The following is a 144,179-nucleotide window of genomic DNA, read 5'->3' on the forward strand; positions in this document are numbered from 1 at the left end:
AACTATAGATATACATTATTTCATTTTATCCTCTCAATCATTTGAAGCAATTGCTATAGGTCATTAAGTTTCTATTTTATAGATGAAATACCAAAGCTCAGAGAGGTGAAGGGACTTGCTCATGATTACATAACTAATAATTTCAGTGACAGAATTTTGAGGAATTTGAAATAAATGTATTCGCAAATCATTTCCAGCCAGGGGTGTGCTATAAATGTTTAATTACTGGCTCTCTGGTCAGGGGTGGGAGGTGGGGGGGGGAATGCCATACTTTCAAATGTAATCTTCATATGTGAAAATTTTATTTGAGTTTAGACAATCAACAATATAAAAAACATGCCCTGTTTTGTTTTATAGAGTTGGCCAGTTTACAGGGTATAAATGTTTGTAAAGAAAATTTTACAATCAGCTCTTTCAGGTGCCAATTCTAACTACCTTCAGCATGCTCCTGCTTCCAGCTTTAGATCTATGGATCCATGATCCTCTGTTTTGAATTTAGGTATCTTCTGACTCTAATCAGGGCCAGTGCTCTTTCCAGTATTCAGAATGATATGATGAGAATTCACAAAAAGTATGTATATAGAGTTTTTCCTTCTACTACATTCACTGAGAGATCTTTGGCTAAGGGCTATACCAATTTGTACATCATTTTTGGAAACTTCAAAATGGATAAGCCTAAGGACAATAGTCATTAATTAGGCTAATAATTATTAGCCATATAAGGCTACTGATTGCAACAGATACCAAGAGTTGCAGTGAAGGTCAATAGACTGATGGTATCTACTAACGCATAAAGAAAGGGTACTACCACCCTCTCCCCTTCCATGGGATAGATATCATTAGCACTTCTCTCACATAGCTCAGGCAGGAAGGCTGGTTAGTAGAAAGAGTTCTAGATTATGAGTCAGAGAACTTGGGTTGTTCAAATCTTGGCTCTGCCATTTATATATGTTGGTGATCTTGGGAACTTTACTTAACCTACCTGGGCCTCAGTTTCCTTATATGCAAAATCAAGAGTTTATTCTAGAGGGTCTCTGAGATATCTTCAAGCTCAAGCTCGTTGATCTCATGGTGTCGAAGTTCTCTTCAAACTGATGATCCTTTTTTCTTATGATTGACTTCTGACTAAGACATAGAAGGCTTAAAGGGTGACCCATCTCAAGTAGCCTTAAAGTTCTACCAGGTGAATATCTGAGCTTTACCAGCTAATCATTGGCATAAGTTAAAAGCTGATTTAACGTGAGCAACATTTGTTTCTTCCTTTTGGATGAATAATCATGATCATTATTATTGTCTTACATTTACAGAGAAGACTGGCAGGAGGGAAGATGGAAGGAAACAGTCCAAAATGTCATTCCTCTGAAGGCTTAACACTGGTGGCATGAGAGGGTCCTTGGAGAACTTTTCACCCCACTGTTTTGAATAGCCACAGAAAACTTGCTCAGGGGAAAGGAAGACTCCATGCCATTCTCATCCTTCACAGTCTCTAAGCAACCCAAGCTTGGCAGAGGCCTGTGGCTGTGTGGGAGGGTGAATGAGACTTCTTCAATAGCTGCCAGGTATCCTACATGCTCTGTGTGCTTATGTTATTTACTGTTTTCTCTTCTCAGTTTCTTCCTTCCTTCCTTCCTTCCTTCCTTCCTTCCTTCCTTCCTTCCTTCCTTCCTTCCTTCCTTCCTTCCTTCCTTCCTTCCTTCCTCTTTATTTTTCTTTTTTTCTTTCTCTTTTTTTTCTACATACCTCAAAACAAACTGGAATAATGTGCTGAAACAGCACAGGTTATAAATGAGAACCCAAATGACTTAATAAGAAATTGTGTGCGCCAATCAAACCCAGTCCCTTTTTGGAGAAGGTAAATAAAATTACCAATGAGAACAATTTATATTATCTTTCTAGACATTCATAAACCTTCTTTAAAAAAAGATCCACACAGCCACCTTTGCCTTCTTATTCTGTATTCCTGTGTCCACTGGTGTTCTTCTTCTAAACCCAACAGCACAGTCGAGTGCAGTGACAACAGGAGTTCAGATTAGCAAAAACAAGTGGGAGGAACAGAAAGAAAAGATCTTTCCTATACTCCTCTGCATAGCATTAGGGCCTCAGCATCAGCAATGTGTGATGTATAAACCATGAGAATTGGGCCCTGAGCGGCTAGGGGGAGCCAGCACACAGCTTAATGTCTTCTGATTAGCCAAGGCAATTTAAATTCTAGGTAGCTAGTCTCTGCCTGGGTATTGTAGGTTAGAAATCCTCCCTTCTCATCAGCCCTTAGGGAGAGGTGGGATATCTTTTATTGGAGGACACAGGAGGAAGCAGTTTCTTCCTGAAACACTCCAGAAGGTATAAGACAGTTGGAGAAAGGAACCCTAGCTTACTGAAGAGGGCCCTAGCAAGTAGCAGAAAGGGATGGATGCTTCATGGGCAGAAGAAAATGCAAGATGCAGTGATTATTGTGTTTTCTTTATCTAACCACTTGGTCTATTGTTTACTTGATGAATTCTGTGTTATCATTTTGTTGTTGTGGGCATTTTACTAAAAGTTCCTTTTGATTTTCAGCTATTGTTTAGGCACTTGTTTCCTCTGTTATAAACATATATGTATATATACACACACACACACATACATACACATACACACATATACATATATACACACACATACATATATACATATATACATATACATACATATTATACATACATACATACACATATATACACACACATATACATAACATACATATATACATATATATATATATATATATATATACACACACACACACACACACACACACACACACACAGGTAGCTAGATAACAGTGAGCAAACTCTCCTCAAGTCTTAACTCTGGGAGGAGACAGACTAAACCTTTGTGTCATCTGCCCAGAAGTAGAGACCTATAAATGGGTTAAGTTGAGGAACACACAGATGCACCTTCCATATTTCCTAATGTATTCTTTCCTGGGAAACTCATCTTGTATTTAATTTTTTATTAAAGCCATAGGGCAAATTTATAGCAACCTCCATCAAAGATGGAGTACAGGCAATTCCTAATTGACAACCTTGTACTCCAAATGGACATTGGTTAGGTTTCCAAGACAGTCTGTAAAAGTCTGTTTAACCCACAATGCAGCTGAAACTAACCATGATGTATAGTGCTATTTCTATAGGAAAATGCACTCAAGAGTTTCAGCTTATGTTGCTAAGAATACATCCTGTAGGCTTGGGAGGGGAGACTGAACCAGAACTCTCTGGTCACTTGAAGGGCTAGGAAGAGATCTTCAAGTAACTCTTGGTAGATCTATGTCAACAGGTAGGATTTGGGGGATAAGGCTGCAGGCAGGTGAAAGATTGAGGGAAGGGTCTTGGTGACAGAAAGCTCTAGTTTGGGGATGAATGATAGGATGTATCCTGGTCAACAGGAGATTGAAGTCATATAATTGGATAGGGTTTCTTCTATTCTCATCATTTTCTTTTCCCCTTGGGGAACTCATCCTGCTACTGCAGACCAACTACGCTGTAAACTCTTCCTCCCTACTGACCCTCACTAGAGAAATGAAAAAGAACCAGGGGAGAAAAACGGAACTTAGGATCCCCCTCCCAAGTTTCCAGTCTGTCCAATGATGAGATAAGAATTCATTTATTCAAAAATGTGAATTTCTTGCTGTGTTCAAATGAGGTACAAAGTTGGGAGGATAAATACGGACAAATCTCTCTGATATATAGAATGTAATCCCCTTGAGGGCAGGAACTATTTCTTTTTCGATTTTATATCCTCAGATCCTAGCACAATACTTGACTCTTAATAAACGTTTGTTGAACCAGGCCTTGGAGCCATACCTTTCATGCCTGATACTGGGGAGGGTTAAGACTGGTTGAAAGCCTGAGTTCTGGAGTTCTAAGCTTCAAAATGGCTAAAAACATTCAGGTGTTTACAGTAAATTTAATACAGTATGGTGAGCCTTCAGGAGCCTAAGGAGAAGCAAATTGACTCTGGTAGCAAATGGAGTAGGCCAAAACTTTCATGCTAATCAGTATTAGGATCATACACATGAGCAGCTACTTAACTTCTAGCCTAGGTGAAATAGAAGACGTGTTTTCAAGTGAATAAAATAAACTAAAAAATAAATCCTTGTTGGCTGATTCAATGCTTGCCTGCTCAACACAGTTATCTACAATTTTATAATATAGTTTGGCAGGAAAGACATTATATTTGGATATATATGTATATACGTACATACATACATACATATATATATGTACACACACATACATACTTACACTTATACATAATGGTGTCTTTTATAAATTCCATTTATAAATTAATCATATTATAATTTGTGTCATATGTGAGAGTGTATATGTACATATCACATACAAATATGTTGGATTACATTGGGAATTGACTTGTGATATCATTGCTGTAGATTGCTCCTGATGAGAACTTTCTCTATCAAGGCAAACTGGTGCCTTCCCTCTACTTAGAAACTGAGAGAGTTACCTAGACCAATGAGAAGTGACTGTGTATGTATGTGACACATACGCAACACAAATTACAATATGACAAATATATAAGTGGAGTTTAAAATACTATGTAATGTAATGAATGAAAGAAAAGTCACTCACTAGTAGTGGATCAAGAAAGCTTCAGGAAAGTGATGGTGTTTGAGCTAGCAAACACCTAATATTCAGAAATGAGGAAGAAGGATTGGAGTGGAGAATTCCAGTTGTAGAAAATTTTATGAGCAAAGACAAGAGATAAGGGAAAAGTATAGGATATATTTGGGGGACAGCTACTTCTACTGATCCAGAGTGTTTTGAGTCAAGGTTAGAAAAGCATTTTAGAAACAAACTGCAATAGCTCTGAAGGTCAAATTTAAAGGCTTTGACCTTTATTTAACAGTTTCCATGAGCCATCAGTTATTTTTCAGCATTTAACTGGCATATCTGCTTATTAAACAACAAACAAACAAACAAACAAACAAAAACTCCAAGAAACAAAAACAAAAAACCTAGTAGTAGTGTGTAGGAAGGATTGGAGAAGGACAAGGATGGAGTCAGGGAGATCTCTTAGGAAGTTAATGGAATAGTCCAGGCAAGAAGTAATGAGGTCCTGAATGGGGATGGTGGCCAGTGGGGACAAAAGGAGCCAATGGAGAAAATAGAGATTGAAGAGATACAATTCACCAGACATTCCAAACTAATTAAATACAGAAACATAGAGAATAGCCCTGTCTCTGACACATACTGGCTGTGTGTGACTCTATTCAAGTCACTGAGTTGCCCTAGGCAACTTTCTAATACTATAAGTTGCAGACCATTTCCTCACTCAGATTTTCCTTATATTAATGAATAGGGTCTCTAACCCTATCCTACTATACCATACTGCATCTTGCAAACAGCTGAGATTATATGTGTGTGTGTGTATATGTAAATGGGTATTAGGAAGTCAGATATTACCCATAACTTTGAGCATTTTACACAAAATTTCACACCTGCAAATTTAGTGGAAACTTTAGGAAAGTGTTATGAACATTAAACAACAACTTATTTATTCTATGTAACCAAATTTTGCTTCATAATCCAAAGTTTGTGTTTTATTCAATTGTTTTTTAAGTGTTTCTGAAAGTTGTGTTTCATGCTGTTTTAAGGCAAATTATGTGTGTTTTTAAAAATTACCCAAGTACTGTCAGTGACTTTTCAGGAACTGATCAAGTTGCCTTCTGTGACATGAATAGATTCTCAATAAGCACATCTATAATACAAAGTAAAACTATGCTTTTATTGTGAAATTCTCATAGATGGAAAATTCAATTGTATATTTATTCTGTTTATTCATTTTACAAAAACCTTACCCACTTATTTTGTACCATGTATTATGGTTGTCCTTTTAGTGAAAATAAAATAAAAAATATTAATTAAAAAAAAGAATATGAAAGAGGAAGTTATCTGATCATTGAGCAATTATTTCATGAAAGTAAATAAGCATTTATTAAGTGCCTACTGTGGATCAGACACTGTGCTAGGCACTTTACAAATATTATTTCATCATCACAGCAACCCTATTATGTGGATGCTCTTATGATCTCCATTTTATACTTGAGGAAGCAGAGTCAGAAAGGAATTAAGTAACTTGCCCAAGGTCACATAGTTAATAAATACCTCAGGCTGGATTTGAACTCAGGGCTTCATGACTCCAGGCCCAGCACTTGATCCACTGCATCACCTATCTGTTTCTGGATGATTTTGCTTTATCCCCAAAAATAACTTGAAAATTATTTTAAAGAAAGTAAACACTCAGATCTAGTGTGTATTTTTGACTAAGCAAATTGATGTGTATCTCTGTTTCAACCTGACCTCTTGGCATTTTATTTTTGTCGCCATCCTATCTCTTTAAAGAGTTGACTTGATTTCAACAGAGCTTGGTATTTCCCATAGCGCATCAAGATATGTGTTAGAGTTAATTTGACATTCAAGTCAATGGCTTTAAAAAAACTGAGACAATAAAAGTTCTGAAATACACACCCCTTTTGTAATTTTAACTGATTTCCATAAAATTTGGTACATAAGAGATAGTAGTGAAGCAGGGTATGGATTTTGGCAAAGAAGGGTCTAAGTTCATATGATAGGTAGATTAATAGTATCATATTACTAGGAGGGAGCCAAGAGGTCATCAGTTCTGACCTGAAGCAAAAATTCTCTTTCCAAAATCTCAACAAGTAGTTGTAAAAACAGCAAGATTAGTGTTGTATAGAAATGTAAATTATTATTTGGATAAAGTATAAATGGATACAGAAGCATGAACACACACAGCTGAAAGAAATGAAGGCCACAAGGGAATCTTTTTTGTAGTACACAAATGCCTAAGCCTAGATGAAGAAGACTAAAGAACAATATTCACAATAAACAACATAGGGTCGTGTAGAGCCAACAAGAAAAAAATCTATGTTAAGCAAATGAGAAAGGGATTTTTCCCCTCCCTCACAGAGGCCAAACTATGACCCACATGAAGTGTTTTTAAATAAGGAATAAAGATTTTTAAATAAAGAATAAAGATTTTAAAGACAGATTGTGGGATAGGAAAAATGGATGGTGATAATACAAGTTAAAAATTATGTTTATTATGGTAATATAACATTTATTGAGATTTTTCAGACCATATTAACCTGAATGATGTAATACCTACAAATACTATTTCTTTTACATCATATGTGTAAGTCTGGTTACTCTATTCATCTTCATCTGCTTCTATCTGTATAACTCTGGGTTCTCTTTCCTCCTCTCTTTGTTCTTCCTTCCCATTTCCCTTTCCTTTCCCCTCTCCTATCCCCTGTGCAAATGCTAAGTATGCTATTGATCTATGTATAGTCTGTGTTCTCTCTCTACCTCTCTCTGTTCTTCCTTTCCCTTTCCATTTCTCTTACCTCTCCCCTCCTCACCTTTTTAAGAATTCAACCAGGAACTAAGCAGGTTTGGTCATCTCAGCATCATATAACAGAGACTTTTGAAAAAAAGGTCAAGGGACCAGTAGTTTGGAGTCAGAAAGGAGCAAGGACTATGGCTAAGCATTTGGGCATTACATTTGTTTTGCAAAAATTTTATTTAAAAAAAGTCACAAAATTAGATCTGCCATGTTCTGATAGATATACCACTGCTGATTGGGATTGGCTAAGAGGCCACCCTTAAAACCTGAACATGAAAAGAACTTTAGTTGTATACATCTTGAAGAATCATATAATTGGAAAAGAAATGAAACATGATGGCCATTGAATCTAGCCTCCTTATTTTATAGATGAGGCACCTCAGCCTGACAGAGGTTATTCTGTGACTTATTCTCATACAGGTAATAAGTGTCAAAAGTAGTATTTGACCGTGGGGCTTTCTTATTCTGAGCCCAGCACACAATCTATACAATATACTGTTTCTAGACATGATAGCAGTAGCAACTAGGTAACAGAGTGGATAGAGTACTGAACTAGGAGTTAGGAAGACCTGAGTTCAAATCTTGCCTCAGATTATACTAACTGGTTGTATAACTTAATCTGGATAAGTGGCTTACACTATCTCAGGCTCAGTTTCCTCATCTGTCCAATGGAGATAATAGCACCAACTTCCCGGGGTTATTGTAAGGATCAAATGAGATAAAATTTGCAAATCTTAAAAGATAACATAAATTATCATCACCATCATTATTATTTTTACTCAACAAAACCGTTTATGAGAATTTTAGAAGAATAGGGTCCATTATTCATAGTAGTAGTAGATTTTGAATAGAGGCACAAGTGAAGTACCATAGACCATCAGGACTGCTTAATATCAGATGCCAGTATATTGTTATTTTATTTTAGTATTTATAGAGATTGAGTCTATAATCATAAGGCCCACTAAAATGTCTCTCCCCTTCCCCTCCACCCCCTGCCAAGATTACTCCTCTATTCTAGTTCAAACTGTTGATAAAGGAGAACCAGATACTTTTCTTTATTCTCTTCAAATTCACTCATTATGGGTCCATGGTATAAGTATTCTCTCTTTTACCCAACCAATATTCCCACCCTTTTCATCATGTTGAATCATTTTCATAGACATTTCTTACTTTAAAGCTAGGCTTTGTTTTTTTTTTTTTAAAGAAAATTCCCCCTTGAAAATTTTACAAATAAAATTTAAGTATACAAATTCCCGGACAAATTAAATTTGTCATAATTCATTCATAGATCCATTTATTCAATGACATAAAATAATAATAATTATTAATAATAGTGTAGATGGCATTATACTATATATAGATTTAATAATGTGAGCACATATATAAATGTATAGTATATCTATACATTTATATAAGATGCAACATATGTACACATGTGCTTGGAATTATAGCAGATAATTATTTGATAAATGACTTTTGGCATTTATGAATATGGAAGTAGAACACTTATGGATGGTATTGGGGTCAAAGGTGTAACCATCTCTTTATATAGGTGAAGTGGAGTGCAGAAGGAGGCCATGGGCCTTGAGTATATTGAGGACCTGGGAAGTCAGGGTATTAGAGGGAATAGCAATATTTATGTTGAAGGCTCCTAGTATGACAGCAGGAGATGGAGAGAAAAAAAGAAAGAGTAAGAAACAAGAAAGGAGAAAGATCTGAGGGGTAGGGAGAGGATCTATCAAGAACAGCCAAACGGGATAAGAATTGATTAATAAATATGGATAGCTTGATCCTCAAAGGAGGAAGCTGGTGCAAGGAACATCTAGAATTTGTAAATTGGACCCAAGAGTAGTCCAAAACCCTGCCACAGTCAGTGAGTGGGGAGTATGAAAGAAAGGGTAGCTAATATTTGAAAAATGTCAAAGGGTGCACTGTTGTGGGGAGGGAGACATCACAGTGATGGCTATGTTTTTAATAGATGAAATTTTGCCTGGTCATTCTGCCCCCCTACCTTATGCGTATTAAGTTCATGATTTTATTCTTGGCATTTATGTCCTTAGGACATAGCATTGTACTTGATACACAGTTGGTACTTAATAAATGCTTGTTGAATGATTAATTGAGTGATGAAAAAAATCAAGTCTGTGTCTTTACATTCAATTCTGCTAAATGCAATGTTATTTGATCCAGAGGTCTAGTCTGTTGTCAAGATCTAGTTGAATACTGATTCTGTCATCTATTGTTACTAGATGAGACATCTACATGTAGTGTTGCTACGGAGACATTTGTCTCTGTAGCTTTTCATCATCTCAGTTTTGGCATACATTCCAACCATTCCTTTATTGAAATCATTTATACAAATGTTTGAAAATGCAAGAATGAGGATATATTCTTGGGGTACTCCATTAGAGATTTCCTACCCAAATCAATGAATAAAATCTCTAATATGGGTTGAGCCATTAAATTAAATCTAAATCCAATTAACTGTATACTATATTTTCACCCACATGTCTCCATCCTGTTCACAAGAATTGAATGAAAGATTCCCCTGTGCAATAAACTTCGTTGGTTCCTTTTCACTTTTATAATCAAATATAAAACTCCTCTGCTTTGAATTCAAAGCTTTTCACTATGTGGCCCAAACTTACCTGTCTAGGCTTATTCTGGCTTGATAATTCATCATTCTAGTCAAGTTGAATTTCACATTGCTCCATATACACAACACTCCATCTGCTATCTGGATCCATTTGTGTTTGGACTGTCCCTGGTGCATGGAATGCACTCTCCTTAACCTTTACCTCTTAAAATTCTTAGTTTCTATAAGGACAGTTTAAATGTCACAATCCCCTCCTCCCACCAACTCCACCTTCTCAACATTATTTTATGTCTCTTTTGCATAAATATGTATGGTTTTCTCTCTGAAAGAATCTAAGTAGCTCTTTGAAAGGAGTAGTTTTGCCTTTGTTTTTGTATTCCCAGCTCTTAGTATAGCACCTAGAAATGTTAAGTGCTTAGTAAATGCTTGTTGGCTAGCTGATTCATTTCTGTAGGTGTCTTACCTTCTTTCTTTGACTAGTGGATGGAGTCATATTGGACAAATCCCTTGTCCTCCCTGTACCCCAGCTACCTATTTACAAAATCAAGGAGGTAGAATGGATGGCCTCTGAGGTCTCTTACTGCTCCAAATTCATAATGCTATGATCCTGCCATATAGATTTTTGCCTTTAGTAAGGCTTTGTAAAGTGGCTATTGAATTGAATTCGAGGTCTCCATTGTAACACTGTACTAGACTGGATTCTCTAAAAAAATCTCTCCCATTAAGAGCCAAATCATTTTTCCAGGGATGCAAATCATAATTATCTAAGTGTTTGGCCCAGTAGCCTTCAACGTATTGCATTGCATAGGAGGTGTGTACCTGCATCGCTCATTCTTGTACCTATATTTGTGTTTTAGATAAGAATCTAGTTCCTAAGATGTAAGTTTTACTTAAAACAACTCACTCCAAGAGTAGAAAAGGAAGGTTTACGTATAACATGATTCTTTGCTTCAAGGATGTCTGGGTATCATCAAGAGAACCCAGCTTTTAGGGACAAAGAAGTAAAGATGTTTCCCCATTTTTGATGGACACACCAAGTTGATAACTTAAAAAATAACTAAGCTGTCCACCTTCCCCCTTCATTTTCTCTCCTCCCTTGGGAACCAGCAGTGAAGCTCCCTCCCTTCCTTATGTCACTGACTACAGTAATGAGTTCCAGAGGGACCTCTGCTCCTTCCTTTGAAGTAACTAATTTCTCTGAATACACTTTGAAATTCCTTTCTTATATTGTTTGTTTCTTGTTTGCTCTGACTGTCTTCTTGTACAGGGGTCTGACAGCTGTTGGGAGGGGAAGCCCAACATGACACTTCTGGAATGTGTAAATTGAACCAAAAAAAAAAAAAGGAAAGAGAAAAATCCCTCCCATCCCACAGTCCCTGCAGGAATGTAAACTCCTGGGCTGGAATTACTGAAGCATCCTCAAGGCAGCAGGCAAAGGAAGACAGCCAGGGATTGCAAAGGGCAGACATAGCTGGAAGGGCTGAGAGCTGTCACAAAAGAGAGAATCTGATGGAGGCAGAATATCATCCAAGACAGGTTGCTGTGAGGAAGTCAAGTGAAGGAAAGAGGCCTGACAGGCCAATGGGAAGAGAGAAAAAAGGCAAGGAGACAGTTTAATATTCATTCCTTAGGATTTTAAAGTAGCAAAACAAAGATCCTCTATCAAAAACATATTACAAAAGAACAAGAGCCATTTCCCAATAGAGAAATGGTCAAAGGATGTGAAGACAGTATTCAAAGGAAGAAATCCAAGTTATCAACAATCACATGGGGGAAAATGCTCTAAATAATTAAAAATTAGAGAAATGCAAAATAAAGCAACTCTGAGGATTTACCCAATCACTGGACTGGCAAAGATTAAACCAAAGAAAGAAAAAGAACAATTGTTGGAGGGGCTGGGGGAAAACAGGCTTTTTTGATAAAGTTATGAATTGTCCCAGTCATTCTGGAAAGTTATTTGGAAATATATCAACACAAAGACACTACGGCACTTGACCTAGCAATACCACTACCAGGCTTATATACCAAAAAGATCAAAGAAAGAAGAAATGGGCTCACAGCTACAAACATATTTATTTCAGCTCTTTTTGTACAGCAAATAAATGGAAACCAATGGTTTCAACATCCATTGGGAAATGGTTGAACAAAATACAGTATATAAATATGATGGAATATTATTGTGTTGTAAGAAATGGTGAAAAGGACCATTTCAAAGAACAGAGGGAATGCCTGTGTGGACTGATGCAGATCAAAGTGAGCAGAACAAAGAGAATAATTTATACAATTTCAATAATATTATAAGGGGAAAAAAACTTTGAAAGACTTAAGAACTCTGATCAATGCAATGACCAACTCTAGTTCCCAAAGTTCTGTGAAGCATGCTACCCATTTCCTGACAGATAATTGATGGGCTCAAGATGTAGAGGCATGAATTTTTGGACATGCTAGTGTAAGAACTTTTTTTTTTACTTGACTACACATATATTACAAGGTTTTTCTTTTGTTTTTCAGTGGGGAGGTGGAGTGGGATGGAGAGGAGAATAGGAATGAGATATATAAAAAGAAAAGAAAGAAAGAAATTCATTGAACCAATTTTGTTAATGCAAAGAAAAGAACAGAAGAAAGGCTGGAAGGCATCATAGACTAGCAGGGCAGCTTTGAAAGTTATACACTCAATTTATCATGTATTTTAAAAGCAAGCTGTATATAATATACATTTACTGTTTCATGTATAATACCTTTTAAATTTTCTACTATGTATATGGAAATATCCATTTTATTTGTCATTTGTTGAGTTCATAATTGCTTAAAAATCCAAAAGAAATTTCTGATTATCAAGGATTATGTGTGTGTGTGCATAGATAGACAGGGAGATAGATTAATAGATAGATAGATCTATGAGGAACTATAAAACATAATGAAAGATAATATTCAAGTTTAATTTTACACACCCATATTATAAGAATCAAAAATAAAATTATTAATTTTAAAGAGAGGGTAGAGGGATAAGGATAAGTATACACAGTAGTTATAGATTAGAAAAAGATATCATAAACATGATGGGGAAAATAACTGTCCCTGACCTCCAATCTGGAATGAATTTAAAGGCAACTGTATCAAAAATCAGGAGACTTTTATTCTAGTTCTTATTCTCTACCGTTTAATTCTTGAGAACAGAAATGAACTTAGATGAATTGAATTGCATTGAATTGAACTAAATGGAATTTGCCTTTTCAGACTTCTCTCTAACACACCTTCTATTCTAATCAGCATTGTCTATTCATCCCTTCATATAGCTTTTGCATCCTCACCACTAGCATGCCTTTATTCATGTTGCTCCTCTCACCTGGGATATTTCCCTCTGCTTCCTCTCTAACAAAATCCTACCCATCCTTCAAGAGTCAACTAATGTTTCACCTCCTATGTGAAGTCTTGCCTGACTAACTCTGGTCCTTGAGAACTCTCCATTGAATTCTTATAGTACTTTTGGTGTATGAATGATATATACACAACTCACTTGTACTGTTCATTAACATTTAAATGTCACTGTTTATTTCCCACAACTAAACGATCAGTTTCTGTGGAGTAAGAGTGCAATGAAAATAAAATGAGATAGACTGAGAGTGTGTGTGTAAAATAATCTGCATATAGGGGAGTTATTTCTTCCCTTCTTTCAACTTGTGGGTGGAGAGGGGTAAGTCAACACTATGTGGCCAGTCTGATGATGAACATCTCCCAACTTAGCTAGGCTGTTCTTTGGCTGACAGACACACAATAATGTTCATTACTACTCCAGTACTGGAGAGCAGAACTTTTTGGGGAAAGTAATATTAATCATTCCTGGGATAACCATCAAAATGACTTCCTTTAGTTGATAGGAGAGAAAATAGAGACCTGAAAGAATGAGAGACTATTGGAGATAGATCTTTGTTCTCATGAGGTAAAGGAAGAGAAGGATAGAGAATGAACAGCACCCATTCTATACTGTTATTTTTAGGTTCTTATTTCCACTAATAATTTTTCCTAAATAATGAGCTCTGTTATTTTTATTCTTCTGGAGCACCTCAAGTCCTGCCCCCATGCTCTAGACTCAGAGGTCCGAGAAAGTGGTAACCAGAGCATGGTCTACAGAGAAACCTTGATTTCTACATAATATTTGTAATCACAATGATAGCAAAATCATCTAGGAAGCCCTCTTCAAATGTCACTAGTGAGAGTTTGTCTCAAATGGATCAATGACATGTGATCCATGAATGTGTTAGTTTCCTATATGACCTGGAGTTATAAGGTTGATGAAGTGATGAAGGACTAAGGAACTGTAGCTGAAATGAACCACAGAATCATTCATGATATGATTAAGGAAATTCAGTAAAGACAGAGATTGGAGGTTTCGGGAGGAAGTTACAGTTACCTCTTCTACATCACAGGAGTTAGGGGTGCTTTGCCCCCGCAATCTGGAAAATTCAATTAAATTTTTTGACCCTCCCTTCATACCAGAGAAGAAGTCTGCATTTTTTTTTCTTTTTCTCTTATGCAATATTTACAGTATCTTATTGTAAAATTTGGGTTGATATTATAGAATATTCTACATATATTTTATGCATTTCTGAGTTTCTAAACTTTTTCTACATTGTCTGCTTGTACTTGCCTTGGTGTGTCATCTGCAGCTTCTGCAAAACTCCCCACAAAATTCCCATTTAATTTCTCATGCTGACCCATGGTGTATCAAAATTGTGATGGGGAAAGCTGTAATGTGGAAGGGCTAACCACACTTTAGAAAAATAGTTTGTTGGCCTTCTCAGTACCTATGTATTTTTTTTTTTTTACTTTGTGAACAGAAAAGGAGAGAGTCAGAGTGACCTACAGCTCTATGTAGGATGCTGACACAATGGATATTGGCTCATTCTACTTTGTGGAAGTCATCCAATTAAGGCAAGGACAAATGTAGGTAGGACTCTTGGTAAGGAAAAACAAACCACATATATAATAAGGGAATGAACTACCTATATGCATATAGAGTGAAGGATATTCAAGGGGTGAACAGCAGATAAGAAAATACCTCATCATTTCCCCCAAAAAGGGTGACACTAGAATCCATAAATCTAAGTAAAGTACATATGAGCCTTACTGATAGGTTCAGAGAAATAATTTGTGTTTATGGGTGCCAAGCAAATACAATACACTCATAATCATCTAATTAAATAATATCCAATTAAAGACTAGTATCTCTTTACGCTCATAACAGAGACTTTTGTTGGACACATGATAAACATATATTATATAAAAATTGCTTGCTAGGCATGATTTATTTCAAAGGAGAAACAGTTAACTAGTGAACTTCAGCTTGTGTATTGAATTGATAAGGTAAAAATGTGATTCTCTGTCCTTTATATATGACCAAGAAGTTACTAACACACTCTTGATAGAACATCAATTTTGAGGTTTGTGGGGTTTTTTTCCTGGTGAAGTGGTGCTGGGTTTTGAGCAGTCCATAGAATTTACTGGTCTCCCTTACCTCAATTTGAGGGGAGATCTCTAGTACAATGCCAACGGTGTCTCTGCTTTATTTACTCTTTGGGTCCCATCTTGGATGAACACATAAGTGTGCTTATCACATTTTTGGATGATATGAGTCTGAAAGACAGAGCTAATAGATTGGATGATGGAAAGATAATTCAAAAACATCTCAGAAGGCTAAGATGATGGGCTGGAACTCACAAGATTCAATTCAGTGAATATTTCTTAAGTTCCTAATATGTTCTGGGTATTGTATTAGTTGACAGAGATATCAAGACAAAACCAAAACAGTTCCTGCTCTTGCGAAGCTTCTTCTAGTGGTATGAAGAGGTATTAGATCAGATACTAATAAATATAATCCTCCATTTAGGCTTGAAGAATTAATTCACTACTTTAGAATGGTGGTTCATATATTTAACACTGGCTGGATTTTGTTGCCTAGAAGCTTCCTTTATCAACAGTGTGACATCAACTACAAAGACTAATCGTAAATATACAATATATTTGTATAAGAATGGTGTTTACATCAAGATTTCTTGAACTATTTTGCATGACTTGGACCTCCATTGGCATTCTAGTGGAGTCTGTGGACTTTTTCAGAATAACATATTTAAAGTCATAAAAAGAAATACACAAAATTACAGAGGAAATGAATATTGAAATACAGTTATCCAAGTATTAAGAGCATCCAGGCAGTGCAGTGGATAGAGTGCCAGACCTGAAATCAGGAAGACATTTTCCTGACTCAAACCTAGCCTCAGATATTTACTAACTATGTGACCCTGGGCAAGCCACTTAACCCTATTTGCCTCAGTTCCTCATCTGTGAAATGAGCTGGAGAAGGAAATGGCAAACCATTCCAGTATCTTTGCCAAGAAAACCAAATGGGTTCATGAAGAGCCAGACATGACTGAAATGACTGGATAACAACAAAATCCAAGAATTAAAAAATAAAAACTTTTAAAAAGTGCAAGGAACCCAATTGAAGAATACCTGGTCTAAGAAGAATGATTTATACAATAAAAGCAATACTGCAAAGAGAAACAATTTTGAAACACTTAGGTACTGTGATCAATACAATAGAACTAACCATTATTCCAGAGAATTCATAGTAAAACATGCTACCAAACTTCAGATAAGGAGGTGATGAACTCAAAGTGCAAATTAAGGCATATGTATATACATACACACGCATATTTGTATATACATGTATACACATATATGCAATATACATATATACACACAAATGTGTATGGATAGTCAAGTAAAATTATTCATGTTAAATAAATAATATATAATGATATGATATAATTAATATAATATATATAATATAATATAATATAATATAATATAATATAATATAATATAATATAATATAATATATATAATATATATAATATAATATAATATAATATAATATAATATAATATAATATAATATAATATAATATTGTAATGGGTTTTGATTTTCCTGCTTTCTCAATGTTTTGGCGCAAGGAAGGTAGGAAAGGAGAATTTGGAAATTACAGTATGAATGAATTTTTTAGAAAGTCCTGGTCTAGATCAAATAACAGTATAGTTCCACTGTACCTTATATTGGTGAGATTACATCCAGAATATTGAATTCAATTCTAGATAAAACATTTTAAGAAATCCATTGACAAACTGGAGTGTATACAGAAAAGAGCAGTCAGACTAGCAAATGCCTTGGGAACTATGCCCAATAAGGAATAATGAGAGGAACAGAGGATATTTAACTCCTGGATACAGTTTGGTTCAAGAGAAGGAATCAAAGCTGTATGAAAAGAAAATGGATGGTTTTCCAAAGCAGTGAGCTCCTCAACACTGGAATGCTTCAGTAAGAAGATTCTGGATAATGAACTAATAGGGATGCTGTAAGAGACGTTCCCAGACTGTGTAGAAAGTTGACCAAGATAATTTCTAAGATTCCTCCCAGCTCAGATTCCATAATTTCATGATGCATTAGCATGATACGAATCTCCCAATGATGTCTGGTTAAAGTACATAGAACAGTCTGTCACTATGTGTAGTGCCACAGCCTTCCCTTACTAGAGGAGGAAATGGCATATTAGTATCTATCTATCTATCTATCTATCTATCTATCTATCTATCTATCTATCTATCTATCTATCTATCTATCTATCTATTTATTATCTATCTATCTATCTATCTATCTATCTATCTATCTATCTATCTATCTATATCTATGTAAGGTGTTTTTTGTTTTATTGCAACTGAAGCCCCTGGGAAGGTCTAACGGCATTTGAAGATGAATCAGAATTCTGTACACAAGAAGGTGGGTGGATCAAGCAGCTGGTTTGGGAAAAGGCATCCATTGTTTATTGATTCCAGGGTGTCTGATATCTTAACTCTATAAGCTAAGAGACAGGGAGGAATCTGATAGTCAAGACTTAAGAACAGTATATACAGGTTTGAACTAGAATTCAGTTAAGAGATACCAGGGAATAAAGAAAGAAGAGGTCTTAGATCATAAAGAAATAGATGTTTGTGGTATAGAACATATGGTGCCAGGCCAGATGGACCCTGGGAAAAAAAGGATTCTGATGTTACTACTGAGAGAGCATGAGTCATTGCATATAACTAACTAGTTTGCTTCAACAAAACAATGACAAATGAGAAAAGAAGTCAAAGCATTCATGTGCTTTTAATCTCGTATAGACACCAGCAAATCAGGAAATGATTCTTGGAAGAGGGCAGGCCAGGAATTACATGAGATAGATCTTGTTAGGAAAATGAACTAATCTTGGCATATATTCCACATGGGTGGCTTTAGAGCGATAGATGAATGATTTCACATCTATGAATCTCAATTTTCTCATCTGTAAAATGAAGGGATTAGACCAGATAGTCTCTAAAGTTCCTTCCAGCCATAATATTACATAACTTCCTAATGGTCAGAATTACTGAAATCACCAGATAATCTAGGGTAAGGAAGGATACTGAAAGTTACCAGGAGAAATAATCAGCATGACAAGAGGAATACTGTACTGGTGGATTTGCACATAGAATCTTGGTAGGAAATTGAACTTTGATGTTTTTTAATTTTATTTTGCTAAGCTGAAAACACATTAGGTATGCAGCTATGATTTTGACCTATAATCTAGGCTAGATTGAGCTAACCACAACGGAAAAAAAAATCAAGAAGATTGGGGGTTTGGAGAAAATTAGTTAGAAAGGAATTAAGGAGAAACTAAGGAGGAAGAGTTAGGTGGTGCAATGGGTAGAGTGTTAGGCTTGGATTCAGAAAGACTCATCTTCCTGAGTTCAAATGCGGCAAGTCATCTAACCCTGTTTGCCTCATTTCTTCATCTGTAAATTGAGCTAGAGAAAGGAAATGACAAACCACTCCAGTATCTTTGCCAAGAAAACCCCAAATGGGGTCATGAAGAGTCAGACACAACAACAATATGAAGAAACAACCAATTAGGGGAGAACAAAGAACAAGCTTAGTCCATGTAAGTCTCCTAATATGGACTATAATGGATTGATCAGATCTCTATAAATGCTATAACTTCTCCTTGTGTTTGTTTGTACCCATATTTTTCCCTTGTAGTTTTTTAAAGTAATTACTCCACCATACCTCCTCACCCCATGGGAGATTTTTTACTGCAGTGGAAAGAGTCCTCCTTCTCAAATCAAAGGCTATGGGTTCAAATCATAGCTCTGTCACCTGTGCACCATGGGCAAATCACTTTACATCTTGCTTTCCTCCAGCTCAGAATATGTGATACGATTACTCTTGAACTTCTTAACAGAAAAGTTGTATGTGTTATTTCCAGAAACTAAATAAGGAAGCAAGAAAAGATTTTCTTCTACTCTACAGAGTGTCAGGTGGAAAGGAATTCAAGATCATAGACCAAAGATGAGTGCCACATGAAATCCATAAAGGATGCCGGCATCCAAGTCCTGGGGCTGGATGCTGAATAAAACACTGGGATCATAGGGTACAAATGTCCAATGACATTCCACTTGGGAACTGAATTTTCCATGTAAAAGACATTGGCAAATCCAGGGATGAAATCTATGAGTAAGGCTTTGGTACCAACCTAGTTAAATGGCCTATAAGATTGCAAGTGGTATAAATAAAAGGAAGCTTCATTTTTAACATTAATTTAGACAGGTTAACAAGTAGAGATAAGGAACTTTAAACTGTATGGGTTAAGGCTAAATATATACACATATACCCACATACACAAACTACACATAGCAGCAAAGAATCAGAGGCAATTTCATGAATTAGAGTTTCTGTTTGTGGTTTGGTTGTAAAGGATAACATAGACCTACTGTTTGCTAGCATAAAGTCAGAGCCTGTATTTTGAACAAAAAATGTCAGAAAAAGAAAATGCTCCTTTGTAATGGAAGGCTAAATGATTTATAAAATTTAAGTATAAATAGGTTCCTCATTCAAAACTTGCTAAGTAATTTTACATTTTCCTTACATTGTAAATGACATTATAAATGAGGACCTCCTTGCAGAAATTCACCCATGAGGATGTAGGCATTCCTATCTATAAACATCCAGAGAGACCACTATGATGGTATAGAAACCAGTTAAAACCAAGAGTTGCCTTTTTAAGTCATGAAAACCGAGTCACCCAAGGCTGCATGTCTCACAAGTCTCTCCTAATTGGCTCAATGCTTTGCTTGCCCTACTTTGAGGAGTAGAGAACTTGTTTGCAGCACTCCCAGCTCTTTTGGAAAAGGTGTTGACACTCTTGCTTTTTTTTTTTGATATGCCCTATATGAGTGTCTCCTACTTAAGCTGGCTTCCCTCATCTAGGCATAGCATGTACATGCATATATTCAAATGAAAGTGTTCATTTTGTTCTACGATATAATGCATCTTCATGAGAATTTGATGTCACAGGAGCAAGAGCATTTAAGCTCATGGTTTTAAATGATAAGCTTTAGGAACTGTCATGCTAAAATGATCACTAACATTTCAGCAGAAGAGTTTCCTACTTCTGAAAGGGGCATGGAATATTTTATGACTTTATATAGACAAAAGCTGCATATGCTGATTTGTGTGGGGAAAAAAAGGCATATGACTAGAAACTTTGCATAATAACAATGCTTTGCATTTGTGCAGTGCTAATCCAGGAAGAAACTCAAATCCTTTATAAAATAGGAAGTTCCATTAAAAAAAGTTCAATTATGAAATTCCAGCAATACAGCCTATCAAATGCAGTCAACAAGTATTTTTAAAGCACCAGCTATGTGACAAGATTCTGTGCTAAAAACTGAGGAAACAGACAGAATCAAACAGTCCTTGGCCTCAAAGAGATTATATTTTATGAAGGGACAAATATGTATATATATAAATATGTCCAAAAGAAATTCAAAGTAATTTGAAGATGGGGGTGGATGGGGCAACATCAGCAGATGAGGGGATCAGAAAAGGGTTCATGTAGAAAGGGGGGCATTTGAGTTGAGTGGCTAAGGAAATAAGATTGTTAGAGGCCATTAGGCTGGACTTGGAGTTGGTAAGAGACTTGATTTAAATCCTGCCCCAGACATTTGCTAGATGTAAGACCCTTAGCAAGTCAATTCTCCTTTCTGACTCAGAATACAAAATTGTAGTGCCTCCCTTATGGGTTGTCATGGGGATCAATTAGATGATAGATATGTTATAAAGCACTTACAAACTGTAATGTGCTGTATAAATGCTGCCTACTATTGTAAGAAGTGGAGAAGAGGAGGAATTGTGTGCATTCTAGGCATGGGGTTGGGCTATACATATACAGAACTTAATCTAATTTGACTGATTAGTCTGAATGATTTCAGTCTACCTTTTCCATTCTCCAATGAAGTGAGAAGAACCTTGATAATTCCTATGAGACAAGAGGAAGCCCACTAATGAGGTAGCTAGAGCATTAGAATTGCAATTAGAACAACCTGAATTTGAATCCCACCTCAGGCAAGTTATATGACCCTGGGCAAGGCATCTAGCCTCTGTCTATCTCAATTTCCTCATCTGTAAAATAAGGACATAATAATAGCACTTTCACCATGTGGCTGTCGTGACAATCAAATGAAAAAAACGGGTAATATTTTTTTTGCAAACTTTACAATCCTTTATAAATGCTAGTCAACATAAGTTTTATAAAACCTAAAGCATTATATATTGTTATTAGCAAAGAGGAAGAAGATTTGCCTTATCCAACCCTATCTAGACTGTTGGGTTAGGCCTTGCTTAACTCTTGAATCTACAATAAAATCTACAGATGCAGAATCTATAGCTTTTAAGCAACATTCTTTAAATCAAAGAATTTCATAGTTAGAAGAGGCCTCAGAACTTGTACAAAATAATGTGTAAGTATGAAGGAATTTCTATTATAGCATCTCCAATAAATGATCATCCGACTTCTGCTTGGAAACTTCCAGTGCTAAGAATCTACTGCTTCCTTAAATGGTCTATCCCGCTTTATTAGAAATGGCTTTTTTTTTCTATGTAAATCTGAAATCTATCTCATTGAACCTTAAATAGCTTTCTCCCAGTCTTCTTATTTCTTTCCTCTATGACCTAGCAGAATAAGTCTAATCTCTCCATCATGGGATAACCTTTAAATACTTAGGATCATAGATCATAGATGTAGAGTTGGAGGACACTTCATCTGGTAACCTTCTAATTTGGCAGATGAGGAAATTGAGTCCTAGAGAGGAAAAAGTGGCTTTTTCAAGGTCACAAAATATCTGACAAAACTGAAACTTATATTCAGATCATTTACCTTCAAGTCCCACTCTCTTATGCTGCTTCAACATAACTAGCATGTCCCACACAATCTTCATGCTAAATATCCCTAGTGTTTTATGAATCAATTTCCCATGCAGCTAATATTAAAATTCTACTTACTGATTTATAGAGTAACTAAATTTATTCTAATTATAGTCCATCATTTCAAATATTTTATAAGTTGCACATCTTCCTAGTGAATTTATGTGAATATATACATAACATTATTGCTATACAATAATGTCATAAATGTTTTAAGAAGAATGATAATATTTAAGCAGCCAACTGGATTTTGTTCATCAGGGTTTTCATGATGAGAAGCCAAACAGTTATTACAATAAAGTTATCAATGCTTAAAACAGTATTCCTCTCTTGTAACTGCCTTCAGTATCTATTCACCATCTCACAAGACATTTAATCTGATTGTTATAGAGTCATATGTTCTTTTTCCCAGTTGGAAGATCATTTCCATCTGATTCAATAGACTTGGCTTGTGGGTTACTTTTTTTTTTTTGCTTATGTGAGTCAAATCCACCCTCAAAGTACAAAGCTTTGCCATCATTGAGGATGTTCTTAAGAATGTGCCAACAGCTATCAAGGCAAATTCAAAAGTATTTCTAGGAATGTTTTGAGTCATGACAGAATCACCAAAATAAATATATAGTAACAGTCTACTTTGAAGGGGACATTAATTTTGTTGCAAAAGTTCTCATATGTTTGTTTAGAATAAAACACATTGCTTTTAAAAATTTCCCACAGATATAATATACACAAGTGCACATGCTTGCATTTCTGGGCTTGTTTTGTAATCATACTCTTTAGTTCACAGTCATCCCAAAGAACAACTTGCTCAAACAACCAGAAATTGTCTGTTATGAGTAATAAAACACACCATAAAATAATACAACAATTCATGGTCCAAATTTGAGCAGGAATGGTAGTACTTACAAATACAACTAAGGAAGGCATATTTTAAATACATCAAAATTTTCTGTATTTCATTCTATAGAGGGTGAGATCACAAAGATAAACATTTATATTCAAATGAGAAGGCACCATGTGATAAGGAGAAACTCCCATGTTATGATTACTAGTCAGTTCTAAAGCCTGCCCCAAAACATTTAGGGCTAACCCAATCTTCCTAGTCCCACAACCATGCTTTGTACCCACAAATATGGAGGAATCAATTTGTCTGTGATTCACTTTAGATATGTGTCTCATCCTTCAACAACCCCTACACCATCTCTGTATGCCAATGATTACAGAGAAAATTCTGATGCAGCCCATGCCTATGGTCCATAGTGTATTGAATCCTTACTGTATTTGCAGGTTTTATAAAGTATTACTTTCACAGTAATTCTGTCAATTAGGTACTATATATATCATTATTTTTATTTTACAAATGAGGAAACTAACTTATAGGGAAGTTAAATGACTTCCTCAAGATTACATAGTTAAACTAGTAAGGAATTTCAACTCAGGTCTTCTTTCTCTAAGACCAATATCCCCTCTACCACACCATGCTGCTTTTGTGACTATAAGAATTGAGAAAGTAGTAGTACAGACCAGATAAACAAGATGCAGAAATAATACAATGCAATATTTCAATGTTTAATAAAACCAAGAACATAAAGTCTTTGGGAGTTGGGGACTGGAGAGAAAAAATCTATTCAACAAAAATCTCCTGGGAAAGCCATGAAGAGTTTGTTAGAAATTAAGTTCACAACATATATGATAAAAAAAAGTTACATCATTAAACAGAAAGAAAGAAAATGTCAAGAGGTACCTTCTGCAGTAATAATTAGGAGAGAAATTCTTAACCAAAAAAGGGACAATGAGGATGATAAAAGATAAATTAGGCAATTTTGAAAACATAAATTTAAAAAGCTTTCCTCATAAACAAATCCATGCAGTTTAAAAAAAGAGGGGACCCCTTAAATTGGGGGTGGATCTTTGCATTAAATTTTGCTTGTTTTTGTCTAGACTTGCAGTTTCACTTGTATAGTAATTTCTTGGAGAGTAAACTTTCTGTCAATGCAGATGAGTACCCGTTCTGCAATCTGTGATTGCTACCTCCTCAAACCCCATTCTTCTAACCTGACTTGCATTCTTTCTTAAGGATACCACTGATCTCCCATTTATTGAAGCACAAAATCTCCATCATCTTTGACTCCTTTTTCTTTATCCTGCTCTCATATCTAATTGGTAATAAAATTAATCATAGATCTTGAAGGTCACCTAGTCCAATCCCCTCATTTTATAAATAAAGACTCCAGGGCTCAGAGAAATTGAGAAAGGATTCAGGTCACCTACGGAGTAAGCATCAGAGGTTGGAACCCAAGCCCTCTGAATCCAGAGTCATGATGCTTTCCCATGTACCTTGTTGCCCCTTAAAATAGTTCAGTAATACAGATAATTTTCCCTCTAAAGTTCCCTAACTTCCAAAATTCTGTTTGGCCCTATATGCTTTAGTTTCTCTACCTCTTTTTTCTTTTCCTATCATAGAAGTTACAGCTAAACTTGTTCCAAGATGATTTCTTCCTGTTGGTATCTAATGTAACTGATGATGACTTGGAATCTTTCACTGAAAAGAATTGTCATCCAAAGGGAAAGGCTTCTTGTCTTGGTATATTGAATATGTTTCTAATTAAGACCCTTCTGATTAAAAAAAGTGCAAAGTTTCTTCAGAGCCAAGATGAACTAGGCGTGTGAGGGGAAGTAGAGAAATGACAGGTGCTGTTATAATTAGGGGTCCACATGTTAGTCTCTGTGTACTATTATCTAATTCCTCTAATGGACTCTCCAAAAGATTCAGATGAGCACTCTTGTACAAGGAAATAAATCCACATGTCTTCACACCCTTATTCTTAAACAACGGCAAGCAGCCCATAAGGTTGTCTGTTCATTTGCTTGTGTTTGTTGAACTTTTAAAATGCTTATGGCACATCCTTGTCAATAAAAAGGGAGAGGGGGGTGTCTTTAGCCACTCTATAGTGGCTGAGGATAGAAAAAAAAGAAGACATATCCAAGTCTTCCATTTGTCCTCTGCAGTTCAAAAGTCCATCATACAGCTAGGGTGTGAACTGACTGGTGGCCTAGGTAACCATAAGAAAAGTTAAGAAAAGAAGGACAAAGAAACCGAAGTCAGCCCTTTAAGATGGAAGGTCGGCATGGAGTAATGGATGTAAAAGGTGAAATTCTCCAAAGAGTATCTCACTGTTTGTTCTTTCCACCTTGGCCTCGAAAATTAAATATAGCCTGACTCTACCTGTGGCATCTGAAAATGAAATTGGTTTCTTCCTCCTGCTTTGTGTATCTTCAACAGCTGATGGTTTGGCTGATGATGAATGAGGTTAAAGAAATTACAGCCAGCATTTTTTTTCTGTGAGGTATGCTTTGCAGGCAGTGCTTTTTAGTCAGTATTTAGGCCAGAGAAGTCACAAAGAGGTAATCTGCAGGGTAGAAACACATTATCTTTGTGACTCCTGGAGGTCATTGCCAAGGCAGAGAGTTACATCAACTGAAATGGACTTGAAAGTTGAACTACTAGCTCTCAAAACACGTTAAAATTGGGTTTTACCCAATGATCTTTGTTCAAGAACCTTTTTTGGGGAGAATTTGGTGTGTGTTAATTTTAAACACTGAGAACATTAAAAAAAATCACAGAAGCACAGAATCACAAATTATAGATCACTGGATCAGAGATTTTGCTGAAAGGAACCTTTGACTTCATCTAGTCTAAACCCATCATTTTACAGATGATGACAATGGGGTCCACTAGGAGTGAATGATTTACCCAAAGTCAGTGAGATAATAAGTGGCAGAGCCAGGACTCAAACACAGCCCCTCTCCCTCTATTACAATTGTAAGAGCTACGTGATGTTTTACTAAGATTTTGTTAGCCCTTCAGCATAACTGAAACTTCAAGTTATTAAGAAGAGGAGATGACTACAGGTATGGTGACTGTACATGGAAGATTTTCCAACATGGTCTGATTTTTCAGTGTTGTGTTTCCATTTCCCCTACAAACAATCAAAGTTCTCACAATATTTCAAAGTTGGTCAAAGAGTCATTTAACAAATCAAGTAGAATAAGAAATCATAAGATTTAGACCAACACAAAGAATGGAGAATCACAGACTTTAGCCTAAAAGGGACTATATAAAAGAGTTATGAAAATGATCTTGGACCAGTTTAAATTATGTTCATCCATTGTGATGAATGTAGCACATGTGCATATGGGGTATGTGACCCAGTGTAGAGACATTTTTACATATAAAGTCCTTTCACAGTCCTCTTGACTCACCCCAGACTACTTAACAGTCCTTTCACTGTCTCACTTGGGTCACTCCAGGCTATTTACCACTCCTTAATGCCATCAAGATCTTCTCACTGTCTTTTCTAGTATATAAGTATCAATCTCACCCCTATCAAGGTACAGATTTACTCTAGCCTACTCTGTTGGAATTACAATAAACCTCACTGCTTTGACTAAACTAAGGCTTGAGTGGTTGAATACTTTCCAGACAGACTCACCCTGGATTCTCACATTTCAGGCTTCCTAGAAACCCCAAACTATATCATTGGGGTTCCTATCACCCCAAACCACATTAAAAGTGACTTGTTTCCTCATCTGTAAAATAAGAGTTAATTTCTAGAGCCTCTTCCAGATCTAAACATCATAATCTTTATGACATGCTTTTCAACTTGAAGAATAAAAAATGGTTATTTCTGAACAGTTTTTGCTTAAGAGTTAGAACTCTCAGAGAAGGAAGGTTGTGCAGGGGAAATAAAGTATAAATATGAAGAAAGAGGTACTACATGAATCTATAAGTAAAATTTTCCATATAGCAGGAGAACAACCAGGGCATAAAGAAATGTTTCATTACATAAGTTTGCCAAAATATTTGTGTTTTGTTTCTTTTCTTTCTTTTTTCTTTTTCTTTAAATCATACACTTAGGTCAAGGGAAAAAAATTTGCTTGGTCTGCAAAATTTTCCGTTATGTGTCATTCACATTTGCTGATACTATTCTCTCTTTCTTCTACTGATAATTGAATGTTCCTTCTAGAATTCTATATCATTTACTGAGGAACATCTTCTTGATTAAACTCACCCTGGGGAGGAGAATCTACAGCCTCGAGGCCACATGTGGCCCTCTAGCTCTCAAGTGCAACCCTTTGACTGAATCCAAACTGAATCCAAAAAAAATCCAGGATTTGTTCTGTGAAGTTTGGAGTCGATCAAAGGGCCTCACTTGAGGACCTAGAGGGCCACATGTGGCCTCAAGGTGCAGATTCCCTACCCCTGGGCTAACCCAATCCTCTGGAAGCCTACAAATGGACCTTAGCATGGCAGGATTGGTTGCTATCATTCACTGTTAGATAACTGAACAACAGAGCTGTATAATCACAGTAGCTGAGCTACAGCCAGACTGTAAGAGCTTTCAGGGGCTATTTCCCATTCTGCAAATCTTTTCCCTACTCATCTCTGCTTCCTGTTTTCCCTAACTTTTTTCAATTCCCAGCTAAAATCCCACCTTCTGCAATAAGCCTTTTCCTGGTCTACCTTAATCTTAATGCCTCCCCTTTAAGATTATCTCCAACTTATCTTGTATATATTTTTTATATAATGTGTCTTTTTGACTGTAAGCTCCTTGATATCAGAGACTGTGTTTTTGCTTTTGTGTGTGTGTGTCTCCAGAACTTAGCACAGGGTCTGTCACATAATAGACCTTAATAAATGCTAGTTGACTGAGTGGATGCTGGATCAAATAATTGTAGAATTTTTTTTTCTCTGTGTGTGTGTGTGTGTGTGTGTGTGTGTGTGCATATGAGTGTATGTGTACATGTTTTGACAAAAGCCAAAGAATTAACCTCATATAGATTCTTATGAAAATAGAACCAACAAAGACAATGTATTAATTTTTTTAGTGCCCAAACTGGTTTCTTATTCATTCTTCAGGTATATAAGCCAGCATTTACCCCCCATCATTATGTTAGAGCTTTATGATCTTAGAAAAATATGAATAGTGTTGCACAAAATGATGAAGAGTGAAATGAGGAGAACCAAGAGAACATTGTGTATATTAACAGCAATATTATTTTAAAAGCAACTTTGAGTGAATAAGTCATTTTGACAATTACAAATACCCAAATTAACTAAAAAGGACCTAAGAAGGAAGATGTTATCTCATCCAGAGAAAGAATTGATAAACAGAAGTGTGTATAGAATGGTTTTACAAATATATATATATACACATACATACATACTTGTGTCGAACAGTAAGCATCTCTAAGGTGTGGGGAGGGGAAAAAAGAAATTTACACGATAACTTTATTGTATATTTAAAAGGAATAGCAAGTTGTATATAACAGATCTGTAGTTTCATGTGTAATCATCTTTTTTGTGTGTTATACTATGTTATGGAAATGCTTATTTTCTTCCATAAATTTAAAATTTAATAAATAAAAATTAAAAAAAAGAATTCTTATATTTATTGAATCCAATAAGAACTGGGATATTTTAGTCATCTAAAAAAGAGGAATCAGAAAATGGTATAATCAGTAAAGATTAATGATCACATATATGAAAGGCATTAAGGCAATATGAAAGAAATATGTGGTACTTCATATTAAAGAGAAAGTACTGTGTAGTAAAAAAAAAATCTAATTTAGGAGTCCAAAGACCAGGATTCTACTTCTACTATTAGATTATATGTGTGTATTTATTTCTAACTATATATATTTCTAATTATATATATGTAGACACATATTCATACATATGTACACATATACATATATATATATATATATATATATATTTATATACACACACACATTTCTAATAATATATATGATTCCCTCAAGAACTTTGGGCCACAGTTTCCTCATGTAGAAAATGAAGTGGTTGGCATAGATTCACTTCAATTTAACAAGTGTTTATTAAGTGCCTATCTTTAGGTATTAGGATACAAAGACAAAAACAAGAAGTCATATGATGATAGGATGAAATAACGTTAGGTAGGAAAGACCCATAGAAGTCATAGAAATTAACTCACAGTGAATGATACTAAGCAGTTCTGCCATGCTGAAGTCCACCTGTAGGGCTCCAGAGAGATTGGGTTAGTTTTGTTTGCTGTAAACAACCAGATGTTCCTCATAGTAAATGATATAGAATTATAGAGGAAACATTCAATAGTCAGTAGAGGAAAGGGATAGATATACTGGCAAATGTGTATGGCACCTACGGACAGTTTTCAGAATGTAAAAAAAAATGGAAAATTTTCCATTTTTTTTCTCCTAGACCTAAGTGCGTGATTAAAACAAAACAAAACAAAAAACATTGTTTTACATATTATGAAATGGATGACAAGTGATTTACCAAAGGTCATAGCATCTGAAAGGGACAGAGGTAATTTGTGCCTCCATCAAAAATAGATGCAATGAGAGCAAAAATAGCTTAATTTTTTTGTATCCCCAGCACCTAGCACATAGTCAATCCTTGTTAATTGATTGAGGTGGTACTCAAACTCAAGTCTTTCTTACTCTGTCGTAAAGGGGATTACATCCTACTAAGATCATCTCCAACCCTGTCATTTTATGGAGAAGGAAACTAAGTTTTCTGGCAGTTTTCTTATCTGGTATTGTATGGGTTGGAACCAACTGTATTCTTTGGGAATATCACCTCATCTCTGTTCCTAAATCTGTTAAAAGAAGGGGTCAAACTAGCTAATCTCAAAGTCCCCTATCTGCTCTAAATTTATGATCGTGCAAACTCTTTCCCAATTAAGACTGTGTGCTCCTATGTTTTGCCTTGCTTTGAGTCCTCAGCATTTAACTCAGTGCCTGGCACATAGTAGGTCCTTAATAGACATTTATTGCCTGACCAAATTTCATTTCAAATAACACTAGAAAATGTCCCCTTGCTTACCTCCTTAGAGGAATGTTTTTATCCCCAGGACCCATCTTCAGCTCCCATTCATTTTTAAACTTGCAATATAAGAGTTCACTGTGGAAAGTTCCATTAACATGCAAATGTAACGAGAATTTGTTCAGATGAGAGGGGAGGGCATCTTTCCTGTTCTGTCTAGGATGCTGCAGATCACCACCCCAGAACCAACTCTGAGTTGCTGTTGTTTTTTTCCCCAGTAGGCACTGAGACATTTGTGCTCTGTTGGCACACCCAGAGCCCATGTGCAGGTTAGGGGTGAACAAAATGACTGTAGACCGTAGTTTTGTTCTTCCTACTGAAGCTAACTGGCACAGTCTGGGATGAGACTTGTAATTTTGGCCTCATTAGTACCAACAGAGTTAAACAGCCCACAAGCAAACTCAATAGAGCCATAAGCACCACCTCCAAGGTGTCAAAAGCAACACAAAAGGAACAAATTAAAGTTTGCTGAATGTGAAAAGCCCCAACTGTTAGTGACAGAATTGCATTTTTAAATTTGTGGTGAGGGATGCAGAATGGAGGGGAAAATCTATTAAGAAATATGTGATAGCTTCCTTTTACAATGCCCCTTTTCAATGTGGATTTTAATTTACATTTTATAAATTATACAATATTTTATGAGGTAAGTGATGTCATTTAATATTCCATAGTCTGACACTGTATTTTTGGCAGCTTATAGTTTTGAACACATAATTTCACATTCCTTGATTCAGTAATAAGCTTTCCAAAGGTAAGACCTGCAGAAATGTTGAAATGAGTTATTCCATCTCCCTGTCAATTTTTTTAAAAAGTAATTTCCACATTAAGCACTGTTCATGTACATAGAATCACAGGGATGCTGGGTATGCCCATTGCAGAAACCTAAAGTTAGTTTACATTTCATCAGGATTGTCTATTTTAGTCATTAGAGAAATATCAAAAGTAAACATTAAGGTAGAGATTTAAATTAACTCTTGCTATTTGTAAGTAATATATTAATAATGGTAACATAACAAAAATAGCTAACATTTATATAGTACTTTGTGCTAGGCACTATGCTAAGAGTTTTCAAATTATAATCCCATTTGATCCTCCCAATAACCCTGGGAGTTACTATTAATAATAGTATTATTATTATTAATCCTATTTTACAGGTGAGGAAACTGAAGAGAAAAGAGGTTAAGTGACATGCTCAGTGTCACTCAGGAAGTGCTTATCAAAGGGGACAGAGTAAACTTGTGATTTGACAAGAATATCTATATGCTTGGTATTTTATAAAAGAAAACATATGAAAGAATGCCTGGCCTTTAATACATTAGAGTTTAAAAGGACCAACCCATATGTGAATGTTCTGATAACATATCATGGCATGAATTTCATGAACCCATTCCAGCAATGACTTTCAGTTCAAACCATTTGTAGCATATCAGGTTTCCCGTCAGTTTCCATGCAACTAATGAAAGCCTAGATGCACTCTTTGTCATGTATAAATGACACTGATGTGTTTACCTGAAAGCTGTGCTTAAAATAATTCTGCCTATATATAAATACCTATATATAAATCAGTTATTTCTAGCACTGGTTTTAGAATACTGTAATGCATAAGTTCTTAATAACGTGTGTGTGTGTGTGTGTGTGTGTGTGTGTGTGTTTGAAATAGACTCTTTTAATAATCTGGTGAAGCTTAATCACCCTTTCTTAGGATAATGTTTTTATATGCATAAAACAAAATGCATAGGATTACAAAGAAAGCCAATTTCATGGAAATAAAGATGTAATATATCACCCCATTCCAAGTTCATAAACCCCATGAAATCCATCCAAGCAATCTCTAAAGGCTATAGGCCCAAAATCGAAAATGCCTGCTTGAAGGTATTTTCAAGAGATGTCATGGAAGTTCGAAAACAACAAAATTTCATTTATGTTAAAATAAGTATATTCGATACATCTTAAAACATTACTTGAAATGCTTCATAGCAACATGGAAATGACTGTAGAAAGCTGTAAAAATGGAAAATAAGCCCTGGCAAGCTCTAAAATATTAGACAGTCTTCAAATAGGATTTCAGCAATGGACTGAATCTGTTGTGCAACTAGGAAATGATAGAAAGGGTCATCAGCAGCAGTATGGCCGCTACACAATGAATTTGCTGACTATGGCAACCTGTGAAACAAAGAAAAATACAAAATGACCCTCATTCCCTTTTGCCCATCATAATGATGGTGGCAGAATGTTAGAAAAGGGTTAGAATCACACAATTTTTAGATTTATAATACATGTCAACCTAATTATAGATACTCTAAATGTGAGGTGTTTGTCTAAAGACCAAACAATTAATATATGATTGTAAGAACTGAACCACATCCGTATTGGTATTATTGTTTTAAATGAAACAATAATTATAAAACAGAGTTACTGCTAAATGGAAGATTGATCACCAGTTCTCCTGGGAGAAGCAAATAAACTCAGCAGAATTGGCTCCATCACATAGCCAAAGGCAACAAGAAACATTATTTCATGGGGCACTTAATTATCTCATCTTTTAGTGCTCAAGATGATTATAAACAACAACAACAAAAAAACATGATGAAGGCAATTACTACTTATGAATCAACATTTGTTGTACAGGATGAAAAGGCAAATAATTTCTTAAGAACTCAACAAGATCCTACAAGCAAAATCAACATACACTTATTGCCTTCAATGTGAAATTGGGTACAGGGGAGGATGGTGAAAAGCATATTGGAATATATGACAGAATTCAAAAACAGAAGTCAAAGACTTCTAGATGTCAAGTTTTCAATACCTTTGGACCTATTCGTATATTTTCTTTCCAAAAGAATGGGAATGTGCCAGACATTGCAAGCACCAAATAATATCACAAAAAATGAAACTGACTGTATCTTGAGTGGAAATGACTAGTTCTCAATATAGAAATTATATCAGAATAGGGTTTTTTTTTTGTTTATACAGACTCTTATAGTATACTTAGAGACAAAGTTAACAGCAGACTGGAAGAAAGGCTAAAGATGAAGTCACTTTGCATAACTGTAAAAGCTTCAAACTAATCTGCTCAAATGAAGTGTCAGTACCTAAACAATGAGAAATTAAAAAGAAATGTACAAAGTTGTTGACCTCAATTAGTATCATTTCTTCTTAAAACTTCACAAATATAAAGCTGTTTCCACAATGAGGATGCCAAACAACTCAGAAAGTTGACTAGCACATACTTTCATTTTTCCTTAAAAAGAAAAGAAAAGAAAAGACCAGGTGATCTTTTGTCAGGTATTTGCAAACCAAATTCTTATTCATTACAATCTGAACTAAATGACTTTCAAGGTCCAATCTAACTATGAAATTTTGTAACTCCTTAGCAAGTAGATAGACATGATAAACAAGGCTATTGCTAATTTTGAATAATACTAAATACAAAATGCTGCAGAAAAGGATGATTTAAGATTACAAGTAAAAGCTTTCAAAATAGTGGAAAAGGGATGGAACTAAAAACACATCTACTAGAAATTTGACACATGACCCAACTGAGCCACCACATCATCTCAAGAGTATTCATAGATGGTACTGGCAGAACAACAATGAGATAAAATGTTAATAAATATGTCAATACTTCCATGGCAACCTATTTTCAACAACATTGACGGACTGAAACACCACATTTGGACATCGGTCTCTTATGGAATGAACACGCATAGAAGTTGAAATTTCATATTGAAAAATGAATTCATGAAAAATGAGTGGACTAGACAAATTACACACTGAAGAAATCTATTCTGCAGGTGACATCATGCAAAAGTACTTGGAGACAATTTTATAAGATATGTCCGGGAAGGGAAGATCCCAGGAGTGTGCTTGAGCCAACTCATAGCTAGCAAAGGCTGATTGTTAAATTTTTACTTTGAGCATTTCTACCTTGTAAACTGGCAAACACTACAAATGAGGGCTATCTTATTGTTTTGTTGATTGTTAAGACTTCAAAAAGTTATGGAGAAAATGCTAATAATAGAGATTAAACTTAAAAGGGTGCCTGCCTTCTCTGGGAGCTGGTTATTAAACATTTACTAGGACACTACTGGGAAGATCCCAAAAGAAGAAAAGATCAATGATGACATTACTACCTAAAAGTGGCAATCAGGGAGTATCAATAACTACTAACCCATATGCCAAACTTTTCCTCTTTATGAAACATTTATGAGAATGACAAACACATGTATCAAGGGTATCCTTGATAAAAATGTGAGTAGGGAACAATCAGGCTTTTGCAAGTGAGTGTCTGCAGCAGTCCACATCTTTGTAGCCACATAATTGACTGAACAGCACACATAATATGAGATCCAGCTGTGTCGATGTTTTCTTGATTACAAAAGAGACATTTGACTTGGTATTTCAATATAGTCTTAAAGGTCTCCTGTAAGAAGAAAACCATTATGAACATGTTAAGAGAATATATAATTCTGTTGTAAATGTGAACACAGAGATAACATTACTAAATGTCCCTGTAATTATTAATATTAAGCAAGGCATGAAGTGGGGAGATGCCCATTCACCAAAGATATTTATCAGTACTATGGAGAATAATTTGAGCAAGCTTGAGCAGAAAGACAAATCCTCTAGAGATGGTGAGGCCCTGCAGACCCTCTTGATGGCAAATGACTTTGTGTTGACTGCATCAAGCCCCCAAATGTTACAGAGCTTCTCCAATGCTATTTTCTGTTAATAATAATAATACTATCATTTGGCATTCATGTAGTGCTTTAAGGTTCTCCTAGTGCTTTCTATGTGGCGGAACCTGTGGCCTTAAGGCCACGTGTGGCCTTCTAAGTCTTTGGGTGCGGCCTTTTGACTGAGTCCAAGTTTTATAGAACAAATCTTTTTATTAAGGGGATTCGTTCTGTGAAGTTTGGAGAGTCAAAGGGACATGCTAAAAACAAACAAACAAACAAACAAAACAACAACAACAACAACTGAATCCAGAACAACCTTGTAAAAGGCTTTCAAGATTTTGGTCTTGAAGTATACAAAAGAAGAAGCCAAAGCTTTGGACTAAGAATTAGAAGACTCAGGTTTTAGTCCCAGTATTACCTTAAGTGAGTCATTTTATCAGTGAGGTGGTACAGTGGATAGAGAGCTGGGCCTGGAGTCAGGAAGACCTGAATTCAAATCCTGCCTCAGACAATTACTAGCTGTGTGACCCTGGGCAAATCACTTAACCCTTCTCTGCCTCAGTTTCCTCAATTGTAAATTGGGGATAGTAATACTGATTTGTTGTTAGGATCAAATAAGATGATATTTATAAAGCACTTAATACAGAGCCTGGTACATAGTAGGTACTTAATAAATGCGTATTTCCTTCCGCTTGTCACTTTCCTCATCTATAAAATTAGGGGTTGGGAGGATAATATTTCTAGCTTTTCCAAAGTCAGTTGTTCTCCTATCAATAGATGAAGCTGGAGTTACACTCCTCTGCCTCACCCCCCCCCCACTTGAGTCAGATCGCTGATTGCATTGTGTGGGGAGCTCCCTCTAACAGTGTTGGCATTCTTTTTGACACTTTACTCTTGGACAGTTACCTGGTGGAAATCAGAGGTTTAGAGACTTGTCCAGGGTCACATAATATAGCTACCTGTTAGAAGCACTACTGAACCCAGGTCTTCCTGACTCCAGGATTAGCTTTCTATTTACCAAGCCATACTACCTCAGAGAAAAAAAAAAAGGCCAAGTATTTGGCACCAAACACACAGGAAAAATCTGGGAGCAGAGGAAGGGTTAACAAACTACTTTTGTGTATTCTTCCAACCAAAAGATACAAGTTACCTGGTATGCATTGGACACATGTCTGATTTCCCTTTGAAATCATGGTAGGATCAGAGACCAAAGGAGGAAGGACATAGCTAATCTGCTTCTATGGGGGAGGGTCTTTCAAAGATGTCATTCTTTCCTTTCTGATTTTTTTAGATGTTAGTTTGATCCCAGATTCCACTTACCCTTCCCCCAATTTGAGCTACAATCTTCCAAATGTCAACTTAGATGAAAATGTTGCCCTGCCCCCTTCCACCTCTAGCCTGACCTCCATTGGATCAGCAGGTCTTGAACCTTAGTGAGACTGAATATGAAGGAGGAGGGAGAGGTAAAACCAAAAATATAAAGGCACAAAGAGAGAGCAGGACATTTCCTTGCTTAATGAATATTTATTGCAAACTGCTGCTTATTACCTTTCAAAGATTTTTTTTTAATATACTTCTCATGTCTTTCATCTGTTTCATGTTACGGTTTATCTAACTGTGAAAATTGCACACGTCAGGTAAATGTTGATTTACATGCAAATTGTCTTCACTAAACTTGCCTTTAAGTGAAATAAGATTTGGAAATTATTTTTTCTCATTAATTTGTGGTTTCAAAAATGCAGATAATTGAATTCATTTGTAAATAGAAAACAATTTTTTGGGGGGTTTGCTTTGCCACTTCCCCCCTTCCTTGTGCTGTACGTACATGTCTATGTTTATTGGAGTCAAACAGAAGAACTATTATCCCTTTTGTTATTTTCCCTAGACTTTTACAAATGTGATACACAAAAGATGAACTCCTGGTCCAAGTTCATGGCCCTAGTCCATATTCTTCCTGTGAATTGCTATAAGCACATAATAAAAGGCAGAAAATAACTGTTTAGAAAAAAGAAAGACAACCAAAGCACAATAAAGCTGTATACACTATTTAGTCAGGAAATTTCTAAAATCAACATGTGTTCTATTTCTAGCCTATTTTCTCTGTTTTTCATTCTAATTGTTGTTGTTGTTATTTTGTTTTGTGTTGGGTTTTTTTGGTAAACGATATTATAACTTAAAAAAAATTTTGTCAGTTATCTACCATAAAATGGAAACTAAAGAGAATCAGTTAATTTGTTAATTGTACTAACTAAAATAATACAAGTGGAAAAATATTCTATTTTTTTGGACCAAAGCTGTGATTTTATCTACGGTGATAAGGGAATGGAGGAGACTAGGTTAATTGTGGGAATTGAGAGAATCACACTGACTCCATCTTGTGACTCAATTCTGGCACTAGCTTAGTTTCTATTTAATTATGGATCTAGTACAATTTCTATCTCATGAGAAAACTTTATTCAATTGTGGGAATTGGGAGAAAACCTTATTGCGTTGTTTGAACCTAGCTTTCTGTGGCTGGGAAGTTGGACCAATTTTCCCTTCTGTTTAGAGACCCTTAAACAAGGACCTAGGTTACTCTGACCAGAAACCCAGTCATATCCAAAAAATGATGCAAAGAGTTTTCTCATGATTCTACATAGCAAGCAACCCATATGTCTTATTTGAAAACTGGGCCCATGGTGATCAATCAATTATTGTTTTCATGTTCCTTTGATTGTCTACAGAAACTGTGGGGAGCGGGCCACCTCTTTTTCTGATTCAGGGAACTGTACTTGTTTACTCTTCCCCTCCCAATTTAGAAAGTCCCTGATCTTTTTATCAGTTAGAAATTAGATTATCTAACGTATCCTCGTTAATTGTTTCCTTTTAATTGGATGGGCCTTGTTAAATTATTTTTAATATATAAAAGTCTGTCTTTCCCTGTGTTTGGGATCTAGGGTTAAGCTGAGGAGGTCTGGTCCCAATTTTTTAGGCAATGGGCATGCATTATGGGCATAGATATGCTCAGAAGATTGAACCTTTATTTTCCTCAGTCATTTCATCTTTCGCCTGCCACATATGGGGCTCTTGGTGAGAAACTCCCAATTCATGTTGGCACCTTCTACTCAATCTATGGTCTTAAACAGTTCTTTGCAGGGGAGGAGGGAAGGAGGGAGAGACACAGAGACACTGACTTGCTCATATTGACACAGTGAATCCATGTTAGAGGGATAACTTGAACTCAACTCTTCCTGACCCCTTCAAAAGTCAATTTTCTAACTACTAACTACATAACTCAGACAGAATGCAATGAACAATACTGGTTCCAGATGATTGATGTTGAAACTCAGTATCTTCCTCTTGGTAGAAAGGTGTTAGACTACAGATGAAGACAGAATGACATGTTCTCTGAGTCAGTCTTTTTGCTTCTCTAATTTGTTTCTCTGTTTATAAGAAGGTGACTTCAGAGTTGGAAGTTGGGAAATGAATGTGGTATAATTAACAAAGGGCCTAAATAACATTCTAGAAGAACTTTTTTTTTAAGTATCATATGGGACATGGCTCTAGAAAAATGCATGGTTCTTCAGAAACAGTATCAAAGAAAAGTATCATAATATTTTTTGAAAGACCTAAAATGGTAACATAACAGAGATATCTATAGTCATAGAGAAATATAAGGAACTACATTAGGAATCTTAATAGATGTACCAGTGTATTCAATAAATGGTACATGGGTATTTCCTGAATCACATTTCATAATAATGTTATTCTTAATTTTATTATCAGTTCCATATTCTCTCACTCTCTCCATTCCCTCCCCAACCATTAAGGAGTCAAGAAATACAATACCCATTACATTTATACAATCATGCAAAACATATTTCTGCATTAGCTATGTTCCAAAACAAGAAAACAAAAGAAAGAAAAATAAAAGGGAAAAATGCTTCAATTAATGTTGTTAATGCATTGTGACCAAACCCTATCATAGTGTAGCAAAACATTGCTTTCAGGGAACGTGAAAAGGCTTTGTTGCCATTCCAACCGTCATCTGCAATGACTTAATCCATTAGTAGCCATTATGAAATTTGACACCACAAAGAGGACATATATTGGGATTTAGACAGTGATGTGTAAAGCCGAAAGGAGTTATGAGGCACCTCCATTTAATAACAATCATATTCATCAACCGCATTATCCTGTTATTGAAATAGCAACACTTAGTACAGTGTCTGGCACATAGTAGGGACTTAATAATTATTGACTCACCTGTTGGAACTGTTTCCAAGATTATTTTTATGAGCCTATAGAAGTTAACTTTATACCCCACTACTCAAATGCAATTATAAAAATAAAGCAGAACAACAAAAACCACATTTTATCCACCTTAGCAAGCAAAGATATGAATATAAAATCCAAAACAATAACAGCAGTACACCAACTTGTCTAAAGACTATTGCTACCTCAGCTTCACTGAAAAAAGATGAGATGGGGATAACAGCACTACTAGCAATAATATTAGCAATTCCCATTTCTATAGCACTTTAAAGCTTGCAAAGCTCTTTGCATACATTGTTGCTAACCTCACAACAACCCTGGGAAAAGGTGGTATTCTCATTTTACAAATGAGGAAACTGAGAATCATATAGAGGATATATATATTTTTTTGTCCAAGTCACCGCCAGCTAGGAGGTCTAACAGCTAAAATTAGAATTGTCTTCTTTGATTCCCAAGTCATATTTATTTGGCCCATAACTTAGCACATAGACTCAACCTTAGCATGTGTTTGACATAATAAACATAAAATATGATAAACAAAATTAAGAAAATAGACTATTTCCCAAAGATGAAAATAAATACATAAACAAAAAAGTGTTGGCAAAGGAATAACATCACCAGTACACTAGACAACATTATACTCTTTGAAGGATTTTCAACTAACCCCCATTAGAGAGTTTCTAACATTATAACTGTTAGCAACAGTTTATCTTGCTAATGAATGTAATAGTCATTTGTTAATCAACTTTTAAAAGCCTGTAAACAAATTAAGCTAAGATTTCTGCTAGTAACTATCAAAGGAGAAGTAGAGAAAATGTGTTAACTAATGAATTTTTTAAGTTAATCATGTGAGGGAATTTCCTTGTTAATATTAGCACCTATTTATAAACATTGAATAACTTGGGGAGAGATCAGCGATTTTCATATCTTCTGGATAGTACTGAGTAGGCTCTAAATAATAGGCAAATACTACTCATATCTACTTCTCAGGGACTTTCACTAGGAAATCCCTGACAAAAGATGTATCCCCAACAACCATTAGCATCAGCCCTCTCAGTAAATAGTCAACATCTGGGCCAGTCACAGGGAAATCTCAATACAGTTAATAACTGTCACACATTTCACAAGTCTAAGGCTGTGAAAAACATTTTTTTTGTAAAGATACTTAAAAAACAACAACACTGGAAGCTTATTGGGTTAAAATGATAGATACAGCATTATTCTTTAAAATGAATAGAATCTAAGAATAACACTATATTTAATCCACAGAAGTGTGAAATAAAAATAAAGATAATTATACATATTTGTATATATGTATATAAAACACATATGTATATGAGTATATATGCATATAGATGTATGTCATGTTATTCTTATATGTATATATTGTATATATACTTATATGTATTCTTTATATTTATTTATGTATTCATTATATGTACATTATATATATTTATATATTGTATATATACTTGTTATTCTTATATGTATATATACTTACATGTATATAAGTATAAATGTATATATATATCTATTATGTGTATATAGATATTTGTAAAAATTAGTACATAGTTGTTCGTATTTTGTCTTAGACTGTAATCTCCTTGAGATCAGGGATAGGACTATTTTTGCCTTTCTTTGTGTGCCCAGAGCTAACCACAGTACCTGGCACATAGTAGACATTTAATAAATACTTGTTGAGATGATATGGATAGACCATAATGTAATAATCCAAACAACTCAACCAAGAAGTATTTGTAGGTATAATGAAATTTGTTATTTCTTTTTCTTAATGATCATTTTATTTTATTTATTTTTTTCTTTCTGAAGAGGAACTGGGGATGTGGCAGCATGTCATCCATAAAATGTTAAGCTAAATGCACTAAATTGCATAATACTGAAATGTTTTAGTCTCAATGAACATTATAAATTCTGCCTAAATAATACAGAACAGTGTTGATAGCTTTTAAAATGTTACTGACTTTAAAATAGGGCTTCTTAGTCTGGGACCTGTGAACTTGTTATGTATATATAACATCCATATACATATGTGTAAAAATAAGTATTTGTATATATGTATGTTGGTTTTCTTTGTCATTCTATGTACTTTATTTTATGCATTTGAAAACATGATTCAAGAAGAAGTGCATAGGGTTCACCCATCTGCTAAAGGGATTGATTACACAGAAAATGTTAAGGATCCCTCCTCTAAAATCTATTTCCTCCAGCTCCCTCCCCATCCCATGCCCAAGAACTCTAAACTTTAAGCATTGTGAAGAAATATTTACCTAAGCTTTATTGAATCCATATTTTGTTTGAAGGTTTAATTTATTTTTTTCAAAAGAACAAGAAGTTGTTTTGTTTTCTTGCAAAATGTTTAGAATGAAGTGCTGATTGATTCCTTCAAGTTGCCAAGTGGTGAATTGCTGGTTGTATTGAAAGAAAGGGCCAGAGTGAATAAGAGAAGACATGATACCACACCTCCATCCTAAAGTTGTAAGAAAATCACTTTGCAAACAATCAGCCCTCTATAAATGTGAGTTATTATTATTAGTCTTCACTTCGAAAGACAGCTCAATGCCCCTCAAGAAAGAGGTCATAAAGAAACAGAGCTAAGAGCAGACTGCTTATTTATTAGTCTAGACACAGGAGAGAGAAATTAGATTGAAAAAAGTAGGTGAGCAATAAATACTCTTAATAAGTAGCCAAAGATGTTGTTAATATGATATTTAGGCACAGGAGATAGGCTACTAGACCTGTGATTTCACTTGTATGTGAACTCCTGGAGGAAGAAATTCCGTCATTCAATGGACACTGGTCCTTTCTAGTCTTGGAGAGCTGCCTAGAGCATAGTGTGTTCCCAGGGTCTTATCACCAGAATGTGTCAGAGGCTTGAACCTGGTCTTCCTGGCTCCCAGGCCAGGTCTCTATCCACGTCAAGTTCTCACTCTGATATGGTATTTAATACCTATATTTCCATAAAACACACACACCATATATATATTTTTAAGTGGAAGCAGATGGGACCCACGCTATTCAAATTATCTATGAGAGGGTCCCCCTACCACTTACTCTGAATCACAGAATCTTTTAGTTGGGAGGGATCTCAAATGTCATCTGCTCCATCCCCATAAGAAGTAATTCCCAGTATAATATTCCTGAGAAATAGCCATCTAGCCTCTTTAGAAAATTTTTAGTAAAGGAGAACTACCTCCAAAGACAGTCCAAACTCTTCCTCAAAAAGAGATCATTAGAAGTTGGGAAGGGGCATTTAATTAATTAAATGAAATAAATTCATAAGAATTTAACCTCAGGTCTGTGAACTTGTTATATGTGTATGACATTCACACACATGTTCTTATATATATGCATTTGCATAGATGTATGCATGTGGGTTTCTTTTGTCATTCTATGTACTTTATTCTATGCATTTAAAAACATGATTCTGAGAAGGATTTCTCCAGCCTTCCAAAGGGATCCCTTGTATAAGAAATTTTGAGAACTCCCGCTCTACAAACAATTAAGGACATATTTGAAACTCTTTGCTATATGACCTATATAGAAGAAGCTGAGGCTTCTGTCATCTCTGATCTGGACTCAGGGAACCCTACCACTCTGATACAAGTAAAAAGATTGGGTTAGGTTTAAACCTGCCAGAGGTGAGAAAAAGAATAGAGTAGGTTGGATGCATTATAATTTGCATTATAATTTTCAGCATAGATTTCCGTTTTTTTGGTCTTAATATAAGCATTTAGTTTTCCAGAGAGTTTTATATCATTGATTTCCTCCTTCTTGCCTTCTTCCTTCCTTCCATCATTCATTCATTCATTCAATAAGCATTTATTAGGTATTGCTGGTGAGGAACTTCCCCTACTAATGTAGCTTAGCACCTTCTTTGCAATGTAGTCATAGAGTCCTCCACAGTGCTGAGGTCAATGACTCATCCAGGATTGTATTGCCACTATGTACCAAACTTGAAACTTGAGTTCAGATCTTCCTGGTCCCAGTCAATTTTTAATTCACTATGTCCTTTGTCTCCTTTTGCATCTCTGGTGCTTAGCATATAGTCTGGTGCATACTACGTGCTTAATAAATGTTTAGTGATTGATTGATTATACCATATAGCCTTTCAGTTTCTGACCTCAAGGAAGGTGTTTACAATGTATGGATTGGAACATATACAAAGAAAATTTAATACAAAATAGATTAAAAGTTGATATAAAGTATGTTCAGGGAACATTAGTGTAGACATCATGTAGGAGGTGGAAGGACAGCTAGATGGCACAGTGGATACAGTGCCAGGACTGGAGTCAGGAAACCCTCATCTTCTTGAGATCAAATCTGTCCTCAGACACCTACTAGTTATGTGACTCTCTTTGACACTTAACCCTGTTTGCCTCAGTTTCCTCATCTGTAAAATGAACTGGAGAAGGAAATGGCAAACCACCTCAATATCTTTGTCAAGAAAACCCCAAATGGAATAACAAAGTTGAAAACGACTGAACAACAAAGGAAGTGGAAGGTGAGTTCAGTCTTGAAAGAAGACATTGACTCCATGAAGAAGTGGTAAGGAAAGAGAGTGTTCCAGTCAAGGGTCAGATTTTCTGAATCCAGGAGAAAGGATATTGTATAGAGGCAATATAATAATTAGGCCACCTTGCCCTGATCGTAGAGTGGCTAACGGAAAGTAATAAGCAATAAGTCTGAAAGGGTAGGCTTGAGACATATATGAAGAGCTTTTACATCAAAGAAAAGAGTTTAAGTTTTCCTAAAGACAAGTGGGAGCCACTTTATTTTTTTCCACATAGTGGTGAAATGGTCTTACTTGTGCATAGCAATATCAATTTGGCAAGGTGCTGAGAAGAGGATGAAGACTGAATGTATGGAGACCAATTAGGGAGATATTACAACAATCCAGGTAAGAATGTTGAAGGCTTTAAGGCAATCTCATGACTTTGTGAATGGAGGGAAGGGATAAGTGTGAGATGTATTATTGAAGTAAAACTGATCCGTTTTGGCAATTGATAAGATATGAGAGGTGAGGAAGAAGGAATAATGGAAGATGGCTCTGAGGTTACTAACATAGGCAACTTGAAGAATGGTGTGGTACCCTTGATAGAAATAGGAAAGTTAGGAAGAAGGACAGGTTTGAAGGGAAAGGCGATTGTTTCTGCTTTGGATACATTGAGGTTGACATGTCTTATAGATATACATTTGGAAGTGTCCAAAAATTAATTCATGCCAACAAAAACCTACTCTGTGCTAGGCACTATGCTAAGCACTAGGGATACAAAAGGCTCCCCCCTCACCCCAACTAAACCCCAAAACAATATACAAACACAAGAACCAGATCCCTGCTCAAGGAGCTCATAGCCTAAAGCAAAAGACAGCATGCAAATAACTATGTACATCCAAGATATTTGCAAAATAAACTGGGTGGTACCCTTAAAAAAAAGCTCCTAAGATTGAGGAGGACTGGGAAAAGTTTCTTGTAGAAGGTGAGACTATAACTGAGATTGAGAGGAAGCCAGGTATGCCTAGGAGGTAAAAATCAGAAGGGACAGTGTTCCCCCAATAGGGGATAGTAAGTGAAAATACATGAGAACAGACATGCTATGTGTGAGGAATAGCAAGGATGTCAAAGTTTCACTGGCTTGAAGAGTACATGGAGTGAGGTGGAGGGGTAAGGTAAAAGAAGACTGGAAAAGTAACGGCCTATGTCTGAAATATGGCACATCATTACCGCACATTCTTTTTACCTTTGTCTCTGTTCTATGGCAATTAAAACACTAGCAGTACCTGACAAATCAAGTCATGGCCTTCAACCAATTATCCTATCTAGATAGAGCAGCAAAATCAGTACAGACACTTTCATGGAAATACCCACCGGACCACAGAGCTGGGCTGCTTTTGGGATCAAATCAGGCTATTTAACTACAGGCCACAGCGACTGTGATTTGCATGAGTAATTAGAACTGATTAATAGAATGACTTGCTTAATTAAGCTTATCTCATAAGGATGCCTCTTAAAAACTCATGAGCTTGACAGTTCATAGTCACCATAGATATCTTGGGCTTAAAATATTTTCAGCTTCCAGGAGCGGCTTTTGGAGTACATGAACTAGATATATCATAAAGACAGAAGGGGAAGGGCACATTTAGTATGTCAGGGGAAGAGCAAGAGATTCAGGCTTCTTTATTTTTTAGAACATTGGAGAAACCACATGATGACTTTATGTTATAAAATATATAGGATCAGAGATATAGACCTAGAAAAGACCTCAGTGTCCCTGTAGTCCTTTTCATTTTACAAATTTGGAACCTGAGGCCCAAGGAAGATTAAGAGATTTGCTAAGGTCACAGAGACAGTAAGCCTGAGAGAAAGGAGTTAAGCCCAAGGTCTGTAAGTCGGAATCAAGGCTCTTTTCACAGATTCTTCACAAAAAAAGAAAAGAAAATAGGGATCACTTCAGATACTGCTTAGGCATTAAACTATCCAGTCAATCATTGAAGTCACTGTAATGCTTAAGTTAAAGTTAATTCAGTTTGACTTGGTAAACTCAGAAAAAAAAATAAGCAGCATTTTTGCGCCAGACATTGTACACTGAGATAAAGGGGCAAAAATGAAAATAGTTTCTGCCCTCAATTATCTCACAGCCTATTAAGGGGAAATAGTAGTTATATACACATAGGTAAGTGAATAGAAAACAAACATGACGGGGGAATGAAGTAAATTATGCAGAGAGACAGATCATTAGCAACTGAGATCAGGAAATATATAGGTTTTATAAAATGTCCCGTGCTTTATGTTTTCCACACAACGTCTAGGTAATGTTAATTGTGTTTTGTTGCTGTTCAGTTGTTTTAGTCATGGCTGACTCTCTTTGACCCCATTTGGTGTTTTCTTGGCAAAGATATTAGAGCCATCTTATAGATGAGAAACTGAGGCAAATGCAGTTTAGTGACTTGCCCAGAATCTTACAGACAAACTGTTAATAGCTGTACGACTCTGGGCAGGTCGCTTATCTTCTGATTGCCTCAGTTTCTGTAATGAAATGGGGATATTAATGACACCTACCTCAAAGGGTTATTTTGAGGGTCACATGAGGTGACATTTGTAAAAAATGCTTAGAAAACGTAATGCTTAACATACAACAGCTGCTATATCGATGCTTATTCCATCCCCCTACATCCAATACACTCATTCTCTATTTTTTCACCACCATTATGGATTTTGTCCATAACACCAGCTTTCCATTGTCAAGCTTAGATACTCTTTAAGAAATGCCACTTCAGTTGGACATCATTCAATCCAGCTGATCCAAAAAGTATGGCACTGGGTGCTCCTCCTACACGCAGTGTAAAGTGTCATGTATGTGTGTGTGCGTGTGTACCTCAGTATTTCGAGGGATCAGGGATCTCATTGATGAGAATATATCATCTAAAAGTATAGATTGTAGCCCATCTCTGACTTCTTAACCCATCTATCAGGAGGGGTCAAACTCAAATAGAAATGGATACTACCTATATTGAACTGTATTTTTATTTGTTTTGTTAAACATTTTCCAATTACATTTTAGTATAGTTTTTCCATTCAAGAATTTTACGAGTCATTAGTTTGACACCTCTACTGTGTATCGTTTGTTCATGTCTCCTCCACAGGATGTTTACCTTATAACTTAGAAACCTAATGGTAGAATTTTTGATATTATGTGGGTACCCGTACAGTATGTGGGCTGTTCATCTACTATTCCTTTCTCTCAATTCATAGTTGGCCCTCCTCCTTTCCTGGTTAAACATCCATTGGATAGCATCTTTTAGCAACTTCTCAAGCACAAATTGTCGTACCCACCATGTATGCCCTTCGTATGACCCACAGTTATGATAAAAATATGTATGGATATACAACTTTTTAAGTGTCATGAACTCACAGTTTGAGAACTCCCTCTACCAAGCAGTTCTTCTATTTTTTAGTACAGATACATCCTAGGAATTGCCTGAGATCACCAGCCCTGTGACTTTTCAACTGAAACAACCTCTATTGCCCTTCCCCAAAACACTTTATATGCAATTAGAATATAAACTTCTTGAGGGCAGATATTGCCTTACTTTTTTTTTAAACCAAAAGCACAGTATATTGATATTCATAATGCATAAAGTAGGCATGGTCCTAAAAGAGTGGACAGATACTGGGGGTAATAATAACAACAATGATAAATTTAATGATCACAGCTAGCATTTATATAATGCTTTAAATTTTGCAAAGCACTTTGTAAATATTAAGGCAGCTAGGTGGCACAGTGGCTTGGCGTCAGGAAGACTTATCTTTCTGATTTCAAATTTGGCCTCAGACATTTACTAGATGTGTGACCCTGGGCAAGTCACTTAACACTGTTTACTCCAGTTTCCTCATCTGTAAAATGATCTGGAGAAGGAAACCACTCCAGTATCTGCCAAGAAAACCCCAAATGGGGTCATGAAGAGTCGGATATGACTAAAGAACAACAACTTACAAATAATATCTTATTTTTTCTCACAAAAACCCTGGGCAGAAGACAATATCATCACCCCAATTTTAGATGAGGAAACTGAGGCAGACTGAGGTCATATAACTCATCCAGAGTCACACAGCTACTGAATGTTACAGGCAGGATTTGAATTCAGGTCTTTCTTACTGTAAGTCCAGCAACACTCTAGGCATCCTCTGGGAGTCTAGTTAGGACTTCTATTTCCATTCATTCAGATGATTTCAGACTGACCCTTAGTTGGGAAGATACCCCATTGCAAATTTGGAGTCCTCCTGACTCCAGGGCCGGTGCTCTTTCCACTGTACCACCTAGCTGCCCCCTATTGTTTTTCTTTTTGACTTGTCTATACCCAATCCCCTTAATTCTTCAACTTTCACTTTCTTCTCAATCTCCATTCTGACTACCAACATTTTAGTAAGGTGCTTCTCTTAAAAGCCATCAATGATTTCCTAATTGTCAAATACAACATATTAGTTTTCTTTTTTGTTTGTCTTCATATTGCTAGAATTAATCAACGATGTTTACTCTCTCCTATCAAATATTCTTCTTGCCTTCAGAAACACCATATTCTTCTACTTATTTCTCTAATTCTCTCCCTCTCTCTCCTCTTTCCCCCCACCCTTAAGGAGGCAGTTACTCAAATCTTAGCCTATTTCTACATTTTCTTCCTTTCTAATATCATTTATTCTCATTGATTCACCTATCACCTCAAAATGCTCCCTGTGGCTGGAATTTCCTTTCCTGTCATTCTCTTCCAAATTCTGATCTAGAAAGTTCATTTTGAAGAAACTGCTCCCTGATCTCCCCAGTTTATAATCACGTTTGAACCTGTAGACCTTAAAGAAAGCTTTTTTTGTACCTCTCCCATAACCTTAATAATAATACAAATAATAAATGACATCTCTCTGTTTGTATTTTCTCTCTACTAGAATAGATTTTATGAGGTCAAGAACTATTTCTTACTTAAACTTTGTATCTGTACCTAGCACAATTCTCTGTATTGAGGAAGCTAAATGACACAGAGGAATGACCTTGGAGTCAGGAAGACCTCAGTTCAAATACTGCCTCTGACTATTAAAAGCTGTGTGACAGTAGGTGAATTACTTAACCTCAGTTTCCTCATCTGAAAAATAGGGATAATAATACCTCAAAGGGTTGTGAAGTGGATTAAATAGGACAATAATTGTAAAGCATTTAGCAGGGTGACTAGCACATAGTAAATGCTACATAAATGTTAGCTATTATAACATATACAATAGGTACTTAATATGTGTTTGTTACACTGAAGTGAGAATACTATTAAGAGGCAATGATTCATGGATCATTTATCAATTCCATATGTTGCTGAGATCATTCACTAATTCCAAATGCTACCTCACATAGTAAATTCTCATAATTGGAGTAAAAATAATAGCAAGTCTTTTATTGGATTTCCCCCCCCAAAAGTTGTGTTTAAAAAGATAAATGGATTAGAAAAATGAATATAAAAAGTGAAGCTTTTTAAGCAAGTTGGCCTTGTGAATTTCAGCATATAACAATTGCTATCTGACTTTTTTGCAGGTTTCCTACATGGAGGATAAAATTCATTCCCATTTTACATGTGAGGAATTTGAGGCACCAGCAGGTTAATGCCAAGAGCCACAACTCATAGTGAAAGAAAAAGTAAAATTCTCATTTTCTGATTCTCCTAATTCTCATTCTGTTGCATGATCTGCTTGACTCGTCCACCTCCCTGGCACTAAGTAAGAAAGGTTTTGCTTCTGGGAAGGTTGAACTTGTAAGCACATTTTTTTCTGATGGATTAATATGAAGTAGAGACAAAGAGGTCAGACAAAAGAGAAAAGAAATGAGTGGCATCTATCAAGCTGGAAGAGGCACTTATTGACAAAGATGCAATGAGTTCACCTTGAGTAAAACATGTCCACAGCCTGCTTTTGCCTACCAGACAGATACAGAAATTCAGTCAGGAGAGAAGAGAATTCTAATGTTGATTTTCTCAAACTAAGACTCTGCTCCCAAAGTTCTCTTTGAACAGACGGCAGTGAAGCAATAGTTTATTTAGCTTCTCTCTGGAACACAAAAAAGTGGGCTTATCTTCAAATTTTGTTATTCAGAAAGTAGCCCCAAGGCCTCCCTTGTGCTTCCAAAGCAATAGCATCACTGAACACCAGGCAATTGTCCGTAATTGACCACACTATCTATTACACCTGAGTTCAAACTATTCCTTTTCCCAGAAGTCACATCACTACGGCAAAATGAAAGGGACTAAACACAGACAAGCAGAAAAACTGATGGAGGATTTAGTCACTTTCCCCATTTGTAAACTAAAGATAATTATTCTGGCTCTTTAATGAGTTGCAATCAGAATGAACTAAATCCTCTAGCACATTGCTGGCTAAATGTGATCTTGTCCAGATATTGGTCTTCTCAAGGAAACTTTGATGACATGATTTTGACTTTTTCTGAAACTTTTACAGTTGGCCTGTACTGAAAGATTACAGACTTGATAAATAAGCAAGGAAAACCACTATGCACATGGGGTAAAATATCCATTAGCCCACCAAACTCCCAGCCCACTTCTGACTTCTCAAGAAGTATACAGCTTACTGGATAATATTCTGGATTTGGAAGCAAGAGGACCTTGGTTCAAATCCCTTATCTAACACTCAGCTATGTGATTCCAGGTGATGACCTCCCTGAACCTCAGTTTAATCATCTGTAAAATGGGGATAACTACCTATGGTACCTACTTAATAACATCGTGGTAAACCTTAAATGAGAAAAAGTATAAAAAGTGTTTTGCAAACATTAAAGTGTTACATAGAAAGGACTTATTACTCTCTGAGTCACTTTGAAACCTTGAAGCATATTTTATTTATTTTTCTTTTTTTTTAAAATTTTTTAATTAATTAATTTTTAGTTTTCAACATTCACTTCCATAAGCTTTGAGTTTTCACTTTTCTCCCCTTCCCTCTTCTCCCTCCTTCCCAACACAGTGTGCAATCTGATATAGGCTCTACCTCTACATTCACTTTAAACATATTTTCACATTAGTCATGTGGTAAAGAACTATTAGAAACAATGGGAGGAACCATGAGAAAGAAGAAACAAAACAAAACAACAAAAGAAAAAAGCGATCAAATAGTATTCTTCAATCTGCATTCAGACTCCATAGTTCTTTCTCTGGATGTGTGGATAGCATTTTCCATCATGAATCTTTCGGAGTTGTCTTAGATCTTTGCATTGCTGAGAAGAGCCAAGTCTATGAAAGTCAGTCATCCCTCAGTGTGGCTGTTACTGTGTACAATGTTCTTTTGGTTCTGCTCACTTCACTCAGCATCAGTTCATATAAGTTTTTTTCAGGTTTTTCTGAAGTCTGCATATCATTTCTTATAGCACAATAGTGTTCCATCACATTCATATACCACAACTTGTTCAGTCATTCCCCAATTGATGGGCATCCCCTCAATTTCCAATTCTTCGCCACCACGAAAAGAGCTACTATAAATATTTTTGTACATGTGGGTCCTTTTCCCATTTTTATGATCTTTTTGGAGTACAGACCCAGAAGTGGTATTGCTGGGTCAAAGGATATGCACAGTTTTATAGCTCTTTGGGCATAGTTCCAAATTGCTCTCCAGAATGGTTGGATCAGTTCACAATTCCACCAACAATGCATTGGTGTTCCTTTGTCTTCTCCAGAATTTATCATTTTCCTGTTTTGTCATGTTAGCCAATCTAATAGGTCTGATGTGGTACCTCACAGTTGTTTTGATTTGCATTTCTCTAATCAATAGTGATTTAGAGCATTTTTTTCATATGATTATAGATACCTTTAATTTCTTCATCTGAAAACTGCCTGTTCATATGCTTTGACCATATATCAATTGGGGAATGACTTTTATTCCTATAAATTTGACTCAGTTATCTATATATTTTAGAAATAAGGCCCTTGTCAGAGACACTGGATGTAAATATTGTTTCCCAGCTTTCTGCTTCCCTTCTAATCTTGGTTGCATAAGCTTTGTTTGTGCAAAACCTTTTTAATTTAATGTAATCAAAATGATCTATTTTGCATTTCATAATGTTCTCTATCTCTTGTTTGGTCATAAATTCTTCCCTTCTCCATAGATCTGATAGGTAAACTATTCCTTGCCCTCCTAGTTTGCTTATAGTATCAGCCTTTATATCTAAATCATGTACCCATTTTGACTTTATCTTGGTTTGAAGTCTTATTTTCAAGGAGCTATAAGCCACTAACCTCCAACAATATAGGATGGATTTTTCTTGTCTTATCTTTTTTTAAAACTGCCTTTTTACTCCTACTTTCCTGTTGCCATTTTTCCAGTTTAGAATCATGGGATTTAGACATGATCTAATTCAAACCAACTATTTTTGCAGATGAGGAAACTGAGGCCAGCAAAGGTTACAGAGTGAGTTAATGGTAGTGCCAAGCTTAGAACTCTAGGATCTTGATTCCTGCCTACTCCCCATATCCCCACCCCCAAGGTAGCACAAGGGATTGAAGGCTAAAGTTGGAATTAGGAAGACAAGAGTTCAAATACTGCTTTAAGCCTTTAGTAATCTGTGTGACCCTGGGCAAATCACTTAACCTCAAGAAGCTTCAGTTTCTTTATCTGGAAAAATGATAATAATAGCACCTAACTAACAAAGTTGCTCTGAGGAAAAAATGAGATACAGATAGATAGATGGATAGATAGGCAGCAGATAAATAGATAGATAGATGGATGATGTAGAGATAGCTCTCTATAGATCTACCTACACACACATATATAACATATATACACATATATAGTGTGTGCATGTATAGATATATGTGTGTATATACATATATGTATATAGTTATATTTATACAGAGATATATGCCTACATAGATAGAACTATGCTGATAGATATAGCTATATATTTGTCTATATCTCTTAAATCTCTAATAGCTGTTGTTATTATTATTATTATTATTATTATTATTATTATTATTATTAGCATTAGCATTAGCATTAGCATTAGCTTTATTTTGGTGAGTGAAAGGATCTGTAGTAAATGTGTATGTGATACTAACTTTAGGAGAGCACTGGAATTTTCTGTTGGCCTCTGTCCTGCTACTGTTTCTTGTTAAGAGGAGAGACAAACCCCTCATCACTGCTAACAACTGCAACACTGGAGGGGAATGCCCTATTTATTGGAAAGTGGATGTTGTGATAAAAGGGTGTGGGATATATACAGCATAGAAAGTTTTTCAGGTCCAGGGTAGTTTAATCAGAATTGAGAGTCATTGGCAAGAGCTAGAGGGACTCTCAATACACTAAGAACTTAGATGATATGTAAGATCATTATATCCAAAAACATATGTGATGTGCCAGCAGTTAGTGATATTTTAGAGTTTGAAGAGTCCATAAAGTTCCTCCATTGTTATATCTTCATTTTATAGATGAAAATGAGAACTAGAGAGTTGAAAGAACATACTCAAGTTCCCTAGCTATTTGTTGGCAGAGCTGGGGCTAGACCTTTCATTGCCTAGCTCCCTAGTCAATAACCTTTCAATTCTTTTGTTTATTTGTTTTTGGTCTGGACCTGTAATTTCATCTAGGAAAGGAATTCCCAGAGTGTAACTCCCTCTATCAATGTGAATCACCAAGTCTTCTGCAGCTTACAGTCTTTTAGAGTTGCCTAAGCCAGTAAAAGGTGAAGTGACTTGTGTATACTCATACAGTATGTTGCAGAGCTATGACTTGAATCCAAACCTTCTTTCTAAGACAAAGAGGCTGCCCCTTTCCATTATGCTATGCTTCCTCTCTTCTGTAACATACTTGCAAGAAATATCTGGTAGATGGGGCAGCTAGGTGGCACAGTGGATAGAGCTCTGGCCTTGGAGTCAGGAGGACTTGAGTTAAAATCAGGCCTCATACCCTTGACACTTACTAGCTGTGTGACCTTGGGCAAGTCACTTAACCTGATTGCCTCACCAAAAAAAAAGGAAAAAAATCTAGTAGAAAACACACATGTGTGTGCCCACAAAGATACACTCAAATAAGATTCCTGTAAAATGAAAAGAGAACTCAAAGAAATCTTCAGACTGGGAAAAATTAACATCAGCAAATAAGTCATAGCCACACTCTTCATCTCTTAAGTCCCACCCTCATAGTGTCTAGATCCCTTCAAATCTCACTCCTGAGGCCTGGAACCATCCGACCCCATCTAAAAAGCACAATGAATATGATTTTGATTCCATTTCCTTCCATAATGTAGGTTTTGATACAATTTTTCATGCAGTGATGTTATTTTTCATCATTCTTTTCCACAGAGCTAAAGTTCAGGCTTCTGTTTCAGTGGATAATCAATCCCTTATGAGGGGAAAAAACACAATTCATATAAAAATCCATTCTCTTCAGGAACCTTTTAAAGCCCATTTTTTTTCAAAAATGAATGTTTAAAATTGTTTTTACATATAACTGGGAAAAATAAAATATTATTAAAAATAATAATGGGTGGAAATTTTTAAGAAGGACATTGATAAGCTAGAGATCATCAGAGGAGGGAGGTGTCTTGAGTCAATATAAGAATCAGTGAAGGAACTGACAATTTTTAACATGGAGAAGAGAAAACTAAGGAGGACAGAGGAGAATGCAATGGTTGTCTTCAAATATTTATTTCTCAAGGGACTAGTGCAAACAAAAATAGCTTAGCCTTAAATAAGAAGATAGAAAGGAAGGATGAACTACCAATTATGGATAAATATCATTAGTCAGCCTTCGAGAAATATCCATTTGACCCAAAGTAAACAAAACAGGTACAATTAAGTTGAACAAATATATATTAAGCATCTGCTTTATACAAGAACTGTGCTAGGCATTGGGGATAAAAAGACTAAAATAAGGTCACTTGCATCCAGAAATATATAGAAAGCAGGCTCAGAGTAAACCCTACTATTTCCTTTACTCAGGCATGTCATCATTCAGGCTTTCCTCCTTTCATGATCTTCAGCTTATCAATGTCCTACTACTGACTATGAGATTCTTATTATTTTGTACCAATGCAGAAGGTATAATGAAGCTGCAAATGTAATTTACCTATACTAAAATTATTTGCTTCTAATATTCTTTTGCACTGTGATAACATACATACACACACATATACATGCATACACATACATATACATATATATACATACATATGTATATATACACATACATATGTGTGTATATATATGTATATGTGTGTGTGTGTGTATATATGTATATATATATATATATATATATATATATATATATATATATATATATATATATATCCCTTTACTATAGTTGATTGCATGTGCTTCAGTGTTCATGAAGGGAGAAAAACACAAAAGAAGTAAAAAAGCAAAGGGCCCCAAATCCAGAGGCTGGCTCAAGTTTTAAAGAAGAAACAGCCCCACTGCCCTGTTCCTCTGGATGGTGTCCGTAACATTGTTTTCAAAGAAGAGATGTTAAGAACTCAGCTGAGGAGTCTTTGTTTAAACCTGCACCAAAGGAGTTCCTTTCCTCACACTAGGCATAATAACGATATTAATAATAAATAACTAATATAGATGTATGTATATATAAATATACACACACATATCTATCTACCTAATCTTTATCGAATCTTTAAGGTTTGCAATGCTCTTTACATATAATATTTCATTTGATCCAGGCAACAACCCCATGAAGGAGGAGTTATCATGCCCATTTTTTTTAGATAAGGAAACTGAGGCTGAGAGGAATTAGATGACTTACTCAGGGTCACATATCTAGTAAGTGTTGCAAGCAGAATTTCACCTCAGATCTTTCTGACTCAAAGTTCAGCATTCTATCCACTGCACTACAAAGTTGTTTGTCTCAGATAGTATTCTGTCTGTTTTTTGGTAGTTGTTCCAATCGCTGGTGGGGGTAACAAGGATAGGAGGTAGCTTTAACTTGTTGATGTGAGATTCTAAATCACCTCCTATGAAAGTACAGACATTTGGAGAACACATTTTTTTTTGGTGCTCCTTTCTTTATCTATTGGTACAAAGGACAGAACTATGAAAACAATCTCCTTTGAGCCAGCTCCCAGAAGTTCTAGCAGCAAGCTCTTTTCTCTAAAACAATTCTGTTCCTTTGCTAAAGAACTTGTGTTTCAGTAAAGCTACCAGAAGTAGACTTAGTATTGATTTCTTTTCCTTGTCTCAAATCCTCATCACTATCCATAATTGCACTTTCACTGAAGCTAGAATGACATTAAAAAATGCCATCGCAGGTCAGACCTACAGTCCAGCTAGCCCAGAATTCTGTCTCTGATGGTGGCACCCTGGGATGTTTTATGAGAGCTTGGCATTTGCCCTCCATGAAGTCATCCTCAAAGGTTAAGGAAATACCATTAGCATCCTTAACTCCCCTTTTCATTGGTGACTGCATTTAAGCCTCAAAATGATTTGAACCGATCGTGTCACCCCTCTAACTCAATGGTTCCCCACTTCCTGTGGAATGAAGCATGATCAACAGCTGGCTCTGACCTCTGAGGTCTTCAATAGTCTGACTTCACAGCTCCCTGTTCAAATTCATCTCCCACTTGCTGTATTCATTTACTATATATTCTAGCCAAACTATACTATTCTCTGTGCCACATTCTTGAAGATTCCGCTCCATGGAATCATTCTGCTCCATGTGTTATGCCATGACACATTCTATTTATGCCTAGAATGGATTCTACCTTATTGAAGGTCCCCTCTTCGTTCAAAGCCTAACCTGAATGTCACCTACCTCATTAAGCATTCCATGATTTCCTTCTCCAATCTCTTTCTCCTTAATTTTTTTGGTCAGCACATGGCTTTATCTGTCGGGGTTTTTTTCTGAGATTTCTTCATTTTTCCATGTTATTCATATGCATGGCTTTCCCTCCCCCATAAGACTACAAACTTCTGTGAGCTGGTTCTTGTGAGCTGCAAATTATAAATGTTTGATGAATGAAAAAACTTGAAACATGTTTGACCTGTGTAGTAAAACCTCCACTAACTGAACTTAGTTGATATGATTCCCACCCCTTATTCCCCTAAAAGAAGAATCAAATAATTCCCATTCTACTTCTACTAAAAGTGAAACAAAAAATGAATAAAAGCTGGTGACCATTGATCTGAGCACTATGTCCATGTGCTGGATCTAGGCTGCCATTGATAAATCTATACGCATTATGAGAAGCTTCATCATCACCATGAAGCAGATGGTATTGAGTAAACCTATTTCCATCATTGACCGACTGTGTAAAACTAGATAAATCAGTTCACCTTTTTTAGCCTCAGTTTCCTCATCTATAAAAAGAAGTCTAACTAAATAAGTTGTAAGGCCTATTCCAGCTTTACGATTCTATGTTCTAATAGGCAGCTTGGTATAATGGAAAGATCATTTGATTTGGAATCAGTGGACATTGATAAGAATTCCAGCTTTGCCATTTACTATGTGGACTGTGAGCCGAGACTTGAAAGGAGCCAGGCAAATGTGAAGCTAACGCTTAAGGGGCACAATATTTCAGACGTGGGTGACATCTTTCCCATAGACTTAAGTATGGGAAATAAAGTAGTAGGTTCATGGACTTGCAAGTAGCCCAGTGTAGCTAGATTACAGAATATGTAAAAGGGAGCAAATATAGAAAAACTGGAAAGGTAAGAAGAGCCCAGGTTATACGAGCCTTAAATATCAAACAGAGAAATTTATGTCAATCTTGGAAGTAATAGGCAGTCACTAGGTCTAAGAAGTAAGGTGAGCTTAGTACATAGCAAGATTAACTAGTTAAAATGGTGAGGTGACAGAAGTTGTTCCCACCTCCTTTACCTCTGGCCTTAGACAAACTCATTTAACCTCTGTAGTTCTCAGTTTCCTCATTTGCAAAATGAGGGGCTTAGATTAAATGGTTTCTGAGTTCCCAGTTCAGCTCTACATTTATGAACCTATGATCTTATAAGGTTTATACTGTATAATCTTTCTCTTGGTTGCCTACCTTCTTCTTACACTGCTGTTAGTCTCTAGCAGAGCAATCTCATGGTATGTGGCACTCTCTACCTAGGAAGATCTTGTGTCCCAAGGCCTAAGGTATGCAGATTGAATTTGTCTAACCACATTCCTTGGTTGCATTTTGTGTTTCCTTTTAAGGCACTGGAATGAATAGTTAACAAATCTAGTTCGACTAGATGATCTCTATGGTCTCTTGCAACTCATTCTACGAATCTACAAGAGTGTCAGGCATATCACCCCCAACAAAAGTCCATAAAGACCACAATGATGTAGAAAGAACAATGCTATGTACTTAAGTTGGATTTCACTTCCTTTTTCTGAATGAATTTCAGATTGAGTAATTTCGTAGTATTGGCTTTGTACAATGGGATTGTGAGGAGGGTAGTCCAACGGGTGGGAGGAGAGCAGAGATTTGCCCTATCTCTTCCTCCTTAGTACTCATGTGTCCCTTTGCTCACGTCCGGTATATCCAGGAATGAAGATTCCCATGCCAATTTAGAAAGAGCCAATCCAGTTCTCTCTTTTAGAGGCAGAAGTAGCCTCAGCCCTACTCCGAATATAATAAAAAAAAAATGGTGGGTCACTTTAGATTGCGCCATGGTGCTTATCATGGAGCTGTGACATGAATTGCCTTGAAATGATTATTTTCTCCCTTGTGGCAAATATAAATAAGTAGGAACTGCAGTTCAAACCAGAGAAAAAAATTCTGTACGGCCACAGACTCATCACTAGGTATATAAAATAAAAGTACTCCATTAACCCCTGCTCTAGCTTCAATCAACAAAACTTTACTGTGACATCAAATGTGCACTGAGTATCAAATGCAGAAATATAGTGGGCTGGTCCACCAATTCTCTTAGATAACATAGAATTTGTATGGCATGAAATTGAGGTTTGTGACCTTAAAATGATTTTTAAAAAAGGTAGACCAGGTAATTAGCTACAGAATCTATACCCATTTCTGAGAGTTGGAAAAATTATGTCCCCCTCTTGGTGGCATAGTGGATGGAGCATTGGGCCTAGCGTCAGGAAGATTCATCTTCATGAGTTCAAATCCAGCCTCTGACACTTACTAGCTGTGTGAGCCTGGACAAGTTATTTAATACTGTTTGCCTCAGTTGCCTCATCTGTACAATGAGCTGGAGAAGGAAATGGCAAGCCACTGCAGTACCTTTGCCAAGAAAACTCAAAATAGGGCCTCAAAGAATTGGATAGGATTGAAATGACTGAACAACAACAACAACAAATGTTGGAGAAGCCAAATGCAAGATTTTTGGATGAATGATCAATTCAGCTTTTAAATCCCACAAGATGACTGAATGCTGAATAAGAAAGTACTAGGTTCAATATCTACTATGTAGTCTTCATCATGTACCATACTCAAGGTACTAGTGCCAGATGATAATGGAGCAAATTTATAAGACAAGGTGGGTGTGTGGGTGGGATTGCAGGTTCAATCCACCATCACCAATTGATTATATATGTATGTATATACATATGTATGTATGTATCATCTAACCATCTCTTTTCCTATCTACCTCTCTAACTCGATCTATTATTTAAATTTGACTGTGAGAGATTTGTTTGCCTGCAGTCTTTGCCTTCTTACATACTTGCTCTCTGGGACATCTGATGCTACTTAATTCCTCTAGTAGCTATTACATATCTTCCTCTAAAGAGCTTGATATAACAGGCATCAATCCCCAGTCTTTCTTCAGGGAAAGTATAGATGAGATTGTTGATCAGCAAATGAGGCCTCAGGGAGCAATAATTTGACAAATAATATCAATTAGTCAATGATTCTATAATACTAAGGAGCCTCTACTCTGGGCAGAACACTCCGATAGATTCCAGAATCATATGTGTGTATATGTATATGTATGTACATACACATATATATGCATGTGCATGTATGTGTATGTATATATATATACACATATTATATGTGTGTATCTATATACCAAGTCATCTTATAGACTTACATATGAATATATTAAATACATACATACTCACATGTGTATGTATATGCATATATGCATACTCACATGTATGTATACATACATAAATTTGTGTATACTGTATGTAAATTAAATATAAATATACATAACTGTATATGTGCATAAACTCTCTTTTCCATCATACAATTCTGCTTTCTCTTTCACTGCAAGGTCATGATTTTGTGACTCTTCCATTTAGCATATGCAATCACAGCCCATCCAGAATAACAGGTTTCCAAACTAATCTAATAAACTCTTCCTCATCTTGCTGGCATCTATTACAGAGCTTTACCCAGGATGGAGGCTCCTTAGCATTGTAACTGGTTGATTAACTGACATTCCTTGTTTGTCAGATTATTAGTAGCTGGACGTGAATGGCTAGAGAGACAGTGAAACAGGCTAGACATTTCAGAGATACAAGATGCTAGAGGATGTTTGTTAGGTTTCTTTTGAGGGCTTCAACATAGCTTCCATCCCATTGTCAAACAGACTTAGAAGATTCATTGTCATCAGCCACTCCCACAGAACTTTTTTTTTTCCTTTGGATGCTTTCTTTGGTGTTTGTAGTTTGCCTTTTGTCCCACCTTTTGCCTGGTTGTTTTAAAAATGAAATTGCTTCCAAATATTGTGACTACATGCTTTAATACAATTTGGCCTTAAATTTTGTGTGAAGATAATGAGGAACATCCTGTGATAGATTAAACATGTTTACATCATAACTACAATGCCTGGATGAAACCCGTGAGGACATGCAGGTGTTTTAGAATATGTTTGTTGTTCCAGTAAATCTAAAGTATGTGATCACTGGATCACGGTTTTCAAGCTGGGAAGGAGTTGAAAAAGTTACTACGTCTAAACCCCTCCGTCTATTGATGAGGTAACTGAGGTCTGTGAAGATGAAATGACTTGTCCAAGGTCCCACAGTTAGTATCTGATTCAAGAATTGAACCTAGGTCATTTACCGTATGACATTTTTTATTCATCTTCAACCTCAGTCATTCCCTTATGCTGAAAGGGGAATCAGCTCATGAATGGGTGGAATGTAGCAAAACTGAGACAGAAGATCCAGAATTCAACTGAATGGATCCGCACATCATTTCTCCTTGTGACTTAAAAAAATGTATCCCACCTGCCTTAGCAGCTCCTTCATTTGATACATTAATGAAGTAGCTTATGGAGCCCAGACACCTGTGCATTTTAAAAATTCTTTCTTAAATGCATTAAGCCATAATCCATATGTATAAATTCACTATGCACATGTACTGCTTATAACTCTATTAAGATGCTGAATTTCCCAGTGCAATTAAATAGTGAGCTAAAGAGACGATCACAATTTTCAGACTGCATCATAAATATGTGGTCCCCTCATAGCTGGCTGCTTGTTGATTAGTTAGATCTGGTCCATATTATGAAATGCCATAAAAGAAACTGAAAGGAAAACGTTAAGCTTAAGGAAAAATAACAGTATGACCTAATTATTATAGGCCCACCTCTTTTTTTCCTGAGGTGCTGAAAGTGAACATTATCTTACTGCGTCTTTAAACATCACCATGAAGAAGATAGAAGGTGGTGATAGCTGCAAGTCTGTAGGATGAGTTGCTTTAGAGTCAGTACCTAGGTGAAGAGGCTCACCCTAAGGTCATACATGGCATTGCTGACCCTGTCTGATTAAGTTGCTGTGCTCATTTCATTATACTGCTGAAAGATCTTTTTGAGTTGTGCCATAATCATCATGCACAGATGGTAGGGATCATTATATCACAGGGGTTTGCTCACATAATGGATTGAAGCACATTGTTTTCATCTCCAAGGATGGCATTTGATTTCAGTGGGAAGCAAAGCGGGTGAATTTAAATAGAACTTGAGTCTTGCCACAGGAAGGAACATCAATGAGGGAAGTGCAATTGCAATTCTATTCCCCCAAACAATTCATGGGGGTTCCTTAGCTTTCCTGGTCACAGCCTTTCTATTTATGAAAGAGACCTGGATTGGCTCCATGGACCTGAGGAAGATGGCAACAGCCCACCATAGGATGCAGACAAAATAGCAGTGTCCACTAGACAAGGTTAGAAAATGGTACTCTTGGGGCAGCTAGGTGGCACAATGGATAAAGCACCGGCCCTGAAGTCAGGAGGACCTGAGTTCAAATCTGGCCTCATCCCAAACATTTGACACTTACTAGCTGTGTGACCCTGGGCAAGTCACTTAACCTCAGTTGCCTAACAAACAAACAACCAAAAAAAAAAAAAAGAAAATGGTACTCTCGTGTTCTACCTTCCATAAGACATTTTGTGCCTTTGTTTCATGTGTGAAACTTTACTTTTCAGAAAATAAATACCATTATGCTGTAGAGAATAGAAGTTGTGGGTATAGGACCATACATCTAGAAAAGACTTCATGGGACATCAAATCAAATCCCTTTATTTTACAGAAAAATAAGCAAAGCCACGTTTCCATAAGGTCACAAGTGGTAAGCATGAGAGTCAGGATTTGAATTCAGATTCTCTGGCTCTAGAAACAGAGCTCTTTCCATTGTGCCAAATTATCACACTGTCTCCTCTAAATTAATGGGCATTTATGAAAGACAAATATTAAACATTATATCCTCTCTAATTCTAGATCTAACTCTGTGCCTAATACAATGCCATGCACAGTTTTAGTGCTCAATAAATATTCATTTAATTAATTAATGGATGCTAATATTTTCCCTACCCTGCATGGCTTCCTATTCAACAGGCTTTGGTGATGACCTATGGGGGTTTCAAGGTCAAGAACAAAAATCAAGCGCTCCGCCAAATTCTAGGTGTCTCCCCACAATGATACTGTGTTTAACTTGCATATATTTTGTGTATACTTACATATACGTGTGTTTTTGAGTATGCGCGTCTGTGTGTCTGTGCTGTCTCTTCTGAGATAACGTTAGCTTCTTGAGGGTCAGGAATTTTCATTCAGGTCTTTGTTTCCCTAGTTCCTGGCATAGTTCCTGGCACAGAGTAGGCACTTAATGTTTATTGATGGACTGATTGAATCTACCCATGAGTTAATCAACCAACAAGCTATGTGCATAGTGATGTAGAGAGCACTACAGGGGCCCGGTTAAAACTTTTATCCTTCAGGTGGTTACACTCTTGTTGGGAGCTACAAAAAGAATGCTTTTCACCTTGCTTACCTTCATACCATATGTTCTAGTCCTTTCTCTGGAAGTAAATGTTTCATCTAACCATCTCTGGGCCTTTACAAAGGATTCATCTCTGTACATTTGCAAAGAATGACCTCCATGCCTGGACTACCATCCATCTGTAGCTTTTTTTTTCAAAGTTCCCCTCAGGTGCTACCTTTTAGGAAAAGCCTTTTCTTACACAGCTCTCCTCCTCAAAGTATCTTGCCTTCACTCGTTTGTGTCAACATTGAACTCCCTCTGTACTATTGTATGTGTTTTTCTTTTTATTTGTATCTCCAGCTACTGGTAGTTTCTTGCTCATAGGCACATAAAAAATGCTTGCTGAACTGAACATATGAACCAATTAAATTATTTAAGTGTTAAACAATATAGTATTAAGAATATAATAGGACTTCAGAATAAGGGGAAACTAGTGGAAACTAGAGTGATTAGAGAAGATTTAAGGAGGTGGAAGAATCAGCTGTCAAGGTTAGATAAAATGTGAATCAATAGAAAGGTAGAAATATGGTGTTCTATGATAGGGATATGAGATGAACAAAGACATTTTGATGTGCTTGGTACGTGTGGTAACAGCAAGGAGACTAGAGTGGAGAAAATGTGTTGGGTAACCATGGCAAATAAAATTGGAGGGAGATAGTGGGCCTGACTATTGAAGGCCTTGAGGATGGTAAGCAGAAGAGTATTATACTTTATGTGCAGGAACAATACAGTTTCTTCTATATAAGGCTTCAAAAAGGCTACTATTATCAAATAATGTCAAATAATTATTTCATAGTTTGATAATTTGTTTTTAGAAGTCATAGACTGTATATTATCCCTTGGAAAGGAGCAAACCAGAAAAAAGTTAACAAATAACACTTACTGCGTGTTTATTGAAATCAACTATCAAATATCTTCCTGATTAACCAGTTTATGAAAGCTGAGAAACCAAAGACTCAGGGCTGTAAAATGTTTCATGGTTTTCAAGTATGTTATTTCATCTTATTCTCCCACTAACCCTAAATAATCCATAACACTAGCACTAAATACTTTGCGGAGGAAGCATTTCTCCCATTTTTACACAAAAGGGTATGGGGGTTGACAGAGGGTGGAACTTGTCCAAGATCACATAGCTAATAAATCTAAGAGTCAGGGCTAGAATCTAGATCTGCTGATGCTTGATGAATGTTCTTTCTACTATACCACACTTGTTCTAGAAGGATCAGTCTGGCATTGTGCACCACATTTAGTCAGGAAAAGAGACGAGAGGCTGAGGAACAGGCTAGGAGCTTGTCACGGTCTGGTCACAATTATTCTAAAGGAATAAGTGACACGATATGAAAGAAGATAGGATGTGGGAACATTAAGAAAGAAAAGTCATGGAAAATTCCAAGATGTCTAGGCTGGGATGCTGCAACTGACCTCCTTTTTTATAGATCCTGAACAAAAAGTTAGCTTCAACCTACAGTAATCTGAACCAACCAATTCACTCTAAATTAATGTGCCCCATTGTCTATTAGATACCAAGGGCCTTTTCCATGCCTTCGATAGTAAGATGCAAAATAGCAAACATAGGCACATGAACTGCTTATTCCCATGATCAGACATGTACATATACATTATCTCATTCTATGCTCCCAACAACCATTTGTAGTAACTTCTATAGATCTTCTAATTTTTATTTTATAGAGGAAGAAACCAGATCTCAGAGAGTTTAAGGGATTTGCCCATGGTCACATAGCTAACAAATTTCAGTGACAGAATTTTGAGGAGGTTGAAATAGATGGCCTCTCAAGTCACTTCCAACTAGTGGTGTGCTAGTAAATGTTTAATAACTGGCTCTTTGGAAAAATACATGCACACTTACATGTGAGTATATATGTATCTGCCTATCTATCTACATATATAATATACACACATGTATGTATGTATGTATGCATATGCACACAGGACACTTTTAAGCTTAATCTGCATTACTAACACTTTCTTAAGTCTAGACAATTAACAAAACAACAAATCAAGCCCTGATTTGTAGTGATTGAGTATTTCTGACATTTAAATGCTCACATTGAAAATTTAACAATCGGCTCAGAACTAGTTCCAGTGTACCCCCAATAGTAGTCCTCATTAGGGAGGAAGAGCCCCCTTCTTATATACAGGAAGGAATAGGCTGGCAGTTTGGGACAAAGTCCCCAGGCCCTGTTCTTATGGCTCTGATGGCTACTCTAATGAGTTGAGTACACCCCACAAATTTGAGAAGTGCTGAATTAAGCAAGTTGTGTTCCTAGATTTATCTCTTATCCCCTATTGAAGATGCAAGAAAGGAGATAGTACGGATGAAAATCATTCTCAAATTAAGTAATTCATAAGCACTCTGATACAGCTGCAAGAATAGAAGCTTGAATCACTTCAGCTGTCTCCCTTGTGTGGTTATCTTTCTTGGATGCACACATCCTCAAGAAAGAAAAGGAGGGGGGAACAGGGATCACTGAATTTTAAGGAAAAAATAAGCATTTAGAAAAATAAAACAAAGTGCTTCTCATCTCCTCTAGGGATTTCTGTTATATAATTTCCATTTTAAGTGAAGCCAAAATACTTCCCATAACCAGAGAAACACTTAAAAATTAAGAAACACTTGTACTAGTTAATGTGTCTGAATAGCACCAAGGAAAAAAAAGTCTCCCCCAGGAGGTCATTATTATTCAAAAATTACTCTAATTAGGTCATGAATATATTAGGCTTTATTCAGTGCCAACATGAGAAAAAAATAGAATTGGAAATGTGACATGCATAGCATTCCCAATGTGTTAGGGTGATTTTATTCCAAAATGCCATTAAAAGATGAAAAGGTCACCCTGTAGGGAAGTAATTGGTACAGCACTCTTGTAACTGATTACAGGGGCTTTCATTTAGTTTCCTTTTTTTTAAAGGAAAAAAGGGGGTCTTTTTAGATGGAAGAAAGGACATATGATCCTGATCAGAGAGTGGGTTTCAGGACAATGAGGCAGAAGAAGAAGAAAACAGGAGCCCTTGACTTCTATCAAAACAGACACACTTGTCTACTGAGAACCCACAGAACAGACTGTTTTAAGAAAACATTAAAGGAAACAGGTATTTCTTTCCATGATTTGCTTTTTGTTAAGATAGGGAACTTCCAACTTGGAGTTTCTCATAGAGAAGCAACTGTCTGCACATCTCCTGTAGAGTAAGAATATTATGTAATTTTAATGAGTAAGTAAGGAGTTGAAATTCCCAGTTTTCCATGAGGAAATAAGAAGGGAACAGCCTTCAGATTAGAAATAAGGAACACGTAGGTGTTCTTCAGGGAACAGACACTCAAGATTATTGTTAAAAAAATAGAGACCTACATGAAAAATTCTTCATGGAGAAGGGGACTATAACCATAAATCTACACTCTCTTCCATCCCCTCTTAAAATTCCTGCTTTCTTTCAAAACTCGGGTAAAACTTTTCCTTCGATTTGAGGTTTGTCTTGATAGATGCTAATCTTTTTTGCCTCCCCAAATTATCTTGTATTTGTGTGTTTATTTTATATATATTCAGATTATATTTATACATGTATATGTTGCCTCCTCCAAAGGAATATAAACTCCTTAAGGTCAGGAATATTTTATTTTGGGTTTGTTTTGTTGTTGTTATTTTTGTAGTTATTATTTTGTCTTTGGATTCCTATGCCTATCACAATATCTGCCTTATACTAAGTGCTTAATAAATATTTATTGACAGACTGGTTGATTGATTCTTCTGGGAATGGCATAGGAATTGTGGAGACAAAAATAGTTGCCAAATTTGCATAATTACTTCTTTTCCTAGATAGTCTCATAGTGACCCTATAGTCTAGTTTCATCACTGGTCATCATCATGGCATTTTGTAATACTGCATGACAACAAAATGTTTATATAAACTCTACAAATCAATATGCTAGGGTGCAAGATGTGCAGCATAGTGACATATCATCTGGAGGTAGGACATTGCTTCTTGTGAAAATCCATAAATATGAGAAAGTTATTCATCAAGAAAAAAATAAATACATTAATATATATGTACATATGTACACACAGATGAATACATATACATGTACACATACATATGCTTTTCCATGGAATTAACCAAAGAAGGAACAAGGGCTATAGATGGAATGGTTTTAAAGTTATGTCATTTCAATCCATGGTGATAAGTGCATACTGAAATTTTAAAAAGGTACAGTGGAATATGGAACATGAGAAACTGTGGAGGGCCACCTGTTGGAAGGAAGGAAAGAAAGAAAAAAGGAAGTATTAAGTACTTACTATGTGCCAAGCGCCATGTTACATTCTTTACAAACACCTCATGACGCCGTGACGTATGAGCTATCATTATTCCCATTTTGCATTTAAGGTAACTGAGGCAGGCAGAGGTTAAGTGACTTACCTAGATAACATAGCTTGTAAATATCTGAAGCCAATTAAACTCAGATCTTCGTGACTACAGGACCAGTGATCAATCCACTGTACCACCTAGCTACCTCAAGTGAAATCACCATAGAAATCAAATAACTGGTCCAGATGTTGGATTTGATTCAGCATCTTCTTTGCAAACATGACACTGAAGAACAAGAAGGAACTTTCCTAGATCTCAAGAAATTTATAGTCTTACTAGGTAGCCAGGTTGTATAACAAATGAGGTTAATACACCTTAGTTTTTCTTTTCCTCATCCCACCTCCCTTTCCAGTTCTAGAACCTTAATAAAATCGATATTGTCATTGTTACGGGAAAGAATGGGCAGCTGGGTGGTACAGTGGACAGAGGGCCTAGGGTCAGGAAGACTTGAGTTCAGATTCTGCCTCAGATACTTTCTAGCTATGTGACCCTGGGCAAGTCACTTAATCCTGTTTACCTCAATTCTCTCATCTGTAAAAATGAGTTGGAGAAGGAAATGGCAAACCACTCCAGTATCTTTGTCAAGAAAATCCCAAATAGGATCATGAAGAGTCGGACACAACTAAAATGGCTCAACAACAAATATGAAAGAACACATCAATCTATTCTTGTACTGCTCCACTTGAAATCCCTACCCTGAACCACTCCCCTTTATGAGTTTTCTCCTCCCATTAGAATATAAGCTCCTTGAGGGCAGGAGCTATTTTTGCTTTTGTATTTACATCCCCAGCTTTGAGCACAGTGCTAGGCACATAGTAAGTAATTCATAAATGCTTTTTCATTCATTTGCATAAAGAGAAGAAACCTTTTTAACCTTTCTTGATATCTCCAGAGCTTAGTACCCTGCTTGTCACTTAATAACTGCTTAATAGATGATTTTTGATTCATTGATTTCTATATTATGTTAAATCCAGATAGTGTCATAAAGGGTAATCTACTCTAATCTTATTTTACAGATAAAGAAATCAAAGTTGACAAAAATGAAGTGACCTGCCAAAATAACACGCTGGTGGCTGATGACGTGAACAAAATAAAGTAGGAGTTAATTAGGTTCAAAAGTAAGTGGTATAAATAAATAAGAGTTATAGGGGTCCAAATAAATTTGGAAAAATCAGTAAGATGTTTAATACAGTGGGAAGATTCCACTTCCAGAGATGAAATCTAAGGCTCAACTCAAAAGATGGGTAGGATTTCAATAGGTAGAGAGGGGCCCTGCATAATAAAGCATGCATGACTGTATCTCATCCCAAAGGGTGGGAGAGGCTTTTGAGAAGATCACTCTGACTACAGTCAAGGATTCATATCAGGGAGGAACAGCATATGGGTTTGTTGGGAAGGTAGAATTATAGGTTTAGAGCAAGAAGAGACTTTGAGGTCCAATGTAGCTTAACTCCTTCATTTTACAGATTAAGAAAATGAGGCCTAGAAAGGTTAAAGTAACTTGCCTGAGGTCTCATAAGAAGTAAGTGGTCAAGCCAGGATTCAAACCCACATCTTCTAACTCCAAATCCAGTGCTCTTTCCACTACCCCATTCTGCTTCCCACATTACTGAAGTACATGAATACCAGGTAGGGGAAGTTCTAATTTAGTTAGCACTCAAAGAGGAGCCATTGAAGACTCCTGAGACTGGGATGGAGACTACAGCTATTTTCCTAGCATTACAATGTCCAGAATAGAAATTGTAGGATAATTGCCTTCCATTTTTCTCCCTACTCTGAAAGCAACATTATATAGTGGGACAGAATGTGTTAGTAAGTTTCTATTATTCATTTTTCCTTATAGGATCTTCTATAATTCTCGACATTCACCTCCATTTGTGGTACATAACTGTGACCTGTACGGAAAATTCAATAAGTTTGCTTCCTGAAATCATTCAATAGATTAAGCCTTCATTTAATATTCTAGGCTCCCAATAAAACTTGATGAATAAAGTATATTTGCAAAGTCAAATTGGGGGTGGGGGTGATGCTAGGGTGAATAGAATAAGCAAAAAAAAAGATATGTTTATAATTAAAATTTGTGGCAGGGTGGAGAATGAAGCCAGTATCTGAGTTTCCAGCTGTCTAGTTTTCAAATTCAGTGAATACAAATGTACCCCAGAATTGGGGTAATGCTGTCCCTGAAGGGCCATGGTCTTGATCTCATTCCCTGAGTTAGAATTATGGAAATAGGATGCTAATATGAACTCAGGTCACAAGAGATGAGAAAACATCAAACTCCCTTCTCAAATGTACACAGGAGACCACGTGGTCTAAAAATGTTTTTCTTAGAGAGAATGGCTCTACCTTTTGAACTTTCTATCCATCATCTTGGTAAGTCTTGGACAAAATGCTTAAGGAGAATTCTGAAGAGTACTTCATTATAAAATCTCAGACATGGGAAAGGCCTCAGAAGTCATATTGTACAAAACTATGCTTTGGAAGAAAAAGTTCTCTCTATAACCTACCCCCCAAAATGATCATCTGACCTTTACTTCATGATATCTAGTGAGGGAAAACCAACATCTCTAAAGACAGTCCATTCTGAATTTGGAGAACACTAATTTTTAGGTTATTTTTCTTTACATCAAGTGGAAATTTCCTGCAGTTGCCACCCATTGCTTTTAGTTCTACCTATAGGTCCAGGCAAGCAAGGCTAATTCCTCTTTCCCATGACAATTCTTCAAATAGTTGAAGATGGTTAATGTGTCTCTTCTTATGTCTTCTCTTCTTCTAGGCTTCCCATTCTCAGTTATTTTCACTAATCCTCATATAGAATGGAATCAAAGTCATTTACCATCCTTGTTGCCCTTCTCTGTACACTCTCTAGCCCTGTGGCACCTTGAACTATACACAATATCCAAGATGTCAGGCTTCTCCAATCCCTTCCTTGTCTTGTTTAGTTTTTTCAGTTTAGAAAACAGTTAAGTCTCAAGTATATCCATAGCATTGTGCTAAGTACTGGTATTGCAAAACTGAAAAGGGGCATAGAGTCTAGGAGAGATATACCTTTGTTGTTTTTCAATTGTGTCCTATTCTTTATAATCCCATGGACCATACTGTCCATAGGGTTTTCTTGGCAAAGATATTGGAGTGGTTTGTCATTTCCCTCTCCAGCGGATTAAGGCAAACAGAGGTTAAGTGACTTGCCCAGGGTCGTATGGCTAGTAAGTGTCTGAGGCTAGAGTTGAACTGAGGTCTTCCCAATGCTAGGTCTAGCACTCTATCCACTGAACCAACTAGCTGCCTCCATACAATACTTACAAAGATGTTTATACAAAGACATTGTATACACATTGTGCAAAATTATGATAGAGGCAAAGAAAGAATTATGTAAAAATGACCTTCATGTTATCATTCTCAAAGGGCTCATAATGAGCGAGAAAGAAATCACTTTTTTTTTATGCACATGAACTCCTCTCTTTTTTCTGTGGCTATGTATCCATGAGCTTCTATTAGCTATTTCATTCTTTTCATATCATAGGATAATAGGCATTAGAGGACCATGTCTACTAACAGGCTCCTTCAAATCACAAGTTTATAGGATCATAGATTAGAGCTAGAAGGGATATTAGAAGTCATCTGGTCCATTCCCCTTCCTTTTTTAGGCAATTGGGGTTAAGTGACTTGCCCAGGGTCACACAGCTAGTAAGTGTCAAGTGTTTAGTCTGAGGCCGGATTTCAACTCAGGTCCTCCTGACTTCAGGGCTGGTGCTCTATCCACTGAGCCACCTAGCTACCTCCATTCCCTTCCCTTACAGGAGAGGAAATTGAAGCTCAAGTATCATATTTGGTGGGGAGGGAAGTGTGGTTTGTGTTGGAGGTACAATACAAATGGCAGACAGAAGAGTTTTGTTTGGTTTAGAAGGATAATGTATATCCTTCAATACCACAGAGGACCTGTGATGTCTGACCTATGATTTTATTAGTATAGGAACCTCTCAAATCACAAACATCCATAATTTATAGTATTAACGGCTCAGTGACTGAGGTTCTGCGGTTCAGAGAGGTTAAATGACTTGTCCATTAAGTGTGAAATCTAATGTAGGAAGGCAGCTCTTCCTCCCTCCAAGCCTAGCATCTACCCACTATACCATCCTGTTTATCTCTATGTCTGCTGCTGCTGCAACTAAAATTAATTCCACTTCTCCTAAAATGTGGCCTTTCCAAAATACCCATTACTACATAGAGGTGTTGAGACATTGATTGTGTACTTATTTGGAAGACAAACTACTGAAGAGCAAAGAAGCACCTTTTGCAAGAACCTGAATCCTTTATCAGAAAGCCAACCTAGGTAGATCAGCTAATCAGCAGTGCAACAGGATGCACTTAAGCTGTGCTTCCAAGGATATATAGAAAATGAATGAAAAAAAAAAACAGGAAAATGAATGGGTCGGCACTACTATAATGACTCTATGCCATTTCTGCCAGTGTTTGACATACTAGACTTTCCATTTATGGTTTTATTTGGATTTATCATATGACTATAATTTGATTTAACTGGTTTCCCAAGCTTTCAATATACAACTATTTTATGAAATCCACATAGAGGTTAAATCAGAAGAACCCATTCTGTTGTTGTTGTTGTTGTTGTTGTTGTTGTTGTCTTGGTTGCAGTCCAGAGCTCCATTAACTTGGGAAGGTGTTAAATTATGGATGTGAAAATAAAGCATGGAGAATTATTAAGGTATCATGTCTACCAGAAAGGAAAAAAAAAATTACTCCCTAGATGTTTCCGTGGAAAGAGTTCTCAGCTTAGCCAGCTCATTTTCACCAAAGATACCTCAGATTTTCCTCTTGTTTCTTTGTGTGTATGTATATGTGACTCAAATCCTTTCTGAAACTGCCAGGGCTCTTTCCCTTTGAAATAGGATTGCAGAGTAGTGCAGAGGAATGTAACATGAGTCTCAGAATGACAGAAGCCTGGGAGAGAACCAAACACTCTCAGAGACCAGGAAAGCCCCTTTTCTCTCTGCTAAAAGATAAAGAGCTGCTTACTTGAAATGAAGAACAGATCCATAGTATTTTGTTTTAATTAGACTTCTATTATGATGACTAGGTAAAGTGCTAACCCATTTTGGATGACTTATTCCTTTAAAATTTCCTTGAAACAAATTTGTAGTAGTATTTCCAGGATGGCTGTAGTCTCTGTTTTACTCATATTATTTCAAGATAGTAGGATTTCTGCACTTTCCTGGAATACAATAAATTAAAAATCTCAGAGCTAGAAGGACTTGTAGAAATCATCCAAGTTAGTCCTTTCATTTTACATATGAAGAAACTGAGGCCCACAGTTTTAGGTAATTCACTTATTGGCCTCATACTTTAATTACTGTGCCCAAATGACTGGGATATTGATAACCATGTCTACCCTTAGTCTCTAAACCCACCCTACTTAGATGTAAAGTTGGCAATTGCACTGAAAAAAGAAAATTGGCAAGGAGGCAGTGGGAATAGACAAATTGAGAAGAGCATGGATGGGAAAGGCTTTTGAAGGGGACTATACCAAAAAAAAATCTCAAATTTATTAATTAAAAAAAACTTTTACATGAATAAAATTGTTTAAGAGTATAAATGTAAATGAAATGGTAGATTGTGAAACTATTTACATCAATTATTAGTGATAAAAAACTGATATCCTTCTTCCTCCTCTTATATAATGAATCATTTTTTGCGGCAAAGGATGAAAAAAGGAAGAATTAAAAATAGTATCATTCAATAAAACTAAACAACATTAACCAAGTCTGGTAGTATGTGGTATGTATAATAGTCATAGACCTCTGAAAAGAAGGAAAGAGCTAAAATTTTGCATCTCAGGTATTAATTTGCATTTTGACATTATGTAATATTCTTTTAAAAATAGCTTTTCTTTGCATTCGCATTGTTACAGCTCTTATACATATATAATTTTCCTAGTAATGCTTGCTTTGCTCTGTTTTTGTTCATACTAGTCTTCCCTTGCTTCTTCAGTCATCATCTCTAAAGGCACAGTGAGATTCCATTACATTCATGAACCACAACTTGATTAGCCATTTCATAATGGATGAGCATGTATTTTGTTTCAGTTACTTTTTCATTCAAAAAGTGCTTCAACAACAAATAATTTGGCATAAATAGTACCTTTCTTTTCATTTCTTACATCCTTGAGATATAAGCCTCATACTACAATCTCTGGGTCAAAAATAGTGGGCATTCTAATTACTTTTTAAAAGCATAGTTCTGAATTGTTTTCCAGAATGGTTGTGTTCTTATTCTTTGACTCTGTAAGTCCCAATAGTGGGCGTAAGTGGAAAGGAAGTCAAAGATAGAAACAAAGGTTCAAAATATACCAAAATATTCATGGCCTTGCTCTGTTCTGACAAATAACTGAAAACAAAATGGGTGTTGCTCAATTGGAGAATGCTAGGGTGGAGGTGGGGAGTTAGAGCTCTTGTAAATGAGTGCCATAGGAAATGGTGAATATGAAAAATTTAAAGACATATGGGAAGATATGCATGAATTATTGCAGAGTGAAATAAATAGAATAAAGAGAATATTACTCATAAAATGAAAGGATGAATAAAAAAGATGTTGATCTTTCAAAAAAAAAAAGGAAATTCACCAAGAATAGATAATGAAACATCACCGGTACAAGTTGGAAGAGACATGTAGAGCTACGAGGAGAAAATTGCATGTACATTGTCAGATTCTATCAATATGTTCTTATTCTATTTTATTTTACTTAATTCATTTTCTTCCTCACAAAGCAGGATTTGGTCTAGAGTAGTGGTAAAGGAGTTTTTGTTTGGGAGAACACAACTAAGGAATCAAGAAAATTCTGCTGCAAGAGGTGCATTTGAGCTGTGTGATGAAAGAAGCTAGGGATTCTGGGAAGCAGAAATGAGAAATAAAAGCACCCAAATTGTGAGGTTCAAACTGCAAATTCACAGAGGTGGCTGATGGACTGTTGTGTATGAGAAATAGCAAACAAGCCAGCTTGGCTGGAACATCAAGGGTGTGATGGAGAGTAATACAAAACTAGTCTGAAGAGAAACACCTGGCTAGTATCAGATTATGAAGGGCTTTAATTGTTAAATAATAGAATTTGTATATTATCCTAGCCTGAAGAGTGTTGGGAACCATTGGATCTTAGGAAACAAGAAAAATTTATAGCCAGACCTGGGCTTTAGAAATATCAATTTGGCAAGTATTGAGGATAAATTGGAGAAGATTGAAGCTACTTGCAAGAGTATTTCAGTAGTCTGGGTCAGAGGTGGTAAGGGCCTGCATGGGGTTTGGGAGACCAGTGAATACAGAGAAGCGGAGAGATACAAGTGATGTCACAGAGTTAGAATTGACAAGACTTGGTAACAGCCTAGAGACCTGAGGGTGAAGAGTTGAGAAGGACTCTTAAATTGTGATGTGAAAACTGTTTAACAAGAAACAGTCCTGGAAGAGCAGAAATAGTTTTGATTTAGAAGGTAATAGCAACATTCAACTGAGAAAGAATCCACAGGGATACTGAGACTTGACAGGTTGTACCTTGTCTAAAGATATCTGCTTTAAAAAGATGAGTGCTTAGACATAATGTTCTCTTTTGAGAAGCATGTCATTTCTTAAAGCTGTTGCCTTTTTACCCAAACTATGAAATTATTTTTCTATTTATATCTAAAAATATTTATTTTTCCTCTCCTCAGTGTAGTGGAAATTTCCATAAATCAGTCAGTGGCCTCCTTCCTAACATGGATGTAGAACAAGTTTATTGATCTCTAGATTTGTTGACTCATTTCCCATGCTACCCAGCTGCTTACCCAAATCCACAAGGGTTGTGCTCATAGGACTAGCTGATCTAGAGAGATGTGGAGATGTTATAGGCTTTTAGCAGGGCATCCTAGAAATTATCAAAGTATCTCTGAAACTTCATTTATTTTCATGTTGCTCAAATGCACAAATGCACTATCTACCACAATGAGGACACTGTCTGTGAAACACTCTGCAATTTAGGGAGCTCCCATTTCAGCAAACAGGACCTTACACACTTCCTAACTTGATATAACCAGCAATTGTAGAGTTATTATCTTTGTATCCTGAATCAATCAAAGTAAGACCCCAAGGCAGGGGAAGAGAGGAAAGCAGTCTATCTAGAAGATGTAATGAGGATTCAAGCTCCTTTGGGTCTGATGGGGCTCCCACTCACTGTGTACCAGGAATTATTGACTACTCAGTAAAGGTAATTGGCTCCTTGCAAAAATTCTTTTTGGTAGGCCTTCAGTAAGATGAGTAGTCAGGATTGTGCCAGGGATGATGAGCTTTGGATAGGCCCAGGTATGAAGACAATTTTTCATCAATACCCCACTACAGTTTAGCTATCACAGCTGGAAACATGGGGCCCTTTTTGATAGACAGAGGGTGATCCTGGTGCATCCTTGCCATGAGGCTTCCCATTTTGACTTCTCTTCCTCAGGACCTTTAAGATAACAGTCCCATATCTTGAGTTCTGGTCCTCTCTGGAAAGAAGCATAGTGTTGCTTCCACAGGTCAGGGTAACTAAGGGCATGGTGTGGATGAGGTCAGGGGTTGCTGCTTATGGCAGCTGGGAAGGTACTGTCAGGAAAGTCTTATCAGCACCCTTTAAATTAACTACCCTTAAACAAACCCTCATCCAACTGCCCCTAGTTAAGACTCTTTCAGTGCCAATAAGCAGAATCAGCAATAGCCCATGAATAACTCAAATCCCTGGGCACATATTCCCAAATGTCATCATAGGGAAGGATAAGAAGAAGAACCTAGTCCTTTAATTGTACTTTCCCAGAAGCGGGGGTGAGTCCTATATCCACCTCAATTTTTGCATCCAGAAAGGTGTCAGCCAATATCACTATTAGGAATATCAGCTAACAATTGGTGCTTATTGGTAAACCTTTAAAACTCACATATCTGTTTCAACATTGTATGTTTCAACTTAGAGGCTAAAGATGAGAATAAAGTGAATAAGAATATATATATATATATATATATATATATATATATATATATATATATATATATATATATATATATATATATATATATATGTATATATGTCAAGTTCAGAAATGGATTCTCCTTTCTCTAGAGCCAGCTAGAAAGATTTGAGTTCAAATCTGCCCTCAGACACAACTAGCTTTGTGAATCTGAGCAAGTCTACTTTCTGCCTCAGTTTCCTCAATTGTAAAATAAGTATAATACTCACCTACCTCCTGGGGTTGTTGTGAGATCATATTTCTAAAAAGCTTAGCACAGTGTCTGGCACATAAAAGGTGCTTAATAAATGCTTGTTTCCTTCCTTGTTTCTTTCTTTCCCTGATCATATTACAAAATGTATTTCATGACTCTTATCATTAATGCATTTAAACAATGCATACATGCAAATCAGGTCTTCTATATTCAAATCCAGATTTCTTTCCACATTACTAGGTCAGACAACTGGTTTTAAAGAAACTATTTTAAAGATATATGGGGCAGCTAGGTGGCACAGTGGATAGAGCTCCGGCCTTGGAATCAGGAGGACCTGAGTTCAAATCCAGCCTCAGATATATAACACTTACTAGCTGTGTGACTCTGGGCAAATCACTCAACCCAATTGCCTCACACAAAAATAAATAAATTAAAAAAAAAAAGAAACTCGATCTATAGGAGTGGTTTATTATCTCCACTGCTCCCCCCTCCCCCTTGGAAAACATCTTTAAATTATATTATCTATTACATAGTTCATAAATTGACACATCTGAAATATAAATGAGAAGTACAGGTGAAAATCCTATACAGTTTCTTTCTCAGCACATGGCTTCTGTTGCTCTTCCCATCCAGGGTTATACTAACTTTGGACTGGTGTGAAGTCCTTCTAGCATCTGGTAGCTAAGACAGCCTGGTTGCACCAGTGTATACAGGAATGGGGTAGACAGCAGTTCTGCTCAACTTTCTCTGCCTGGAAGTACACAATTACTCTGCTTCCTGATATGCCAATAGGAGAAATCTATAGTCTTGCCTGGGGCAGTGCCTCATGTAAGGATCTCCGATCTAAATAGAATAATTCAATAAGCCACAGGTCGGTCTTACACAGCAATTAGACCTTCTAGAAGGCATAGGGTCCTAGCATTTAAAACGGAAAGGTACCTTTCCACTTAATGAAAACCTTATATATCATCTAGTAATATTGCCCCTTCATTTTATAAATGAGGAAACTGAGGCCCAGACAGAAGTGGCTCACCCCATGCCAAAAATGATGTAAGTAGCAAAACTGAGATTTGAACTGAGACCCTGTTTCTTCAAGACCAGAGATTTTTCCATTAGACTGTGATAATTCTCGAAAATAGTCACAGTGAAACCTCTGATGTGGGAATCATGAAAAAGATCTCTATTGTGGAGCTGTTTTCTAATATGGCTTATTTCTCAAGTATAGGATTTCACATTTATCTCTATTAAAGTTCATGTAATTAGATACAGCCTATAATTCTAACCAGTTGAGATTTTTTATTTAATATATAAATTTTTCATCTTACATAATAGCTATTCCTTCCATTTTCATGTCATTGATAAATTTAAACTCTTTTACAAAAAAAAGGATATTTATATTTGTTCCTCATCAAATTGTTGTAAGAAAACAGATTTGTAAACCATGAGACATTATCAAATGGAACTATTTATATTGTTGCAGTTGTTGTTATTATTATCAATATTATTATCCAGAGAGTACTTGCTCTGGATTCAGAGGATTTGGATTCAAATCCTGCCTTAGGTGCTTACTATGATTATCAACTTGGGCAGGCCATTCCTTAGGCTGCCTGGATGTCAGTTTTCTCACCAGAAAAATGAATTTAGGATAGATGGCCTTTGAAGTCCCTTTTATCTTAAGAGCTGATTCTAAGATCTTATGATATCCTACTATTTCTTGATCTATGGTCTCTGCTCCAGTCAGACCAATCTTTAATCTCCTGTCTGAGCTCTGATCCTAACTGCCTCGGAGTCTTTGTAACCATTATCTCATATATTTCATTCATTCACTCACACTACTAATTATGAATAGCTCAAATTTATATTAGAACTCTAAGGTTACTCCCATAAAGGGGATAGCACTAGTGTTATTATTCTGAGATGAGGAAACTGGGATCCAAGTGATGAGGTAATTTTGCCATGGTCACAATGGTGGTGAGTTTAAGGGGTGATATTTGAACCCAGGCTTCTTGGCTCCAAATACAGGCCTCTAACTATTATACTATGTTGCCTTTCTTCATTCATTTAACCATTCATTGAGCACTTATGCTCAATGAACTGAGTCATGCATATTCTTAAACCATTTTGACTTTTTCTATCCTCCAAATTAATTCAATATTCACTTCTTTCACAAAGTTTTTTCCCTTTATTTTAACTGGGGCATTTACACCTTGAATCAAGATTCCCCCAAAAAACTTTGCATTCATTCCTCTCTACTTATAATGCATGTAGTGCATGCCATCTGATACACTGGGGAAAAGGACAATGCCAAATATTTGACTCCTTTTGGTTCCAGCTGACTTGAAAGACAATCAACTGCGCATGAGAGGCAAAAGGAATTCACAGCTATAGGTAATTCTTAATTGTTTTATGGGCTTGGAAAAAAAAAGCCAAAATATACTGCATTCTGGATTCTGGTATCATGGATGGTCAGAAATTCAGCTTTTGCACATGGAGGGTTTGGAGAAAAGAATGTGTGCTTGGAGAGTCATTGAAAGCAATAGAAGTAGATAGTTCTTCCTTCCCCATAACCCCCAGTAAATAAATGAAATGACAGTGGTTTATAGATACAAACAGATTTTTGCATTGCCTTCTGAAGCAGCAGAAAATTCCAGTGAGATTCCACAGATGTGCCAATTACTACACTGTGCATTTGTATTGCAAATCTCACAAACACTAGTTTTTCAAAGTTTGACAGTTGCCAACATACTGGCCGAACCAGGTTTTATTTCACTGGTGCACAATTGGCTCATCTCTGTCCCTGTTACTTCTCTCTAGTGTGGATATGATGTGGCCTGGAGGACTTAAGCTATACTCCAGCCAGAATGAATTATAATGGTAATTTTGTGGCCCACCTAACTTAACAGAAATCAACAAGTCTGTCTCTAACTTAGCAGTTTCTTTCTCCAAGTGCCCAGGTTAATGTCTAATTGTCTCCACATGGTGGCAAGTGAGGAGGTTGTCATGACAACTGGGCAGCAAGTTTAGCCAGAAGAATGTTGTTGTTTTTAAAGAATGAAACCAATTCTGAGCTTTTTAGTGCTACCTGGGATTGGATAGTTGTTTTATACTCCCAATTCCTGATCTATGGAAAGTGATGGATTGTTATCTATCTCTCTGTTTATTTGCTTGTCTGCAGATCCATTTCAAACAAACAGGATCTTTGAATCTGTTTGGCATGTGTGGAATCCTTCTGTAAATGAATATGCATTTCTGACAGTGTCTAAACAAGATGGATGTTTGACAATAACCCATTTGGCATATTGCAGACGTTGCATGAGAGAAAAATCTCAAGCAGCTAATTTGGGGCTGGAGTTTGAAGGAAAAAAGGATTTGTACTTTGTGAAAAGTGAGATGGGTCTATTGCAGATATATATCAACAAAAGCAAAATGCTGTATCAGTGGTTCTTAACTGTGTGTGTGTGTGTGGTGTGTGTGTGTGTGTGTGTGTGTGTGTGTGTGATGGACCCCTGAGAGAATCTGGTGAACCTATAGGCCTTACTTCTGAATAAAGACTTTGGAATGCTTAAAATTAAATGCATAAGATTATAAATGGAACCATCTAAATGTTATTGAAATGTTAATTTAAAAAAGCTTAGAGACGCCAGGTTAAGAACCCCTGTTCTAAATGCATGCTGACTTAGAAGAAACTTTTTAAGAAGCTTAGAAGATAACTAATTTTGCCTTATATAACAGTGCCTTCTTCCTTTCTTCCATCCTTCCTTCCTTCCTTCTTTCTTTCCTCCCTCCCTCCATGTCTCTGTCTCTATCTCTGTCTTTCTCTCTTTTTGTCTCTCTCCCTGTCTCTGTCTCTCTCTGTCTTTCTGTCTCTATCTCTGTCTCTGCCTTTCTCTCTCTCTTCCTTTTCCTTCAGGTGTTCATATGTGCTTCTTTATTTCTATTTTCTTATTATTCTTTCTAAAGGAGTTTTGACATGAATATGGAAAGACACTTTGAGTAAAGTCATTGATGGTTAGATACTACCCAATTAACCCCTAAGGTCTTTAGGAGGGCTCCCTAAGATACATATGAAAGGGAACACTAGAATGGATTAGGAGCTCTTTGAAAAATTTTGACCAGTTATAGAATATAAACATGTCACTGGTTAGATCTACTTCCGAAAGTTGGAATTTGCTAAAACATGAAAAAGAAAACAAAAAGATACTGATCCTCCAATGATCTTTTTATTTTTTTTTAAGAACATAGTTTAGATGAACTACTAGGTTGTAATCTCCATAGAGGCAGAGTCTCTTCCTTTTTTCATCTTTTATCTAATTCAGCACTTAACATAATAAGTACCTTACATATAGTGAGTACTTAAAAGAAAGTGTTGAATCAAAGGAATTATTACATATACTAAGGAGTGACATGGTACAATATCTGTGATCTTTGAAATTCCTTTTGTATTACTATAGTTATATGCTCTGATGAATTCTAGAGTGAGGTAAGGTTAGGCTAGATTAATTTTTATTTCAATAAAGTATTGTCATGTTGAAATTTTTTTGTCCTTTTACTTTTTTTCTGATGCCAATATGGTATCATCCTTTTGATTCCTTCTATTATGAGAGAAAGGAAGGAAGGATGGGAGGAAGGAAATATGGAGTGAAGGAAGGAAATAAGGAAATAAAGAATATGGAAGGAAGGAAATAAGGAAGGAAGGAAGGAAATATGGAGGAAAGGAAACATTTAAGTTCCTCTGAATATTCCTTAGAAGCTTTTCAAAGATTAGGTGAGAAAGAACTGGATTTTCTGTTACTGAAAGTAAATGACCAATAGCTTCATTACTATATATCTACAGAATCATTAATATATAGAAGAGGAGCCTTGTCATTTTGCATTCACTATCTAAAGGGCTTAAAGCACTCCTTCCTATGGGACGTAGTGTGGTGTAGGGAATTGAGCATTGGACTTGAAGTCAAGAAGACATGAACTCAAAAGCTACCTAAGACATTTACTAGCTATATTCCTCTGGCACAGCCATTTAACCTCTCTGTGCCTCAGTTTCATCATCGTAAAACAAGGAGTTGAACTCAATGGCTTCTAAGGTTACTTCCAGCTCCACGTGTATATGATTCTATACATTATTCCAGAATGAAGGAAGAGAAATGGGGGAAGAATCAAGGTCACCCAAGAATACCAGACATCCGGGAAGTATTAGCCCTTCAGAATCAGATGTCTCACAAGCCTGAACCTGAGCAAGCCACAATACATGCATTCATGCTTTCTCAGTAAGCACCAACATACAGCAGAGCGATTGCATGAAGTGCATCAAGAACAGTGCCAGTGCCCTTCTTGCTACCTTAATCAAAATATTTCGATTTTACAAGCATCTCATTTGGAAGATATTTAACAAGCTCATGTAACCGCCATTCTCCAGGGCGAGAACTGTGCTGTGCAAGCCCGCCGGCTTCTCTTGCTCTACTTCTTGTCTTCTCTCCCCATGTTGCCTACAGTAGAAAAGGCTGTCACTTAGAAGATGAAATATATTTGCAAATTAATTAACTTTGTCCAGCAACTGGAGAATTAGATCTCTGTTAAGAGTTCTGTCTGAGTGATAGATTCTCAAGACATGGAAGGAATTAACTACCAGACCTTCCCCTTTCCCCTCATCCCAACAGCATTCAGTTATCATGGCTCCATTCCTTTCATCCATCTTCTTTTTATTATCACATTTCACCTACAAAGGCAGGGGGATATGCTGCAAAAGATGAAGATGCTTGTGGGAAATTCTAATCTCTAAAAACTTCTTATCAGTCCATTACAAAAACAAAAAGCTAATAAATGTTGGCGGGGGGGGGTGAGTGTGAGCAGGCAGCTTGTATTAGAGTCAGATTTTCAGAGAATGGGTTTGTCTTAGCTGGCCTTAACTTCTAAGTCTGAAATGCACAAATGACATGTACTGTTTGTGAAGTTAGAATACTCAGCTTCAAAAAAATGGAAAGCCTGAAGATGTAGTGCCACAAATGAAGTAAAGATCTTCCATAGTTACACATCTCCTGCCAAGAGGAACTAGCTCCTTTGTGTACAAGAGAGGAACCAGGTCCTATCTTTTATAAGGTACTGGATCAAATATGCACTAAGTTGGGGTGTGTGTATGTGTGTATGTGTGTGTGTGTGTGTGTGTATGTGTGTGTGTGTGTTTATATTGTGTTTATGTGTATGAGTGTTTATATTGATCACCTTATTATCATAGCAATTTGATTTAAAATCTAGTGAATTTGCTTTGGCAGATATAAGAATTTAACGATTTTGTTTATTATGAAAAGATAAATCATTTCTCAATGAGATGCAGACTTGCAGTGCTTGGCATATCTGCTGTCCTAACCCAAAGGTCACAGGAACATAAAATCATAGATCTCAAGCTAAAACGAACATCAGAGATCATCCAGCCCAATCCCCAACATTCTGCAGCTGAGGAACCTTAGGCTAAATGAAATGAGATGCCCAAGGTCAATCAATGAATCAATCAATCCACAACTTCTATTAAGTATCACTCTGTGTCAGACACCATGCTAAGTGCTACTGATACAAAGATAAAAATGAAACATTCCTTGTCCTTGAGAAGCTTACATTCTAATGGGGGAGACAAGAACAAAAAAATAAGATTTAATAAAGAACCTCTAGGTTTTAAGCTGAATCTTGCAGGAAATCAGAGATTTCAGGAGAATGGTAGAAGAATATTAGAGAAAAGGCAAAAAGGCAATATTAAATAATGGAAAGGTAAGATAGATATTGGAGGAATGGAAAGTTGGTTACTATGTCTGTACTATTGACATCATGGAGGGAAGTAATGTGCAAGTAGATTGTAGAGGTAGGTCACATGGCTAGTATGTTTCAGACGTAAGTTTTGAACTCAAGCCCTTTGATTCCAGGGATAGTGGTCTTACTGCCTTTCTGTTTAGAAGTAGAAGGGACCTTCAAGGTCATTGAGTCCAACCCCCATTTTGTAGCTGTCATCCCTCTCTCCATAACATTGTCATGAAGGACTGCTGAAGTGGGCCTATAAAGCTAAGAAAACTGAGGTCAAAGAAGGTAGGGTACATTGCTCAAGGTCATAAGAGTAGCAAGTGGCAGAGCTAGGATTCAAACACATGTCCTTTGTTTCCAAATCCAGACCTCTGTATAGTGGTGTGAATGTCTCTATGATCTTAGCAACATCTGTTTTTCTAGATGAGAAATATGTGGAGGGGTGAGATTCATTCAGAATAAAGGCAGAAAATATAAGTCCTAAACATCAGCTTTTTCTTTTTCCTTGCCATTTTGCTTTTTTTTTTTACATATCACACGTCATCCATACTAAAAAGTCATTTAATCCAGTCCTTGCATCTTAACTTGCCAGTAGTTTCTTCCTGAAGAGTGACTGAATCAGCAAAAAAAGTAATCACTGAGAAGCTAAATGCAAATAGTGAATACACACACACCACACACAACACACACACACACACACATACACACACACACACTGCAGCTGTCAGTGAGGAAGAGATGTAACTGCCAATTGTCAAAACTATTTTTTTTAACATTAAAGAAAAATGGAGAGAAAAGACAAATGAAAATGAAGAATGATAGAATCATAGAACTGGACTCTCTACTAGTTACTCCATGAAATGATGATAATGTATTCCTTCTGGATTAATTCATTAGTCTGTGGAGGTTCAGCAGACAAAATGCTTCCCTGAAACTATACAGATAGTGAGAAAGGCATACATATTACCAGCTGATAGTGATGTTTTTTGTTTACTTTTAGAGAATCATAGAAATAAAAAGGACCCCAAGAGAGTATCGAGCTCAACTCTCTATCCTCTCTCTTGCCTCTTCTTTCCTCATTTCCAAGGCTAATTCTGCCACCCTTGCTCTCAATCCCATATGCTCCTGACTGTACTATGACCTTACTCTATCAATCATTCCATCTCATCTCTCCCTCTTGACTGAATTTTTCCCTTCTGTCTATAAATATGCCCAAGTCTTCTCTATCTGGAAAAGAAAAATCTTATTCCCACTTCAACTCATATCCCATTTCTCTTTTCACTTTTATTGCCAAACTTCTAGAAGGAGCGTATATTTTCATTATCTCCATTCTTTCACCATCCAATTGTTCCACAATGCCATTCAATCTACTTTCTACCCTTGCTATTCTATGGAAATTCCTGAAAAGTCACCAATGACCTTCTAGTTATAGATTTTAATAATTGTTACATACACTTAATCCTCTTTGGAATCTTGTTATCTATTGGCACTGACCACTTTCATTTAAATCCCCTCCCCCCATTTCCCTTGGCCTGCATGGTACCACATTTTACTGTCCTCCTGCTTCTCTGATCACTCCTTTTCCATCCTTTTCTGGTTCCTCTTGGTCCTCCTACCCTCTAAATCAGTTTAAGTTTCCTCAAGGCTCTAAGCTTTGCCCTCTTCCCTTTCTTCTCAGACACATTCTTCCTTAGTGATTTTATTCACTTCCAGAATTCCAATCACCTATCTGTGAATCATTCTCAAAGCCATCAAGTACCATAGATTATAGATTTAAACTGGACAGGGAATCTAGAGATTATCTAGTCTACCTATCAATTTTTAAATAAGGAAACCGAGGCTCAGAGAGGTTAAGTGATTTGCTCAGTGCCACACAGGTAAGGAGAGAAGTGAAATTTGAATGTAGATCTGCTGATTCCTCAGCCTTCATTCTTTCTCTGAACTACTGATTTCCTGACCTTGCTGTCTGTATTTCCAATTGACTACTCCACATCTCCATCTATTTGTTTCACAGACATTTCAAATTCAGAGTGGCTAAAACTGAGTTTATCATCCTTCTCTCAAATCTGTTCCTTTCCTTAGTTACCATGTTTCTCAAAATGGTACCTTCATTGTCTCACTCACTCAAGTTTGAACCTCAGCGTTATCTTTTGAGTGAACAAACTTATACACAGGTACATGTGGAATGTTGTGCCTTTATGGAAAAAAGACATGGAGTAGGACTTCTGAATCTTTTCTGCATACTAGACCCCTCTGGCAATCTGGTGAAGCCTAGGGAACCCTTTTCAGAATCATGTGTTAACACATAAAATAAAATACATATGATTACAAATTACATTGAAACATAGTTATCTCAATATATTAAAGGCAAATTGAAAAGTCAGGTTAAGAACCTCTGTCCTATGTGAAGGACACCACCATGTTTGGTCAGGCCACTGTATAGGACCTATGGAAGAAAATGGGCACTGGCTGTATGGATGGTTTGTAATCTGCACTGCTAGAGAAAGGGTGCATACATCGATGGCAATGCAAATTCACTGAATTATTAAGACATAACAACGATGTCATTTTAAGGAAAAAAAAAGCAACATGAATCCTACATGGGGAAAAAAACAAACATTTTTCTTGGCTCTGTTTCTACTGAATGTGACTGGCCTTAAGGCTATTAGAATTTTCCAATCCTATGCTATTGTATATTTTTGCTGCTTAAAAGGTTTTTTTTTATTTACCCCAGAGATGGCTACACTCCATTAGCATCTCAGTGATCTTTGCACGTTAAATCACAGTACATATAAAACTTTATAATAAGCTAGGTGATGCAGTAGATAGAATGCTGAACCTGGAGTCAGGAAGATTCATCTTCCTGAGTTCAAATCTGTACTCAGATACTTACCAGCTGTGTGACCCTGGGCAAGTCACTTAACCCTGTTTGCTTCAGTTTCCTTATCTAAAAAAATGAGTTGAAGAAGAAAATGGCAAACCACTCCAATATCTTTGCCAAGAAAACCCCAAGTGGGGTCATGAAGAGTCAGACACGCCACAACAACAAAAAGCCTTTAGAACATTATGTGTAATAAGAGCACATCCAAGGAAAATAAATGAGTTTCCCATGATCCTCTGATGTTCAAGGATGGGCCTGATGGGAACTTCTAGGATTTCAATTTCTCTCCAAGTGTGTGCCTGCGATGCAAGGTGATCACCTCAGGAGGGCAACAGAGATTTCTAAAAAGGGGATTGGTGTGTAGAGAAGAAGGCAGCTAGAATGCAGGCTGTGCTGCTGCTTTCCCCCACACACACACACACACACACACACACACACCACACACACACACAACACACACACACACGTGCTGACACCACCACGACTGAGAGTTAACAAGTAGGGCTAAAAGGAAGCAAGGACCTCCTGCTGCTATAAAGACAAAGGGGAGTGGCAGACATTCTGAGCAGGGATCCACATGCTACAAGAATCTCTTCCCAAGTGGGGAGCAGCCTTCAGTCTGACAGTGTAAGAAGCAGTTGTTATGCTTACAACCCCATGCTAGAACTTAAATCTCAAAGGAGGTGCTTTTCCCACCATTTACTTAGAGATAAGACCCTAATCCCCGGAGTATGTAAGCCAGAGTATTTTGTTTTCCTTTGTTAATTGTTTTAGCCCTGATCAAATGTCATTCTTTAGGATGCATGTTCCTTATCTGGTCTGCTAGCCTGACACATTTTAGATGATCTTAGATGTTTCCAGCTAAACTGAGATGGGGCCTCAAGCTAATAACAGAGGTATACATCACATATAATATACCCAGTCATCTTTGTGAATCAAGTTGAAGGGCATGTAGGATATGTATACTACACATACAATCTATTAGTATTGCCATTCCTAATAGTAGCTAACAATTCAAAAAAATAAAACAACAGATTATAGTAACGTCTGCTAAGTATATTACATTAGAATAACTGAATAACAGAACTAGAAAGGACCTTAGAGATCTTAGAATATAATCCGTTCATTTTAAAGATGAAAAAACTGGGCTCAGAGGGTTGTCTAAAATCATACAATTCTTAATGACAGAGCTAAATTTGAAACCAAGTCCTCTGATCCCAAATCTAGTGCTCTTTTCATTATAACACATGACTGATCCCTTAATTTTACAGGTGAGGTGACGTTTTTTAAGAATTGTAGCATCATGCCCAAGAATAGAATGCTAAGCCAGGCCTCAGGTCTTGCTCCAAAATTCTTTAGATTATGTTGTTCAGTTGTTTCAGTTGTATCTGACTCTTCATGACCCCTTTGGGGTTACCTTGGCAAAGATACTAGAGTGGTTTGTCATTCCTCCTGTAGTTCATTTTACAGATGAGGAAACTGAGGCAAACAAGGTTAAGTGACTTGCCCATGGTCACGTAACTAGTAAGAGTCTGAGGCCATAGTTGAACTCAGGAAGATCCAGGCCCAGCACTCTGTGCACTATGGCGCCACCTAGCAGCCCTCTTTAGATTATAAGATGTGTTTATTGTCTACTCTATTTCTGACATTGTTAGGGAAAGCAGGGAATACAAAATATATGATACCCTCCCAGAGTGCTTTGCACAGAGCAGTAAACAAACAAAACAAAGAGCAAACATTTACTAAGTGGCTTTGTGCAATGCACTGTACTAGGCACTGAGGAGATAGATAAAAATGAAATACCTCTTACTCTTAAGGAGATTGTAGGAGCAGTAGGATGTGATAGGAGCAGTAAATATATAAGTAAAATGCAAATTCTATTTGGAGTAAATAGAATGCAATAGAGTGGGAGGTATCAGAAACTAGGAGGATAAGGAAGAGCCTCATGTGGAGGTCATGCTTATATGGATTCATGAAGTAAGGTAGGGCTTTTAAGAAGTAGAACTGAAGAAAGTACATTCTAGGGATGGGAGTGAAAACTGTTCCAAAGGAGGAGGTAGGAAATAGAATGTTACGTGTGAGTAGCAGGAATTTGGTCGTTTTAATTAGATCACAAAATGAGGAAAGGGGAATAAATATGTATAGAAAGATAGAGAAACAACTAGGTGGCCCCAGAAGTAAGAATGTTGGACTTAGAGTCAGGAAGACCTATCTTCAAATCCTGCTTCAAATACTTATTAGCTGTGTGACACCAGAAAAATTGCTTCACCTCTGAGCCTCATTTTCCTCATCTGTAAAGTGGAAATAATAATAGCACCTGCCTCACAGGATTAGTGGGTCAATAAGTAATCATAAATAAAATAAAATAATACGAATATACATTATGCTGCAAATATATAATAAACTGGTTAATTATTAGAAATTATTATAAATAATAAATTAAGTGCCTACTATATGCCAGGTATTAGATTATTGTGAGGCTTAAATAAGACAACACATCTACAATACACTGCAAACCTTAAGGGCTTATAGAAATGATAGCGATGGTGATGATGATGATGATGATGATGATGATGATGATGATGATGATGATGAATGACTTTAAATGCCATATAGAAAAATGTACATTTAATCCATGAGGCAATAGGTAGCACTGGATATTTTAAAGCAGGGAATGGCATGTTCAAACCCATGATTTAGGAATATCACTGTAAAAATTGGGTAGAGAAAGAATTGGTGAGGGGAAAAATTGAAGCAAGAAGGTCTATATTTCTATTAAGAGATTTTAGGGACTTCAACTCAGGTGGTAACTATTTAAGCAAAGAAATAGGACATGTATAAGAGATGTGATAGAGATAGAATTCACAAGACTTGGCAACTGATTGGTAAAGAAGAGTAGGAAAAATAAAGCAATGAATCAACATGCCTTTATTAAGTGCCTACTATTTTCCAGGCCCTATGCTATGCTTGGGAGAGACAAAACCCAAAATGAAATTGTCAAGCTTAAAAAGTCAAGGATGACTCCAAGGTTTGGAAATATGTGTAAGTAGGGGCAGCTAGGTGGCACAGTGGATAGAGCACCGACCCTGGAGTCATGAGGACCTGAGTTCAAATCCAGCCTCAGACCAAACATTTGACATGTACTAACTGTGTGACCCTGGACAAGTCACTTAACCCCAAATGCCAAAAAAAAAATTGGATATATACATACATGCATATATATATATATATATATATATATATATATATATGTGTGTGTGTGTGTGTGTGTGTGTGTGTGTGTGTGTGTGTGTGTGTGTGTGCGCGTAAGTGGAATGATGCCAGTATGAAGAACAGATAAAAACCTGTTCAGAAGAGGGTTTAATTACATGTTGAATTTGTGACGCATATAGGACATTTGTTTTGAAATGTACGATACAACATTGATGATATGGCACTTGAGATCAAGAAAATGACTAAGTCTGGTTGAATAGATCTATGTGTTAACTGAACTTGTAAGATGTGCGTGTGCGTGTGAGAGAGAGAGAGACAGAGAGAAAGAGACAGAGAAGCAGAGAGATAGAGACAGAGAGAGAGGGAGAGGAGAGGGAAGGGAAGAGAGAAAGAGACAGAGAGAGAAATAGAGAGATAGAGAGAAAGACAGTCAGAGGAGAGGGAAGGAGAGAGATGAGAGAGAGAAGAGAGAAAGAGAGAGAAAGAGAGAGAGAGAGAGAGAGAGAGAGAGAGAGAGAGAGAGAGAGAGAGTCCAGTTGCTTAATAAATTAAATGCTTGTTGAATTGAACAATGTCAGAAATCTGATCAATGAATTAATCAAATTTGACTCCAGAGGACTGATAGCAAAGTCTTGTATGAATCAGTGTAGTGTGAAATAAATCAAACCAGGATAACAATTTCCATAATGATCATAACAGCTCAAAATCAGAACTCTGATCAATATCATGGCCATTTGTGACTTCAGAAAAATGACAATAAAGCATGTCTCTCTTCTTTTCCCATCAGAAAGGTGGTGGACCGTGGCTATAAAACAAAGTATTCCTTAACACATAGGTAAAAGGTTTTTTAGCTACACTTATTTGTTCAAAGGAAGGGTTCTACTGGGCTGAGATAGTGAGTCACTGAGAAATAATAGTGACATAAAAAAGGAGAAAAAGGGGCAATAAAACATTAAGATAAAATGTTTGAATTTATATAATTTGAATAAGGAAGATAAGACTTCAACACATGAAATTATTAGAGAAACAAAGTACAACAGTAGTCAATAAAGCACTCAGTTGGACATGAACAAGATGTATCATGTGACCAATAAGTGCTATGGCAAAAGGTTATACCCCACACACACTCCCACCCCCCGCCTCTGACCATAAATCCCAGAGGGATTTTCCTCCATAAATTATAACAGCTCCTTCTCTTCTTCTCAAATTGGAGAGCTGGACAGATTATTACACCTTATATACAGATGAAAATACCAAGGAACATTTGATCCCCTCTAAGATGAAATGATGAAAAGAAAAACAGGGAATTGAGCTCCCTAAAAATAGTAAGTTTGGCTGACCCTGTTATGTTAATTGTTTCCTCATATTCTGTTCTCAGTCTTTAACTTTATAAACAAGAATATTAATTTATGCTTTCTCCTTCACTCGTTGTTGTTACCCTCTTTCATACATGTAATTCCCTCCTACTCATGAGAAAATAACATCACAAGTATATAAATAGCAACTTTCAAAATAGTAAAGCACGGGAATACCTAAAAGGTTTTTTGTGAGATCAAAATGTAGAAACTCCCTCTTTCAACTCATTGGCCATCATCATACTTTGGAAAGAGTAATGCATTTGGAATCAGAGGACCTGGGTCCAAAACCCACCTCTGACACTACCTGTGTGCCCTTGGGGGCACAGGCACTTAATCTCTCTGAGTCTCAGTTTCCTCATACATAAAATGATGGAGTTAGATTGATGTCTTCATAGGTCTATTCTACCCCTAAATCTATGCTCCTATGCCTTAATACCTATGTCCTAGGAAGAACAAAGAAGTTGAGTGATTTGCCCAGGTTCCCATAGTTCACAAGGGTCAGAAGCAGCATGTCTTCCTAATGTCCAGCCCAGAATGCTACACATACACACATGTACATATACACACATGCATATAAATATACACACATGTATACATGTAAGTATACATACACACATGTATACATACATACACATGTGTATGGATGTGTATGGATGTATTTCCCTCTCTAGAGTTTTCTTGGCAAAGATACTGGAGTGGTTTACCATTTCCTTCTCTAGATCATTTTACAGACAAGGAAACCAAGGCAAATATAGTTAAGTGACTTGCCCAAGGTCACAAAGCTAGTTAAATGTCTAATGCCATATTTTAACTCAGGAAGATAAGTCTTCCTGCCTCCAGGCATTCTCCCAGCACTCTCTCCACTGTGCTACTTAGCTGCCTGAATTTGGTTACAATAATCAAATCGATTACCACTGCAAGCTCTTTGTGTTTAAAACCAACATTGTTGCTTATCAATATTTGTACAGGGAAGGAACAGTAGGATAGTCAGTTCAGTGTGTACTGAAATTTTCCCTCCTGCTTCAGCACTGGACCTGGATAGCTCCCAGTCTTAGGTGCTCACTGACATGGCACACCTCCAAATGCTCAGATTCCCTCCTGCATTGAGCAGAAAATCTCCCAGACTTCAATACTTTCAACAGAAGACATGATGAGGCACTATCAACCGCTTGATTTTAAGTGTCTTTTTTCAAAATCTTAACCATCTCTGTGGGACATCATCTCTCATAGTAATAAATTTGTCATTTTTTTCTGATTGATTTCACCTTTTTTTTCTTTTTCTGCCTTTTCTGTTTTTCCCACTCACTTAAGGCATAAACTTTAACGACAAAATTTCATGCTCAGTCAACTTTTTGAGAGCCACTTATGAAGCATCAATCAGATTTTATACCTGCCTTCTTGGACAGCTGCCTTTTTCTTCTATACAAAGGGCTGGTGGCTGAACATAAATAATGAGCAATCCTTGAGCCAAGGATACTTATTCCTTAATCTGCTTCACCTCTATTTATGACATCATAGCCTGTCACTGAACAAATTAAGAAGACATTTTGACTTTGGATTAAGAAACATAGAGCACTCTATTCAATAAAATCTCCACACCAGATTTTCATTCAATTTGGAATGCACAATCAAAATGAAAGGGGAAAGAACAGTTTAATAAAAATCAATCTAAGTCATGGCCCTTTCTAATCACCCTTGTTCCTTCCAATCATGTACCACCAATAAAAGTGAGAAAAACTTTCCTCTTCAGGTTGTATTCTTGACTCTCCCAGTCTTTCTCTGTGATATCACAGACACCTCTTTAAACTAGAAGCTTCTACAGGAAGCCACTGGCAATCCACCTTAATTCTACTGTCTTTCCTTTATTTATAGTCTCCTATTTATCCTATATGTAGCTTGTTTGTACGTATTTTTTTGCCTATTGTCTTTAGATTATAATTTAGATTCAGACATTAGATTGTGAGTTTTTTGAGGGCAGGGTCTGTTTTTTGCCTTTTTTTATATCACGCTGCCCTCGGGCACACATTAAGTACTTGATATAAAGTACTTGACTGGCCTTTACACATTGGAACTATGCTCAGGTCTCCTGATTAACTAGATCCTCCCAGAACCTCCCTTTTAAGGCCGGCCATGACTTTATTCCTCTCAAAGGTACACTTTGGATTCCCTTGGAGTTTCTCTAGACTACATTTGTGACAGATACCTTAATTTCTTCATGCACTCCTTTTCACCCCACATTACATGTGTTGTCTTTCTTTATTAGATTGTCAGCTCTTTTTCTAAAAGTCTCATGATGGAAAATGCTATCCACATCCAGAGAAAGAACTATGGAGTCTGAATGCAGATCAAAGCATACTATTTTCTCTTTTTTGTTGCTTTTTTTTTTCTTTTTTGTGTTTTTTTTCCCCTTGTGTTCTGATTCTTCTTTCACAATATGACTAATGTGGAAATATGTTTAATATGATTGTACATGTATAACCTATATCAGAGTGCTTGCTGTCTTGGGGAGGGGGAGGAGGGAGAGAGAAAAAAAATAAGAACCCAAAATCTTATAAAAGTGAATGTTGAAAACTATCTTTACATATAATTGGGTAAAAATAAAATATTATTAAGTAGAAAAAAGAGGAAAACATCAAAACAAAACAAAATAAAAGATTGTCAGCTCCTTGAGGGCAGGAACTTTCTTTATACTTGCATTTGTATTTCCAGTCCTTAACACAGTGCCTGGCTCATAGTAAAAGCTTAATAAATGTTTTGTTGATTTGAATTGGCTTATGTTTATATTGTCCTTTAGGTTTTACAAAGTGTTATAACACTGTTGTACTGTTAAATGTTTGACAATAGGCTTTCTGGAAATATACATATACACACATATATGCAAGGCATACTTTTAAGTTAAATTTACATTATTAACATTTTCTCCATCATTTTCTTAAGTCTAGATAATCAGCAAAACAATCAATTAAGCTCTGATTTGTAACACTGGCTGATTCTTGCAGTAAATGCTCACAATGAAAATTTAACAATTACTTTGAATGGTTCCTGCACAGCCTTGGATCCTTCATAGGATCATAGAATTAGATGTAGACTGTAGGGGTCAGCTAGTCTAATTCTCTTATTTTTTCAGATGAGAACATAGAGGCCAGAGAGGTTATATTACTTTTCTAGGTCACACAGCAATTAAATAACACAGTATGGTTTTGAATTCAGGTCTTGTTTTCTACTGCATCGTATGACAGGACTATTTTTATTGCTGCAAGTCTTGATGTATTTTTATATTTTGTAGAGCTTTTCCATGTGTTTTGGACTTAGCAAATTTTGTTTTCATCTCATATAGTGGGTTACTCCAAGAACTCTGTGACCATTGAAACTGTATTTGGGTTCACATTGGCACTTAAATACATATCTTGTGTAAGCAGCTAATTTAAACTCCAATGTTGAAAATCTGGCTTTGGAATTTTTTTCCTGTCAGCTTTTGCTAAGTGTATAAAGTAAGCTAATTACATTTATGCAGCTGGTATCTTTATGGTGCTGAAACACTACAGTAGGAATCAATAGATCTGGCTTTAATTATCTCTCCTACCCATGACAAGCTGTGTGACTTTGGGTGTGCCCCTTAACTACATTGAATTATAGTTTCCTCATCTGTAAAAAGAGGACAATCCTACTTTAGAAGGATTTTTAATAGCAAGGGATCCTAGAGATCATTTAGGCTTATCCTTCATACTATATACCACTGACTGAAACCACAGTAAGGTAAAAAGACTTGCTAAAATCAAGGTCTCTGGACTCTCAGTCAGTACTATTTAAAGTATCAGGCTACTATTTGTCCACTCTAGGTAACAAAGTTGTTAAGAGAATAAAGATTATATCTATAGCTATATCTCTCTCTATTTATACACATATGTATATACACATGCATATTTATATGTGTGCATACATATGCACACGTGTAGACATACACATACATACATGTGTGTGCATACATGTATAAGTATTTGTATATGTGTGTATGTGTATCTATGGATATATATACATATATATATATATATATATATACATATATATGGAGAGAGAAAAAAGAGAGAAGAAATATTTGAATATTGAAAACTGCATGAGGGATTCACATTTTTACACGCTGTAATCTTTTTCCATTCTTTATATATAGAAATGATCATATTTATTGATGTTGATGGATTTAAAAAATAAAAAGGAAAACTATAAGACAGGAAGTAAATGCGATAGCAAGAGCACTGGTCTTGCAGTGAAAGGAATTTGAGGGAGATTGAAGGGGTTTGAATGCCCCTCTTACTCTTATTGGCTGAATCATTGCAAGCAAGTCACTCAATCGAGGGATAATGGCAATGACTCAGCCTACCTCACAGGTGTTATTATTGTTATTATAAGGAAAGAAATTTAGAAATCTTGAAAGCACTATAGAAATGGGAGTTTTATTATAAGGAGATGTTCAAATGTAGAGTATTATTAGTTTCATCACAATCAAACATTATTCCCAAGTTATACCAGACTATACTGTATATAGGTTGATAGCCTTATTAAAAAATCCCTTTCTTCTGCAAAGGACAAATTAATACTTAATTTATCCTCGTCTTATCCATGTGTTATTTTTGGTTACTTTTTTTCCCCCAACAGGGAAATAGAACCCAGGTCTCCTGACTGATGATAGGTCTAGCCCCAGGCAACGGGGAAAAATGCAAAGTATGTGATTTGCCTTCGATGTCCTTCACTGTGGTGTCTCTCTCCTGCCTACTCATACATACACAGCATTATGGAATTTCCTATACAAAACCCGAGCTAACTCATTCTAAGGACTCCTTCTCTTGATACTTCCTGGTTGTGTATTGGTCAAACAAATGCATGGTAATGTCTTCATGGGTATTCTTAGGGTTATTGTATCCCCTCCTAAGTAACCTTTGTGTTAAGCATCTGCCTTAATCCAGAGTCACTAAGGTTGGGAATTTTCAGATGCATGAGAAAAAGAAAGGGAGATCTTTGGGGATGCAGAGGCAGCCTGTTTGCACTTCCGAAATCATAGCCCACCGCATCTCCTGTAAATGATCCTTGACTTCTTAGCCCACGTTTCCTAAATGAAGTCAGCAACTTCTGCCTGTCTCACAGACAAACCTCTAGTTTTGTGACCTTGTAAACTGCATCCTCTGATTCTGTAACATGCTGTGTCTGCACCGACTGATGGATAAAACATAGTGCCAGGGTAATGCAATGTCACTTTGAGTTTTGGGACTGGTCCTGACATTTCACTGGTTTGGAGAACACCTGATGAGAAATCTCCTTTTATTCATTCAAATCAGCCCCTTTTCTGAAATTCATAGTCTAAGAGAACAAGGAAATGATATCAGACATATTGAGCCTTGCTATTTCACAAAAATTCCCCCACCCACTATCTGTTTGTCTGTGTGAGAGACAGTCTGCATACTCTGACCATAAGCTCAGGGTTGTTTTTTTGTTTGTTTGTTTTTGGTGATTTTTAATCTTTAATAGCAAATGTATGTGTCAGAGGCAGCATTGGAATACAAGTCCTCAGATTGACTTTCTAGGTACTAATGATGGCCACACTGCTTCTATGGAAAGCCACAGCTAACATAAAACTGTAAATGTTCGCTCTCTGATCTTACAAGTAAAAAAACAAAAATAAAAATAAATAAATTTTAAAAAAGGAAGAGACCTTGGTGAATGGCTCCAAATCTAAAAGACAGGTGACAGAGATGTCTACCAATGAAGAAACAACTAGGAATCACCTCTATCTGTTTGGGTGTGGTAGAAACCTATTTGTTTGGCATCATTTTCACAACCCCTTTTGGCCCCTCACATTTCAGCTCAAGTTCAAATGCTATGTGGCTTCGTAACTGCTATTATGAAGTGACACTATCATTGGTCTTATGTAACAGCTCTTTACAGTTCAAAGTACTTTCAGAAGTTATCTCATTAACCCTTGATGCTCTCCCTAAAGGAGAGTATCCGTTCTGTGTACAATAATCTTTGGTGGGGAAATAGGCTAGTCAGGAAAATAAGAATAATGTACATGAGCAAAGCAAGAAAGATTTTGAATAATTGGTAAATTGTATGAGATTAACTCCTCCTTAATCTTAATGCCTTCACTCTGAGAAAATCCACATTTATCCAGGATATATACTGTTTGCATGTAGCTGTTTGCCTGTTGCCTCCTTCCAACCCCAACCCCCGCCCCGGACTCCTTTCTATATTAGACCACGAACTCCTTGAGGGAAGCTTTTTTTTTTTTGCCTTTCTTTCTTAATGCTTTGTACAATGCCTGGCACACAGAGAGCTCTTAATAAATACTAACAGACCGACTGACTGTTATACTGGGCATTCAGAAAAGATCATAGATTTAGAACTATGAGAGATCTTATGGGAAGTTGAAGCCAATCCCCTAATTTGATAGATGAGGAAATTAATCCAAGCAAGTTAGGTGACTTGTCCAAGATCACACAGCTAGTTAAGTATTTAAGAGGCAGAATTCAAACTGGGGTCTTTTGTACTGAAGATCAATAATCTATTCACCACACCAAGTTGTTTCTAGGAAAGGGAAAGAGTTCAGCATGATCTGGAACTGCCAGGCAAGTCTCTATGGACTCAGTCTGGAAGGATGGGTAACATTGGAAGCAGTGGTAAGAAATAGATTTTAATAATAATAGTAATAATGAGAGAGAGAGAGAGAGAGAGAGAGAGAGAGAGAGAGAGAGAGAGAGAGAGAGAGAGAGAGAGAGAGAGAGAGAGACTATGAGTCTCATAAAACATTTTGCTTCCAAGAACCCTGTGGAGTAGATAGTACAAATACTATTTTTGTTGCTGTTATTCAGTCTTTTCAGTCTTGTCTGACTCTTTATGACCCCATTCTGGCAAAGATACTGGAGTGGTTTACCATTTCCTTCCTACAATTACTATTACCATTTTAGAAATATGCAAACCAAGGCTTAAAGAGATTTGCCAGAAGTCTTAGAGCTCTAAGTGTCAGAGTGGAAATTTATACCTAGATTACAGAGGGTACTGCTCTTGCTCCTGCTCCTTCCATTTTACCTTGCCGCCCCTAACAAAGGATACAATATCCACAAAGGCAGCAATTACCAGACCTTGCCCTTTGGTATTAGGGACATTGTGTTGTCCACCTTAAGGATGCTTTCATTATAAAAAAGGCTAGTCAAGGAGAGCAAGGATTAATGTAAATGAGGAAGGGAAAGAGGAGATGTCATCTTGTTTTCATACAGCCCACAGATGCCAAAGATGACTTTCCCACGTTCATGGTGAGAATGAACTTGACTTGAGGGAAAAGTTTTATGTAGTGAGGACTAATTTCTCCTAATGCCACCCCACAGAGATTTGAGTCACCCTAGCTTGCTTCACACCAGGGAGCAATCATGATCATGATAAACTTAGGCAGCTAATGAGCAGCAGGTGTGGAAGTTCCTAAAAGATAGATTGAATAAGCAATGCTTTCCTCTCTAAAGAGGCCCTGGGCCAATGACCTATCCTAAATCATACAACTCCTGGACATTGCCTACAGCAGTACCTAATACCAAGGTGTCAAAGAATTCTGAGACATGACCACAGCCTCCAGGCAATACAGCATGTAGGGGTAAACAGAATCACAGGGCCGAAGAGTTGGAAGGTGTGCCTGGAGCCAGAAAGACCTGCTTCACTGTTCAGCTTCTGACTCATACTGGCTATATAACCCTCTCATCAAGCCACTTCAGCACTCAGTCTCTAAGACTTTAAGTTACAGAAAAGGTGTCAACCTGCATGAGGGAGTTTCCTCATCCCTACATAAATGAAATCACAGGTACAATCCTTGTATCTGACTAATTGTTTGGCAGATTTTCTTTTTTTTTGAAGGCTAAATATATTTCAACCAATTGATGTTGGCTCTACCCATATGTATATGTATATGTTTGCATGTATATATGTCTGTATGTACTTAACTTCTTGTCTTGGAGAGTAACCATCTCCTCATAAAAGATCAACTTTTGATGCTACTATCAGAGTCAGGAATCCTGGTCTTGGGAAAGCATAGGTCTACCCCAAAATAGTCTACTGAGGTGGGGAACCTGCAGCCTTGAGGCCACATGAGGCCTTCTAGGTCCTTGGGTGGAGCCTTTTAACTGAGTCCAAGAACAAATCCTTTTACTAAGGGGATTTGTTTTGTGAAGTTTGGATTCGGTCAAAGGGCTATCCTTGAGGACCTAGAGGGCCACATGCAGCCTCCGGGCTGTAGGTTCCCCACATCTTTTAACATTCTTAAGGCTAATTTCCTAGTCCCTTTAGTGATGTTTTTCTAACCACTTTAGGAGAAAGGGCATTCAGATTAGGGTTTTGTTTTTTTGGGGTTTTTTGCCCTAGACCATGAAGTTTATATACTCTATGGAGATTTAAATATGTAACTGTTCAGAAGATAATGAAGAACTCATCTCTTTACCCAAAAGAAAACAAGGAGAAAGTAGTTAAAATTCACAGCCTACTTGGAAAATACAGTGCAAATAACTGAGTGCAAAAGATTATTGTATACTTGTAGTCTTGAGAATAAGTAAATAATATCAGATGTACTGACACTCCTGTGATTTCACAAAGCTCTCTGATCCTTGTTCTGTTGTCTGTGTGATTGATAGATGACATACTCTGACCATGAGCTCAGAACTGTCTCTTTGTTGAGTATCAATGCTTTATAGGAAATGTATATTCACATAGTAGAACTGCAAGTATAAAGTATGTTTTTTATTTGTTTATATTTGTTAGTTTTTTTGTAATGTTTCTTATTGGCATGACCATATGTAAGTACTGTCACACGGTATTTAGCTTGAAATGAATCTACCAACAACAGTTGGTAACTAAAGTTTATTGGGACTGCATTTTTCTTTTATAATATTAGAATTATAAATTTAATTCTATTTGGAGTATAAATAGGGCACCACTCCATGAAAGGAATATATGGAAGACAACGATATAATCAAGAATGCTATGAATATTTTCAGCTGGCACACAAAAAGTTGAAGTATCCATGGAACAATGATGAGTTTGATTGTCTCTGCAGTTATGCATAGGGAGGAAGCAGTGTGGCTCTTACCCCATGAGGTGAAGGGGAAATCCCAGTAATGGGCCCCTAGTGGGCTCTAGGGAGCCTACCTTTCCCTAAAATTGCAATGAAGAATATCTGTGGTCAGACAGGGAATGGGGCACTACATTATCCTTGGCTGGCAGAGGACAGCATGACAGGCATAGGGACAACAACTGTCATGTGGAGGAAGTACATTCTTTTGGGAAGGAAAACCATCTCTCCTAAATGTTGGTAGCCTTGGAAATAGCCTCATGTCAATTGTCTTAGCTATGGTCTGATAAAGATGTTAGGATTTTAGTTACAGTTTGATGAAGAAGAATGCCTACTGAAAATCAGATCTATTCCAGATGTAAAATTCTCCAAAATTATTTTTTTATTAACCCAGATCTGTGTCATACCTGACCAGGATTCTACATTGTAGGAGTACCTCTGACTAATACTAAAATTATTTGTAAGTAAAGGAGAAAATGACTTAATTAGGGGATTTGAGGGGCCCACAGAAAAGATCTCTCTCTTTGAAAGAATACCTTCCCCGGGGCAGCTAGGTGGTGCAGTGGATAGAGCACCAGCCCTGAAGTCAGGAGGACCTGAGTTCAAATCTGGATTCAGACCAAAACTTTACACTTACTACCTCTGTGACTCTGGGCAAGTCACTTAACCCCAATTGCCTTAAAAAAAAAAAAACCCTTTCCTATATGACTTGTTGATTACTGAAATTCTATAGCCAGAGTTCATTTTCATTGGCTTAAGTAATACAGGGAGGATGAGTATGGCAGAACATGGAATCCTGGAACTGAACTCAAGAAGACCTGAATTCACCAGGTCTTTACCACCCCAGACACTAGCTATGAGACCCTGGACAAGTCACTTGTAGTTTCCTTGTGTGTGCAATGGGGATGCTAATAGTACCTAATTCCCATGATTATTAAAATGATCAAATGACACAATATGTGTAAAGCCTGTATAAATGTGAACTACTATTTTTTTCTTTAACAGGCAACAAACACTCCTGGGAAAAGTTATACCTTAAGTGTTGTCAGTTATTTACTCTTTAGTTTGAATGAGATTATTAAACTCGTAATCAAAATAGAATTTATTATTGATGCTAGGGAAAATGACATGAAAGTATTCAGAGGAGAAAGAACTTTTAAACTAGGGGAAACAATATGGCATATATGCAAATATACATTCACTACTGTATAATATTCAGTAACTATAGTGAAAAATAGGATAGAACATTTATAAGATAAATATGGCATAAGAAATTCAATGTAAACTTGGAGGGAAGAAAAATTATTTCTGACTAAAGTAGCCAGGGAAAGCACATATACTGCAGTGGAATGAAGGAAGACTCAAAACTAGGAATTTTGTTCTTGATTCAAGTATTACAAATTGCATCAAGGCAAATACCAAGGATTTGGGGGGATTACATAGCCCATGAGAGACAGGATGGGAATAAGCATTTATATAGTATGTACTATGTTCCCGGCACTACGCTAAGGCTCTGCTTCTATCTTTATTCCAACACTTGGGTAAATGGAGGCAAAAAGAGGTTAAGGGATTTGCCCAGAGTCACATAGCTAGTAAATATCTGAGGTCATATTTGAACTCGTGTGTTCCTGACTCTAGGCCTGGTGCTATATCTACTGGGCCACTGAGATGCGTTACTGTTACAAGGCCATTTCAGGATAGAAAGAGGAGATAGAATGTGGAGGGAGCAATTCAATCCAGCCTTCTTTCTGGTAGCTTCTATTATAATAGATTATTCTTGCTAATTAGGTACTCAGTTCTGATGAAGGATGCAAGTGTTTACAAAATTCTCTAAATATGGTGCTCTAGGAGGCCCTGGTAGTCCACACCAATTAAGGCTCTGCAAGAAGTACTACAACATAAATTGTAAAGGTTTCATACACACACACACAGATGTGTGTGTTGTGTATATATATATATATATATATATATATACATACACACATACATATATACATATATGTATGTATATATATATACACATACACACATACATATATACATATATATGTATGTATATATACATATATACATAATATACACATATGCATATGTGTGTATTGCTTTTTTTTTCCTTCAAAAGTTAACCATCCCCTGTTGGAGAATCTTCCTTCTGGCAGCAATCATCTACTATGCATCAATGCATTATTTAACCATACATCATTGGGCACAGACCACCAAACTATGAATGTTTCTGGTTTGCTGACCATTTGATTTCTCATCAAGTACCATCTAAGTACTTTGATATCTATCACTCACAACTTCCACTTCTAGGGTCTAGGGATGAAGGGTGATAGACAAGTAATTATAACATTATTTGCTTTAATTATTCATCCTTTCAGATATGCAGTCAGAAGTGGTAGAAGATAAATATAACCTTATAAGAATTTTCTTTTCTATTGTAAATGTTTCCTTGTTATGCTGGTGGCCAAAACCATTAAGGCTGCTTGTCCTGAAGCTTTACGTAAGGTGACCACAACCACTGAACAGCTAGTGTCTTCCATTCCAATGGCTACATTCCAAAGGTGGGTGAAGAGTTCTAGGAATAGTATTCGCGCTGTGCAGTAATCGCTAATTTAGTATTTCAGGATCCCCTGGGATAAAAGACATTTCAAAAATACACATGGGCAAACAGTTTACCTTATCTGAAATGCTATGATTTTAGCAAAAAGAAAGGATATAGGAAATCTCCTAAACAAGCTGCATTCTAATCTCATCAGAAATTCTTCAATAGCCCTGTGGAGGGCCCCTAAAAGCCTCAAATCATTTGCTAACAAAAGTAGGACACAGCCATGTTTTTTAATACAAACATCTGTGCAAAAGAACCCCTAAGCTGATACGAGATTGATGGATGTGGGTAGTGATTGCCTCTTGGCCCAGCTTGGGTAATATTTGAGTGATCTAACTATAACGAGAAGATGGTGTCAATGGGACCACTTAAGCAACATGATGCAAAAGATATGCCCAATAATGAAAAGGAGATGGCTGTAACAGTAGACACATCACTTGCATTATGCTTGTTTTTAAGTGCTGGAAGAAACCTTAACTGTTGTCTAGTGTAGGGATCAGCCAACAGATGCCTGAGAACTGCATGCAGCTTGTTAAGTATATAACTATATTGTTGGGGGGTTTTTCCAGACAAAATAAAGGGATGTTTGTACCTACGCTCTGACTCATTTTATCAATGTATGTTGTGGCCCTGGGACAAAGCAATAAGAAACATGTTCATGGAAAGCAACATGATATTGACCTGGGATAAAAAACATAAAATATGTCCTCAAATAAACTTTGTAACTTATGTATTTTTTTCCTCCAATTTTATTAATTTATTTATTTTTAGTTTTAAACATTCACTTTCACAAGATTATGCGTTCCAAGTTTCCTCCCCATCTTGTCCTTCCCCCCACCCCAAGATGGCATGCATTCTGAACACCCCTTCCCCTAATCTGCCCTCCCTTCTATCCCACCCCCCCTTACCCCTTTCCCCTTCTATTTTCTTGCAGGGCAGGATAGATTTCTATACCCCATTATCTGTATATATTATTTCCCAGTGTAACTTATGTTTTACAAATTATTTAACAAGTAATTAAAACAAACTCAGTTGAATTGGAGGGGAGGCAGCAAGATAGCACTGCGTCTGTTATGGGGATGGACCTTGAGACTGGCTACATCAGGTAGCTGAATCCACCCCTGCCCACCCCAGCCCAGGAAGGGAGCCCAACCTCAGCCCTGTAGCAGAGACCCCAAGACCCTATCCAAGAGGAGGGGTGAAGGCAGAGACTACAGGACTTCATGGGAAGATAACACCTGGAATTGGGGAAGTAGGGCAGGGATGGGTAAGGAAATAGGTCATCTGGACTGGGGCCACCTGGGTTGAGAAGCTAGTTTCCTATTTTAAATAATTATTCTCACTAACTAGGTGCTAAGTTCAGTGGTTTCTACTGAAGTAATGCTGTCAGAATATAAGTACAACAAAGTAAAAATAACACAGTATCTTTAAAAACCATTACTTTAGACTTCTATGACTTCTAAATTTCTCATTCCTGGGGCAAAGCTTTGATCATCCACCTTAGTAACAGCTCTTTTTAAATACCTTACATATTCAAAACAATCAATCACAAGCTAGTAGAGCTGGGGCCTAGAACTATCATGCTGTCACACCTTCTCCCTCTTTCCATCCTCAAAGCACAGAAATTACAGTGGTTTCCCCTTCTGTGGCCTCCCCTACTTAGCTGCTGACCTAGCCTTGCTTTAAAAGAAGTGAAAAGCTGAGCAAAAAGAGAGGGCGAAATGGCTGAGGACATGGCTGGCTAAAGGCTCTGTAACACTGAGGGAGTATTTGGATGTTTGTTTTGATGCAAGAATAACCTGCTAACAACTTCTTACCCTCAATGAGATGAGCTGTTTAATTTTTTAAGAAAAAATAATTAAGAAGAGCACTGCACTTTGAAAAGTAAATTAAAACAAGTTTTATTTTGAGATTTTATTAAGGATTTCATAACACTTCTTAAGATTACAGGAAACACCCTGGGGTTTGTAATCCAGGGCAGAGAATCACTGCTCTCAACTATGTATTCATGCAAAAGGCTATTAATTAAAGATGGTTATAGGACTTATAATGGTCAACACGATGGCTTTTGGACTCACATTAGCGGCTCTGTGAAAACAAAACAAAAACAATCTTTTTGTATCTGCTAGACTGACTCAAAGGTTTTCTATTTAATCTGATTCCTCTTTATGTGTTTCTTTTCATTTAGTCAATTATTTTTTTTTTCTAAAAGAAGGGAGTGAAGGGTAGGTTCATATCCCATTAATACTGAGAGTTTAAGCATATCAACATATTTCTTTCAATAATATTACTGTGGCTATGTTATGTGCATATTCACAGGTATAAATTTAAATATGGTACTCACTAATCTTCCTTTCCTCAAGTGTTAATCTTAATATACAGCATCCCCCCCCTTTTTAAAGACTACACAGCATAAAATATATACTATGTGCAAAAGGCCAAGTTAATTTTGCTACAGAGCTTTTACTACTGGTGTTTTGTGACTTCTAAGTACTTAATTTCTCAACTTTGACTTTGCATTAACATAGGATTTTGAATTTAATAGTATATTACATTTTTATAGTGCCTTTAATCACAATGGAACCAAACATGCTTTATTAACTACAGAGCAGTCACTAGATATAAAACAATCTAATCAGCCACTACCGACTGACCATCCAGCCCTAACCCAACAGTGAGCAAATGCTCCATCACCATGAAGATGAGGTGAGGTTTGATGAGGAGAAGTCAGTGCTGGGTCTCACAAACCAGCTTCCAGCAGGCTCACTCTTTAACCTTCTTTCACACAAAGAAAAAGGCACATACTATTCTACCATCACTATCCTTCTCTGCCTTTCCTGAGGTAGATGGAATACATAATGCCTTTCTGTGGAAAATAAAATGAGAGTCCATTGTTTGGGAAACACATTGTCATATATGAACATAAAAGAATTTTATCATGCCATAAGTAATGATGAACACGAGGAATTTAGAGAAACATCTGAAGAGTTCTGTGGTCTGATGCAGAGTAGAATAAGGAGAACCAGAGAAACAATATATAAAATAATTACAAAAAATATAAATGAAAAGAACATGAAAATGAAGATGAACACTGAGCATTCTTAGCCCTGGAGAAGAAATGAGGAAGCACCTCCCTCCTTTTGGTAGATAAGTGGGGGATTATAGGTATAGAATTTTGTATATGCTGCCAGTCACAGTCACATTTCTAGATGATTTTAATTGTTTTCATTTATTACAAGTGACAATTAATTTGGTGTAGTTGAAGGAGGGATATAAAATAGTATAGTTGTATCCAGAAATAACTAGGATATAAAAAATTCATCAATAAAACTTTTTTTTTTAACATGGTAGTACATACAAACTAGAAATCAGTCAACTCCTATTTATCCATGAATGGATTATGGACTGTGTCCATTAAAATCCTGGAAAATTTTCCTCTATCACCTTAGGTAGTTCTCTTCTGGTTCTTCCCAATGTTAACTGATGCATACATTGTATGTGTGCATGCATGCATATAAATGACAAATCATTTTATTATCAGATTAAACAAAACACAATTAATAAGGCAAATCTTGGATCTTTTTTGGAGTTGGAGTATTGAAGGGTGGTAGAACGTCTTCACATAATGAAATATATAAATTTAGGTTTACATACAGATGTATATACACGTGTATCTATTTACATATCATACACACATATATATTTGCATATATATGTTGTACACACACTGGTCCTGTGATTTCTTTAATATAAGCAGCTTGGGGTGAAAAACTTCTATCCATGCAGACTAGAAACTTTTCTATAACTTCCAGTCATAGACAGTGGCCCAAGGACACTGAAAGATTAAATGATCATACAGTCATGCTACGTAAGAGGCAGGACTAGAACCCATATCTTGGATTCAAGGCTACCTCTCTTCCCGCTATGCCAGAGGTTTCCAAAGTGGGGTTATGTATCCCAAGGGTGTGTGATGAATGAATGAAAATAATATATCAAGCACTTGGTTGGTCAGAAATGCTATGCTAAGCACTTTGGGTACAAATAGAAAAATTGAGACAATCCTTGCTCCCAAGAATTTCAAACTGTAACTGTGGGAGAGAAAATATGAGAGTTTACCTGATCAACCAGGCAGAGAGTGGAAAGATGGGTCACATCTCCCTCTCCCCATGAAACCAAACACGAGTTTTTCCTCCATGAAAACTACATCATACCCTTCTCCAATTATGTCTTAACACTTTCTTACTCATCACATCTGCTCTTCCATGGCTATGTGGTACATTGACCTCTCAGAGAAATTAGAACATAAATTCAATTTAGGCATCCCCCCACCCCCAGCAACAGTGCAGGTAAAATTCCCATACCTCTTTCAGCATCTCCATACCCTGCCCTCCTCCCCCATCACTTGTGGCTGTGATGAGTATTAGGCTTTTCAGCAGCTAGGGAATAAGGATCTTGTCCTTCTTTTTCTTATTTTGGTGAGACAGACTGACTCTCAAAGGTAAGGGAGAAATGGTTAGTTTGCAAGCTGCACTGCAGATCAAATTACATTCTCTTTACCTTTCTTTTGAACTTCTATATTATTCTCAAGGGTACCATCATCCTTCCCACTATCCAGGTTCTTCACCTTAATGTCCTTTTTAATACATATCTCTCCCCCCTCCCTAAAACTACATATTAAGACAGTTACCAAAGATTGCTGTTTCTATCTCTGCAATGTCTCTTGCATCTGTCTCTACCTCCTGAGCCATCATCCTAATTCATGCCTCATCACCTGTTGCCTAGAGCTTTTTAGCAGCCCCCTAATTTCTTTTCCGGCCACAAATCTTTCTCTCATATCCATCATCCATGAAACTGCCATAGTGATTTTCCCATAGTTCAGATCTGACCATGTCAATCCATTGTTAAAAAAAAAATTCCAGTGCTTTCCTTATGACTCTAGAATCACATTATTTCATTGTTTCCTCCTCTTTTTAAAAAATAAATATTTATATGTTTTATAATATAAAAAACTTCTTAATATTGCTATTCTTGTTGTTCAGTCATTTTCAGTCATGACTGACTTTTCATGACCCCATTTGGGGTTTTCTTGGCAAAGATACTGGAGTGGTTTGTTATTTCCTTCTCCAGCTCATTTTACAGATGAGAAAACTGAGGCAAACAGGTTTAAGTGACTTACCTAGGGTAACACAAGTAAGTGTCTGAGGCCAGATTTGAACTCAGGAAGATGAGTCTTCCTGACTCAAGGACCCAAGCTCTATACATTGTACCACCTAAGTTCCCCCTAATATAGTTATATCTTTATAGATAGGCATACAATATTATGGGGAAATGGTTGAAAACTTTCTACAGATAGAAATACACGATTAAAAGTTTGGAGAACATTACATTGCCTTCACATGGCAGTATGGTATACTTAAACAAATGCTAGACATGGAGTCAGGGAACTTGGGGTCCTATTGTGGCTCTGTCAATGACTGTCTGTGTGATTTTGAGCAGGTCATTTTATTCCTCTGGGTGTCATTTTCCTCAGCTGTAAAATGAGGTGATTGGGCTAGATGCTTTGTGAGGTCCATTCTAGTTTTATATCTGCATGTGTCATAAGATTATGTTTTGAAAATGATAATTTCTGGTATTTTCCAAACATTGTGTGAACTAGTCAAATATTCAGATTTAAAATTGGATTACCAAGGCCAGGAAGCAGGCTTGAATTTAGATTATTAATTTTTTTATATACAACTTCTTCAGAAGAGACTGAAGTTCTTAAACATAGGTTATTTTAGCACATTCTATTCTCCCTTCCTTTCAAGGGCATGCATATTTAGCTCTATGGGATTGAACGGAGCTGAAATGTTATAAACAAAAAGTTATCACTTGGAATTCTAGTTCACAAGATTTTTACTTTGTCCAAGTCCTTGTTCTCATATGCTCTCCAATTTACATATAGGAGAATGTAAATAAAGAAAGCCCTTGAACTTATTCCAAGTTGTAAGCCTACAAAAGGTACTCTACATTGAGATGATGACATGGAAAGACAGAGCAATGGATGAAAAGTGAATAAAGCAGAGAAAATAAAACAGTGCATAAAATGACTTTTGTTGAGTCTTTTTTTTCAGTCATATCTGACTGTGACTCCATTTGGGAGTTTCTTGGCAAGGATACTGGAGTAGTTTGCCATTTCCTTTTCTGGTTTATTTTACAGATGAGGATACTGAGCCAACAAGATTAAGGGACTCACCCAGGGTCACACAGCTAGTAAATATCTGAGGCTGGATTTGAACTCAGGAAGATGAATCTTCCTGACTTCAGGCCTGGCTCCTTATCCACTGTGATGGCTAGCTACAATATAAATGGAAAAACAATGAAAACGGAATGCCACATAATTATAATGGCCAATTGTGGCCCTGAAGATGCATTGAGAAAAATATACCTCCCAATCTTCATTACAGACAAGGGGTAGTATGGATGTAGAATGTTGCATACACTTTCAGACAAGATTAATATGTTAGATGGTTTCCCTGAACTCCTTTTTTGGACTTTGTTAGTAGGGATGGTTTGATACATAGAATAGGACAAAGGATATATATGGAAGTGAACACAATATAGACTACAAGTCAGACAGTTAAAATAAATTGAAATGATGTAATAAAATCTGGTATTCCCATTAAAACAATATTATAGTAATATATTTACATCACTGACTAGTTTTCTACTTTGTATAATGCTTAGCATGAAGTCTCACATACTATAGACCCTCAATAAATGTTAAATGAATGAACAGAAGTGATCACAAGCACCATATTTAACTGATAATTCAACAAGTATTTATGTACTATAAAGGATATATTGTCCAATGTAAAACTTCCTAAAATGAATATAAATTGACTGAAAGGGGCCCCATAGTGGACAATCAAATACAATTAAACATTATCAGATACCATTTATAATTTTATCATAATTTTTGAATTATTTTTATTACAAAAAATTAGAAGTAACAATTCCATCAAGTATCATGGAATTCAGAAAGGCTTCTTTGGGGAGATTTCCACAGGCATCTTTCAAATGATTTTTAGACTGACAGGATATTTGATGTTTTCTTGGGAAACTGAACCACAAACATCTGTTTTTCTGCCCTACTGTCTGTCCTACAACAAGCAGTGATCTTAGAATTCAAATTGCTACTCTTCAGTGTTTGAAAGCAGAAATCCCCTTTTTCCTTTACTAAGCTGCCATCTCTTCAGCACTAACAGCTTCATTTTGCACCCTGATGTTAGACAAAGAATTTCTGCTTTTAAAATGCATGAACCAACCTTCTTTTTCACTGACTGTTTCATTTTTTGATTCATCACAATGTGGGTTCAAAGCCTCAAAGGTTTGTGAGTGGTCAAAGAGATTCAAAGCTTTGTTAATGTTAGCTATGGAGCTTGATCCTGAATCCATAAAATCAAAGGATCCTTTCCTAAGACACAATTCCAACATGATGGTTCCTCATTGGCAAGTGGCAACCATCACTAGAGCAATTGAATGTATAATTTTTGTCAGCCATTTTGGAAGAAGTAAATTTTTAAAAGGCATAACTATAAAGAAGCGATACTAATTTCATGTAAATATGTCTAGAATTATCTTTCCCAATGAGTATTGCCTTTAAAGCACTCACCTTGGGAGGACAACATGTGCTCCCATTTGAGTTGCCATTGCTCAAAATATTTCCTTGGTTCCTCTTTTGAAATGGCCAATGAAGTCAATTTGACTCATACAAAAAAAAATCATTACTTCATAATTATAGAACATTCACCCTTCATGTCTACTTTTTTTCTAGATCCAGTCTTTACTCTGGTAAATACTTTCTCCTTCCCTGTCTGTATAATGACCCTACCTAGTAGCCTCTCTAACCACCTAAAAGAAGAGACTCCAGAAAAACTCAGAACCCTAGAGTCACATGTTAAAATCAAGACAAGCAGTAACCAAGAACTCTTTCTGGCTGGTGGAGAGTTTGTATATCAGTAAGGCTCCAATTACCCACAAGTCTTTCCCCTATCCCCTAACAGTGAGAATCAACACCAATCTCCAGGTCAAAGTTTGTTGCTCTCTTCCCTCAAGATCTAAACTATATATATATATATATATATATATATATATATAAATCCACCAGACATCCAGTCCCTATGCCTAATTCTCCCAGGATCCCAGGAGACCTCACCTGCTTTCATCATTTTCTCTAACAGCTCTTCATATGATAAGTACGTTCCATCAAAAAAAAGCTGTCTTGTGCAATTGTGTATTCTGTATGTCATTGTACCTGATTTTGGTATTCTGAACCTTCCTAATCCTCTGTCAGGACACCCTTTTCCTTGTATAGCTCCTTCATAGTATCTAGAGCTGGAAGGAACTTCAGAGATCATCAGAGACTTACCAGTTTTATATATACACACATAAAAACAAAGGGCAGAGAGGCCAAGGTCATAGTTTGAGCAGTTTAAAATGTGAAAAAAATAGCTAATGCACTTTTCAAAATGTCAAAGGACAGTATATGACAATATGAAATTAATATCCTAAATGAACATCAGGATATAATGTCACATTAAAATTCCCCTCAAAGTTTAATAACTTGTAATTTCTTTTTTTTTTTGCTCCAGCCTCTCTCATAGGTGCATTGTTTTACTTTCCTACGAACACATGCCATTGGTTGCTATTGAACCAAGAGTGTCCCAAGTAAGAGTTTCTGTATTTTAAATATGGATTCTCCAGTCATGCCATGCCCATTAGGTTTAGAATTGCATTTATTCTGAAATTACTCTGTAGTAGTTGATGGGATGATGGGGGTGTTTGTGTTCTAAAGGGGAGAAAATGAATATCTTAAAGATAAAATGATATATAGGTATCACTTTAATAAGCTTTATTTTCCAACATGGGAAGCTTTCTGGTAAGTTCGGATTTTTTATAAAAGAAAGGGAGAAAATGTAGAAAGAGAAACAACAGCTAAGGATGAACAAGGGGGGAACAAGTATGAATGTGCAAGAATAATATCAAGGAGGCTAAAGACAAATAGTGAGTTTGGGTTTATGAAATAGTGAATAAGGTAAAAAAATAAAATAAATTTTATGCCAGAAAGTGGTTTTGTTGAAAAGTTAGCAGCCAAACTTTTTATGACTGTCCAAAAAAATCTAACTACCACAAATATGATTTTGGTTCAAGTTGTCTTACAAAATATGTTGTGTGGGAACAATTTTACACTTTTCTCTCAAGGGTATATACAACAATGCTCCCAAATGTGCATTTTAAAGAAACAAACTGTTTTGTTTTCTGGTTTTGTAATGAATTCACATAACACATTTAGGGGAAGACAAATTCAGAGAAAGAAATATGGTATTGCTATGGGAGTAAACTACAGATGGAGGATATGGCCAATGCTTTCCCTATCCAAATTACAAAACTGGAATGGGGCAAGATATAGTAGTGATGAGGGACACCAACTACCCAGACTTCTGTTGGAAATCTCATTCTTTAAAGAAAAAAAAAGAGCCTCTGATCCATTTTTGATTTGTCTTCATGTCAACTTCATCTCTCAGAATGTAGAGGAAGTAATCAATTAACAAGTAATTGTGAAGCACTTACTATGTGCCAGATGCTGAGATCCAAATATAAAGATGAGGTCTTCCCCTACAATTAAGGCAATTCCATTCTTGGGGGGGGGAGTAATATATTCACAGATAAGAAAATTCAAGATCTTTGCAATGCAAAGAAAAAAATGGTTGGGGGTGGAAGGGAAGGCCCTAATTGGGAATCCTGAAAGGTCTCTGAAAGAAGAGAACACTCTAGTCAGTCAGTCAGTCAACAAAGCACTCATTAAGTACCTACTTTGTATTAGGCACTGTGCTAAGCACTGGGCATGCAAAGAAAGGCCAAAAAAAAAAACATTACCTGTGCTCACAGCTGTTGCTGCATGCATGTGTTGGGGTGGGGTGGGGTGGGGTGGTAAGGGTGGGAGGGACATGGTTATGCACAACCAAGATGCAGAAGAGATAAATCTGAGATAATTAAATTTGAGAATGCAAAAGCTTTAAGGAAAAAACAAATAAACAAAAAAAACTTTGTATAGAAGGTGGGATTTAATCTGAGACTGGAAAGAAGTTTGGGAATCCAGAAAACATAAACAGGGAGAAAATTTCAGGAATAGGGAAAACCAGTGAAAAGGAGCAGAGTCAGGAGATGAAGTGTATTGGGCAAAGAAAGGAAGGAGACTAGTGTCACTGGATCACAGAGTATGGGAGGGATGGGGAATATAGTGGTGTGAGCAAAGTCAAAGAAGATTAAAAGAAGGGAAATAGAGGAGGGAAGGGGAGCTAGTTATGAAGGGCATTGAATGCCAAACAGATTTTTTGTTGGGTCTTGGAGTTGATAGGGATCCAGTGGAATTTATTTAATAGAGGGTAGTGACTTTGTCAGACTATGCTTTAGGAAGATTATGATAGCTAAGTAGTAGATGGATTAGAGTGGGGAGAGATTTGTAGCTGGGAGACCAACCAGCAAGCTTTTGCAATAGTACAAGTGTGAAGTGATGAGGGCCTGGACCAGGGTGGTGACAATGTCAGAGGAGAGAAGAGGGGCATGTATAAGAGATCATATGAAGATAGAATGACAGGACTTGGCAACAGATTGGATATGGGTGTTGAAAGTGAGGAGTTGAGAATGACACCTAGGTTGTAAGACTAGGTGAACCCTCAAACTTGAAATTTGAAGAGAGCTAGGGGATTCTAGTAGGCAGAGGTGAAAATAGGGCATTCTAGAAATGGAGGGGATGTGTGGATATAGGGAAGTTGGGCAAAGTCACAGAGATAGGGATGGAGATAGGAGATGGAATACAGTCTGGATGAGGAAGAAAAGGGAGAGAGAAAACATCAAAAGAAACAAATGTGTCTACATAGGAAGTTCTGACGATGTCAGTTTTTAAAGAGACATGTACAAAGAATGGACAGAGAGAATATACAGGGGTCCAAAAGTCTCAGTGCAGTTTTTAAGGTAGTGAAGTTTAAAACTGCTTTAAGATTTTTGGATCAGTGGCAATATATAAATACAAAAGAGAAGGTGAAACCAAAGACAGTTGAAATTGGAGATGGCAGAAAAATGCTAAAGACAGAAAAACCCAAACTGTTCTCAAAGCTACATGAAGAGTGGTACTCACAAAGAACAGATAGACAGACCCTCATGGGGTGGGTGGTACAAAATTAAAAGGAAAAGAGAAGGGACCACTATCACAACCTATTTTACTCTGTCTTCCTCAACAAGAATATTCTTCACATCTACCACTACCACCACCTCCATAAAGCCAAACCAAAGCAAAACATAAAACAAAAAGAAACAAACCATGAGTTCTCATTGATCTCAGAACAAGAATAAACAAATCAAAGAAACATTGTGAAGACTTGTCTAAACCTATCCAGAATGAAATAATCAGAACCAAGAAAACAAATAGGTGAGATCTGGGACACTCTTGGTTGAGCTGAGATATCTTGCTCTCAGTGGAACAAGATCATTCATTCTGTATATTGTCTAGTATATTCAAGTATAGGGACACTTATATATATACATACATATACATGTACACACATATATATCTGTTTATATTTCTATCTATCTATCCGTCTATCTGTCTATCTATCTATCTATCTATCTATCTATCTATCTATCTATCTATCTATGTATCTATCATCTATCTATCTATCTATCTATCTATCTGTCTGTCTGTCTGTATTTCTGTCTGTCTGTCTATCTATCTATCTATCTATCTATCTATCTATCTATCTATCTATCTATCTGCCTTTCTCTGATTTCTATTCTAAGATAAATAAAATAAATTTTATTCATTATGTGTGGTCTTTGCATAGCTAGCACTTGGTAGGAAGAGAGTCAAACTTTGGATATATAGCTTTGGACAGTCCACAGACACAAATACACACATACGCACTCCACAAAAAGGAGGACAGTATTGTAAATCAACTGATCAATATTTATTAAGTGTCTACTATGTGCCAAGTACCATCTTAAGCACTATGTAAAGAGGGAATTGAAGCCAAGGACAGCTGAAGTGATGCTAAGAGATTAACTGTCTGCCTTGAGTGATTCAGAGAATCTATACTAGAAGAATTATATTCTATAGTATTAAAATAAGTTATATATATATATGAATTATATAGACATTGATATAAATGTAGATATAGATAAAGGAGAAGACTGCATAGAGTATTGGGAAAGAACCTTAATGTCAGGAAAGATGAAGATTTGAATCCCATATGACTGTTATTAGCATGTAACCATAGGCAACAGTCACTTAACCTTTCTGTGCCTCAGTTTCCATATGTGTAAAATAGGGATAATAATATCTATTACCTGCCTCACAGTATAATTGTTAGCAACCTCAAATGGAATACTTTGTATAAAACACTTTGTAAACCTCAAAGCACCACATGTGCCAGCTACTATTTTTCTTTAATCACTGCCAGTCATCTTCTTTTCTTCCCATCTCAAAATGTGTAATTTTATTTATTCAGCACAAGTACAGCTACAAATGTAGGTTCTCTGATGCAGACTCTTTCCCTGTAAATAAGTAATGAGAGTATACCTACAAGTATTCCTGGCACCCCTTCTTTCAATTTATCTTATGTTAACACAATCCCCATTAGGACAAAGAAAGTGTTCCCTCCAGAGACATTTACCAAATGAATGTTTGGAATTCTAGAGTAAATTAGATTTACTTTAAAAATATTTTGTAGTAAAAAACACTTTTCCCTTTCACTAAGTTAATGCACTTGAGATTCAAACAACCATAGAAGATGTAAAATTAGAGAGACAGGTAAATCACAGTCCTAGAGTCATTCCTTTTTGAAATTCAAGAACAGTTACACAGAAAGAACTTAAGAATTACACAAACCTATATTCGACAGTCTAGTCACGCTAGCTCACAATGAACTCTTTTGCAGAAGACTCTCACAGATACAGCTATTCAGATGAAGAGAGTCTCCACACTTTTAAAACTACTCTTATTTTTCTTTGAAAGCTTTCTGATTTTTCTTTGAAAGCTGAGAATTGCAAGTTGCCTAGGTAACGAAGCAGTTGACTATAATAATGGCTGGTAGGTTCAGGATTCATGCTACCTTGTGGCTGACAGGGTAGGATTTCAGGGTTGCCCGGAGAGGGAGACAGGAAGAGGAACTGACTACAAGGTTGGCTAAACCATACATTGTTCCTTTTCTGGAATGGTTGTGTCATTAACTAAGAGTCATTTTATTAGTTTAGATGTGCATTTTTAGTCACAGAGGACTGAGAATTTATGAATGGGCCATCAGATCTTTTGTCGACTCACACAGAGGAGTAAATCTGTCCAGGTTTTGGGGAAATTAGATGTAAGTTTTTCAGACCTGACCAGCATGATGATTTGTTTTGTGGACTGTGGAGTCAGTTTTACTATAATGTGTGTTTTGAAAATGCAAATTTGAATTTGATATGTGAGGCGACATTTGGAGCATAATGAGAATTTTGAGTTTGCTTCTGCACAATTTCTTCTGAGAGAAACAGTGAGAAGGCAGAAAGCTGCAGCAGTTCACAGCAACTCATAAGGTGCTGCCCTTCTGACACCTATTTCAATGATCGAACTTCAGGTATTTGTCAAGATAAAAGGCCATATCGTCTGGTGCAATTGGAGCTATGAGTAGAGAAGGACTGGTCCATACCACCCCCATTCCCACATTCTCTTCCACTATCTTTAGGCCAGAGTTACTGCTTGACTAACTTGCTTGCATAGTCTAAGGTACAGGAGAAGCAGCTCCTTGAGGCAAAGGTCTTGGCCACTATTTATTATTATATTTATGTGGCTTTTTAACCATTTGACATATGCAGAATGGTGCTACCATTTTTATCAGGTTCCTGTTTTTTAATGTGCACTGATAGGGTTTTTGAGCATTTTTGGTTAATTTTGCACACAATGTTTTGAGGGAATTCATATGTCCCATTATGGCAGAACTGATATTTTATTTATTTACTTAAAGGAAAGGTAAAGATGAGTATAAACTGACAAAGATACAAACAAAAGAAGGAAAAATACCAATAGAACAGAATAAAATACATGTACATTACAAATATTGTCCAAAGATTAGTTGATAAGTCAATATAGGGCAGCTAGATGGCACAGTGATCTTCCTGAGTTCAAATCCTGCCTTAGACAATACCTATGTGAGACTAGGCAAGTCACTTGACCCTATTTGCCACAGTTTCCTCATTTGTAAAATGAGCTGGAGAAGAAAATGGCAAACCACTCCAGTATCTTTGCCAAGAAAACCCCAATTAGGGTAATGAAGAGTCCGACAACACAATTAGGCAGCTAGGTGTTACAGTGGATAGACAGCCGGCCCTGGAATCAGAAGGACCTGAGTTCAAATCTGGCTTCAAACAATTACTATTTGTGTGACCCTGGATGCCTCAGTTCTTCCTGTATAAAATGAACTGGAGAAGGAAATGACAAACCACTCCAGTATCTTTGCCAAGAAAACCCCAAATGGGGTCATGAAGAGTCTGACATGACTGAAACAGCTAACAACAACAACCACTGTCAATCAGCGATGCAGAGATCTGGAAAAACAGGTTTATTAAATGCTCAGAGTAGAGACACAGTGTCTAAATAAAACAGTGGGCCCCTGAGCAGCAGTGTCAGCAACCTTATATTGGTTCCAGTTACATAGGCAGGATGGGCACAATGGAATTTTACAGAAGGCAGGAGAGGAAGGTCATATTTACAGATAAAGAGCATAGATAGCAGAAGAGGGAGATCTACATCAGGTTCAATAGCAAACTTGTCAGTAAACACCAGATATAGTTTTCTATACTATATAGCTGGAATTTGCAAACTAACCAGTGATACCAGAACTATACTTTGGTGTCTCTGGTTTATTTTTCGGGCTTTACACAACCTACTAATTTTATTCAAATGGAAATAAGAAAGTTGAACCAAAAATTCTCTTAACACAGATACAGACTGCAATTTTCTTATTAACTTGTTATATTTAACATACACTTTTGAAAAACCAAACCACATGGGGCAGATAGGTGAGGCAGTGGATAGAGCTCTGGCCTTGGAGTCAAAACTAGTATCAGACTAGACACCTGATATTTACTAGCTGTGTGATCCTAGGCTAGTCACTTAACAAACCCCTCCCCCCAAAAACAAAAAACCCCCAAAACCAACTCCCCCAAAAAAACTCACAGAAGTTTAATTTTTTCATATATAATATTCTTTTCTGTTCTTTGAGTTTTAGTGCATAATTAAAAGAATTTTAAAAAATTTCATGAAGCTGGAAATCCTGCTAAAATAGATGAAATCCTAACAAAAATCCAATGTTTTAGGTAATGTCAAGGAAGCCTAGAGAGTTATATCAGTGACTGGAGTTGATAGTATATAAGACAAAGCCTTCTAGAATACGTTGCAAGAGCCAAAAATGGTCTGTGTCAAGAGTTGCCCCGATAGTTGTCTGAGAGCACCTGCTGCCTTTTAAGTTTCAATAGTTCATACCTGCCTCCTTCACCTTCACTGTCTATAACTGCTAGAAAAAAATCATCTAGGTAAATAGAAACATCCAAAGGATCCAGATGCCCCGGGAGGTCTGAGAGCTGTGCTTCATCTTCCTTCTCCTGTTATCTTCTGAAGTAGAACAAAAATACTAGAATGGGCCTAGGGAATTAGTTTAACCTTAAATTAGTCAGGAGATAGTGAACGAGGCCAGTTGAGTGGCAGCTTCCTGAGGAGCTGTCAACTACTGATTTTGAGTGCATTCATTCATTCATTCATTCATTCACACCATTCTTCTATGAGCCCAGAATTGTGTCACTGTAAACTTCACTTGAAAAGGTAGGTTGTTCTTAACAGAATGATAGTTCCGATGCAATCCTGGGAGTACGGATGCCAATTCCTGAAACATAATGGCTCTTCGGTTTTATGTATAGTACAGTTAGAGAGCAGTAAGTTTTCTGACTAAAACATGAATGAATTAATGAGGGCACATCTCTCCCATTCTAGCTCTCCTGTAAATCCACAACATTCGCCATATCAATTACCTAACCTTTCTGTATCATGGGTTCCCCATGAATAAAATGGGGATAATATGGAAGTTCTGACTAATTAATATTTGAGATTATAGGAAAAATGTACTTGGAAGGTACAAAATGTTATTATTACTATGGTAATGTTTCCTAAGGTGGCCCTTCTATTAATTAACCACATTATGTTCATAGAACACAGAAGTCAGAGTCCCCTTTCATTGTCTTTTGCTAGGGATGGAGGACAGTAGGTAGGAGGAGAACAGTGAGAGAAAAAGAAAGATACTAAGTAGAGATTTGTCTGTCCTCCTGAAAGAGAAATCCCATTCCTTTCTACTTTTATTGATATGAGTTATGTCATTCCTAAGAATGAAAGTAATTCAGCATATGCTAAAAGAGGGATTTACCAAATCTTTACTCCCTCTACCACCCCTCTAACTGATTGACATAGGATAGAAACTGCCTAACTGCAAATTTGGCTTACTGGTTTACCAACTATTCTCCTGGGTTATCCCAATTTTTTCCTCCATGAAATTGGAAAACCATAGCTATATCATTTCTTGGAATGTATTTTGACTTGCAGGTAGTAACTAGAACCATGAAGGAAAAAAAAAAGCACAGAAAGAAAATTGTTAGGTTTGAAGAGAAAAAGGGAAAATTATCTTTACATCAAAGATCATTTAGGAAATTCTAGCATAATAATATTTGGGATATATAAAATTTCCTTTTTAGGGGAACTTATGCACATAATTTGCATCCCATTTATCTGAATTATTACCACTATTATCTCCTAAATTATCTTGATTCCCTGATTAGGTTCCCTTATAGGCCACCATTTATGTATACACATATGCAAATCTATACAAATTTCTTTGTGTCTCTGTCTCTCTCTGTCTTTTTGTCTTTCTCTCTGATCTTCCTACCCTTCCCCTTCCCCTTTCTCCCAATGTCTTCTTATAGGATGGGTTCATCAGAAATTGTCTGGTCTTCAATCCATACCCTTGTCCAGTCAGATTTGCCTGTCCCCCAAACTCCACATTCCACCTCTCCCAGGAAGTTACTGTATTTATACTCTGATCCTGGTTCTATTCCTGGGCAGTGACTCTTGCCTCAGAAGACATTGACTTGAGATTAAAATCATTCCCGCTGTGGCTTCTTCTGGTGTCTGCCTAGACCAATGGTCCTTAGCCTTTTTGTTTGCTTGGTTGGTTGGTTCATGGATGCCTTTGACAGTCTTATGGAGCTGTAGACAGCTTTTCAGAATGATGTGTGTTGCTTTCATTTGCAATTAAAGGAAATGCTAATATCAGTCGGAAGTTAGTGAAAATAGAGTTGTAACTTTTTTCCTATCCAAGGTCAAGTACCCTCTGTAACTTATGCAGAGGGTCTAGGGACCCCAAGTTAAGAACCTCTGGCCTAGCTTTTGTACTTACATCTCTCTGTGCTGGGCCAAAGCATCTGGCCTTTGCATTCTATATGCATTCATTTCTACTTTTCTATATTTCTCTTAGACCAGGACCACACTTAAACACATACTATGATCCCGGACATTGTGCTTAGCACTCATACAACAAAAGCAAAACACAAAACTGTTTCCTTAAAAAGATGGATTCTATTCAGTGAGACAATATGTACATGTATGTGTATGCATAGTAAATATGAAATAAATACACATTTGTCTAAAGACAAAGGGCACCAGAAACTGAATGGACAAGTACAGTCTTTATGTAGCATATGATTCTTGAGTCTTGAAGGAAATGAAAGTTGTATTTGGAAGGCCTAAATCTATTTGGTCTTCCATGCATTATCTAAGTTCCCTAACTGTGACCTGGTTTTCAGTCTGGAGCCCTCTTCTTCACCTCTTTTGCCTAGTGCTCCAGAATTCTGAATATTGCTCTCCTACCTAAACCTTCAATTTTCACGTATCTTTCCATGCCCAAATCACCTTTGGATATGCTCTCTGTCAAACAACCCCTCCCCCCCAATATTTGTCAGGCTCCTCTGATCTAAACAGACATCTGGTCCCATACCTGGTCTATTCTGGAGCACCAGAATGAGTGATGAATTCATGAATTCAATCAGTCAAAAAGGACTCATTGGGTGCCTAATATGTACCAGCTAATTGTTGAACAAAAAAGGAATACTACTAACAGTATGCACATCCTGACCTAGTCTGGACCATTACTAAGATATTCAAACTTTACTGCAACCTGTTTACCCAAGGTTTATGCATTTGGCAGTTCCTAACTCCCTTTGCTCTCCTGAGCATATAATAGGTATATCCCCAAAGAATGCTTTCTCTCAGTTTTGTCTATAGTTTTGCGAAGAGATGGTTTTCCTTTGTTGTTTAATTTCTTGGGGTTTAGCAGAGAAAATGAGCTACTGGAGGAGTGGATGAGCACATGTGTCCTTGTATCCTTTTGGTGCTTTTCACATTATTCATAAATCCCATTGTTAGAGTCAAGGGATGTGAAAATCCTTGAAATATAGAATTGGACTAATTCAGCAGCCATTTGTATCTTTTTTCCTCTCCAGTCTTCTACTTTAGGACCTCATAGAATTGCCTTTCCTCGCCATAATCCCCAATTCTTGCATCAAATTACACATAGCCAGGAGTTGTACACTGTATATAGCAGATCTGCTTAACTTCAAAGGACTTTCTTAGGACCTTAGTTTCCAGTTATTTTTGCTTAGCAATATGCATTTTACATGACTGATTTTAATATCCTGTGTCTCAGATTCTATTAGTTCATTCTTTCATTCCCTCATTCAATAAACATTGATTAATCACCTAGTCAGGATAAAGCACTGCATTAGATGATAAAGAAGATATAATGTGAATTAAGGTATGGTCTTTGTCCTTATTTATAGTCCCAATCTTCACTGGATAATAAACTCTACAAGAACAGAGCCCATCTCCTCTTTATTTTTAAATCTCACATAATGCTTCACTCATTGCTTTACATTTAGGTAATTAATGGTTGCTGAATTGAAATCAATTCAATTGAACTGCTAAAACTATGATTTTCTTGACCCACAATTAATAAAGGAGCTGTTTGCTTTAACAAAGCACTTATCTGTTTTACATGTATGATGTTTCTCACCAGATATTGGAGTGTCCATTCTCTTAAAAGCTGTTAAAACATTACATCAACTGTAAGTGAGTGGGTATATTTAAGGTAGGAGAATTACAAAGTGGCAATTCCAAAGCCTGAATCCATTACTCTACAATGTAGATTGCACAGAGAAAGTTCATTTTTTTTACATTATTAAAACCATTTATTTATTTTTTAAACGTTGATTTACACAAGCCATTTCAGATTACAGATACTATGTAAATCAAGATTCACATGGACACTCTCACCTATTTCAATAAACACATATTTAGATCAGTTGATTCCTAAATCTGTCTTCAGGGCTTTTCTCCCTTGCATGCTATTTTCCAATATTAAAACCTTCCCAGACAAGGTTAATTTCCCTGGGGCTTTTAATATCTGGGTATTTGTGTTTGAAATTCTTTCTATCTACTTAAAGAAGGAAGGAGACAAAGGAAGATGAACTGAAAAATTACCATGCAAATCCTTTCTATATCAAAGAGGCTTTAAAAAAGAAAACTAAGAAGGGAAGGGGAAAGACAGAATGGATGTGGTTAGGCTGTGGACCTTGAAAATGAGTAAAACAAAGTACCTCTTCACCACCCAAAGTGCTTATAAAAATTTCTTGCCTTTTGCTTAAATTCAAATGAATAAATACAGAATGAATACGTCAATACATTGATGAAAATGAACTGAATTGACCCTTTTTTTGGGTAGAATATGATAGAGGATTGGAATGCAAATCTTATTGTGATGCAGTGATTTTAGAATGACTCAGGGTCCCTTCACATACAGGAAAAAAAAAATATAGCAAGAACTCCAGGCAGGCCCTTTTTCCTTAATGAGAAATTACGGAATATTTCAGCTGTATCCTGACATTGAGCCAGGAGTATAAGAATGGCTCTGGCATTTTTCTGTGCTTAAATGTTTACAACTTAATAATTAATAATAAACAAAAAATAATTATTTTTTTTCTCATCTTTTGTTGAATAAATACAATTGAGAAGGGAAAAAAATAACTGACCCCAAGTTTGGATTGTTTATATCATCTAGACTAGACTCATTCATTTCCTAATGCCCTCAAGTATCCCTGTCTCCAGATACACCTACATAATGGGTGTCACATTATTCCTGTTCTTTTAGTAGAAAAGATAACCCGTGGAAGAGAAATGAATTGGATTTTGAAGCACCCATGTGGTGCAGTGGATAGAGTCGAGTGGGGAGTAGAGTTGAGAAGATCTGAGTTCAAAACCAGCCTCATAAACGTCCTAGATATTTCCATCTCCTTAACTGTGGAATATGGATAATAATAACATCTATCACCCAGGATTGTTGTTAGGATCATACAGATAATCTTTGTAAAGTACTTTGAACATAGTAGGGGCTACATAAATGCTAGCTATTTTTATTATGCAGATCAAATTTGGTATATTGACCAGCAGTATGATCAAAGGCAAGTCACTTAAACTCTCTTACTTCAGTGTCTTCATCTGGAAAATGAAGCAAGTTGGAATTAAAGACATCTATCTAAGTTCCTTCTAGCTCAAAATCTCTGATCCCATGCTTATTTTACAGAGAAGAGAAATTATGGGCTAGAAAGGGCTTAGAATTCACGTTTCTTGTTTCTTGTTCATTGTACTTTGATAAAAAAAAAGTGTGTGTGTGTGTGTGTGTGTGTGTGCATGTGTGTACATCTGTATGTTTTTATTGTGTAGGAAGAAGATGGTGGTAGCCATGTTAGTTAACTGACATCTTGCCTTTTACACAGTGTCCCAAGTGTTATTTTTATTTAAAAGAAGGAAAGGTATAAATGTTATGAATAAGATGGCAAAATCCTACTCTCCTTAGCTATCAAAGACTCTATAATGTTTTTCAAGGTAATGCCTAGCCAAGTCTAATAGTCCACGTTAAAGGAATTAACGTTCTGGTCTTTAATCTCCATAAAAGAAGCAGATTCCTTGGTTCTTGACTAAGATTCCTGGAAAGGTAATACAGATGTGGTGGTGAGTGAGGTGTAGAGGTAGCTAATATTCTTTAGGGTTTAGGATGTTTTCATTTTGTATTTGAATTGCAGTTACATTGGGAACAATAACTTAGAATCTCCAAATTTGCGTGCTATCATATGAGGGTACTCAAGTGCAAACTAACATTGTCTGAATAAATTTTTTTATGAAAATATACTCAGAGCTCTGACATATGTTCGGTGAATGCTAAGCTACCTTGCAATAATTCCTCTTTCAGCCACCCTCCTGATTTCTGAGACAGTCATCCAGTAAACCACTATGTTGATAGCTGTGATCTTGAAATGCAAATACAGGAAGACAAGAAAACAATTATGGGCCTTTTTTTTTTCAGAGTCTGCAGAAGACTGATTATAAGCCAGCAGCCCAAGGTCCATTACCAGTCTTTACTGTAGAAACTTTTGAGAGAAGTAAAGAGCTTTATTGGACACAGAGAATAGCTGATTATTTGTTCTCCTGTCTAGGTAGCCTGCTACTCAATGAAGGACCAGTTGAGAGAAAAGAAAACAAAACATAGAAAGCTATCTTATCTTTGGGAGAGTAATAGTTTTTTTAAAGTATCAAAATAGACTGAAAACCTAGAATGATGCTGATTAGATTCCTAGCTGTCAGGGAGACCAGAACCTACTCCAGACATCTGAATCTTAGACATTACATTGTAAGGAAGGCTACCCAGTGTCAAAGTTCTGTACTATTCCCTTTCTACAAATATAGCCTACCTTTAAGCACTGGGGCATCATAACACATTTCTGTTGTGCATGAGAGTGATGGGTAAAACATGTGGTCTGAAGCAGACCAGTCAAGTGTAAGAGACACAATATAGATATTCTATACTGAATATAGCTGTGAAATGCAGTGAATTGAAAATAGCAGGCAGATGGTTTTGTTTATATTAATCTAGAATGGGGGTTGGGGTGAGAATGTATTCTTTATGAGTAAAATGAGTCACAGACTAAAAAGACAACTTGCAAATAGGGTCATTTGCTACACTCTCAAATCAAAGAACAATCTTTATGCAAAGTGCACAAAGGATTATTGGTTATGAATTAATGTTTTGGGTCATGACTGAATATACCGATAGGCAAACATCATTAATTATGTCTTCTTGGAATATCAAGGACATACTTTGTTCCATTCTATGACTTGCCTTGGGACAGCATCAGAGAAAATCCCCTGGGCCATTTTGGTAATTCTGCTATAAAACTCTCTCTCTCTCTCTCTCTCTCTCTCTCTCTTCTCTCTCTCTCTCTCTCTCTCTCTCTCTCTCTCCACACACACACACACACACACACACACACACACACACACACACACACTACTACCACTAAAGTTATACTGACATCTTGATTCTTGATTCATTTTGCCTGAAAACAACTTCTGATTAACATATTGCCATATTGTTCCTACCACTGTGGACAACTGACGACAGGCAAAATGATAGATGAATTTCTCAGACTCCTCCTCTTCCCCTAAACTAAGACTACTTCTCTTGTTACTACTACCATCTTTTAGCCATATCATAGGAAGGGATAGGCAGGTAGGTGGCACAGGGGATAGAGCACCGAGCCTGGAGTCATGAAGACCTAAGTTCAAATCTGGCCTCAGACACTTACTAGCTGTGTGAACCTGGGAAGTCATTTGACACTGTTTGCCTCAGTTTCCTCATCTGTAAAATGAGCTGGAGAAGGAAATGGCAAACCACTCCAATATCTTTGCCAAGAAAATCCCAATGGGGCTATGAAGAGTCAGATACATTGAAATGTCTGAAGAATACAAAGAGGTCCCTAGATCTGACCAGAAGAATGCATTGTCAATTACATTTTTGGCCTTTCCAGCAGCAGGCTTGAAGTCAGTGAGATGAAAGTGTGCACTTAAACAAATAGCAGAATGGCACAGATACTATGGTAACCAGAGACAAGGGCTTTTTAGAATGGGAGAAAAAATGACTGGGAGGGAGAGGGAGTGGACAGTGTTATTATTTAGTATTAAATATGCAAAAGTTTAACATTTAAAGTAACCTGGAATATTAAAAAAAGCTAAAATAAAGCTAGCCCATACCCTTTGCTGATCCTCTACCACTACAAGTAAAAATAAGAAATCAAAATCAGAGGAAGGTTCTCAGAATTCCTAAGGAGAAGACTTCAGCTTCTTTTTACTAGGACTGAGAAATAACTTATTTGACTTCTCTTTTTCCTTTTCTAAATATTGGATGATTCCTTGGTAGGGGAATGGGTGATGATAAGAGTGTTTCTTTCACCATTAGAAATATAGATCAGTTGATACATGGATCATAAGCATTTCAGCCTTGTTCTTAAATATCCAGTTCTCCAATTTGCAAATATCAACCAGTAATCAGATAAACTTGAATGACCTTGTTTGTGACCAGAGATGTTGTCAGATATCATTTTAAATGTACCAGCACAGTTATCTTTCAGGCCAGCTTTCAACTATTACTTAGCATTAAGCCTGATATCCTAAACTAAAATACTGACTGATATTTAATTCTTTTATCCATCCAAGCTTAGGACAGTGGTTCAAATCGTATTTGTGGTACTGTTTTATGATTACTACTTGTTTTTATGTTGGCTGAATAATTCTTTTCAAGGCTTGCCAAGGCCCTGTTTGGCTTACTTACCACTTGAGGCAAAAAAAAAAGTGAAGACTAGAGAGTTAGGATCAGAGGTTTTACTGCAGTTCCCACTATCTTAATGACCAAGAATGTCCAGTTAGCATGGTGATGTTGAGGCAGAGAAAAATAGTATTTTTTTTCTGAATTGGTAGAAATTGTATTATTTTAGTCTTTTGTATTTATAAAAGTATTTCATTACATTACATTTTTATAGTCCATAAGGGCCTCATTGCTTTCCAACCCTTGAGCCTGAATTAGTGGACTGGCCTAAGTTAAGCTTGGCCCAGAATATATACTTAATAACTGTGTGATCTTGTGCAAATTACTTAACTTTTCTGGGCCTCAATTTTCTCATCTGTAAAATTAAGAGGTTGGAGACCTCTAAATTCCCTTACTGCCACCTGGAGGCAACTAAATGGTATAGAGCTGGTCCTGGAGTCAGGAAGAACATAGATTATTTTCTGTGTGACCATAGGCAAAACCTCAAACTGACTCAATTTCTTCAACTGTAAAATGAGGATAATAATAACACCTAGAGTTGTTTTGAAGATTGAATGAGATATTTGCAAAGCATTTAGCACAGTTCCTGGCACATAGGAGGAGCCTGAGACATGTTTGTCTCCTGCCCTCCCTCCAGCTGCTCTAAATCTATGATTCTATTATCTTATTTCCATCTTGGCTTTCTTTTATAATTTTAAATCAAGCTATATACTGAAGACAATTGATACATTTAGTGCATATATTCAAACTCTGAATTGGCTTTTTTGTAGCCTTGCTCACACGTTACCCCAAAACGTTAGAGTTGACTTAACATGTTTCCCTTTTTTTTGTTTTGTCATGAAAATATTTAGGCAAAGGGGCAGCTAGGTGGCACAGTGGATAGAGCACTGGCCCTGAAGTCAGGTGGATCTGAGTTCAAATGCGGCCTCAGACCAAACACTTGACACTTACTAGCTGTGTGACCCTGGGCAAATCATTTAACCCTGATTGCCTGAAAATATATAAATACACACACACACACACACACACACACACACTCACACACATATATATATATATATATATATATGTATAGGCAACACACACTATATACACACACATGTATATACATATATATATATACATATATATATATATATATATATATATATATATATATATATATATATATATATATATATATATATATATATATATATATATATATATATAGGCAAAATGTGATCCTTTCTAGCGTTTCTATTGATGTCATTTCTTTTGGGACCCAAATGAATAAAAGTGGAAAAAAAAAAGAAAATGACTACCTTTTTTTTCCCTTTCCTTCTCAAATGGAGTTGTAGAACTGCCCCTGCCTGAGACAAGGATCTCACTGTCTAAGTGACAGGGCATGGGTGAGAAATGAGGTTCTGGCTTCTCTTATTTATTCTTTGGGATTCCTTTGATACAACTTTCTACTGCCCCTGAAATGTAGATGAAGGCACCTGAGAAAGGCTTCCTAGAAATTGTCTCCACCTGATGATTTTAGAAGTGAAATATTCTTGGCGTACAGAGAAGAATGTGGGGAAAAAATGTAGGCTAGAGATTCCTTTTTCTGCACTTTTGGGTTTATATCAGTAAAATGAGCCACATAGTTGGCAAATAAATTTACAATATTCAACACGCTCCATCGGGAAGTGTAAATCACATCCTTGTCCTGGAAACTGCAGCCTAAAGTCTTTGCACAGTCAGCCATCAAAAAGCTGCTCACCTCATACCCAGGGCACCTAGTAAATATGCCTGAGGGAACAAGCAAGAAGCTTCAACAAGCTAAACGGAGGAGACAAGGAAAACCATGAATAGTAAGGATTCCCTATAGGCTGGCCTAGGCTGCCCCTACTGTTGCTAAGCAAATAGAGTAACTTTAAACTTTTTACCACAGAATGGCAAAGAACAATGTTAAAACAGCCTTATTGTCAGATTTGAGTCTTAACCAGAGGTGACAAATTCACTGTATGATCTGAGCCAAGTTTACTTAGTGTTTCTGAGCCTCAGTTTTCCTCATCTGTGAAAAAGGTTAAACAGGAAATACATCTATATCAGATGGGGGTGCTGGTAAACAAGGAATATAATTGTATACCTTAGGGAAAAAAATACCAGACTATATGACACCCAGCATATTGGGAGAGGAGCAAGCTAATTCCTTAACATGGAGAAATTTTAGTCTCTAAATGGTACCATACAAATCAGTAGATTTACTTTACTCCACGAGTTTAAAGGAACCCAATCTCCATTTGGAAGATCAGCTTAGTGAGGCTCAGAAGCTGCTTTTCACATTTCTGCCTACGAGTAAGCAAGCAAAATTTTTATTATCTTGGGTAAAAAATGGAAAATATTCAATATGGAAACGCTTATCCGAGACCCTTTTAAAATGCAATATCTGCCAATGAAACTAGGTACCCTGTGAACTATATTTCCCTCTATTACTACCAATATCTATTTTGGTAGGTAAGGTAACTAAGGATCTCTTGTGTAAAGTATGGGTGGATTTGTTGACTCTCTCAGTGTCATAGAGGAAAATAATGGGAGCAGACACTAAGCTAGTAGTGGCTGGCCTTTTAGAGGACTGAGATGAGAAAGTATGCTACCAATGGCTCAGTGGATGGCACACCTAGACTCAGGAAGACCAGAGTTCAAGTTTGGCCTCAGACACTTACTAGCTGTGTAAATCCTGGGCAAGTCACTTAAGCTCTGTTAGCCTTAATCCACTGGAGAAGGAAATGGCAAACCACCTTAGTATCTTTGCCAAGAAAATCCCATGGATGGTATTGGCATGCTATGGTCCACAGTGTCACAAAGAGTGAGATACTACAGAACGACTCAACAACAACCACAAATCCTACTTCCTGACAGACCTGTGATGCCTTTGAGGTTGTTGGACATAGCCGAAGTGGAAAATTGTTTTGTGGAATATGGAAATTCAAAATTGGAAAAACAAGTATATTTGTTATGAGTTTTTTTTTAATTGGATGAGTAGAGGGGAGAGGAAAACGATTATTAATTTAGAAAATGACATATTTAGGGAAGGAGCAAACTTTTTTTTTAAATTGTAAAACTTGGAAAATTCCCCCACAATGAAAGTCCCAAATGTTTCCAGAAAGCTTCTACATACTGGGAAAAAATCCTCAATATCTTCACCAGTCTGCTCAGAATCCCTTTCTCACTCTCTGCCTCTGTTGAAAAGTAAGTGCCTCAAGAGAAGGAATTATTTCATTCGTTATATTTATATATCCAGCACCTATCTCAACACTTGATAGTACTGGGTACTTCAACTTCATCAATGCTTATATATTGATCACCTGAAAAAAAAAACCCATACGGCAGAGCTGTTATATTGTGTCCAAAAGGCTCCTTCCCTTTGAATTGTTGATATGTAACAAAACAACACTTTTTTTCCCCCAAAAGTACTTCTCTGGGGTGCTCCCAGCTATAAGTCTTCAATTCTTGTGTAATTTCACCATTCAGTAGCTTGGATGCAGTGGTGTCTGGGAAATGTTTTGCCTGTTGTTCCCCACTGCACAGAGAAGTATTTCTAATGCACAAAAGATTGACCCTGAGATTTTTTTTCTTCTTGCTAATTGTCATAGTTTCTGAGCATAATCAGATTTCAAGAATTCTGCTATTAAAAGTGCCTATTTCTGAAGACTATGCAAAATTAGGAGAAAAGTGGTACCAGGAAGATAGAAACTGTGTTTTTTCAAACAGAGAAAACATATTCTTATTCATATTACTTCTGACACACTAAAAATGAACTGAATTGGTTACTTTTAGTAAAATGCCCTTAATAATTTAATTTGAAGACAAGCTTTTTATTCCTTTTGTCACTGTGATAGTTATTGGCAGAGAAGCAGAACAGTGAGTTGTTGGGGGAGAGCAAAGCTGCCATTTCACAATGCCTCTTAGCGAAAGCCAGCTTAGGAACAACAGGCTCTGGAAGGACCTGAGGTGTCAGGTGGAGAGGTCCCACAAGGCCAGGAAGCCAGCTGCTGAGCCAAAGAATCAAGCATGAGGCATTTTTATTGTTTACTTGCATCTTGGAATTTTTCTCAGCTTGGAAATGAAAAGCTTGACTTGTTTCTCTTTCCAATCCCTGTCATTATCAATGCTTCAGGTAATGATTAAAAGGCTGTAAATATTAAAAAAGAAAAAAAATTGAGTACTGAGAAAACAATGAATAGTGAAACTCCAGGGTGGAATTGGGGGCGTTCTGGTAAATGCATAACAATCAGATCTCTGGGGAAACATGTATTGGAGAGACATTTTTCAGTTTACATTATTAACATTTTTCTTCATCACTCTCTTAAGTCTAGACAATCAACAAAACAATAAATCAAGCACTGATTTGTGGTATTTTCTTATTTCTGAAGTTTAAATGTTCACACTGAAAATTGAGCAATTCTTCAGCTGGCTGGAGCTGGCTCCAGCACACTCCTGGGTGGTATAACAAATTGAATAAGGAGGCATTTACCCAGTGAACCTCAACTTTGCAGTTTATAGCAATAACAATAACTTATATTGATGTAGTTCCCTGAAGTTGAAGGGATAGCATGCTGCAGTGCATACAGAACCTGCCTTGAAGCTAGGAAGATCTGGAATTGAGTCCGATCTCTGTTGCATACTTACTATGTGGCCACCCGACAAGTTGATTCACCTCTCAGTGCTTAAAACAACTAAGATTCAGAATGTGAAAGAAGTTGCTGACCTACATTAAAAGAGACAGTCTCCTCTTTGAGGAAACATCTTTGAGTTTTGCTGTACCAATGAAACCATAGGTCCAATCCCTACTTCCATATCCTTAAAATTTTAGGGAGAACAGAGGTAGATGACTATGGGTGTGTAATACTGAATACAATGTCAGACTTGGTTGATATATTAGTTAGTTTTGCTCAATTTCTTTTTTTTTTAATTGTTTGTTGTAAAAAATGGCTCTCTGAGTGGAGGAGGGAGAGAAAGAGAATAGAAAATGAAGGTGATGCAAAACCCACATAATTTCACACAATTTTTTAAAAAAAGAATAGCATTTGTAGAATGGAAGGGTTCTCCAATTATAATTATGCTAATAACAACAGCTAACATCTATATAGCACTTGTTTTGTACCAGGCTCTGTGTTAGGCTCTTTACAATTATTATCTGATCCTCACAACAACCCTGGGAGGTAAGTGCTATTATTATCTCCATTTTACAGATGAGGAAGCTGAGGCAAACAAGGTGAAATGACTTGCCCAGGGATACACAGCTAGTAAATATCTGAAGCCAGATTTAACCTCAGGTCTTCCTGATGCTAGGCCCTGGTGCTCTATCCACTGCTCTACCTAGGCTTTTTTGTCTTCATTCTGTTACTGAAAATGGGCCTCTGCCTCTTAAACATATATGATGCTGAATCACCGAAGGTATTTCCTGCCCATTTCCCCTCATTATTTCAATGAAATATTTCACTGCAATGAATCTGTAATCTCACCAATATGGGTACTCACTCCAGACGATGCAGAAGGCAGCCCATCTATGCCTTCCCATCCAGTTGGCACCACCTCCCTCATCCTCCTCTCCCTCCTGATTAGAGGGCTGGAATCCCAAATTCCTCCTAATGCCTTCTTTTAAAGAGGGGCAGATAGCTATACCACTTCTAGGTCTGTATTCCAAAGAGATCATAAAAATGGGAAAACGACCCACATGCACAAAAATATTTATAGCAACTCTTTCTGTGGTAGCCAAGAATTAGAAATTGAGGGGATGCCCATCAATTGGGGAATGGCTGAACAATTTGTGGTATATAAATGAAATGGAGTACTATTGTGCTATAAGAAATGATGAACAGGCGGACTTTAGATAAACCTAGACTGATGCTGAGTGAAGAAAGTCAGACCAGGAGAACACTGTAATGGTAACAGCAACATTGTGTGATGATTAACTTTGATAGACTTAGCTCTTCTCAGCAACGCAAGGATCCAAGATATCTCCAAAAGACTCACAATAGAAAATGTTATCCACATCCAGAGAAAGAACTATGAATGCATATCAAAGCATACTATTTGCTATCTTTAGGTTTGTTTGTTTGTTTCTTCTTTCTCAAGGTTCCTCCCATTGCTTCTAATTCTTCTTTACAGCATGACTAATGTTTACTATCAATGCATATGTATAGCCTGTATCAGATTATATGCCCACTTGGGATAAGGAGAGAAAATTGAGAACTCAAAATCTTATGGAAGTGAGTGCTGAAAACCAAAAATAAAAAAAATGAATTAATATTTTAAAAAAATAAAACAAAGAGGGGCAGAAGCTAGACTTTCTTTTTTTTAAATTTTTTTTTTTAATTTTTAGGCAAGTGGGGTTAAGTGACTTGCCCAGGGTCACACAGCTAGTAAGTATCAAGTGTTTGGTCTGAGGCCAAATTCGAATTCAGGTCCTCCTGACTTCAGGGCTGGTGCTCTATCCACTGAGCCACCTAGCTGCCCCCAGAAGCTAGAGTTTCAATTCACTCCACTCTTTATCTGCTTCTCTTCCTGGTTTCAGCTCCATGGAACAAGGTGCCCCTCAAGTCTCCATAGACACCTCCCCTGCTTCCCTGCTTCCTTTTATGTGTTATCTCCTCCCATTAGACTGTAAGTTCCATGAAGTCGGGGACTGTTTTTTTTTTTAATAATTATTGTTTTCCCAACACTTAACACAGAGGCTAGCATACAGTAGCTAATTAATAAATATTTATTGGATTGGATTGGATTCAAACCTTCTACATATCCTCCAGTAAATCCTCCACAAAGGGTCTGTTCAACATGCAGGCAGCCTTCCTCTAGATTTCTTGACCTTACTAAAACTGTCTTTGTGCTCTCTTGCTTTACCTTCATGACTGGTTCTTTCTTTCCTGTCTCCCAAGCATAGATCTTCTTGATAATACTATTTTTGCTACTTTGCATATATGACCTATGGTTCTAATATGCTACAGTTTATTTATCAGTAAGTATACATTCTTAAATATTTAAATATACACATTTAAGCATATTGGAGTGGCTAGGTGGAGCAGTGGGTACAGCACTGGCCCTGGAGTCAGGAGGACCTGAATTCAAATCTGAGCTCAGACACATGATACATGCACTAGCTGTGTGACCGTAGGCATTCACTTAACCTCAATTGCTTCACCAATAAATGAATAAATAAGCAAACAAATAAATAAATAAACAAACACTTTTATCAATCACTCTTAGGGTGACCTGAACATTGATACTTAAGAGATTATGGTGTTCCATGACTTATGGCCGTATAACATCAACAGAAAAAAAAAATTGCTCTTAAAAAGATGGGAGCTTGTTTGGAGGAAAAGCTTGAGGTTGTTGAAAGGGCTAACAGTCCCAAATATAACCTAACTTGTTCTCTTCCTCCTATCCCATCCTGGGCCCAGCTTCTCATCCATCTGCATCATCTTTCCATGATACGTGTTGTGTTGGACTGGGTCTATGGGCTATCCATCCGACTACATAGCATATTGGATCTTTAGCATACTTCATCCATTTTACTATGTGAATCAGTGAGACAACTACCTTGTACTCTCCATGTCTCCTAAGGACCAGGACATGTTTAAAGGGTTTAAAGAAAGTCTGACCTTGTACCCCTTCTCTCTGCCGGGCTGTGGCCTAGAAATGTACCAGTGGATGCTTTCCTGCAGAGGATGACTAGCCCCACCCCATTCCCTCCTTTCCTTCCTTATTGCCCCCTCCACTCTGCAGGGACATTCACCTGAAAGACCATCTAATTTACTGTGCTTCTCCAAAGAGGGATTTTTTTTGTTTCCTTTCATTATTACTCTCCCTTCATTTGCCCCTAGTCCCTGAAAATGGTATTCCCTCCACATATCACATTGCAACCAGTACTTCCAAGAGGGAAATGAAGCCTCTGACACAAAACTAAATTGTAAGTTTCCAGACACTGGTTGTTTCTGCTTCTGCCTTTTATGGGGTCCAAACTTTAGTCTTCAAGCTTCCTCCTTATTATCACTCCATCACCCCCACCAGAGAGTAGGCAAGGAAGGGAACAAATGATAAAATCACGTGTTCATCAAAATCAGGTATTTATTTCTTACCACATTGAAATTTTGCACCATATAGAATTGGCCTCACCCCATTTTCTGGACCTGTTCAGGCCAATAAGGAGGAATAGTCTCTTCTCTATGATTTTTCTATAGTCCAGTCAGTACTTAGATGCTGTTTTCTACTATGCTGTAGAAATGATTTACACAAATGTTTTTCTGTACAGTAAGTGTCTTAAATTATTGTTTAAATGGGAAACTCTAATAAATGCTATGACTTCATACCAAATGTGGCACCTAATTCTTGTCAATTATGTGTAGTTTGGGGTAATCCAGGATAACGAGTTCTCCCCATTACACTGATAAAATACAATTGACTGCAGAAGTAATAAAAATAAAGATAATAACAAATGTGTATTAAATGCCAACAATTCAGCAGATGCTTTCTCTAGAAGATTTCAGGCTTGGAATAGGACTATGATGTCGGCAATTTAGGAAGCAATGACCTAAAGTACAATGCCTGTAACTCAGGCATTTTCTTTTTTGGTGGTATCAGTATGTCTATGTGCTGGAGAGAATCTAAAATAGATTTATATAGTCTACTCATTTTTACTCCTGTGCCCCATTATAAAATAACACTCTTTTATTTCTAGTGCCATATTATTTAGTTATTGGCCATTCATGTTTCAGATGTAATTCTTTTCTCCAATGGAATTATAGAGACATTTGTGAGTCCAGTAACTGACAAGGAATTAGAGGAGAGGTTAGGAAAGTGATTATAGATTGTACATTAAGTATCACCTGGGGAATTTTCATTCTGATAGCTTTATATTGCCATCAGACACTTGGAAGGTGATAAAAAGGACTTTTGTGGGATCCTCATACAATTGACCACTTACCTCCAAAGAACCCAAAATGAAGCCTATGAAAAGGGCTCATATAAAAAGTGAGTCATTAGGACAGTTAAAATTATTTGCTTACTGATGATATTGAGGGATCTTTGAGATTTTCAATAATGGCTATTTTCTGAAACTTTTGAATGAATAAATCAGCTAGGAAAAGGAATGAAGGACATTCTTAGGTCATCAAAGTGAACAAAATTCTCTCTGTCTCCCCCCCTCTTTCCCTCCTCCCTCCCCGTCCTTATTCTCTCTCTCTCTCTCTCTCTCTCTCTCTCTCTCTCTCTCTCTCTCTCTCTCTCTCTCTCTCTCTCTCTCTCTCTCTCTCTCTCTCTCTCTCTTCTCTCTCTCCCTCTCTCTCTTCTCTTTGACTCCGTCACTTTTTTGTATCCCTCTCCCTTTTTCACTCCTTCCCTCTCACTGTCTTTCTCCCCTTGACCCATCTTTCTGCCTCTCTATCTCTGCCTTTGCATCTTTATCTCTGTCTCTGTAGGTAAGAAATGCTCTTTTTTGCATTGCTATCATTTTCCAATGACCCATCCAAACTCCTTCCTCCCCTAATAAAACCCTCTGTTATAACAAAGAAGAAAACTCGGCAAAATAAATCAACATACTGACCATGTCTGGTGAATATTCTGCACCTGTGGTCCAATCAACTAATTGATTAATCTACAAACACTTCTTTTTTTTTCTTTTTTTTTAATATAAATTTATTTATTTGGAGTTTTCAACATTCATTTCCACAAGTTTTTGAGTTTCATATTTTCACCCCGTCTCACCCTTCCCCCACCCCAAGATGGTATGCATTCTGAATATCCCTTCCCCTAGTCTGTCCTCTTTTCTTTCTCTCCCCCCTTCTCTTATCCCCTTCCCCTTCTATTTTCCTGTAGGGCAGGATAGACTTCTGTACCCCATTTCCTGTATTTCTTATTTCCCGATAGCATGTGAAAACTTTTTTTTAAACATATGTTTTTAAAACTTTAGGTTTCAAATTTTTTCTCTTCCTCCCTCCCCACCCACCCTCATTGAAAAGGCAAGCAACTCAATATAGGTACAAACATTTCTTAAATGCATATTATGTGCCTGTCAGCATACCAGGTGCTATGGATACAAAGAAAAGAAAGGATACTGTTCTTTTACCCTAGAACCATGCATTCTATCAAATGAGATAATACTTGTAAAGCACTTAACATAGTGTCTGGAGTAGAGCATGTGGTTTATAGATGCTAGTTATAGCAGTAGTAGTAACAATAATAATAATATTCCCACCCAGGTGCTAAGAGGAGGGAAACAGTACTTCATTGTGACTCCTTTGAATTCATGATTTTGTCATTGTATCAATGAGAATTTTGCTCTCTCTCAATGCAGTTTTCTTTTATATAATGGTGATCATTATGCATATTGTTCTCCAGGTTCTACTTACTTAAAATGTTATGTAAATGATAGTTTTTTCATCACTATTATTATTTTTATTATTATTACTTCTCTATGCATTAGTTCCTAAAGATCTTCCTAAGTTTCTCTTAATTCTTCATATCCACCATTTCTTAAGATACAATAATTGATTGCATTAAGATATTGAATGGCTAGGTGGCACAGTGGATAGAGTGCTGGCCTGAAGTCAGAGAAACCTGAGTCAAAATCCAGTCTTAGACACTAGCTGTGGGACCCTGGGTAAGTCACTTAACACTGTTTGACTCTGTTTCTTCATCTGTAAAATGAGCTAGAGAAGGAAATAGCAAAACACTCCAGTATCTTTGCCAAGAAGACCCAAATAAGATTGTGAAAATTTGGATACAACTCAAAGACTGGACAACAAATAACACTGATATAACACCAATTGAAAGAATAGATGAGAAGATATTTTTCCATAGTGCTTTGCGGTGGGAAGGTATGGGTTTTGAATTAGTTTGCTGATTTGTTTTCTCTTCCTCTTTTTTTTCTTTTTTCTTTTTTAAAAAATATTTTACTATAAGGGATGGCTGTCTGTAAGAGAAAAGAGAAACCTAGGTGAAGAAAAAGGAAAAGATATCAATGAAAATCTGTTTAAAAAAAACCCAAAATGTCATAGGTTCACATATTCTCCAAGTGATAGGTGCCCACTTTTCTTCCAGCTCAGTGGAGCAATGGTTAGAGTACTGGACCTGGAGCCAGGAAAAACCTGAGTTCAGATATGAGCTCAGACCTTTACTAGTTGTGTGACCCTGGCCAAGTCAGTTAACCCCTCTTTGCCACAGTACCCTCAATTATAAAATGGTAATAGAACCTATCTCATAGGGTTGTTGTGAGAATAAAATGAGATAACATTTATAAAGTACTTAACAGTGCCCAGCACATAGCAGGTATTTAATAAAGGCTCATTCTTTTCTAATTCTTTGTTATTACAAAAAGTAATACAATAAATATTTTTGTATCTCTGAGGCCTTTCCTTCTCTCTTTGACCTCCTTGGGGTATATGACTTGTAGTAAGAGAACATATTCTCAAATGCCCAACACCCTTTGAAACCTAGGAAGCTTTTGCAGAGTACACCTGTAGCCTGTATCTCAAATGCTCAGTGACTTCCTGCTGCCCCAGAGCTTCCTGCAACTTCCAGTCATATCACATGAGGTTTCTTCCAGCTTTAAATACATAACGTTTTGAATTTAAAATGGTATCCAAACTTTTCTTTCTTGGGTAGTAGGATTATGAAGCTGAGAGCTGAAGGGGCCTTAGGGAACATTTAGCCCAACCTCATCATTTTACAGACAAGGATACTGAAGTCAAGGGGGGTTAAATGTCATGTCCAAATTCACATAAGTAGAAAATAACAGAGATGAGAGATGAACTCAGGTCCTTAGATTCCAAATTCAGTGATCTTTTCATTATGCTATAAGTACTCTGTATTTGTAGAAGTTCTTTCTTCTATAAGCAAATATTCTCTTTTCACTTGCTTTACCATAGCACCCTATGGCCCATGGGACCTTTCCATCTGAATTGAGGCTGTAACCTTCCACATGTGATGTCTCCCTCATTCGAATAGGAGCTTCTTGAGAGCAGGGATTGTCTTACTTTCCGGTTTATATACTAGCACCTTAGCATAGTGCTTTGTATACAGTAAGCTGTTAATACATGCTTTATTCATTCTTTCATTCATTCATACTTTCACTGTACCCAAACCTATATTCATATTGGCATAATCCAATTGGGAGGTACCTTGGATAGAGCTCTGGTTTGGGAGTCAAAACACCAGTTTTCATCTTACCTCTCTTGCTTATTATCTATGTGATCTTAAGCTTTACTTAACATCTCCGTGTCTCAGTTTCATTATCTGTAAAATGAGCTATGAATTTATGATTCCCTACTTGTTAGACTGGTATATGTGATGCATCTAAAATGCCTTTCAGCAGACATGTGTTTCTCATGTAAAGGTTTCACCTACAAAGCCTTACAAGTCTTAATTCATCTCATTCTAGTGGGTACTTACTCCCAGAAGATATTGTCATTGTTATTGTTTTTAACTAGCCTGGATCTCTCATTTCTTCTCAGAGTAAAACCTACATTTGACAACAGATCATATCTTTAAATGTGAGTCTTTGACTTGCAGATTAAGTGATTTACCCATAGCCCCAGAGCCAGTATGAGTCATAGCTGAACTTGAACTTTTGTCTCTTCTGACTCAGAGGCATGATTCCCTATCCCCCATGTTGCCACTCTTTTATTGATAGAGATAAGGACTAGGACAGGAACTATGATTTGATAGGTATGGAGAATTATGGGATAAACATATTCCTTCTACCAATACGAGAGCAGTGCCTTCTCTAAAAACTCACCCAGAGAAGAGGTGGCAGGCTTCATTGCAGCCAGCAATGCTCCCAAATAGTACCTGAACCCAATTAAAATGAAATTAAGAAGTATCTAACAAAGTAAAAAAAATGCAATAGAACATACATAATGTTAATGTGTGGTTTTCTGAGTCATATGCTGCCCTCAGGGATTTTTATATATGGTTTGGGGGCCCCCATTCCTCAATACCACTGGACTAGAGATGTGAGAAGTTATACGACTTTCTCAGGGTAACAGAGCCTCAACTATTTGATATGAAAACAGCAAAGGCAAACCAATCTTTTCCTAAAGATCTTGATGTTTCCCCGGTTTTAACAGCAAGATGATTATACTATCTGATATGTATAATTATAAGGTGAATATATTATATGAGAGGCTTCTCCTCTCTCTCCACATTCATTTCCATTTAATATAACATCTAAGGGGCATGCTCAGTAACATAATTTTCTCTGGTAAAAATTGCAAGAGGAATATCTGTCTGAGCAGAGCTGGGTTACATTCATGCTTAGTGGTCCACTACTTGGCAGTCTTTATGCTAAAGGAGATGGTTCAGCTCCTCGGGTCTATAAGCTACCTTTTTTTTTTTTTTATCTGCATGCTATCTCTGGGAAAAAAATCAAATAACTGGAGAAGAAAGATTTTCAAAGGAAAGTCCAGAGAACTGATCAGAAAAGGACTGGAGAGGAAACTAAAGAAGAAAAAGAGGAATGAAGGAACAGTAGAAGAAGAAAACAAAATGAGAGAAATAAATTCAAGCGTCACCTGGGAAAGAAATGACACAGAATTGAAAATGGGGAAAGGCTTAGACACAGAAAGGGGAGAATTGGCAGCATGGGCAGGATGGAATCACTGACAGGATTCTTTGAACCCCAATGCTCTCCTCAACCTGGCCATTTCCAGAGATGGATTAGCAAATTAATATTAGCAGAGCATAAAGTTGCTGACTGGGGTGGCAGTGAGTCACCTTGGGCTTCATCAGCATTGCTAAACATCGCCCATAACCTTCCCATTATCACGGAGGGTCTGCACAGCACCAGACCCAACTGCTCCAATAATTTCAATTACTTTCCCTGACAAATTTTATGTTTCATGTATTTTACTGGCCTGATAATTATGATTTCTCTCATTTCTCGCTATCGAGCTTAATGGGTTCCAGCATGAGTGTGCAGTTTCAGAAATGAAGTTCCACTTGAATTCACAAGTTATTATCTACTTTCATTAATGGAATTGGAAAAGAGAGAGTGGAAAAGAGATAAAGGATGAGAAAGAAGGAAAAGAGGAGTGAGAGGGAGGAGGAGGAAAGAATAAGAGAAAGCAAAAGGCCAAGAGTGAAGAAAAACCTGTCAACTGAAAGGGGGAAGGAGGGAGAAAGAAAGAGAGAAAACACCAGAGCTAAAGCACAGATAAGGATGCCTGAGCAATCACAGTGATAAAGTCAGCTGGAATTTGTCTTTTCATTCCCACCTCTAAGCCTCTTTTTTCTTCCTTGGAAATCATTTCTCTGACTTTTGATCACCTGGTACCTTTTTCCTCTTTACTCACCCCACCCCTTTTAATGTGATGTCTGCTATAGATGAGGATCTCTCTTTTTCCCCTCCCCACTTCCCAACAGCATCCTATCTAACATTTGATAAATAAGTCTCTGGCAGCTGTTTAAGCATAGAACAAGTTAAATAATGGTTAGTGGAGAGATTTAAACCCAAACCTTCCAGACTACCATCTTACTCTACCAGACTTACCATCACTCTATCCAATATACCAACATGTCTTCACTGGAAGGAGTCAATAAACCCAAAAGATTATCTGTGAGACATACATTACTGAAACTGCTTAATAACCTTCCTCTTTCTGAGGTAGTTTTCTTTTAACTGGGTATAATAAGCCTTAAGGCAAAGGAAGAACTCTCCAATCACCCAATTTCAGCCATCTGAGAGCTAGGGAGGAGAATTATTGGGATCTGGGGAGGCTCTTCTGATTATGCTTGAAAACCATGTAGGTGACTGACAATTCTAACAAAGACTGAGGCTGGGATACTAGAGATACTAGAGACAAAGCCCTGAAGAAAAATCAGACTTTCAAACAAGGAAATAATTTAAAACAACAAAAAAGAGCAATCCTGCAATGATTCAGACTTGGGATTAGCTGAATAACATGTAAGATTTCAGATACTTATGCTTGTGTGACCCTGGATAAGTCACTTAAACTCACTGTGCTTCAGTTTCCTCGCCTTTAAAATGGGATGGAATATCATCTACCTTCCAGGGTTGTTTTGAGGATAAAATAAGATAATGTTTGTAAAGCACTTTCCAAAAAAACCCCAGTACATTTATATAAATGCTGGCTATTTATTATTATTATTATAATGATGATGATTATACTTACTATTATTATTAATTTCTCCACTTGAAAATGTATTCCTTTCTTACAAATGGTCATAATGTGATGCCAAAACAAACTATTTAATTTACTTAAATCTCAGTAAGACTGGTCAGCCAGATTCAAGTGCAGCACAGACTTAACAGCTAGTCAATTGATTATAGGTAAGTATTTTTGTCATAAGGGCTCATTCTAAACAAAGCAAAAAAACAATAAGAAATTCCTTAGGTCCCTCTTTTGCTTCTAACATGATTCCAATGCTGGAAGGAATGAAAATGGAGAACAATAAATAGCAGAGATGATAAATATTAGAAGGAATTCTAGATTTAGAGACAGAGACCTTGGGCTATCTACTTTGCTCTGCTTCTTGCTACCTGTGCGACCTTGAAAAGTCAATTCCCTTCTCTGGGTCTTAGAGTTTTAACCTATAAAAAGTGGGACTAAATAATATCAAAGATAGGTCAAAATGTTGAAGATAGTTCTAAATTATATGACTCTAAATCTTATAAGTACTTTAACAATTCCAAAGATCTATGAACTAGGCATTCCACCAATGCAGGTAGTAACCCTATTTGTCTTGGTAAATAGTTTTTTTTTTCATATCTTAGTGGCCACTATTTGATCTCCATGCTTTCTGGATTCCCTGGATTCCATGTCCCAACTAAAATCTCATCTTCTACAGGTAGCCTTCCACAATCATGCTTAATTCTAGTGGCTTCCTTCTGTTAATTATTTCCTACCTATCTGATTTATTTGTACATATTTCTTTGCTTGTTTCTGCCCCCATCAGATTGTGAACTCTATGAGTCCATGGACTATCTTTTGCCTTTCTTTGTATCCCCAGAACTTGTACAGTGCCTAGCACATTATAGGTATTTAATAAACGCTTATTGACTGGCCAGCGCTTATCCAAATTGGTCCTGGGAATATAAGATTATAAATATAGAGTTGGGAGGTATCTCAGAATCCATCTAGTCCTTTATAGTTGAGGAAACTAAGCTTCAAGGAGATTGACTGACTTTTCCCAGATCATACAGGTAGTAAGGCTCAGGGGTGGGATTTTCAACCCCATCCTCTTACTACAGAGCAGTTCTCTTTCTACTGTATCGTGGTACCTTAAAACTTTTGCAATTTGATAGGACCTGCCAGGATTTTCACTCTACTGGCATGACCTTCAAGACTCCAAGTCACTTCTCTACCAAGAGCCAAGAAGGACTCTATGAAAATAAATACAGATCAGTTAATGAATTGATTACATTAAAGCAATGTGGTCTAGTAGAAAGAATGTTAGACTGGAAGCCAGAGGACCTACATTTGAACCTGAGCTCTGTTTGGTGCTATTTGTGTAACTTTAAGCAATTCATTTTCCATCTCTGTTCCTCTGTTTCTTCACCCATAATATGAAAAAGTTGAACTAGATAACTTATTTCAAAGAAAAAAAAAGATTATAAATTCAACGCAACTCATTAAACATATATCAAGTGCCCACTATGTGCCAGGCACTGTGTTAAGCACTGGGGATACAAAAAGAGAGAAAAGCCAGTGCTTGATCTCAAGGAGCTTACAATCTAGTAAAAAAGACAACATACAAACAAATGTACACAAAGCAAGCTATATGAGGATAAATAAGAAATAATTAATAGGGAGAAGGCACTAGAATTAAGAGGGGTTGGAGAAGGCTTCCTATAGGGGGTAGGATTTTAGTTGGGGCTTAAAGAAAGTCAGGGAGGTCAGTAGTAAGAATGGAGGAGGGATAATGTTCCAGGCATGGGGGACAGACTATACCCCAAAATAATTTTTATTTAATTTGACATTAATATTCATGCATATGAGAGAGAGAGAGAGAGAGAGAGAGAGAGAGAGAGAGAGAGAGAGAGAGAGAGAGAGAGATCCAAATCGGCCTTGTTCCTCAGTGCTCTAGGCCATGTCTCTACTCCAAAAAAACCCAAGGAGGGGCAGTTAGGTGGTGCAGTGGATAGAGCACGGCCCTGGATTCAGGAGGACCTGAGTTCAAATGTGGCCTCAGACACTTGACATTTACCAGCTGTGTGACCCTGGGTAAGTCACTAAACCCCATTGACTAGCCAAAATAATAATAATAATAATAATAATAATAATAATAATAATAATAATAATTTCCATAGGATTCTGGAAAAGAGAAAATATCATGATATGTTAAAATATAGGTTAGGGCTATCAATGTGGAAGTGTAGTCAATACTTAGTTCCTTCATTGACTATAACCTCCTTCAAGGTTAGAAGAAGGCTCCTTTAAGGGATATTTCCATGTGGATATCCCCTCCAAATAATAGAAGATTTACGCATTCTTTGGGTGGGTCATAGAACAATTACTTTTGGGGGTAGCCAGGTAGTTCAATGGATAGAGCACTGGCCCTGGAGTCAGGAGGACCTGTGTTTGAAGCCACATAACACTCACTAGCTGTGTGACTCTGGGCAAGTCACTTAACCTCAATTGCCTCACCAAAAAAAAAATCCTGCCTTAGACAACTACCAGTTGTGTGACCCTGGGCAAGTCACTTAAACCTGTTTGCTACAGTTTTGTCATCTGTAAAATGAGCTGGAGAAGGCAATGGCAAGCCACTCCAGTACCTTTGCCAAAACAAACAAACAAAAAACAAAAACAAAAAAACAATATGAAGTCATAAAGGGTTAGACACAACTGAACTTCATACCAGAGGTTATCTCCCTTAATCCATTTAAAAAGAAAGCCTTAGCTATTGTTCTATTCAGTTTCCTAAAGAGAGAA

This window comes from Phascolarctos cinereus, unplaced genomic scaffold, assembly GCF_003287225.1.
Source record: "Phascolarctos cinereus isolate Bilbo 61053 unplaced genomic scaffold, phaCin_HiC Scaffold_726;HRSCAF=1367, whole genome shotgun sequence".
NCBI lineage: Eukaryota > Metazoa > Chordata > Mammalia > Diprotodontia > Phascolarctidae > Phascolarctos > Phascolarctos cinereus.